This window comes from Lathamus discolor, chromosome 3 (genome assembly GCF_037157495.1).
Source record: "Lathamus discolor isolate bLatDis1 chromosome 3, bLatDis1.hap1, whole genome shotgun sequence".
NCBI lineage: Eukaryota > Metazoa > Chordata > Aves > Psittaciformes > Psittacidae > Lathamus > Lathamus discolor.
This window is the reverse complement of record NC_088886.1, coordinates 19,345,355-19,489,533: the sequence shown is the minus strand read 5'-3', so window position 1 is coordinate 19,489,533 and position 144,179 is coordinate 19,345,355. Positions and strand designations below refer to the sequence as shown.

At 39.9% G+C, this 144,179-nt stretch overlaps 2 protein-coding genes across 5 annotated transcripts in view; one reads left to right on the top strand and one right to left on the bottom strand.

Moving 5' to 3' along the window:
• Positions 1-3,259, bottom strand: part of PTGS2 (prostaglandin-endoperoxide synthase 2) — a 7,953-nt gene extending 4,694 nt beyond the window's left edge. For both annotated transcript variants that reach the window (XM_065673851.1, XM_065673852.1), the window contains exons 1-7: positions 3,115-3,259; positions 2,562-2,678; positions 2,307-2,450; positions 1,679-1,822; positions 1,121-1,302; positions 216-299; positions 1-36 (exon numbers count right to left, since the gene is read on the bottom strand). The exon at positions 1-36 is cut by the window's left edge and continues 211 nt beyond it. In XM_065673851.1, coding sequence (XP_065529923.1) covers positions 1-36; positions 216-299; positions 1,121-1,302; positions 1,679-1,822; positions 2,307-2,450; positions 2,562-2,678; positions 3,115-3,166 — 759 coding nt within the window. In that variant the 5' untranslated portion in view covers positions 3,167-3,259. The remainder of the gene's footprint in view (positions 37-215; positions 300-1,120; positions 1,303-1,678; positions 1,823-2,306; positions 2,451-2,561; positions 2,679-3,114) is intronic.
• Positions 3,260-40,220: 36,961 nt separating this feature from the next.
• On the top strand, positions 40,221-122,824 carry PLA2G4A (phospholipase A2 group IVA). 3 transcript variants are annotated; one of them, XM_065673849.1, is made up of 20 exons: positions 40,221-40,329; positions 55,470-55,567; positions 56,761-56,859; positions 57,028-57,165; positions 62,870-62,951; positions 76,903-77,051; positions 79,640-79,753; positions 83,535-83,572; positions 85,095-85,236; positions 93,965-94,101; positions 99,492-99,714; positions 101,409-101,523; positions 105,660-105,797; positions 106,122-106,214; positions 108,345-108,416; positions 109,387-109,629; positions 115,520-115,704; positions 118,141-118,336; positions 118,545-118,702; positions 120,165-122,824. In XM_065673849.1, exons 4-20 carry the CDS (start codon positions 57,133-57,135, stop codon positions 120,294-120,296), a joined length of 2,250 nt encoding a protein of 749 aa, XP_065529921.1. In that variant the 5' UTR covers positions 40,221-40,329; positions 55,470-55,567; positions 56,761-56,859; positions 57,028-57,132; the 3' UTR covers positions 120,297-122,824. The 3 variants fall into 3 exon arrangements, with proteins under 3 accessions (XP_065529921.1, XP_065529920.1, XP_065529922.1); XM_065673848.1 differs by lacking the exon at positions 55,470-55,567; XM_065673850.1 differs by lacking the exons at positions 55,470-55,567; positions 56,761-56,859.
• The last annotated feature ends 21,355 nt before the right edge of the window (positions 122,825-144,179 follow it).

The window sequence follows — 144,179 nt, the reverse complement described above, 5'->3', positions numbered from 1 at the left end:
CTTCACTGTTGGTGGATACATTTCTCCACCAATCATCTGCCATGGGTAGGGAAAAATAACAAGAGACTTGTAAGCCACGATGCTATGAGTTAACTTGTGTTGACTGTTACTACCAACTTTAGGCTTACACTTTAGATCGACTACACCGTGCACTGAGCACTTGTTTTAAGAAGTGTCATGCAGTAAGAAGGCAGGGATTCTGAGATAAGACATACCTGGTATTTTAGCTTTCCATCCTTCAGAAGTCTCAGTTTAAGTTGCCTCTCCAGAGTCTCTCCATAAATATGGTTTAAGTCAACCTATAAAACAAAATCATTCACAGCATGAAGCCAGCTCACATTTCTTGCTATTTTAGGATATGTCCCACTTCTATGAATGCCAATAGGAGTTCACCCCTTAGATGTTTACCCTTTAATTATATTATTATTACCTTATAAGTATCATGCACTGATATTTAAGATGAAGCCAAATCATTTCCTGGCAACTACAGCCATCTCTGCATAACAGCAAGTTTTTAAATTGACTGGCAATTTAGAAAGGACTGTTTAAAGTGTCGGCAGCTTTCTATTATGCAGAAGGGTCTTTATATACACACATATTTTATTGCTTTGTTTCAGACATACACATTGCTTATATTGAAGAACTCTTTGTTCAAAGATGGCCTGTTTTATAGGTAAAGATCCTAAACCAAGTCTGCTTTTGAAGTTCTTTTTAAACTAAGTCTCTTTGATTAGCAGCAGACAACATACTTTACAGTGCTGGGTACAGCTCTTTGCAACCAAGAAGTTCTAGGTACTCACTAGATCTAACATGCTTTAGGTGATAGCAGATTCTTGGGAATAATGAAAAAGTCAAAGATCAGTACGCAGATATTTTAACCAGAACCATGTGCTGCTTTACATAAGTGGTTCTGACCCAGGACGAGATGCTACCAAGTGCTGGAATTCTCCTTAAGCAGAAATTACAGAGGTGATAAAGCCATTAGATTCCAGCAAACAGTGCTGCACAGTATGTGCACTGGTGTTTGTGTACCCTGACAACCTGCAAGATAGAATTTTATTGCTACTGAGCAGCTATAACGCTAAAGTGCTGTGTTCAAGTTACAGAGCTATGATCATACCCCATGGCCGAGACCTTTGGTGAAGCCAGGTCCTTTCTTGTGGTCCGTCTTGAAGAACTGATGAGTGAAGTGTTGGGCAAAGAATGTGAACATCACATTTGTGCCTTGTGGGTCAGGAATAAATTTTTTCCTTAGCAAAAACTTTTCCACAATCAGCTTTGAATCTGGGAGTTCTTTCTTACCTGCAAGAAATAGTGAAATATTCTAGACAACTACATTTATGCAATACTTAATTTTGTTCCTAACAAAAAGGCTTTAAACTGTCAATATATTATCGAGGGATTGCAGCATTAAAATAAGGGGAATTATCTGCTTCTCTATGAATACTTTCTTGATTTGGTTTGAAACTTCTAAATTCCCCAGTTTTAACATGTAACTCAGCGAGAGCCAACATAGTTATCTTTTACATCTTTACACAGTGTATCCAAACCAATGGCTATTCTTACAGTAACTTACACTGAAAAAAGGCTATAAACAAGCAGGTCTCATGGTATTTTCCAAGAGAAGACAAATAGAAATTCCTAGAAGTGAACATTATGCATTTGGTTTATTCCTTACCTTTCACACCCATTGGTGTTGGACAGTCAAGTCCTACTGGTGGAAGGCTTCTTGTGTAATAGGAAAGGTTGGAATAAGCTTCCCAGTTTTTGTAATTATAATCACTATTGTAAGTTGGTGGGCTGTCAATCAGGTGTGATCTTGCTGAAAAAGAAAATTAAAAAATTGTTTGGTTGTTTGTTGGTTTGTTTTTTTTTTCCCCCCAAGCTGTACATTTTAGTCTCAAAAAGTCACAAGGCCATATCTTTTCCATGTATACTGGAAGCGGCTGCATTCATTGAGAAATTCCACACATATCAGCTACTGATGGTAAATGGGATTACAGTTGCTGAATAACAGTATTGAGTCTATGATTATCTACCGAATCCAGCTATTAACATAAGTAATCTAGTGCAAATTTATGCTAGCAAAATCCTAAATTCTATTAGAGATCAGAGCAAAATGCATCTCCATTTCAAAGCGTGTTTCATACAAGTCTGCATCATGCAGAAATCTCAAGTTGAGTAGAGCGTTTTTACTTCAGTGCAATTTAGGTTGCTGACTTTATATACAGACTAATCAATCATCCTGGAGTTCTACGAATGACTTCTGTCAGTTAAGAGGACTAGAAGAGAGAACTCATACTTACATGTTAATACATATCTCATAATAGCATCCCGTAAGAAAGGTATGCTGTTGATGATATTCCAGGCTCCTTTGAAGTGAGTGAGGATGTAGTGGACAGTATTTGGCGAAGGTTTCAATGTCAGCCTCAGCCAAGTGAAGAATTCCGCTGTGAGCATTAATGAAAAGATGATTGTAAATTAGCTATTGAGGATGACCTGCAATACTGGAATTTAATTATCAAATTTCAATCCCATGAAGAGAGATTTAGGATACTTACGTGTTGTGCAGTTTTCCCCATAATACCCTGTCCTTGTACAGTCACATTCATACTGATCAAATCCTGTTGTCATACATACTCCTCTGTTCTGACAAGGGTTTGAGCAGCAAGGGTTGGCTAGAATGAAACCAAATGCTCTGATTAACATTTTATATAGCTATACCAGTATCCTTATCTCACTAAGATAACTTATCAAACTTAGGTAGGCAATACCCTGAAGTTCAATGCTTATTGGGAAGACAGAGACCGCACAACAATTCACCCTAGCCTTTAAGCTGCTACAGGTAATGGTTATTAGCAAAAGCATAGGAGTTTGTTTCCTGGCAACAATAAATATCCTCAGAAGCGTTGGATTATCTAGCGAGAGGCCTAACATACTTTCTACCATATAGCAAGCACAGGAGAAACCACAAGAGAATGCAGAACATTAGAAAAAACCCAATAAATATTAACTCATTCGCAGCCGAAAAGAAACGCTCATCGACGGCTTAGATGAAGATTCACCCGCCGCCGGACCCGCTCCTGCCCCCGTGAGGGGAGGGAGGGGACTCACCTGCGTGGCCGGCAGCTAGGAGGACAGCCACCAGGGCGCAGGGTAGGATCATCTCCCGGCGGGGCTGTGGCGGGGGCTCTGCTGCGTCTCAAGCTCTGCGGGTGCTCGGCGCCGAGGACCCAATGCCTCTCGCAGGTAGGCGCCTGCCTATTTATGCCCGGCGCCGCCAGTGAGTCACCCGCTCTCCGCCCGCCGGCCGGAAACTATCACGAAATGGGGGATTTCGCGCCGCTTCGCGCCGGCCCGGCCCGCCCCGCCCCCGCCACCGCCCGTTGCCACCTGCCGTGGGCCCCGCCCCGGCGTGCCGTCACGCTGCGGCGGGGGGCGCTGAGGTGGCGCCGGGCCTGGGACGGTCCCGTCCTATTACTTCGGCTGAGCCTCCGCCGCGGCGGGCCGCGGTCTGCCAGCCGGGAGCCGCGGGGGGCCGAGGGGAACCCCGGGGGCTGGGGAGGACCCTGCGGGGGACCCCCGACCCTTTTGCGTCCCCGGTGGCTTTGGGGAAGAGGAAGAGGGGGAGGCGCTTTCGCGGAGGCGGCTCCTCAGCGATCGGGCTTGTCGCGTTCCCATCGCCGCCGCCGGCGTCTCCTCAGGGCAGGGCGGCGGGAGCCACCCACGGGCGCCCCTGGGCTGGCGGCGCTTCTGGGCGGCCCGCGTGGTGTCTAGAGGGGTGCTGAAATCCCATCCCCTGTTCCCTCCTCCCCCCCAGACTGCCCCTTTTCCAAGTAATGTTTCTGAATGTCTGCTCTCGCACCTGCCCGCTGTCTCCCCGTTTCCCCGGGAGAAAACGCGCTTTTCTGGCTGAGAAAGTGCCGTGAAAGCTGTCACGCTGCAGGAGAAATCTAATGAGCAAAAGGCACGGTGCCATTAGTATCCTGCTGACCTCCGGGTGCCCCCCCAGTCCGACCCAGCATTGAGCACTTTGGGGAACGTGGGGGTCCGCTTGTTAACGAGGTAATTTCAATATGTACATTAAACAAGTGGTTGGAAGACTGGTTTTCCCCATATGCATGGAAGGAGGCTCACTGCAAGACTCCTGTGTTGCAAATGGATGTATGGGGAGAGGGGGATTAGAAAGGAATACTGAATGTATTTCATTTTATTTCTAGATATGTTTATGATGATACCAAATCCCGTTATTAGGCATCTTATTTTGAAATCACCAGTGACTTCCCTAGTGGCACTTTTGCTTTAAAATACCCCCTGCTGCTCTGTATAGTCGTTTTGTAAACAATTCTTTGCTCATTTCCGTCAGATTTTGCCATTTGAAGATGCTTTACCTTTTTGTCATAGGTTATTTATTTTTTAATCAGTACGCTCTACTATTTTTAATCTTCATTGCGCGTGGAAAATGTCTTATGAAACAAGTAGGATGTAACGCAGTTGTGTAATTCTCTACAGCGTGGTGCTGGGGGCTTGCTGTAGTCTTCCCATTGCTTGTACTTTCGCTCTCAATGTCAGTATTAAACAACAAAAAAATCCATTGCTGTTTCAGTAGTGATATCTTTTGAGGTTCGAAGCTGATGGTGTTTAAAATTGCAAATCGGTGACTTTACAGAAAGTGGATTTGGTCCAGTTTAAACAAAATCTTATTTTTGGCACAGAAGAACTGTGTTGTGGTTAGTGAATAATTTGTATGCATCAGCAGTAGGTCATCGTGGATGTTTTAGAGGATAGTGCACGAAAGTCTGTAATCACACAATTCTTCTGGCATAGGAAAAGGCATATTTTATATATTTATCTATTTATATATTTATATGTGTACGTATAAGAAAACTACTGGCTTTGGTCATACACTTGAAGCAGAGGATAGCTGTCGGCAGCCTGTTCCTGTACAAAGCATAAGTCGCTGCAGGTTGCAGCTACCTGTAAGTCTTGTAACTGTTACTCAGACTTATCAAGTGTGAAAGGGGAATGTTTTGGTTTTGCACTATGAGGGGTCATTAGCCAAATTGACTAATACAAAGCACTGGTAGTACCCAGTGGAGTAGAGTATAGAAAGGGATGTGTGATAAGCACAATGCAGTAGATCAAGGGTTTTGCTCTGTAGATTTTACATGTCCATTTTACAATGATTTTCTTCTGTCTTACAAAGTTTTTATTGATGCTGTTAGACAATAAATCTTTACTGAAAATACTAGATGAGATACTACATTTTAATAAGGTGCGCAAGAAAAAATGTAAATCCAGAAAATGTTTCTAGGGTGTAGAACCAGCAATGTTAAGGGGAAAAATGAGCTAATTATGTGCAGCTAGAGAATTACTCCTAACATGATACTACAATGCTAATTATGTTATGATTTGGAGTACCCTGAGGATATAGGTAGCTGATACTGCTTACAGTTTTCAATTATTATAATTAACCATGTGCAAACTGAGCAGTAGAGCAAAACTTCAGCCTTGGCAGATGCTTCTCCTTAGGAAGCAGCAATTTTTGCAGCTGAAAAAACAGTCAGCACACTTCACCTTCCACCACACCCTACATACGGTACAACAGGAGCTCTCTGCAAGTCTGTTTTTGGCTGGGGAAATTCAGTTGCACACCTGATAGCTGCAGTGTAACTGGAAGGATTCTTTAGCTTTGCAAGGTGATGGAAAATGGGGGAAATATGATAGTGCTGTTTTTTACTGAAGGCTGCCCTTCCCCCCTTGTTGTTTTGGGGCTGTCTATAATAAAGAACTGGTTATATGTTGGAATAAGAATTTCTCTTAAAAGTTTGCTGTGGCAGGTTTCACCACCAGGTGGAGATTTTATGCATCAGACAACAAATGCCTTTTTTTGGTTTTGTTTTGCTTGGTTTTTGAGTATAAACCATCTTTGAAAAAAATAAACACCCCCCCCAAAAAAAAAAAAGAAAACCCACCACCAACCAGTGTTATTTTTACTTCTGCAATAGTTATTTTAATTACCCTTTTGTCCAAATGAAAGCAGCCTGTTGAACAAGTGTAGCTAATTTTATATTGGCTGAAAATTCTGGAGGAGGTGATTCTCTGAAAGCTCTTTGCTCCTGTTTCTATCATAGGCTTAACTGCATACAGAGGTTACATATAGAATATATCAAATTCACACTTCTTTGCTGAGAGCAGGTTATTGCTTCCCTAAGGTGAAGTTTCAGGACAGTATTGGCAGAAGATACAGCAACCTGTAAGGGTCAACATGCTTCAGTAAAGCCACTAGAAGAAGGGCAGGTGGAGCAGCAGCCAGGAAATGTCCCATGGCGCTGGTGCTACTCCATTTTTGCACTGGCTCCTGTAAATATAAGGCAAATGCCATTGTTTTCATAACAAAGATTTTTCAGAGATGGCCTTTCTGTGGAAGGGAGATGAAAGCTTTGTAAAGCCTATCATGTGTCCTCTTGCAAGGCATCTACAACCTTTAAGCACATATTTCTAAGAAAGAAGATCTTTCCAGCAAATGCATTACCCACTCCCCCCAATTTATTTTCATTAATATTATCATGTAGCTATGCTTCAGTGAGAAAATTAGTAAATTCTTCACTTCTCCTCAGAAATATTTGCACCCCCTAGAGTGAAATTCAGCTTTGCTGTTCTGGGACATTTTGTAATAACTGCACATGGAAATTATTCTTCTATACATAGTGAAATACAAGCTAATACAGATTGGGGTTGTTCCCCCCCCCCCCCCCAGCAGTAGGTAGAACCCCACATGACCTGTCTTTGACAAATTTTAAAGAAGCAGGGTTCACTAAATATTAGCGTCCTCTGTTGCTGGATGTTTGTTTCTTATTGTATGACATGATAAATGATGATATCCGGCTCATTTTTGCTCTTTTTACTATTTAGATTATAATTTATCTCAGAATAAGCTCTATTAATTTAAGAATTTACAGTCCAAGCCACATAAAGCTGTGCTTTGTAACTGAACTTCGCAAGGTTAAGCTGTCATTAGAAACTCTTAAATAATAGGAAAAAAAACACAACAGAATTTCAAGGTGTAGCTATCAGAAATGGAATTGAACAAATACTTGTACTAACAGATTACTTTGCACACTTAAAAAACAATTAAAAAAATCCCACTTTGCCATCACATGCATGGGAATGACAGCTCAATGTGAGCTGGCAGCTGAATAGGTGTAGAGAAATGTGCTAAACTGAAAGACAAGATGAAGGATGATTTATGATTTGCTGGGGGGAAAAAGAGTAAACACAAGGTGTTTATAATATTGCTACTTCATATTCATAAATTACCTCACCAAACTGTTCTAATAAACAAATGTTAAGACTTTTTAATGTGTTTTTGTTTGTCTGTTGTTTTCTAGCTGTCCTCTCTTTCTATATGGTCTAAGAACTTGAGGTTCTTAGGGGGCATGTGACTTTATTCTTATTTTGCATCATATTTAGTGAAAACAACAAAATAATCTACCTTTAAGTTGTAGACCTGTTAAAATTTTGTCCTTAATGAGTGAAAGGATTTTGCTGCATATCTTTAAGTACCCATGGGAAAATAGCATTTTGAGAAGAAAAGCTATATTTTCTTGCTTATTCTGTTAATTGCTGAGTTGACACAGTATGCTTTGGAGTTGAGACAAAGTAGAGCATGAGTAGCTGTCTGCATGCCAGGATGATTTTAACTTCTCTTGAGTTTCACCTGCATAGTGGATGTCTGGTCAAATCCAGGATATGGATGACTAACAAATGCTCTGATGGAGCAGTGTGGTGTGAATATTCTAAAGAGAGAGCATGAGACTGCAAAGACTGCTTGTAGTCTCCAGTGAGATGCTAAGTGAGCTTTTCATCTCTGCTTTAGTGAGCAGCCCGTATTTTTGTGAAACATTGAGTAGATGATGCATGGCATTAAATAAGCACAAATACAGGCTGGGTGGAGACTGGACTGAGGTCTGGGTGTTGGCTGACAAGAAGCTCCATGTGACCCGGCAATGTGCATTTGCAGCCGAGAAAGTCAGCTGGGTCCTGGAGTGCATCAAAAGGAGTGTGACCAGCAGGTTGAGAGAGGGGCTTCTCCCTCCCTACTGTGCTCTCATGAGAATCCCCTGCAGTCCTGCGTCCAGCTCTGGAGCCCCCAACACAAGAGGGACGTGGAGCTGCTTGAGTAAGTACAGCGGAGGCCACAAAGATACTCTGAGGGCTGGAGCACCTCTCCTGTGACAACAGGCTGACAGAGTTGGGCTCGTTCAGCCCACAGAAGAGAAGGCCCTGGGCTGACAAAAAAAACTGGAGAGGGACTTTTTACGAGGGCATGTAGGGATAGGACAAGGGGTAATGTCTTCTAAGATGTAAGAGGGTAGATTTAGATTAGATATTAAGGAAAAAAATCTTTACTGTGAGGGTGGTGAGGCACTGGCACAGGTTTCCCAGAGAAGGTGTGAATGCCCCGTCCCTGGAAGTGTTCAAGGCCAGGTTGGATGGAGCTTTGAGCAACGTGGTCTACTGGAAGGTGTCCCTGAAACTAGATGATCTTTAATGTCCATTTCAACCCAAACCATTCTATGATTCCATGAGAAAGGCATATTTCTATTTGTAGTTACAAAGATACACATCAGAGTTTTGTTGGATTTAGGTTCACCATGAGCACGAGGTGTAACATGCAGTGTATATTCCTGTCACAGCAAATAGAGTATGTATCCCTCCTCCAAGGAAAACCTGGTATTTGTGACACATGCACAAAACCATGAGTGAAACATTGATAGGTACTTTATAAAATGGAATGAAAAATCCCACATTATTTCCCTATCCATTGTTTGCATTTGCAAGTTTCTAAAAAAAGAAAAAATTGCCCCACCAATAGGTTGTATAGTATCTGTGTGTCACGTGGAAAGAACATCAGTAAAACAAGACATTCCTTGTATCAGCTGGTTCCACGGAATAAACTGAATTCAAATCAGTCGCTCTCTTTGCTTAAGCCTTTTTAATATGTTTTGAATGTTTTCCCTTCCTTTGTGATTGTGAGAATATCACCATCATGTTTAATAGTGTAGTAATTCCCTGGCAAGCGAGCAAGTTTTGTTTCTTCAGTCTGTACTTTTCTGCTATTTTATTGCAAAATGTGCCCAGTCTGAAGTTTGCTATCACAGAGTTTTAGTATGTTGCATTTGAAACAAAAACACACTCCAAGGCTGGTGGGTACAAAGATATGATAACAATTCTGGATGTTCTGAAAATGTTCTTGAAAATCTAAGGACCTTAGGAGGAATTCAATATCTTTAAGCGTGTTAGCACAAATGTTTGGTTTTGTAGTTGCTTTGAACTTTCATTTAATCACACCCTGGTTTTTCTGGCCAGGCGACTGGGCTGCCAGTTCTCTCTTTATTCTGTGTCCTCATGGGCTGCTTCAGTCATTTGGGTCCCAGTTTCAATGCTACTCCTCAGTTTTGCTGGAAAAAAAACAGCCTCCATTAGCTGGTTTTGAAACAAGGGAAGTTTGTTTATTTTTCCAGGAAAATCACAGTTCAAAGGTGCCTCATTTGTGGAGTTTCTAGACTACTGCAATTTCGGTATTACTGTCTGGAACACAAAAGAAATTTGTTCCAGTTAAAAATATGTATGAATATAGAGTATGTGAGATCTGGGAACTGGATTGCCTTGCACCGAAGAAAAATATCATGGACAGTGCTGGGCAAGAAATGCTTGTGCACCAGCTCTGGCTGACTATATAGATCTGTTTCAGGGAGACGTAGAGCATGAGATTGAGGTGGGAGGGAAGCTAAATGGGATAAGTATGGGCATTGATCATTCCGTAGGAAAATGGGAGTGTACCTTTTCATCCAAATCAGTTTGGGTTGTTTGTTGGCTTTCTTTTTTGTCCTCCTGGAATTACCCTACACCCGCAAAAAAAGAAAAAAAAAATGTACAAGAAATAGGTGGGCGTGAAAAACTAAAGCAAGAGCTGAACAAGTTTGGGCCCCATTTTTTATCTCTCTTTCAATGATGCTTACCTTTTGCACTCCAGCTCCTGAAGGAAACACATAAATCTACAGTTTGTGTTTTATTTGGAAGCCAATAGGGGTTTGCGGGAATGCCTTCCAATACGAAAGACTGTCATTTCTATCATTAACATCTGCTTAGAGTAAACCCTGTTCAAGTAACTCTTTTCATGCTTCTGTTTTTATTAACATATCCAAGTTTTTGTTTTAATCCTCTCACATTTCTGACTTATTCGGTTAAGAATCAAAGTCTGGAGTGAAACTAAGGTGAAAAGGGCGACTTTACATAAAATTTAATGAGTGAGGACACCTGTTCACTTCATCATTCTGCATCACAGCTAGGTTTCTCTCAGGTAGGCCCTTTTGCTTTGCAAATTCTTTGTCAGTTACCTGTATTATAATGTGGGTATAAGGCATCTGAACACTTCTTGATAAGTGGTAAACATCAATTTGTTACAAAACAAGAGAGAAAAAGCACACAAGAATTGCTTATTAAGAACAGCTGAAATTTAAAATTTCCACCTTATCCAGATAAAGGTTGGGCTCTGTACTGGGAGGTGGCAAGACGTGGATTCACATTATGTTAAATGAAAGTAATGAATGAAGCTTCAGCAGGATGGCTTCCAAAATTGTGTTTTGTTTTTCAGATGAAGTGTATTAGACAATATTATTCTTTTCCTCATTTGCAAACTTGGTAGTCACAAACTCAGTCTTGCCTGGCTAGTTCCTGAAAAACAAGCCCCAAATGACTTAAACTCAGCTCAAAGCATTCTAGGACGAACTTTTTCCAAGGAGTGTAGACAAATGGAGTATGAAGCACAACATTTTTATCCCATATGATAGTTTCAGGCAGAGGCAGAGGCTGACTCTGGAAATTTCATCCTAGCTCCTACCTGTCCCACTTTTTTTTAGGCAGCAAGACTTTTAATTAATTTTTATGGTGACTTTAAAGGAAAAGGCCACAAACAAGCTGTTTGTCAAGTTTGTCAGCCATGCTCTGGGTAAGATATATGGAATTTTTTTTTTTCTTTAAAATAATTGTTCAGAGACCTTGTTCAGATACACTCATCTGTGAGATTTTCTTCCTATTTGAACTTATTTATTAGAATGGAAAATATCTTTCATTATTACTTGACTAAAGAAAACCAAGTTTTCTTTATTGGCAGCTGGCTACCAAACTTAAACTGTGCACTCCGCTATTGTGATTCAGTTCTCTGGGATATTTTTTTTTTAGCAGAGCCCTTGGGGTTTTTTTTCCCATGCAGCCTTAATATGTTCTGCGTTTCTTATGTAGACATTTGATCACAGTTAGCTCTGAAAAACACGTCATGAGATTTTGTAACTGCTTTACAGAAAGAAGCATCAGCTGACATTTTATCTGCTTTTTATCTTCTCACAAAATGGCTGTAACTCATATTAGGGTAATTGCTTCTGTTATGCCTCTTATAATAAGCATTGTATATCAAAACAATCAAAAGGCCATCTTTCTGTGGAAAACCTCCACAGAAAATCTGTCCAAACAGAGATTTGCAAATATTATGTTCCTCATTGCAGATGCTGGAATTTTCTGTTAACTACTTCCTGCTTAACTTTTAGCAAATTCTTTCATCCAGTCTCACACTCTTTTGTTCTGCAGCTGAAAGCTGGCCTGTTGTTATGCAGCTAATATCATGCTTTGTAATTTTCCATTGCTTTCCAGCACGAGGAGTTGAACTGGATAAAGGAAACAGAAAATTGTTATCTCTTAATGCTTTTTTTACATAAAACACCTCTTAGGGTACTGAAGTTTGTTTAGTTTTATTTGTTAGTCCCTTTTCTCATTCAGCTTACAGAAAGTAAATCATAATTTCTGTAAAAAAGGGATTTACTTTTTTTCCTACAAGAGCATTTACCAGATCAATTTACAACAGTGAAAAAACTTCTGGTCCATCTAGTAAGCTCTACTCAGCAGGGTTTTGTAATGTTTTCTGAGAACTCACCATTTCATAAGGTGACATGCCTTTAGTCACTACAAGAAGTCCACAGATCCTGCAGATACAACATATATTTGTATCAAATGCTTAAATATAAGACCTGAAACCAGGATGTGATACAAATGCTCCTTTGTCATGTAGTCAAAACTCAGTCTTTTATTATGGAGATGCATCTCATACCTCAGATACAATCACTTCCCAAAGGAGAAAAAAGGGAAAAAAAACCCAACCCAGCAGCACTTTGGCATAAACTACATAAAACAAATCGTAATAGGGTTTACTGAAGAGAAGACTGAATCTAAGGTCACTTAAAACATTTATCCACATATGTAACTACATGCAGTGTATATGTTGTCCACATATATAACCATATATAATGATAAATTAACTGTATTCACAGAATATTATCAAGGGCTCAAAAGAAAAGAAAGAAATGAAGCTGCACAAAATTAGCACTGCCTAAGTGCAGCTCATGTACTTCTAATGTAGACATTTATCTGATGGGATGCTGAGTTGTTTCCTGGAAGGCTTTGATGTGCGAGGCTATGCAGAGGTATAAAATTCTGTGGGCAGTTACATCTATGAAGGTATGTGATGCCCAGTGATTATGCAGAGATGGATTTATTAACTCAGACAGTTCATTGTAAACTTCTGTCCTTAAGGCAATGCTTAATAGAAGTATGGGGATATTTTTACAATGTGAAGCACACAAGTATAACATTTCATCATTTTTCACTCTCTTAGCTATGAATGAGTTTTCATCAAGGTCTAATATATTGCAATAAATTTTCTATGTGCGAAACTCACATGTGAATAATAATTGTGAAAGTGCCTGTGTACAGTGCAATAAGACTTCGTTAGGGCTTTTACATTTTCAATACATAATGGGATTCTGATGATTAACAGCAGGATCTCACGAGGTGGATACACCAACCATATGTATAGTAACATTCAGTGGAGATTTATTTTGGTGCAAATAAATGGATGCATGGACTGCCCCCAGCTTGTCCTCTGGTTTTCAAATGCTGCTTTTGGTCGCTCTGTTGGTTGCTGTGATGCTGCTGTACTTACTAGGATCAGCAAATTAATTTTAAAGTAACTCAATTGGGGGTTATAGTATGATCAAACACTAGTTAAGTAATAATATTCAGTGCTTTGAGAAGAGGGCAGCTTCCACTCTGTAACTTCTTGTGAGCCTTCACTCAGTACCTACAGAGGAAGATGCCAGCACGGTATATTCTTCGAGGACTAGATGTGGATTAAAGTGTTGATATTAAGATGTTGAGTTCACTAAAACTGGATTTAGCTCTTCAGAGCCGAGAGGCTGGAGGAGTCATCTGGTGTCATACCAACAAAAACGTTCCATGACACAGATCCATGGCAGCCCTTCGGGATAGACAATGGACTGTGCCTGCACAAATTATAGCTTGAATTGGGGTGGGAAGGTTCCTGGAGCACGTTGTGTCCAGTGCAGGCTACCCAAACTCCCAAGTCTCCTTTCTAGTCATTTCCATTTCCAGAGGTAAATTGTGAGTGGTTTCCAATATTCTTGTAATGGCTTGCTCCTCTGCTACACTTTCAACATACTCTTACAATTATAAAAAAAAAAAAAGGAAGAAATTAAGAAATAAAAAGAACGAAATTATATTAAATGAGCTGATTACTTGTTAGTGAAATGGACTCAGAGACCAGATAAAAAACTGTTGCACATGATCCTTTTTCTTAAAAGGCCTTGACAAAATCAATCAAGTGGATAACTTGGTGTAATTATTTGTAGTTGCCAGTAGGAATTGAAGGCACTTTAAAACATATTGCAAATTAAACCATTCAGGTTGGAACGAGTTTTAATCCAGGAAGATTCTGCCAAGAAAATGTACATCTCAGAAGAGAAAATCTGGAGGAATTCCTGCTTTTTTTCAAAGTGAAATTAGATGATTGTGAAGGAGACATCACATCATGTTATGTCTTGCCAAGACATATGACTCTAAGCAAAGGAAAATAATTTAGAAATTGTTCAAATGCTTTTATACTTTTTGAGACAGCCAATTATGTAATGACATAAAAAACTGGCTGGCTCACTGGGCTTAAAACTCAGCCTCTGAGGGAAATAATGCCATCACAATACTTATCAGGAAATAAAGTCTCACTGTTCTTAATTTCCCTAGAATTTTCAATTAAGAAAAATATATAATGATCAAACATATAAAAATAGAAAATAATTAAGGAGATACAAACACTGCAGTGGCTGTAAGAAATCAAACCCACAGCTCAGCTAGTTTAGTATGTGCTAGGGAAAACATCTGACATTTCCTTTTCGTGCTTGAGCTGTTACAGGTTTCAGCCTGTGTGCTGTGAGCGGAATGCCATCCACTTATCATTTCTATCTGTGTATATTAGGGAACCAGAACCTGGTAAACTGCAACACTGCAGAGTACCTTTCGCCTGTAGGAAACCCCCTTTACAAAAAGCAAAACAAGGAAATACCTATTGAAAGGCTGTTTTCTCAGAAAATGGTATGTGTTAATTTGATCCTGAATTGTCAGAATACAGGTTAAAGGACTAACTGATTTCCAGCCAAACATTTCATTACTGTTTTTAATAGCAATGCATATGATCTTGTGAACAGTTTTTATTATTGCACTCTACATGATTCATCTTCTATCATGACTTTTGACGGCATTTCTTTGTGGAGGAATTGTAAACTTGGTTTAATATGGACATGACTCTCTTCCACTATTTTTCTGTTTATTCAGTGGTGGTCTCTAGTTTTGGATATATTTTTCATCTTAACTCTCAGTGGGGAGCAGATAAATCATACAAATCCAACTGAAAACATTTCAGCTTGCCTTGTTTGGTTTTTTTTTGTATCAGCTATGGAAACTCTGTGCTGGTGCCGCTCTGTACCTTGCTCTGTACTCCTTATAGGTAGTTCATTAAGTCAATGAGGGCTTTGCAACATGTTCTGGCAATGCATGTTATTTTGGGTTTTCATTTCACATGACAGTTTTCCTGGGATTGTTTTGGGGAGAGTTGCCAGAGACCTCAGGCCAGTCAGCCCTCAGCTTTGGCCTGAGGACAGGTTTGGCTGGAAATAGCAGGGTATGTTGCACCATTACAGGGTTCTGTCTGGGGAGCTTATTTTGTGCCGGTGCCTCCACAGAGCCATTCTTTCCTTGCACCACCCCTAGTTCCTTTGAAGCAACTGGTTCCAGACCATTGCAAAGGCTATCATAAGCTTGTGATAAGCCTTCAAGTGGTTTCTAGGTCAGCAGATGGTGGCAGGGCCAATAGGGATTACTACTGCCTTTTGGCTCTCTGAGAGCTTTCCTTCTTTGCCTGCAGCTCCTTAAGAATTTCAGCTACTGCTGAGAAAAAAACTGCCTGATATGCTGCAGTGTGTGCCTTTCCTCCTTACTTGATTTTTGTAGGGAAGGGCCATAGCTGCTATGCAAATAGCTCCCCCATGGCTCGTTCTAACCACAAACTCAACTCTCAAAAGGCTCCTCCACCCTCTCTCCTGGACTCGGTGAACTCAGATGATTCCAGGTCAGGCCCATGGGCATCTTGGGGTAGCTGTTAATGGCAGTGTGGATGTGGCAAGCAAGACCTTGTGAACTTCCTCTTGGTGAACTCATTTTAAATAGCTGGCACTCCTGCCCATATCAATTAAATATGGAGCATTTAATGCAAAGTAGTCCTTAGGTGTTGTAACTAGCTCTTGGGGATTTTTAAATGTTTATGGACTTTCCAGAGGGTAGGAAAGAGGAGAAATATTTATGTGTAGAACATTTTGTTTCACTTGGCTGGTAAGAATGATTAGGCCCCTTGCCCAAGGCTCCTTGTCCCCTGCTCTTTAACACTAATGAATGTAAATGACATAGAGGCAGTACTGTGAGAAGTCATTTATTGTTGTCACACTATGAGCAATACTGAATGGGGAAGAAAAAAACACAACAAATGCAAAGCACTTTGCACAGCAGGAATTACTAGGTTATCTGGGTAACATCCTTTTTCTGTTGCTGTGCTTCACATACTGCATTATGGTATCATTTGATTTGTTATCCCCTCCTAGATAAGTCTCCGCAGCTCCACAGAGATTTACATTGCAATGTTTTGGATACTCTATGAGTCTTATCCTGGGGATGGAATTTTAGTGATTGTCAATTATCACAGTTACCTAGAAGTCCTCCTCAGCACAAGGCAGTGTTAAGATTAATGTGAAAGAACTTAAGACAACATCAGAATTTGGACAGTGAAAATGTGTGTGGTGAATAGGAATCAAACTAGCCTATAAGCAGAAATCAAATTCAAATCCAAAATGTTTCTTACACTGATACAAACCTATCAACTGGATAACACTGTAACCTGGGACCAGTTCCTATGCAAAAACTGTGATTTGAGGCATCAGAAGTAGGGCTGATTGGGATAATGTGTTTCATTTTACACCCTAAACCTATTTGTATTTCATACAGGTGAAAATCTCAAAACTTCCACTTCACAGGGTGTTCTGATTCCAGCTTAATTAGGATTGTATTTCTAATTTTCCTCTTGCTAAACTGTTCCTTTTTGCTTAGATGCTTAACCAAAATAGTAATGAATTGTTAATCTCCTGAGGATTAAAACCAGGCTTTTTCACCTGGCATAGCTATTTCCTTGTCTTAAGGTGAATCTATATCTCTCTTTCAATTTCACATTTCATATAGACATTTTAAACCATCTTCTAAGATTACTAGTGTCTAGCGTCAATAGCAGTATCCCTCCAGATACTGGGATTGCGTGCTGAGCCGAGTTCTAATCCTATTGGGTTTTTTGCCCATGATCAAGCATTCATGAACAAGAACACTATTTGGAAGGCTGCCATTAGCATATCCATATTCGTATCCAGGTCTAAAAGAGTATATTTGAAGCTTGCAGAAAAACAGTGTATTCCTCATTTGCATAATTTTGTTTAAAATACAGCACAATGCTTTTTCAAAACAAAGCACTTTATTTTGACAAGAGCTGAAAGTATGTTTGTCCAGCCTGATACACAGACTCACCCCTCTGCTCATTCCATGCCTCTGTCGTAGCTGAGAAACATGGCTCCCTAGAGAGGGTTTTTAGGAGTATGGCTTATGTTTTTTCAGTTGTTTGAATTGATGCTGGAAGACAACAGGCAGTTAGGAAAACACGAGAACCAGAAACTGTACAGACAGATTTGGAAGAAAACTTGCTGTTATTATATGTCCAAGAGCACAATTAGAGCAGGAGAACTATCATGGTATGGTAGTGCTGCATGGTTTTTCAGACACAAGCTGAACTGTGGCTGAAGAGCTTCCAAACTGACTTTCATGGATTTGTGTAAGGACCCACATAACGCATTTCATTATGTTTTGCACTGAATGGAGGATTTGGAGGATTTGAAGGATTTCGCTCGTCCTGTGCTCACAAAAGCTACGGAACAAGAAGCTGCCAGCATATTTGATGATAATTTTTGCCTGATTCCTTTGATGGATTTCATTAGCCAAGACCTAGTTTATTTGCTGAATTAAGAACTTCAAAATTGAAGTTCTCCGTTCCTGCTACTTTGAGAACAAGTCATAATTTTGTTGAGTTCTGTACAAAATGGAATAGATAACCAATCTCCTTTTTTTTTGCAGCCTTCTAGGTTGTACCCTTATCTTTCTCCAGTGAGAAAAAGAAGGAAAATGACGATTTTGATAGTTAGCATACCTGCTGGGTGTTGCAGCTGAGGGGGAAGATACATATAAAAACCTGTGGGGGAAAAAAAAGCAGCAATGAATAAAGTAGCATTAGGCAAATTGGATTACAAATTTGAATTGACATGAAATTGCGGTAATGGTAGCCAACTTTCTTGTTCTTTGAATTCACACCACCTCCTTTTGCCCATATAACGTGACATGGCTTTGGAGTTGTGTGAAAGACGATTGTTTACCTTCTCTAGTTACAAGGAGTGTTTAACTCAGAGGTTACCAAAATCCCCACCTCTTGAAAACCTTGGGGATTATGGTGAGCTGCAAGCTCTGCAACAGCAGAGTAGCTGGGGTAGTGTCGTCAGCTCAGAGACTGTACTTAATAAAATATGGGCATGGCTAGTTGATAATTTTTGGCTTGCTGTTGGTCTTTTGTCTGTTTCACAGCCCAGAGAATAAGGGTGAAAGCTTAGTAAGACCAAAAATTATCATCTGTTTGCAGGTCTTCTGCTGTTGTCTTCCCATTTCTTTTTAAAAAAGAAAAATGTTGGTTTTCAAAATGTTTGTGAACTGAAAGTACACAACAGGTTGCTTCTGGCTGGGTTTGTACACAGATGTGATTCAGGTCCCTTTTTGATGAAGTTCACGAGAGTGTACGAGTGTTGAATAGCAATGTGCATACATGCCCTCTTCAATCTCCTGTCTCTGTTTCTGACCTCAACAGTCTCCTTTCTAGGTTTCCATTTTTTCATGTTTTATGAACTCTACTAGGCAAATATGTGTAAATTATTAAAAATGTAATTTTTCTTTTTTTTCCATCAGCTTCATGTGTAACCTGGTGAGAATTTTTCAGGCTCCTGTGCTAAATTCCTAAGCAGAAGAACAGGACTTGTCACCTTTGCCTTGCCTTCTGGGCAGGGGCACTCTTCTGAGTTCCTACACAATTAACACCTGGACTGCGGTGTCAGGGGGAGTCTCTGGTATTGTAAATTGCAAATAATCTCCCTAACAAAATGGATCAAAGTTTTATGATTGTAAACTCTTGACATACAGTGTGATTTATGCTCATTGGGTTGGCCCTTTTTCTACATATTCAATTAAGAGAATTGTTCAGGTCCCTTTTAATACGTGCTGAGAAGAGATCTGCAAACAGTTGTGTTTGGAGAAAAAATTGGGGGAAGTGTTCAGTCTAAATTTAGAATGTAGATAAATATTGTGCCTGATATATGGCTGTTGTATCTCTAACAGGTGTAGGTGTGATTTAATGATTCAGCTTTCAGGCTAAGGTGGGGTATTTGGTTTTTAATAGCAGCACTAGGTGGCACACATGGTCAGGTCAGAGCACCTCACTTCAGCAGCAGGGGTTTACCTGCTCTCTTGGCTAACCAGTTGAAATGACTGCACTGAGCCTGTGGCTCACAGTCCAAGGCCCCTTGCCCAAGTCTTTCAGTTTACTGCAAAGTCCAAGAGATGCTGAAGCTGTTCTTGATGACAGCTGCATTTATGTGCAATAGCTATTTGCCACACCTGGAAGTAGAATCATAGAATCATAGAATAGTTAGGGTTGGAAAGGACCTCAAGATCGTCTAGCTCCTATCCCCCCGCCATGGGCAGGGACACCTCACACTAAACCATCCTACCCATGGCTTCGTCCAGCCGGGCCTTGAACACTGCCATGGATGGAGCACTCACAACCTCCCTGGGCAACCCATTCCAGTGCCTCACCACCCTCCCAGGAAAGAACTTCCTCCTTATATCCAATCTAAACTTCCCCTGTTTAAGTTTTAACCCATTACCCTTGTCCTGTCACTACAGTCCCTGACGAAGAGTTCCTCCCCAGCATCCCTATAAGCCCCCTTCAGGTACTGGAAGGCTGCTATTAGGTCCCCACACAGCCTTCTCTTCTCCAGGCTCAACAGCCCCAACTTCCTCAGCCTATCTTCATACGGGAGGTGCTCCAGTCCCCTGATCATCCTCGTGGCCCTCCTCTGGACTTGTTCCAACAGTTCCATGTCCTTTTTATGTTGAGGACACCAGAACTGCACACAATACTCCAGGTGATATCTCACAAGAGCAGAGTAGAGGGGTAGGATCACCTCCTTCGACCTGCTGGTCTCACTCCTTTTGATGCAGCCCAGGATACGGTTGGCTTTCTGGGCTGTGAGCGCACACTGCAGCCGGCTCATGTTCATTTTCTCATCAACCAGCACCCCCAAGTCCTTCTCTGCAGGGCTGCTCTGAATCTCTTCTTTGCCCAATCTGTAGCTGTGCCTGGGGTTGCTCCGACTCAGGTGTAGGACCTTGCATTTGTCATGGTTGAACTTCATAAGGTTGGTATCAGCCCACTTCACAAGTGTGTCAAGGTCCCTCTGGATGGCATCCCTTCCCTCCAGGGTATCAACCGAACCACACAGCTTGGTGTCATCAGCAAACTTGCTGAGGGCACACTCAATCCCACTGTCCATGTCAGCGATGAAGATGTTAAACAAGACCGGTCCCAACACTGATCCCTGAGGGACACCTCAGTACTCTGGTACCTTCCTACAAGCACAGTTAATTCTACTAAAATTTTAAAAGGAAAAGTCACCTGAGAGTGAACTGCATATAATCAACAAAAAGCACCCTCAGTGTGGATGTTCGTGCATTCTTAATTCTCATAACTTGGAAGATGAAGACTGGTGGTCTGTGGAGTTGCTTGGATGCTGGATGGTTCTTGCTAAGAGAAAGCTGTGCACAGAGTCTGTGCAATGAACTCCTGCTGTAGCTAGGTGTGTGTAATCAAGGTGAGATTGTGGTGGGGAAGAGCATCAGTAGGAGACCACAGGTTAACACCACCACTTTGACAGAAGCTGTTTTCTGGCTCTGTTACATGTCATTTGCATTGTTTCCTTGTACCTTAGTTTACTAGTGCCAGTCTTGTAGCATACTTCAAAATAAATCATAGAATCAACGAGGTTGGAAAAGACCTTGAAGATCGTCAAGTTCAACAGTTACCCAGGTGTGTAACAGTTGGGTAACTGCCAAGTCCACCACCAAACTGTGTCACTGAGGGCCTTGTCTACACAGTTTTTGAACACTTTCAGGGATGCTGATTCCACCTCTTCCCTGGGCATCCTGTTCCAATGTTTGATCACCCTTTTTGTGAAGATTTTTTCCTAATATGCAGCAGAAACCTCCCCTGGTGCAACTTGAGGCCATTACCTCTTGTTCTATCATTTGTTACTTGTCAGAAGAAACCAGCCATCTCCTGTGTCTATCCCCCTTCAGGAGGTTGTAGAGAGCAATAAGTTCCCCCCAAGCCTTCTTTTCTTCAGACTGAACAATCCCAGTTCCCTCAGCCAATTTTCATATGACTTGTTGCATTTCTATTAAGTAGCTGTTTTAGCTACAAAGACTTTTTTTGGCCTCACTGTCTTTGTGAAGATGTGTATATTTTTGTTTTATACTGGTTGGTGCTGAGAAACTTGCAAAGAAACTCCCCAAAACACACTCACTCACCCTACCTCAGTGCAAAAGGGTGATCAGCATGAATCCAACAACTGCCTGCCTAATTTGCTGAAGGCTCAACGTGCTTCATTACTCACGAACAAAAGGATGGACCTAAAGGGGTGAAGAGCCAAAGTCTGCATTTTTCTTGGTTACTCAGGTCAGTTGAATCTAAACCTGAATGTAAAGTTGCAAATGAATTTCTGATTATTGACAGCCTAAGCAACATCTGGTACATGAAATTCAAAATAATACGTCTAAGGAGAATCTATCTTAATAGTACTTAGTGGCTCTCTCTGAGGCAGATACTGTGGAGTTCCCATACTTTGAATATTTGAAGCCATAGGAAAAACTTAAGAATGTTTTTAAACTTAATGTAAGTGCCCTACATGTGAAAATATTACACTAATGTTTGTTCAGGTACATCTGTACTCAAACCCAGCTTGTTTTTTCAGACATGTATACACATGACATCTGTCCTTCCAGGATGACTGTTTGCTTACCTATGCTTACTCTGCTGCTTGACATGTTTTTGACCGAGTATGACTTCTGTTTTTTCAGTTCTGATTCATAGCCAGCATATTTCCATCTGAATTTTTATGATCCCGATATTGATACCTAACTATTGACTTATGTATGTCTCACTTCCAGCAAATGTTTTAGCTGTGTCTTGTATCTTTTTTAGTGAAAAACACCATGCAATGGCATTTGTGTCTCCAGTACATGCCTGTCACTATCCAAAAGATCAGATTTCCCCAGTCCTTCAGTTAAATAGAGACAAAGGGGTGGCTGAGCAGGGTCACAGCTAGGAAGCTATGAGATGTCAAGATAGGTCAGCAGATAAATCATCTGAGAGAAGAGCAAAGAATTAAAACTGATAATCTACTCAAGCCATCTTTCCACATGGTGAAGAGCTGGACAAGACTTTATCTTGGGGAAATACCCAAGGATTGCAGGCTTGGTGAACATTAGCAAGGTGAAAATTAAATCCAGAATCAGCAAGGACTTAGAGAATGATGAGTCAGCTGATGTGGAGACATCTTTGTTATACAGAAGAGCAGCTGGCTGCCAGAGAGTGATGAGTGTCCTGATGGAAAGCACGATTCTTAATCTTCCTGCTTTGTTAACAGAAATTTCTTAAACCTGAGCAGCTCCAGTTGTATAAAGAAAATCTCAGCTGTTAAATATTTCTCCTTTGGTTTCTTTTATCTTTCTTGGTTGTGAGTAATTGATATTATATATGATGGTGCAGATTGTGTTTGCCTTCTTTTTCTTGTGTGTCTCTGGCTCATACTATACTGGACAGATGTATTTATATAGATACAGAGGGGGTGTGTGTGTACATATATGTGGCACATCCAGCCATATAAACAGGTACTGACTGGGTTTTCTGAGAGTTCAATGTGAAAAAATAATTTGGTGCATTTGAAACTTGATTTGATTCCAATCTAGTTAAGAAATTTGTAGCATGCAATTTCCGAAAGGTCTGGCTATAGATACAATTTTTGATAAAATGTAGATAAAATCTTTACATTACCATTTTTTTAAATTGCGGTCATCTCGATTTAGATGTAGATTATTTGAAGGTAATAAACCAAGTGATCTATGTAGATGCAGAGGCTCTGTATGGTGCCAATAGTTTCAGAGTGTCACCATGCTCTATGGATCCCATTTGTAACAGGCGCCTGTTGCACTCAAAGAAGGTAAAAGTAATGATGGCAAATCGATTCCCTGGCCTTCCTTCTCACCCTTTCCTCCACATTTCATCCAATCACTTCAGTCTGTGGATGAGAAAATAACACAGATATTTCTTTAATTTGGGAAGAAAGTTTAAGACTATATCCGTGTATGCTGGGAAGCATAATTGGAGGCATTGCAGAATGACATTTAAAACATACAGAGCTGTTCTGGAATTGTCAAAGTTGGCATCAAAGATAAACAGTGTGCTTTGCTAGAACAAACAGTTCCCTATTAAGACACAATGTAAGCATAGGGATCTCCTCCTCCTTGAGATTCTTTCAGTTCTGTGGAGCATTTATCACTGTGCTAAATTTAAATTGGAAATATAATTTCCATTTAATTATTAGGGAAGGAACAGTTAGGTTTTCCTACCTAATCTTTCCCTGCTAATGACCCTCTGTGTCTGCTGGACTACTTGGTGTTTTCTCTGAGTTATTGTACCTGTCTGGCAGATGAATAAAATATACTGTGTATGTATAAAACTTAAAAATCTACTGATAATAGGTATCCTAGCATGAAATAAGGGAACTTTGTGGGAGTAGGAGTTAGTTATTTCCGTGCAAGATTTTCCTAAATTTCAGCAAGCACATCTAGAAAAGTGGATTCCCTTTGGCAACCAGTGTTTTCTGACAAGAAAAGCAAGCACTATGAACCTGGATTTAAAAACTGAGCTCAGTTTGAACTGCAACAGTTAGGACCTTCAAAAATGTTAGAATTATTGTTCAGTTCTTGGAAACACTTAAGCATCTGGATGTTTTACACTGAAGAGTAAAACTTTCAAAAGAAAAATGTTTAGATCAAAGGGGTCTGGATTGAGGATATATTTTTAAGACTTGAAAAGTGGATCAAAATTTCAAAACTTCTGATATTGTGTGGTTCAAACCTTTCTTCTTATGGGAGTTTTGCAAAACTGGTAGATGAAGAGATGACAGCATATGACTGTGAAACAATGTTTGAATGAAACATTGCCAAAGGAAATAAAAATTAAATCTTTACATCTCAACAGCAAAACTTCTTGAAATTTCCAGTGAACTGATTATAGGCTAATGAACAGTAAATTAAAGATAATAAAAAATAACTGTTTTCTTACAGAAGTAACTACCTAGTCAGTTGTTATTAGTAATTGTCTGTAAGTGATTACTAATTAAATTTTGGACATCTAGGAAAAAAAAAAGTAGTGAAGATTGAACTGCTTTGATGAGTATTTGTGGTTTTTCTTAAACTGATAAACTTCTTACTAGTGGTGGCTTCCTAAAAAGATGTTGTATTTGTTTGAATTTTTGGTAATATAAAAAGGGTAGAAACTATACAAATATCATAATATTTCATTATGTTTTCCTGCTACTTCTGGTTTTAAGCTTCAAATAGCTAAAGTGTTACAAAGGTCTGTACATGGAGAAGCCTGAAATGACACAAAATGGCAGGAGGCCTTCAAGACAAAAAGACATAGAAGTAAACATGCTGTTGTGAATACTGAAGACATCATGACAAAAACATTAAAAAAATAAATATAGGATGAGAAATACAAAGATTTTCAGACAAAACAAAATTATCTGTAAAGTATAGAAAGAAATAGGGAAAGAATTATTCCACTGAAATTATAGCGTAACAATTCAGAGCAAGATTCTCACAAATCCCCAGAGCAATCCAGTATGATTTTTAGGTTGGTCCCATCGCATACCAGAATGGGAGATAGTAATTTTAAATACAATTACGCTTAGATCATGGCATTCCTTCTGAGGAGAGGAAAGCTGGAAGAAGTTAAGAGCCAATGCAGAAATAAAAAAGGTAAGTGGCTGGAAGGTTTGGGTTATGAGAAGTTATTGAAGTAGGTAAATATGCTGCATAACTTGGCTAAGTGACAACTCACTGGATAGCTAACTATCTATGGACATTGGAAGGGTATATACAAGATGAAAGAACAGTTTCAGGTGTCTTCAAAAATAGCAGGCAGCGTAACAGGGGAAACGTTCATCTTGCTAAAAGGGGATCGTTTAACAATAATGTCTTGTAGGCCATTCACAGTGGTGGAAACATAGGAGGGTGCTGAACAGCACATGGGGGACAAGGAATGGGAAGGAGATTGCCTGGAAGTGAGAAGTAAAGCAGGCATAAACAACAGGTAAGAGTGGTGGGGGAAATGTCCTGTTCTTTCCTCTTCCCAACCATGCTTGTCCTGTCCTCCTGTTGCTGCACTGGAACAGACTTCTAGAGGACAATTGTTCTGCTGAGCAGAAGGGGTTTAATCTGCTAGAGCCGTCCAGGTCCAGCTTATTTGAACATTTGATCTCAGCGACTGAGAATTCGTTGAGTCCTGCTTAGAACATACATTCCATATGAATGACAGTGGATTTTTAGTTAGCAGCAGCTACCTTAATTGCCTTTTTTTCAAGTGACTGGTAGCAAGGAGCTCTGATGTTAAGACAGCCTGAACTCAAGGTTGGCATGGGACCAGAGGGGACGCATGCCCATCCAGAGTAGTAAAAGCAAGAAATTCCCATTACCTACAGTGGAGAACGACTTGGAGCTGTTAGAGCAAGTCCAGAGAAGGGCCATGAACATGCTCAGAGGGCTGTAGCATGTCTCCTATGAAGACAGGCTGAGAGAGTTTGGCTTGTTCAGCCTGGAGAAAAGAAGGTTTAGGGGAGATCTTAGAGCAGCTTTCCAGTATCTAAAAGGGCCCTACAAGTAAGCTGGAGAGAGACTTTGTATAAGGGCATATAGTGATAGGACAAGAGGGAATGGCTTTTAAGATTGAACACCAGAGATTTAGAATAGATATTAGCAAGAAGTTCTTAATTGTGAGGTTGGTAGGACACTAGAACAGGTTGTCTAGAGAAGCTGTGGGTGCTCCATCCCTGGAAGTGTTCAAGGCCAGACTGGACTGAGCTTTGAGCAGCCTGGTGTAGTGGGATGTGTCCCTGTCTGTTATAGGGCGGTTGCAAATAGATGATCTTTAATGTCCCTTTCAAACCAAACCATTCTATGATTCTATGATACAGTGACAACAACTAACTGGGTAATAGTTTCAGAAATTATAATATTCCATGTCTATTCTTTAGTGATGTTTTATGGGCCAACAGAAAAGAAACCAGAAGGCTTGAGAACATAACTGGTAAGAAGGAATATGAGTGGGAAAGGTTTATGGCAGAAGGATTTGTTTGCTGACCTTTAGCCACTGGTAGTGTTAAAATAAATTCTAAGGAAATACACCTAGGAAATTGGTTGTCTGAAACAAATAATGGCCTGAAAGAGCAGTTTGCTGCCTTAGGCAAAGCTTAAAACCAAAGACGTAGTAAATTAATCATTAACCACAGTAATGATTTGTTTTCGACAATTTATTATAAGAAAAACAGTATTTTAATGTCATGTCTGAGAATTATTACTCAAGATTTAAAAATTTCTCCTAATTAGGCTTAGGATAGTTTACACATACAGAATGGAGAAAGGATTTTGTCTTGAAAAATGAATGTGTGAGCACGAGAATTAATTCCCCTGAGGGAAATGCAAGATCCCATAGGATTTTGAACGAATGTAGGAGGTGGCCATCTATGAGCCATTTCACACCAGCCTTTTAAGCATACAAGTGAAAAAAAAACATATGCTTAAATGTCTTTGACGTCAGTGGGACTTCAGCAAGGCTTAAGTGATGTCCTGATTAGAGAAGCTTCCATCACCTCTGATTTCTGCTGATTTAAAACAGGACTGAAATGAAAGTCCTTCGAGCCTGTGTGGCCTTTTATGGGGTATTAAAGTTCTATTTGCAAATATGTGCACAATAGAATAAAAATGTAGCTAGAAGTCATATTCAGAAACAGAGGTAGCTGGATTATTTATTGCAATTTTTTATCTAGCAGTTCACAGATTTCGACACAGGAAGCTTCATTTGGGGATGTACAGAAAGGTGTTTCCTTAGGGGAGAGGCAGCAGGGAAGATCTTTTATATTCGTTGAATTAGATGCCGTCCTGCCATATGAGAAATGAGGGAAGAGGTAGCCAGTAAGGAAACAAGAGTTTTATTCTGATAAGCAGATAACCAGTGATAGGCTGGTTTGTCTTGCTGAAACGTTTCACTGTCACATATTAACAAAAAATGTAGTTTATAATTCACTCTCCTATTATTTTTATTTCGGCTGTTTTACGTGGCAGCTTCACAGGAGTAAGCCCTGTTGTATTCATGGTAAATATGGAGCTAAGTCCTTTAGGAGGATTTAGTTTGGGCATATCAGAGATGTAAAGAATTATAATCATTGAGGACTAACATGTTGCACCTGTTGCACCCATATAGGATTATGCTCTATTAAATAACAACATCCTCTACTAATTCGTGTATAAGGTTTGTTTTATTTGGCAAAGTACTGTATATTCTTTTTCCACTAGATAGTGATACTTGTAAGCGGCAAGTAGATTAAACAGGAAGCCAAAATGTGTTTCAAAAATTGCAACACTATGCTCTGATACCTTCAGTCTGTATTTACTGAATTGGAGGTTTGCAGTCTTGTTCTTTTCCAGGCAAGAAAGCTGTTTCTCTGGTCTTCTGCATTATGAGTTTTGGTTCTCCCCCCAGACAGTGAGAGTTGCAGTTTAAAAGAAAGATTATGGAGGGAGGCCCTCCCAGAAGAGAGAGACTACCTGGTGGGGTCAGGAAGCCACTGTATTCTATGAGGTGGTGGTGCCTTCATTCACTGCCACCTCACTGGATTGGTCAGTAATATATGTCGGAGAAAAGAAAGTGAGAAAAGGTAAAATATCATGTCCAGCATTCAGCAAGCAATGTTTTAAGAACTTACTGAGGCTGAGGTAATTCCTGTGACATATCTTTCACATACTTCTCTAAACTCTGAGTTTGCTTAGTATTTGGACCTTTGCAGTATCTTCTCTTAGGGATCTCCAAAATTTTCTTATGTGACAAAAAACTACCTAATTCTAGGAGGATGCAGTTCATTAGTATAAGATGTAGTAAGTGAAAAGCAAAACCAGTGATTATTTAGGAATCACCCATCTCCGAGATTTTAATTCTGTATTAATTTAGCTAAATAGATTCCGCCTGATCACTTTATCCCAGGGCAGAGCATGCATCTTTAGAGCTGCAGAGCAAGGTTCGTAGGGCCGAAAGCCTTGTCTTGCGTTGTACAGACATGAGCTGCAGCATTAGGGATGCAAAACTGGGGTGTGGCAACCCACATTTTGCTGTTACTGATGTATTGTTACAGTCTGAGATCAGCCTGCACTCCGCACTGCACAGCACTCCTCCCCGTTCTTGCCTCGTTAGACTAAATTATTTGAGGAAACACATCTGCCAGCTGTGCTTTTGGAGGTCAGTCACACTGGGGCCTTACGCTCGGTGAAAGCCTAACAACTCAAATAACAAGAAGATAATAATAGAAATGACAACTTTTTAGAGGAAATATATATATACATAAAAGCTAATTTGACTCCAGAAACTTTCAGTCTGCTCTAGTATTGCATCAATGGCACAATGCGCAGGTTGTGTCAGTCTGCCTGCAGGTTAAAATAGCCTCTGTTGTATAGGTTCATGCTTTGGAGTTTATCTCTAGAACTAAAAAATTAAATAGACGTTTAAGAGAATGAATAAAGCTATAGGAAAATTACCCAGAGTGTATTTGTAACTCAGCTGTGCAAAACAGCAAATCAAGATATTCCCAAGCCCCAGCTTCTGAGCCATGCAGTGCAGCCTTTTTCTTCCTATATTGGGTTGCCCAGGTTTGTCTGTAGGATTGTAAAAAAATATTTCTGAATATGTCATGTATTTATCAGCTCTTCTGTGTCGGTCTCTGTTGCTTTGGTTATTTCTAGGTTTTACTTTCATTTCTTAACTTCTACTTTGTTATTTTGAGGAGAGTGACAGATTGCTGCTGGGGTGATGTTGGTGATGTTTGTTTAGTTTAATGTTTTCCAGCCATTTATGGGAGAAGATGTCTTTAATCATTAGAATACTTTGCTTCAGAAATAAGTAACAGAAGTATTCATAACAGTACATATAATTAATTGCCAGGATCAATTTGATAAGTAACAGCAACTCAAAAATTCAGCTTTCAAACAGTAGGAAGTCTTTGGGTTTACTCTTACTGTGGAGTGCCTTTGACCATTTATAAAGACAAGATTTCTTGGGTTCTTAGGGAGAGATGTGTAAGTCTATATAATCTCTGAGAAACAGCTGGCTCCTGAAGTTCTTGGTTTCATTTATATATTAAGACAAACAGTTGGAACATGTTTAACTTACAAATGATCTATTCCTAGTGGTGTAAAACAGAAACAAAGCTAGAAAAAAGATACAATTTTCTTATTCTGCAAATGTAAAAATTTATTATATCTGAGTGTATTCTGCAAATTTGGACTCAATTCTACCTAAGCTTTAAAAATTGTAGGTTGAGAGATTGTTCCATACAAGACTTATTTTGATTATTTGATGCCTGATACCAGATAGCATTTGTACATTGAAGTTCATCTGTCCTAAAAGTATTTTGAAAATTCACATTCAGCCTCAGTACACCAAAATGCTTGGTTTATATGTAATGGAAAAGTAGTGTGGGTCCATAACTCTTACAGGTAGAACAATCTTCTATTTGAGTTTAACTTCTTTTATAGAGTGCTTCTTCATGGTTAGAGAATATTTTTATGTGCTTTGCTATAGCCATTAGAGTATAATAGATTTAGGGCATAAGGTTTTCTGATAGCTGAAGATTCTTTGATGGCATCTGGAATATTTACTGAATATTAGAACATATTAAAAAATAAAGACATCACTCTGCCTTGTGCAGTTTCTCATATTGGTCTTTGGTGTAGGTTTTTTATGTCTAACTTACTTTATGGACATGAGACAAAGTAACACTCAGGAGAATGAATGCAAACTAACTCAAAGAGATTAAAGCAGAATGTATCAGCTGCAGATTCAATACTTAGCAAACACATTTCTCAAGAGCTTCTTAATGTTGATCTTGCATACCTAGATTCCTGGGCAGTGAGCAGTCCCTGGAGATATCTCTGCTCTTTAGCAACAGAAGGCACATTTTGGAAATAGCACCTGAGATTTTCACTGCTCATGGGTTACAGTTATAATTTCTGATATAGTTGTAGAGTGTCTTCTTGCGGTCACACTAAAACTCAGATTGGTTTTAGTCAAAGAAGCAGCAGAAGAGTAACGGACATTTTGGGGTAGGGTGAGGGAGGAACCCCCTAAAATCACTTTATTAACTGCCTGAGCAAATAATTCCACTAAAACCATAATTGTATTAATCTGAATAAGAAATATATTTCTGGAGTATTTAAAATGTTTAAATGAAACAGACTATTGCAGAAGAAGAAATACTTAAATAAAAAAAAAATCAGAAGAAAAATTAATGCCAAAATGAGACATTGGAGATTTTCTTACAGTGCACAGTTTTAGTAGTGGAAATTTTGTGGTAAATAACATGATGAGAATCTTTGCCATCACAAAAAAAAAAAAAAAAAAATGAAGAAAGGAAAAAAGGAAAAAGGCCATTATAATAGAAATGCACTCATTTAGAAAAGGAAATGTGCAAGTTACCCTTTAACTGGAGTGTTCCTTTGAAGAACCTGAATGAAATATGCAGAAAATCAGTGACCTGTGATGTTAATAATAGTGTGTCAAGAGAATGTTTATTATGCAATAATTCTCAAAAGGGCAAACAAGGTTGTCTAAACACTGCTTTCTACTCTTCAGCAGAAATATTTTATCTCCTGAAAAGTGTTTCTCAAATATAAACTGTGGATTTCTTTCAGGTTTTTTGTGATACTTATGTGAGTTCTTTGGAGAAAACATAGAATCATAGAATAGTTAGGGTTGGAAAGGACCTCAAGATCATCCAGTTCCAACCCCCCTGCCATGGGCAGGGACACCTCACACTAAACCATCCCACACAAGGCTTCATCCAACATAGCCTTGAACACCGCCAGGGATGGAGCACTCACAACCTCCCTGGGCAACCTATTCCAGCGTCTCACCACCCTAACAGGAAAGGATTTCCTCCTTATATCCAATCTAAACTTCCCCTGTTTAAGTTTTAACCCGTTACCCCTTGTCCTGTCACTACAGTCCCTGACAAAGAGTCCCTCCCCAGCATCCCTATAGGCCCCCTTCGGGTACTGGAAGGCTGCTATGAGGTCCCCACGCAGCCTTCTCTTCTCCAGGCTGAACAGCCCCAACTTTCTCAGCCTATCTTCATACGGGAGGTGCTCCTGTCCCCTGATCATCCTCGTAGCCCTCCTCTGGACTTGTTCCAACAGTTCCATGTCCTTTTTATGTTGAGGACACCAGAACTGCACACAGTACTTCAGGTGAGGTCTCACAAGAGCAGAGTAGAAGGGGCAGGATCACCTCCTTCGACCTGCTGGTCACGTTCCTTTTGATGCAGCCCAGGATACCTTGGCCCTCTCCAGTACTATCTGCTCAAGCACAGGCAGTGTTCAACCTGCTCCATTCTTTCAAAGTCAGAAACTTATTTCTAAAACTTTTTTTTTTTTTTTTTTAGTCATACATTTTTTTCCATAAATCCTCTTTGCACACAAAACACTTAAAGAAGTAGAATAAGCAAATACATCCTGCAAATACCTATCGCCAAGAGTAGTAGCATTTTCTTTATCTGAATGAATTCCATGAGCAAGGTTTGTGATAAAGAACGTGACTTTAAAGGACTGGACATGATGAAGATGATTTGTATTCTTGTTACTGCTGTGATAAAGAGAGTACAGTCCCTATGTGTACTTCTCTGCTTTTCACTGATGTGGCCTTCCACACTCCTGGGTATTTTTCTTTGAATATTTTGAACCACTCTGCTGTTTAGTAGTGAGGTTGACTTAACTTCTTTTGATTTCTGTGTTGATGCAGGGTTTTTTCAGGGTTTTTTCAGACTTCACAAAGTCTTCATTAGTTGCTGATTTTTAATGTATTTCATATAGTTTTCTGCTTGCACTGTCTTTTTTTATTCTTTTAGATGCATACAAGGTGTAATAGGAGCACTCAAGGATGATGGCAAATTGTACGAAATCTAAATTTAAAGCTACGTCCTCCATACAGCAGAAGTCAATGAGATTCCCACAGTGGAGTCATTGTTCATGGGATGGGGTTAGAGGGAAAATCTTAGTAGATGAATTTTGGAACAGATTGATACCAGAACTATAAGCATAGCTCACGTAGCAAAATTTCAAACTGCTAATTTGAACGTGGGCACCCTATCACTCGATTCAGTTTCACCATGAGGCCAGTAGCTGGTGTACTACTCATTTTTTTTTTAACAATGGTTGTAGGGTAGAGCCACAAGATTTCAAGGGAAATCATGCCTTACAAATACACTTTGAGGATGTCAACCACCTTTTAGGTGATCCAATTTGATAAACTGGGCTTTTTGAAAAGAAGGTAGAATATTCACAGTCCTCTTATGGGTTAATAACTGGTTAAAAGAACAGAAAAAGTATAGGAAGGAGTGTTGACTTTTTGTAACAGAGTGATAACCAGTGGAATCTCTTGCTGGAGCCTGTGCTATTTACTGTATTCATTCAGGGAAAAAAAAAGGTTTAATAGTGAAGGAGCCAGCTTCATAGCAACCAGAATTATTTTCTGCAGCTAGAACTGCAGCACATACACACAGATGAATATTCAAATTCAGTATTATTATTTAGGAAGGAGAGCTGATAATCACTGTGGCTAGCTCAGCAGTCAGCAAAAGGCAAGTAGGAAGTTAAAAATAGGAAGGGAACTGAAAACAAAGAAAGCCATTGTTATTGTATGAACTCACAGCTAGCCCATGTTTTGAATGACACATCATTCTACTCCACTCTCTTACAAAGAATATAGAAGACAGAAAATGTAAATGAAAGACCAGTGACTTACACACCTCAAGAAAAAAACAAAACAAAACAAAACAAAACAAAGCAAAACAAAACATGGATTCTTCAGATGGAAAAGAGGTAACAGACATAAGTCTGTAAGTGATTGGTGATCTGGAAAAAGTGTATAAGAAATTACTTGCTGTTAATTGCAGCATGACAACTCAGCTTCCACTAATAAACCTGTACACAAACAAGAAAAAGAAAGTAAGCTTTCTATCAACTCAAATTGTGGAATTTCTAGACATAGGAAGGTATAGAGATTGAAGGTATTCCATCAAAAATGTTAGACGGGTATGATAACAGTAATGTCCACAGACAGATATTTAAAAATCAGGGTCCTGGTGCAACGCAAAGGGGAGTAAGTCCTTAGTCTGCACTGTCACTGTCAGGGAAGGGAGCACATTACATCTTTTCTCATTCCTACAGTTTTTCTTTAAGTCCCACCACTGGTCACAGTTGAAGACAAGGTACTGGAAAAGAAGGAAGGTTGGAAATTATAATAAGGACAGCAGATCTTCAGAATAATGAACTCCATACCATTCATGTTATTAAAATGATTTTTTTTTTTGTCTATTGCTTCTTTTTGTGGCTGATTTTTGTTTAGATGGAGGTAACTTTATTTACTTCTGTAACATAAATGGTACTCTATGATATAATTTAATAACATATTTGGTGGTGCTCTCATCTCCTTTAAAATGAATAGCCCTAGTACAAATAAAATCAGCCTTAGCGTATAATTATTCTTATTTTTTGGAAAGTCACATGATTTTCTTGTCAAGCATGTGGCAAAGAACCATGTATGAATTTTAAATAATATAAAACTACCTTGAAATGTCAACTGCTTTGAGATTACTTAAACTGACCTGGTAACTCATGAACTGGCTATGTGCCCCATTCAGCTGTCCCTTTGGATTCCAGTGATTTGGGCGAATCCAAGCGATGTGTCACTTTGTGATAGACACAGCTGTTCACCAGCTCAGGATCTGATGTGAAGCAGAATAGCTCTGCCTGCTGGAAGGTGATAGGGAATATAGAGCCAGGTCCTTCACAGGTATGTGATGGGGAAGCCTTAGATAGTGGGTGTGAGCAGAAACAAGAGGGGCATGTAATGGATTTTAAGAGAAACTTTTTCTCCAGAGATATGACAGCTATGGCACAGGTTGCCCAAAGTGGTTGTCAACCCCAGCCAACCTTGTCTGACTCCAGAGGTGCCCCTGCTTTGAGCAGGAGGTTGGACCTGAAGTCCCTTCCAGACAGTTATCCTACGATCCTATTATTTTATGAGGTCAGAAGCTATAGATATAATAGCAGACAATTACAGAGACTAACTTCTTCCTTAATATGAAGGTTTCACCCGACGTGCTGTACTTCAGGCTCTCAGAAGATATTTCAGGATCACAGGATTGTGTCTGAAAGTTGTGTTATTTTAGCCCTTCATGTTTGTTTCCATAACTGCCAAGGGTGACTTGGCCACAACCCCAGAAAACCACCATGTAGGTGGAAGGAGGGACAGAAAGAAGGGGCTTGCCAAGGAATCAGATACCTGAGCAGAATTCCCTTGGAATTCAAATTCACCTCATTCACAGAGGAAAGTCCTCCAGAATGTTTAGCTATTTTTTAAGTGACAGGAAAAATGTTTGTGTGTGGATGCAGGGGAGTAAATGCAGAGGTAAGCTTGCTTAAAGGAAATTTCACTTTTCTGCTGTACCAATATGTCTGATAAATCATCTTAGAGGAAAAAAATGGAAATTAAGAGTGCGTTTATTCCGCCAAATGTCAGTAAGATACTGGACAGCTGCTGCAAGCTGAAAATCCATCTTTGGGCAGGGCCCCAGCAGCACCATATGAAGTTATGCAATTGATAAGCAAATGGCTATTTTTCACTAGAAGCAATCTCTATAGTAAGATTTACAATTCCCCCTCTGGAGTTTGTAAGCTAGAGATAAGAGTGATTTTTTTCTTCTTTCTGATACAGTGTGAAATGTCTGTGCCTAAAAATGTCTTGAAGATAATACTGGATTTGTGTTAAGCATCTGACAAAATACCTCTGTTTACTTAGTTGCTTGTTTGCCCTGGTATGCCCAGTCTCACTATTCTATGGTTTGCCTGAAGTTGCGTCTGAGCTTTGATGCTCTTGAGCAGCACAGTAAAACAGCCTCTGTAATTTCTCATATCTTCCTTTACAAATTTGCTTCAGAAAAGACCTTTGTCTGCTTTGTACTTCTCAATGTCATTTTCCACATCCTCTAATCTGCAGTTTCCTCACTGCAGTTCGTGGCTTGTTTCCATAGTGGACCAGTCACTGTCAGGGAGACAGCTCATGTCTGGGGAGCCAACTCATGGTCTGGGGTTTCTGGCAGATCAGAACATATGGAGCACATCTTGATCAGTGGAGGGCAGAAATGACATCTCACACCATGGGAGCAGGTCTTTAGTGGGTTGAAACTGTCTGAAATAAAAAAAACAAAGCAAAACAAAACCTCATATAAAAGAGAATGGAAGGAGGATTCTGAATCCTTATCCTTCACAGATTAGTTATTGAAGCACCCACAAAATCTTGCACAGGCACAATGAGTTAAGTGAGGACCTGCAGTGTGCTGGGAAGAATGAGAGATAGGGAAAGGCATCCGCTAAACTTGTTTTGTCATAGGAAAAAAGATATTATAAAACTCTACCCATAATTTTCTTGAAGACGTAGTATTAACACCAAAAATAACTTTCATAATATTATATGAAACAACAGGAACAGTCATAATGTAAAAGAAAGCTCTTTATTTCTTCTTGTGTCAAAAGGGAAGAGGAATTTTTGCTCACCAGTTAGTCAGCTTCTTATCAGGAATCTGTGTTATTTCTTTGGACAGGGAAAAATTATGGTTTGGCTACTCAGAAGTTAAGTTAGGGAGTTTTAATAGAAATACTGGAGTTCCCCTTTTTGTTGGGGTTTGTGTTTATTTTTGTATTTGTTATCTGTAAAACTACAAAGAATATAAGCAGAGCCATACCCTGGGGATTACATTTTACATAAATCTAAAATGCCAAGAAAGAGAGTTGGAGATTAGCTTTGGTTTACAGACAACCCCTCCTTGGCAAGTTCAGGGACAGATAAACGCGCCTGTGAGCAAGCTGTAGCTCCACTGAAGTTTGTGTGTGGCTGGAGCAGGACTGTGCCCGAGTGGAGATGCCTGGGACAAAGTTGAGCAACAAGACCCCTAGGAACACAGCTCATGTCTGTGCTGCAGTGGTGGGTGCTTAAGGTCACCTCTGGGACAAATGCAGCTTCTGGGAATTCTGCCTTTCCAGCACTCAGCAGTATGTAGTACCTGTCTTGGACACTTCACAATAAGAAAATATGGGGGATTTAGAGCACAGGAAAGGTGGTCATACCCTTTACCTTGCAATCAATCACCAGTCAAAGGGAAAAAAGTAACTAACTTCCTAAGAAGCAATCATACCCATGCCTCTTGTCATTTCTACATATCTCAAGACCATTGCTGAGCTCTTCTGACACATGTTAAAGAGTACTTTCCTACCAAAAGGTGAGTTGATGGTGTTCTTCAGACAGTAGTTTACGTGGAAGTCAAAAAGGCCTGAATAACGACACCATAGTGGTTTTGCTGCATTTTTCTGGTTGATGTTCCCTCAAATAGGCACAACGAGGAAGTGGGTGAAGAGGTTGTCCACATCAAATAAGTGCTTTCTGAGCTGGCAGTCCTAGTTTTGTTTTCTAAACATAAACTTGCCCTTCTTTGTGTCAGTACTTACAGGACAGCACTTTCTTACCATGCCTTTTTTCCTTACAAGATTAGATGGAAAAGTAGGTTAAAAGTAAGGGCCAGAGTTGCTCAGCTCTTGCAGTGCATCATAGTAGGAAACCAGTAAGATGGTGGAGAAAATGAGGTTTCTGGCTTGCATTGGTTTGCATGGAGGAGTGGTTGCTGTCTTCTAATTGTGGCTACAGTTTAGTGCACATTAGGGAACCTTGTTAAAAGAATGTGAATTGCCACTTACTTATCTCTCACTTGTGGAGATGTGCCCTTTGTTTTTCTTTGCTTTGAGGAGGTCCTAGTTGAGTCATTTAAAAAATTTCCTATATTTTTCCTTTATCTTTGTTTTTTTTTATGGCCACATTTTTCAAAGAAGTTAGTTGCTATTTAGATAATAAGTATGTGCAAAGCCCCAGGAAATTCCCAGCAATTTCAAAAGAGCTTGATGTCAATATCAAAGTGAAACTCAGTCTTGTCTTTTGGTGCATCTAGAGAAGTAGCTTCTTTGTGTACACAGAGTTGTGGTCAATGGCTCAATATCCAGTTGGAAAACAGTAACAAGTGGTGTCCCTCAGGGGCTGGTGTTGGGACTGCTCTTGTTCAACACCTTTGTCGGTGACCTGGACAGTGGGATTGAGTGCACCCTCAGCAAGTTTGCTGATGACACCAAGCTGTGTGGTTCGGTTGATACGCTGGAGGGAAGGGATGCCATCCAGAGGGACCTCAACACGCTTGTGAGGTGGCTGATGCCAACCTCATGAAGTTCAACCATGACAAGTGCAAGGTCCTACACCTGGGTTGGGACAATCCCAGGCACAGCTACAGGTTGGGCAGAGAAGAGATTCAGAGCAGCCCTGAGGAGAAGGACTTGGGGGTGTTGGTCAATGAGAAAATGAACATGAGCAATGAGCAGTGTGTGCTCACAGCCCAGAAAGCCAACCGTATCCTGGGCTGCATCAAAAGGAGCTTGACCAGCAGGTCGAAGGAGGTGATCCTGCCCCTCTACTCTGCTCTTGTGAGACCTCACTTGGAGTATTGTGTGCAGTACTGGTGTCCTCAACATAAAAAGGACATGGAACTGTTGGAACAAGTCCAGAGGAGGGCCACGAGGATGACAAGGGGACTGCACATGTCCTGTACGAAGACAGGCTGAGAAAGTTGGGGCTGTCCAGCCTGGAGAAGAGAAGACCTCATAGCAGCCAGTATCTGAAGGGGGCCTATAGGGATGCTGGGGAGGGACTCTTCATTAGGGACTGTAGTGATAGGACAAGGGGTAACAGGTTAAAACTTAAACAGGGGAAGTTTAGACTGGATATAAGGAAGAAGTTCTTTACTGTGAGGGTGGTGAGGCACTGGAATGGGTTGCCCAAGGAAGTTGTGAATGCTCCACCCCTGGCAGTGTTCAAGGCCAGGTTGTACAGAGCCTTGGGTGACATGGTTTAGTGTGAGGTGTCCCTGCCCATGGCAGGGGGGTTGGAACTGGGTGATCTTGAGGTCCTTTCCAACCCTAACCATTCTATGATTCTGTGATTTTATCTTAAGGTCCTTTCCAACCCTAACCATTTTATGATTCTATGATTCTAAGTTGAGAGTGCTAGATATGGGCAAGCAGCACCTGAGGTTCCAGCCTGCCAGGTTCTCTGACTGACTCACTGTGAAGTCCACACACCCAGGTGGCAAATACTTTTTTGGGTGTTAATGATGCAGCAAATAATACAATACTTCAATTTATAAATATGCTTCAGTATATTTCAAAATACTCCAATTTTAAATTCTTTAAGGAAAACAGAAAACGTGGAAGGAAACTTTAAGGTCATCTTAATTGTTCATGAAGGGTGAAAAGTGATAGAACTAATAAATATTAATGTGTTGTAGTAAAAACAACCAAAACCAGACAGCTGTTTTCCTTAATCCCCTCCTTTGCAATTCCCATTTCTCCAGGAAAAACTGTTGCACACAGCCAAAATCTTCAACTTTTAATTTTGCATGTACCAGGTGGGAAGCCAGTGGCATAATTTGAATAAGGTGTGATGGCGGTGTTCAGACTGAAATCTTTAATAATGCTGAAGTGTGAAGGGAAGCAGTAGCCTGACAGTGAAAAGACTTACAGTGACAAGGAATGACTTCCATGTGTATGAGCTTAGCTGCTTTGCTCGGGTAAATCTTAGGGTGGTAAAACAGTACCTTGAAAGTCAGATTCTGCACTGCAGAGGCTTTCTTATCACTGAACTGAAGGATTTCTGTGTGGACCAAGACACAGAGACCTTGCTGGTAGCCAGCAAGCCCATGTGCATGGCTCAGTGCAGAGCCATGCAGGTACATTAGGCTGGGAAGTATAGGCCTGAGTATGAGGCACTGATACCAAAATAATACACTGTGTCTCTGGTTGCTAGCGTACACTCTTGATATAGAGATTCTGGATTCAAACTCCCTGCTTACTGATTTACTATGCTACCAGTTTAGGTACCTCTGCATGGAAGTGGGCATAATTTTATTCTGTTGGTCTCCCACTTTTGATGCCTCTTTTTTTGTAATTCAGGTCTGTGGAAGGGAGGGGAAGCATCACCTGATAGTTTTAAAAGGAGATTGTGATGGGGCCCTGCAGCAGGTTGCCCAAGGGCATGGTAAATGCTCCATCCCTGTCAGTGTTCAAGGCCAGGTTGGACAGTCGTGGGTGACATGGCCTAGTGTGAAGTGTCCCTGCCTGTGAAGGAGGGGTGGGGGGTGGTGTTGAACTAGATATCTTAAATTCTTTTCCAACCCTAACCATTCTATGGTTCTATGATTCTATGGTTCTATGATTCTATGGTTCTGTGATTCTACGTTGTGCTTGATGGACAGAATTACCATTCCTGTCCATACCTCTGATTTTGGATGATTTCTGAACCCTGATAAATCTCTGGTGTAAGGCCTGAAACATATTTCTGGCTCATGGACAAGAGGGCTTGTGATCCTCCACCTGCATTTGAAGCATTCACAGGCTGATGCGTTAGAAGATTTACACCGATGACCAGCAGGACATGGGCACTCCAGCCTCTGGAGCACTGCTGAGGCAGGTACCACTGTCCTAACGCACTGGGACTGGCTGCTCAGCAGGGGCTTGCAGTGCCTGTTCCCACAGCAGCCAATGCAGTGCTGCTTCAGGTGCTTGGGGAAGCAAACAAACGCAGTATTGAATTAACACCTATTTATTTCCACAGGAATAGCCACAACAGCAACGAAAGTCGTGGACTTTTTTTTTTTTTTTTTTTAAGTTATTTCAATGCAAACTTCCATGTAGCCACCTCTGCGATATTTTTTTTTCTTGAGGGGGGGGTGGGGGTGTTTTTTTTCTGTTGACCACACTCGGTACCTGGTGGCTTTAGAAAGGCGGCTTCACCTTCACACTGCTCGTGAAAAGCCCCGCGGAAAAGCCAGTAATCTCCTGCCGGAGGGCCAGCATCGCCCTTGCCTCTGCCCCTTTTCTCCCGGGAGCGCGGCCTTTGGGCAGGCAGGTCGCCCTTAGGGCTACCCGCCTGCCCTCGGGGCTGCCTTGCCATCCCCGGGGCAGTGGGGGCCGCCGCCTCGCCACAGCCAAGCGTGCGTCCCACCCGGCCCAGGCGCGGAGCCGAACCCAAGCCCTCCCCGCAGCCGGCTCACCCAGCCGGCCGGTGCTTCCCGCCTCCTTAAGAGGCGGTGGTCAGCTGACGGCTGGCACCTCCCTCCCCGCGCGCTGAAAAGTGCGGAATGCCTGCAATGGGGACCGCGACCGTGCCCTAGCTGAGCCGAGCCCGCGGGACCCCAGGCAACCGTAAGCGCGGTGTCTTCTTACGCTCTGAACAGCGGCTTTTGCGCGGAGTGAGAGGGGAGGGCGGGGGGCGTGCGGCTGCTGAGCCTGGCCCCGCGGGCAGGCGGGGTGCGGATGGCCCGGGCTGAGGCGGTTGGAGCAGCCGCAGGGGAGGGCCAGAGGTCGGCGGCGAGGAGAGATGCTGTCCGCCCTTCCTCGTGCAGGGCGGGCGGCTGGTGAGCCCCCTTCAGTGGGGGGCGCCGGGAAGGGGGGCTGGGGCCGGGGGACATCGCGACGCCGCGTCCAGCACCTGCCGCCGTCGCCTTGCCCGTCCGGCAGCTCCGGGCAGCGAGGCTGTGGGTGCTGAGGAAGGCGCGCTGCCCGCTCACTTCCCTGTCAGGAACGCAGTCGCTGTACGGCGTGCGCCCTGCCCAAGAACGTACGCACTTAAAACGAAGCTTTCATAAGATGAAAGAAAAGGAGCAAAGTTTGCAACGCTCAGGATGGGTGCCAGAGCAGTGCAAACGTGTGCAGCGAGAGGTACGAGGGGCATGCTCTTGATCGTGCGGCAAATGGAAAGAGAGACTGCCAAAGTTGCATAAACTGCATTACTCATGATGAGTCCTTCTTGAGGCGGTATGTTCATGCTTGCCTTGGTCCAGTGTCACTGGGACTGATTTTGGCAATGAGTACTGCAAACTCTCTCTTTTACTTACCCTTGCGTAGTATGCATGATGAAGCAACCAATTTTGAAATGTATAGGGAAGTAAAACAATACATCTGTTGAGGAAAAAAAATCATAAAATGCCTGCAATAGCATATTTTCATTTGGGTCTGAAATGAAAAAAAAAAAAATAAAAAATGCATAAGCTCCTGTCCGTGACTTACAGACAGGTCTCTGTTATCACTGTGTATTGGAAGTATGATCACAGGCTGTAATCCCTTGTTTTTCGTGGGGTTACATCTTTCTCCTTGGAACCAAACTTGCACACTTGCTGGTAGAGGTTAATTTGCTGTCCTGATTGACCTGTGGTCAGTCCTGCTGCATCAGTTGGAGAAGCTGCTGTCTCAGTGGTATGACCATTCCCTCTGCTGGTGGTTGTGCTTCTCCTCTCCAGTAGCTTTGGGGTTTGCATTGGTGTGAAGTCTGTCAGCTTCCCTTGAGCAGCCACTGACAGTGAGTTTGAATTACCATGAAATGGAGCTGCTGAGGCTCCAGCACCTGCTGGCTGCATGGCTCCTGCAGAGCTGGGCAAGAGCTGGTCTGTTGGCACCTTGTGTCATACCTTTGAAGAAAATTACTTTGTCTACCTGCACTGCAGAGTGTGAAACTTTCAATTTGGAGCCTTCTTGCAGATGAAGGCATGCAGACTGTGAAAATAGATAAAGATCTAATCCCAAGTGAGGAGACATGGTGCAGGTAGGACTTCTAATGGCAGTGGATATTCCTGGCAGAAAGATGGTTTTCTGCACTTCAGTAGGCTCAGATACTTAATGTAAGAAACAATTGATAGGATCAGCTTCTTTGTGGTTACCAACAGTTATTCAGCCTACTAAGAATCTCAGAGAGAAAATGTGAACCTAAACCTGATGTGCTTATTTTTTTTTTCTTTCTGTTAGTGGGAGGTTTTGAATACAGTACTGCATATAGTACAGTATATAGTACAGTATAGACTGAAGTGTTCCTCTGCCATTGTTGTTTCTCAAAATCTCCACATTGTCCCTTTATGACAACCTTTCTGCACTCTCTTGTTCTGCTATGGCAGGGATACATAACAAAAGAGAAATGGAAATATTCTTGAATCACATAATTTAATCTCCTCCTGCCTGGCCAGTTAAACTGCACTGGAAAAATACCAGTGTGACTCTTGGCACCAAGTGCTGCTTATGACTTGTTCCTCTTAGAAGAATTAGAGGAGAAAGAAAATATAAGTTCAGTATGGTTGCATACTTGATTTCATCTTAACCTGAATGTGTTTTATTGAACATAGTTATCATAATGTGCCCTTCTTGTATTTTCATGATACTTTGACTAATTACTTTTGTCAGCTGGCTTAAAATAGCTAGGATGGGAAATGTTTCAGCCAATCTGGCTTTGCCTCTGTATACTTCAGTTCACACCTTTTAGTCATACATAGGGGAAAAATAATCAGTGTGGGTGAGCACTGTTTCCTTCAGAGGTATTCCTGCAAAGCCATTGAGCAAGCTTCACTGACATTTTGGATAACTTCTGCTCTTCCCTGGCATGTATTCCTGACAATACCAAAGGACTCAATCCAATGCAATGTAGCAATGACTTTGCAGGTGCACATTACTTCAGGAGCAATAGGAATGGCTCTGTTTGAGTCTATTTTAATTGACATGCCATATTTGGGTATATGAGAACTTTGGTGACTTCCCCATAGGTTGGAAAAGGATGGCATTGTCAGTAGAACTGACACCGTTATAGAAACTTGGGAACTGTGAATTCAAATTGAATTAGGTAAATCGAATGGCTTGGGCTGGAAAACATCAGGGAGAGACTCATATAGTGGTGAGAGAAGGAGGTGTCTCCTGCTTGTACCCTGAAATTCAAGCATATGAAAACTTAGTTTCCACAGAAAACTAAGTATTTTCTCATGTTTTGTACTTTCTAGCACAACAGGTAGAAGCTCAGAGTACTGTATGCCCTGTGGTTAGTGTGTGGAGTTGAGAGACTGGAGATTAAATTCAACTTCATTCTTTACCTGATATAAAATACTAGTGTAGATCAAAGTCCCCTTATCCAAGGGGCCGTATCCTAGGAAGGATAGTGACCTTGAGGGAATAAAACTGAACTCTTGACTAATTCCTTACTTGACATTGTTGGGGAAGCCCATGTTTCAGTGGTTGCTTTAAAGACAAGTACATGTAAAAAATATGTGATTTACAGTCTGGAGATGATTTAAACAATAAAATCAAGTACTTTCCTGCAGCTCTGGTTCAGCTGGTGTTTCAGCTCCCAGATAAAGCCTGGGGGACCGGTCACAATACATGCTTTTAAACTGAGTTTATAACTGATCTGTTTTTGTTTCATTTGCCTCTTTCTAAACATAAGCTCCATGTAATCTGTGAAAGAATTTTGCTTTGACTTCATGGGCAGTGGCAGCAGAATTGGCTGTCATCTTCCTGAGAGGTGATGAACTCTTGTGTGTTTGCTATGCCTCAGTGATATAACTGCATCTTTCTCACTAGTCTGAAAAACAAATCCCAGAACCTGTCTTAGTAATGGAAATGATCTCATCACTGCCCTAGGTTGTAATAATGTGATGTAGTAACAGCATACTTTCAAAAGAACTCTCTTTTGTTTCTTTTTTTTTTTTTTAAAAGGCCAGCAAAATCAACAAACCAAGAAAAACCACCTCAACCCACCCTAGTATTCAGACTTTCCTGAGGGCTTTCATCTACTGTTTACCTCAGAGAAATGATACGAATTTCCCGACTGTACCAATTTCCAGTAGCCTGTGTGTCAATGTCTGGAGCAGGGTTACTCAGCCCATGGTGCAGGAATGGGAGGTGGTCTGTAGGACATATGAAAGTGGCCCACAAAGTGAGAGCAAACAAAGCACCAAAAACATAGAAGGAATGATTTTTTTTTTTATTTTTTTTTTCGTTCAAGCAGGTTTTGAGAAAGTGAAAGTAACTAACGAACATTTAAACTTTAGCCTAACTTTTTGGAAATGGAATATATTGTGGCAATACTGCATGTGAGAATTGGTGGACTTCCCTTAGGAATATCAATTAATTCTTTACTATGAAAGAATTGTGTAGAATGAGATGATTTCTATAAGAAAGACCACAGTGTTGGTGAGGGGGAAAATATCAGATACGTATTTATAGATGATGGGGCTATCACTGTACAAATTTTATTCCTTATTTTTGATGTTCATAATGAAATCCATGGGCTGTCACCAGTGGTAACTCTGAAACTTGTGTTGGTCCTGTATCAGCTGGTGGGTGTGGTGGGCTGCGCAGACACTGAAGGCTTTCTCTCAGTATGTTTTCCTTTCCTGGAAAGATCATTACTGAGATGACACCTCCCATCTCAGCTCATGCTTTTGCTGTGTGCTGGGGCTTCCCAGACTGTCAGCATGTGTAGTAATGGGAGCTTTTGTGATCTGGATTGACAAATACAGATGGTGTAGAAGTGTGTGAGTTGTCCAAATAATCCCTAGAGGAAAACCAGGGGCTTCCAGGATGAAATTAGTGTGATACTTAGAGCAGGTATCTAAGAAGTCACATAAATTATGTCCTAGGAATGCTTCTTTCTCAGCTAGCTAAGCATAAATAGTATGCATTTGAGGTTAAGTGAGGTGAATCCTACCTTGGGTGTCTGTGAGTGTGCTTCACACATCTCTTCCCAAGCACTTTTTAAATTTTGACGTGCAAGCTCCTCTCAAAAGAGTGTTACTGTTGGCAATGGTGCATCCTAGAACTTGCAGCAAAGAATACAGAGCTTCTTTTTGTCTGCTGCTAACAAAATTACTTTGGCAGATGCTTATAGGCTGGATTACTAAGCTAAATATTGCTTATTATTTATTTTCACCACTTTAGAATGCGGAAAGCACGTTTTTCAAAATATAAAGCAGGCTGTTTGCGAACACAAATCATTGTCTTTCCATCATTGCAGCTTCCATCCCTAAATATACAGATTTAGGAAGGATATAGAAAATACAATGTCAAAAGCTTCCATATAGACAAGTTCAGAGCTACACATGGTTTGACTCAGTCACATTTGTGTTTTTTGTGGTTATCTGATAGTAAAACCGCTGAACTTACTCATCTTTGATATTTATCTAATATTTTCCTTTAAATGATCTCAGCATAAATCAATAAAACTTTTATTACTTTTTCTATTAGTATTATCAGTCAGTTATAACAGTCTTATATATTTAGCCAAGATCTGTAGGAATGTGTACTTTTATAATAAATTGTCCTTTCATGTTTACAATAATTATAAAGCTATATATTTGTATACACAGAGATTGTAAGATCATCTGTACAAATATGTATTTCTGTCATAAGTGACAGTTGCAGCCCCCAAGTGATTGCATATCTGAAGACATGCATGATGAACAAGATTGATAAGTGGAATGCTGGGGTAGATGGAGATTATGGAGTAAGCAGCACAGTGAATGTATAGACTATATCATCCTGTCTAGTCCATTGCATTGACTAGACTATTAAATAGAAAAATCTGGGTTTGGGAAAGACTTGTAGATTAAGTGTGTGGTTTTGGTTTCTTTCTTGTATTTTATATATGTGTGCATGTATATATATTTATACACACAAATATATATATATTTTTCTGAAAATGTAAATATATTTATTTTTTAATATTTTTATTTTCTCCTCCCTGTCCGTGTCTCAGGGTTATAGATTATATACGGGTCTTAACTATTAGAACTGTATTTTTAATGCATTTAACTTACTGGATGCTAAAAATAAATGCTCCAAAGTACAGGATTCATTTTGGCCTATTCCAAACTTCATAAGCACCAGTGGGAAAACAACACCTGTAGGCAGTTGTATGAAATATGAAGAAGCTTTCCCTGTTGCCTGAACCATTGCTTTGCATACTCCATCGGAAAAATTGTGCCTTTGTATTCAGCATGGAAAAGTATAACTTTATACAAAATCAGCAGCTGCTGCCTAATGTTGTAGTCCTGTTAGGGGAAAAAGAACCCACAGAGCTACAAATCGTTTTGACGAGTAGGTGACTGTCTAGACCTGTGGAATGTAACTAATTTGAAACTTTCTGATTGTTACTGTTGTGTAATATCTTTTAAGAATAACCCATAATGGAGAATTGTAAAAGATAATGTGCTTTTAGAGATACTTCTATTTAAAGATTCATAAATATGGATGCCTGCTATGATATGAGCATCTGCATCGTATCTCAACCTAGGCAATTCTGTAAAATATGGAACTAGCCAGTCTTACGCTGTTTTTTTGTTTGAATCTCCCTTTTTCCTCCTAATCCAAAGAGAATTGATAATGGTTTTTAATCATGCACTAAGTGCAACACCCCTTTTTCCTTTGGTAAAGGCATGAATGTGCTAAGATTTCGCAACCATGGTGTTTTTGGGTGTTGTCTTATGTGGAAAAATACTTCTTCATGTAACCAAACCCCTGCAGCTACAAATCAAGGACCCTGTGAAAACGCTGTGTGTGTTCAGTGGTGACACTGGCAGACTTGTTTTTTTCACCAGGCAGTTTAAGGTTCCTGTAGGATGTTGGCATGATGTCTGTGCCGACATTAATAATAACCAGTTCTTTACTAATTGCAAAATCTTCCAACATCTTGCATTTCTCTGTCATTTTCCACTTTGAATAGCACATACCTTCCTGGTAAATGACTGATTACATTTAACTATGACATACTTCCAGTATTACTTGGCTTTTTATACTTAAATTGCTTTTTCAAAGAATACCAAATTTATTAATTTAATGAGGTCTTCAACTTTCTTGTGGCCTAGTAAATATAGGTTTAATTTTTATAAGGGTGTTTTTGATATAAAGAAATTAAATAGCTTCTTCCTAGTCATTCAATAAAAAAAAAATCATGTATAAAAAACTGAAACCACTTTTCATAGTCTTCTCTTATGCATTCTCCCTTCCCAGAATCCACACTGTTGTGAAAAATAGCCACTATGATTACAATGAATTTTATTATTTGGTGTTGTCTGGAAAAAAAATAAGATGTGGGGTTTTGTTTTTTTTTTTTTTTTTTCTTGGCTTATCTTTTATGTGCCTCTGAGGATTATCTCTTATAATTCAGGAACTAAAATAATGCAAGTATGAAGATGTTTGGTATGCTAAAGCTGAAGGAAAACAGGTTTTGTTGCTTGTAAAACTTTTTTCACCTGTGAGTGCAAAGTAAGAAGGATCATATGAACCCAGTCTAGCTTCTCTCTCCAGTTCCATCTTCTTTTTAAAATCACTGCTTTGTGTAGGCCTGTCTATGATCAGCTGTAATGTATAAATGTTTCTGATGGAAACTGATGGATGATGATGGAGCTAAGTAGAGCAGAGCAGGTGAGTGCTGGCAAACACACTGGTGTGTGGAGGAGGAAAGGAGTGTTCAACCTGTTTTCTGCATATTTCAGATGAATTTGTCCCTAAATTTTATGCATATTAGAGTAGAATGTGTAGTTGACTGTGGGTCAGCCCTGCTACTTGGTATTATGTCCCTGAAGAGCCAGCAAAAGAATAAGCATCAGGGATGAGGGAGACTAAAATTAATGTTTGCTTTGAAATGAATAATGTGGAAAAGTGAACTTTAGTCTCCCCTAAGAGTGACCTGGCCACATACAGACTGGTTATTTTGAATTAACTTCAGTTTTGAGCATAAATTTGATTAAACTCTCCCCAAAAGAGTTTTAATAAAACTGATGTAGTTCTCTGACAGCTTTTTGCCTTGACAAATGGACATTTTTTGGAACAAAAACTCTTGTTGAAAAGTTCTTGAACATCTCTACTGTGTATTCCTTTGTCCTTTAATATGTGGCAGTCATTTCCTTTCAGCACAGAGTGGACACATCTGCTGGTGTTTTAATATGCTGAGAAAGATTTTGAGTAGGCAGGGAAGGTAGTAAATCCTCAGTGTCTTAACAAATAAATAAATTACAACTTACTTTGGTAAGAGAGTAGTCACTGTTCATCTAAGTTTTGCTGAACTTTCTCTGGCTGACCAGTCCTCTATACCTCAGAGAACAGTATGAATGTCCCCCTTACCTCCCTAATTGTGCAAAGCTATTTTAACAAGGGAATATGTAAATGTGGGGTTTCTTCTTGACTTTGATTTCTGTCCATTTGCTTCTTGAGTCATTATCTGTGGCTCCTTATTGAATTAGATTGTTTGTATTGCATTCCAAGGCCACAATTGAGGTCTGGGTACCTAGCAGTTACTGCTTTTTTGTTAGTTTTATGGGTTTTGATTGCTTTATGTAACCACTGGTGTAGCTAATCTCTTACTACTGGTAGAATCAGATTACAGTAAGGTTTGTTATAGCTTCTTATTTATGATCAATTGAAAATTTTCCAATAATTGTATTAAATCAAAATGTTATTTTCAGTTTTAACCCCTGTCCAAAGCCATAGTTGGTAATGTTAATAGTAGCTTAGATCTTTCCCCTTGTCCCCTCAGGGCTTGACTTGCATTGGTAACATTAGCACTGGAGAGAGTTCTCTAAAAATGAAGCGTCACCCAATTCAAAGCTTTCTGGCTAAATCAGCTGAGAGATTGCAGAAGAGCTCTTGCAGCAGCTTGGCGTTTTTGCTGTTGTTACTCTGAACTTGGTCAAAATGGTGGAGCAGAAAATTCAAGTCCTTTCAACACTGCCACTATAGTCCTATGAGGAGAGCAGGTACAGGTACTTGTTGGCTGGAGCACAGGTGGCAGAGGTGACCAGGGAACTGAGAGCCTCAGAAGTAGTGAGGGCATGCTGAAGAAAAAGGAAGCTCAAGAAGGGGCAGAATAACGTGCCAGTCCCTTGTGCAGTCTCAGAGCAGAAAGACAGCCTGCTGCTTACCCTCTCCAGCTGGGAGAGGAGGGCTGTAGAGGAGCTGCAACAAAGTCTCACTTGAATTCTTAGACAAAATCAAAATCCCTGAGCAAAGGCTTTGGTGGTGTATGTTTAGCTTCAAACACAAGCTGGTAACTCCAAAGCTTTTTTGTGACTGCCTCAGATTCTGGACTGAAGGTCTCTCTGGCTGGAGACTCAGATGTGTGGTGTCAGGCAGGCTTTGCCCCAGGCTGTTTGACTTTGTGTGAAGGGTGGGAGTTAGATGAAGACCACTGGTATTCATGCACTTTCTATTGCAAAAGTGTCTAGCCACAGACTTCTTAAAACAGTAAGGGCAGTTGGGCTATCCTGCTAGGTCTAATATTTATTTGTTAAGTCAGCTGATTATAAAATTACTTGTAGATGAAAAATGAAAAGAATAATCTCATAGTATAAGTTTACCATTTAGTCTCTCCCCTCAAGAGTATAATGTATGGAGGAAAGATGCCTATAGGTGCCTTTGTGTCTGTGCTTGTGTGTAAAACATACGTTTATATTACTCAAACTCCAGCTGGCAGTAGCCATAAAGTATTTCCGTATAAATTTTACTCACATAATTTTAAAGGCTGAAAAATCTCAGCGTCAGGAGTTTGCTCATGACTACTTTTACTAGAAAGTCCTGACAAATTTCCTTGAGTCACTCTACTTTGTCATGCTTTATAATGTTATGACCATATAGACCAAAGGAAGTGCAGCACAATTATCCTCTTTATTGCAGACAGTGACCAGAGCTCATATTTTGAGTAAATGGTTCAAAACCAGAACATGAAAGTTTTGATGATGACTCATGTTGTACAGACGTGATGAGTATGAGATGGTGAAACACACCTTCTGTGTGCAGTCTTTTATCCATCCCTGCAGAGCCAGCAAGGCATAGCTTGTGTGTGCTGGCTGGTGTTACAGTTGGCACTGAAATGTCAGGAAGTTCAGAAGGAAAGAACAGTTTGGATAACTTGCTCTGGATCTAGTTAAATTAAAAAAACCCTTTAAAAGCTATTTAAAGAAAATGTAGCTGAAAATTAGGCAAACATTTGTTTTACTGTAGACATGTGTTACCTGAACAGAAGCCATCTGTTACATTCACCATCTCCTTGCATTTTTTAGCTATTATTGAAGTTGTTCTTTTGTGTATAACCACAGCATAACTTTAATGCAGAAGGACTATCATCTGCAGTTGAAGCCTGAGAGCATTGGGCAGCTCTGTATGCTTGTCTTTTCCCCTAGAAGTCAAACATAAAAGCTTACATTAAAATTTATTCTAGTATTTTCCCTAAAGTTTTGTGGTATTTATTTATTTATTTATTTATTTAATGCCATCCCTATTTTACAGCAGGGAAGCAATAAAAGAAATGAAGGCATAGCTAAGTTCAAGATATGTAAGAAGCAAACTCTCATGATCTATTAAAATCTTTTAAAAGCATTAGCCTAGAGATATTAGAAGTTTTCTGACCTCCGTGTTCTCACCAAGGAAGAGTGAGGGGTTTGGATTGAGATCTTTGGCATCTAAATCTAGTGCCCTAAGACATTCAACAACAGTTCTTTACACAGTACCAATAAGGCTTCTTAAAGGGAGTTCCTGGAAGTTTTGGCAGGCAACAGTTCTTGACCAGCACAGTAGAGAAAGTTTTGCCAAAGGTACAGGTAAGAATTAAATGCATTAGAGGTTTTTCTTCCATTCACTTAAGTGTTAAAGGAATATATTCAACAAGCAACTCTGTCCAGTTAAGTGTTGCACTGGAGAGGTATATGTTTTAATTTTAGAAGATATTATTTGTTTGCATTTTTTGCAATGCTTTTAAAGCTGCCACTGGTATCAAGCTTTTCTGTTTCTGAGAACCTAGCTTAAACTCTCAAATGTGCTAGGTACTTGGGGCACCTATTATCTTTAAAGGTGAGGTTTTGTTCTCTATTGCTTCTAAAAGTAAGAATGCCTTTAAATGGATACCTGTCATACATGAATTTTTTTGTGGAATAACTAAATTCTGAAACCCTAATGTACATAAATGCTGGATACTTTTCAACCTTCCTTTTGTTTAATAGCAGAGTGTATATAACAAATAGCCTGCATGGATGATCTTTTTGAAATTATTTCAATAATAGGTGGACTTGACTAGTGTACTGTGATTGTTTTGACAGGGAATATAGTCTAATAATTCTTCTCCTTCATGGAAATTCCACCAGATTTTTCACATTCTTCTTTGTGTTTTGGCTTTCTTGCTGGAAAAACAAGCTAGCTGCTTCCCACATACTCTACAGGGAGTCGGATGCACACAGTGGGGATTTACTGATCAGCTGCTTGAGGTTTTTTAACGAATTTTGAGGCTCTGCTATCTGAGCTATCTGTCTTGTGGCTTGGATTTCTTTAGCAAAAGGCAGCGATCTTTGCCACTTTTGAAGTACTCTTGGAGTCCCTCAGATGAACTTTTTTTCTGTTTGCTTGAGGTTTTTTTTTGTTGTTAATATTCAAGGCTTTTTTATTTGCCTTTTTTAAATTTATTTCTAATTTTATTTCAAGAAAAGTAAAATATAAGATGTTGGAGAAAAGCTAATTTGACTATGTTAACTCAGGGAACTCCTTCATTTTCAAATTAAGTCCTTACTTTGAATTTATTCAGATCAACTTTCGCAGAATCACTCAATCCCCTCATCCAAATCATCAGTGAAGATGTTAAACAGCACTGGCCCTAACACCTAATGCTGGGGGGTATCACTAATGACTCATCGCCATCTAGATGTGCTACCATTTAGCTCCACTCTTTGGTCTCTGCCATCCAGCCAGTTTCCAACCCAGGGCATAATGCACCTACCCAGGCCATGAGCAGCCAATTTGTCCAGGTGAACACTGTGAGAAACCATGTCAAATGCTTTGCTTAAGTCCAAATAGCTAATGTTCACAGCTTTTCCCTCATCAACCAGGTGGGTCACCTTTTTGTAGAAAGGTTGATCAGGCAGGACCTGCCCTTCATGAACCTATGGTGACTGAGCCTGATCCTAAATGTTAATATTCCTCTTGGTAAAATCATTCATTCAAGAATGTAAGATAGAGATTTTTATTTATTTCTCTTCTTTTAGGCTAAATCCAGCTTAATGAAGTGTATTACAGGAATGCATCTGACTTCCTCTGACTTGCTAGTCTTGCCTCCTGTCACAGGAGATTACTCTAATGTGGAGTTCTCCAGGAGGTGATGGACTGCTGTATATAGAGAACTACCTTGATTGTGGGTTGTTCCATTTTTTTTTTTTTTTTTTTTTTTTTGTCTGCTTGTTTTGGGTTTTGGTTGGTTGGTTGGGGTTTTTTGCCACGTTTGTCTTCCTCACTTTTGGCCTCTAAAGTAGCCTCCAGCACTAGATAGGGTTGAAATTTATCTTGTTCCTGGCTTCTGCAATGTTTCCAGACTTTCAGCCCTGCTAGGGTGTTTTATAGCATTCTCTCTTTACTGAAAGGAAATCTTAGTTACTCTGTATCACCCCTAGTTTCAGTAATTGGTTACAGGCGAACAGGTCATCTTTCAAGAAGAGATTCACAATCTCATTCATCTACTACATCCTTTTTATCAGGAAGTCAAATGTGGTTTCCCAATCTCAAAATCTCATGTCTCACTATTTATGTTGTACCAACTTCCTTGCCAAACTTCACCCCAGAATGTGCTTACAGTCCTTCCTGCCACCCATGCTCTCTTAGCAAGGCATGGGAAGAACAGTCACTGCATATCAGCAAAGCATATACTTCTTAATTTGTGATGAAAATGGAGCAATGGGAGCTCTACACAGAGTAAGAGGTGAACCTTGTTTTTTGTGTGGAAAGACCTAAATTAAGAAATACCATTACAGTGATTTTCCAGGATGCTGGGTAAAATCATGTAGAAACAGATTATTTATTATTTCTGTTAAACAATCACAGGATCAATCTAACCAAATAAAATTCCGTTATCTGATACGATAAAAATGGATGGTGACATTCATACCAAAAGCCTGAGTCAATACTTAGCTTATCCTGTACCCCTTATTCTTATCATACTAGATTAAGCATTAATGACTGTACCAGTGAGTCACACTTATTCTTTTTTTTTTTTTTAATTATCCAGGTCTTTTGATTTTTAAGAATTGGCCAGCTTGATATAAACAATCTCCTTATGACTTTTCCTCTTAACAATATTGAGGACTTACCCTGGTGGTGACATTTATATTGTATTGTTGTGCTTTGCCCATTTTGAGAGCTCTTCCCCTTGGTGAGACTAACTGTGGAGTAAGCTCATGCTCAGCGTGAAATGGGAAAATCTCGTTATTCTTCTTGTCCTTTTTCCTGGGCATATCCTGTAAAACTGAAGTATCTGCAGGAATTTACTGAATCAACACAAAGGATGAAAATGTTGGAGTAATAATCTCTCTGTGTGTGTAACTCTTTATGGAATTGCTCTGTTATTTGTTGGTCTTTAGAGACAATAACCTTTTATCCATTTCAGTCTGTCGTATCAAGTAAAAATGAATCAAGGTTACAGAATTGTCTTGATTTCAAACAGCAATTCACCTATCCACTAATAGCTTGTTACTGTTGATGTCTGAAACTGAAATTAAATGCTCTTGGGTTGATAAAAGTAGAGGTCACATTTGGATGAAAGGGAGATTTAGAAATTTAACAGAAAGTTGTCTTTGTATTATATGACCAAGCTAAACTGTAACCGTTCAAGAGGTGTGTTTGCCATGGTATTTTGTAAACTTTGACGTTTGTGTAAAAAAAAAAAAAAAAAAAAAAAAAAAAAATCAAGAAATTGATCCTCGATCAGTCTGGCCAGCTTAGTTAATTTTGGTGATACTGCATGAATTGACATAAGTTATGCTTCTGTTATTGCAGAGGCACTGCCTGCAAGATACTTTTTGTTAGTACTTTATGAAAGAATTCTATCAGACCTGGCAACAGCACAGTTCACAGGTGCTGCAATATTACCAGATATCAGAGAAACAAAACAATGTATGTTAATAATGTTAAAATGTCTTTAGAGACTTAGAAGTGCTACTTCACCTGCAATCTGTCAAGGGCTGGTTTGCCACCAGCTTCAACTGGAGTTCAGCTCTTTGTGCTTGTGTTATAGTCCTTAATTAGTTGAGGATTTTTCTATTAGACTTTGTGGAATGCACAGTGTATAGTAGTAGTGTTAAGTGAGGTAATTTTGAGGTCACAGCTCTTCTTACTGCAGACATTTGAAGTAAACATTCTTCAAGACTTTCTTTGTGGCGCTTGATGTGTGTAATAGCATTTTCGCTCCTCTGCCACACTGAGATTTTTAGATGCAGAAATGCATTAGTGTGCTTCACCAAAATTCTATTGATAATGTAGTGCAAGCTTGTAAAACGTGTGGTGTAATTATATTAGGGTCATGTAATTCTGATTTTGGTGAAATCCACTGTAATGGACATAAGTATTCAGGTCACTTAAACACAGATGTCTGCTACCACTTCAAATGTCCTGCTGGCTTCTGGCAGAGCATGGATACCTGTCCATTTGCCAGCCTCGGGGTGTCTCAGTGACACTTGTGTGTCTGAAATAGCACTGGATGCCTGTCTTTGCCTCTGTATATCACATGTGAAAGACTGTAATTAAGACAGCAAACCAAGAGCTCCAATTTGGAATAATACCAGCATGTCTATGGCTGGCATCTGTTACGCTGTTGGTTAGAGCTGTATGGAAACCCAAGATATCAAGCTTTATGTACCACATCATGAACTACTTGCTGCCTGACCCTTTTCAGAGAGTCTGGCTATATATCTTTAGCTCGCTGTTTGTGCATGTGTGTTTGTGATACAGTTGTTAATTATGTGATTTCATATTTGTCTGTCTGCGTGATCCTTGCGTCATTCAACATGGAGGATGATGGACAGTGCTTGGGGATTTATTACGTCTCTGTAGTCAGACACTGTTGTTTTGAAAGAGCACAAATGTTTTTCCCGCAGATGTTGAAATAAATGAGGCAGGGGGTTACAAGAAAAGAGAGGATGATATCATGTCTCGGCCAGTTGACCAGTTGAGTGATGATCTGGAGAACTGGAACTCTGCCTTTGGGATGCTAGACAAATAACTTGAACCAGGCTTCACATCCTAAGCCTAACCCATTTTCTTATTTCTGCAGATAGAGCAGTATCCTCAGCTTGCTTTCCTGCATCCTCTAAAAACAAGTATGGTAACTTGTTGGTAGTTGACTGTGCAGTTAGGGGTAACGGTGTATTTTCTGGTTTATGACTTACAAACTTCCTCTTCATTACAGTGCTTGGATAGTCCTTGCTCTTCCCTTTTTTTGATTGCCCTTTTCTTGATTGCAACTTTGCAGCAGTTCCTCAAAAACTGATACAGCAGGGCTTGTTTACCAAGGTTCTCCAATGTCATGCTTTAAGTAGGACCCAAGGTAAAATAAACTTGAATATAACAAACCAGCTATGCAATATGTCTATCAACACAATGTTACTTCCCTCTAATCTGCCTGTTTGCACCACTGATGAATTTGCCGGATAGATTTGTAATAAAACCAAGTCTTTGTGTAATTATTAGAGCAGTAGGAGAAACAATGGTGGATTCTTGTGTTTCAGATTTTTCCTCTAAGCCTGAAAAACTACTTACTTTTTATTGTGGCTTGTTCCTGTTGCCCTGGCGCTGAGCTGCCTTCAGCGAAAACCATGAACTGAATGTATGTTAAAATCTTTCTTATTCAGACTTCCTTAGACAAAAAAGAAAAATAAAAAAAATAAACCCAGGATAATTTCTAGCCTCAAGCTATTGTTAGAGCTGACAGGATTAAAGAAAGGATATTGTATTGTATTGTATTGTTCTAGTGATCATAATAAACAAAATTTTTATGGAAATGCCTGCATGCAATTGCTTAAGAGTAAGGGTTTTGGAGTGACATAAATCATCGTTTAAGGCTTATTCTGCTCTTTCAAAATTGAGGATAAGGAATAGTTTCTGTAAGACCAAGCCCCATATGGTGCTTTTTCCTTTCTTTTTTTTTCTTGTCTTTTTTTTTTGGTGTGTGGGGTTTTGTGTGTGTGTTTTTTTTTTTTTGTTTTTTTTTTTTTTTAGAGATGCGGAAAGGAATAACCTCTCTTAATACGTTTCTTAGTATGTTTTACTTTGATGCTTGGAAGCAGTTCTGAAGCTTAAGGCCTCTGGTAACCCCTGATTTCAGTAGAAATCTTCACAAAGCTGGTTTGCAGTTTGCCCATCGAAGCCTCTTATCAATCTCTTGACAGCTGGGGTGTCCAGTGAGGTTATACACAGCTTCTGTTGAATTCCCTTCCCAGGTTTACAGAGGGCACCATTGCTGCCTGTTTGTAGTTAAATGGGCAGCTGCCAAATGAGCTCTCCCGTGCTGTTGCTGTGGATTGGATGCTGGAATTTGTTTTCTGTTATTTTCTTAGGTGCAGTTGGGTGTGACTTTGGGAATTTGCTCTTGTGGAAAAAGCTTTCAAAGTGAATGTGATATGAAAAGCTGTGTTAAAATGCCTAAACAGACCCTTACTATGGAGGGTTGCGGTTGTCTGGTGCAAGTTGCTAACTGTTGTGCTTATGCTGTCTAACTGGCTTTTTAGTTCTAAAATTCATGTTCCTTGAGGTGAGTGCAGGACGTAGCCTTGTACCTCACCTTGTACAGAAAGGAGGATAAAAAGAGGACCTTCGTCTTGTCCTGACCGTGTGAGCACTTTAATCCATGAGCAAAGTGTGGGAACCAGGAATTTGTCACTACTGTAAAAGGGCTAATTAACTAGTGATTGTTATTTATTTTTATTTTTTTTTCCCGCACAAGGATTGTAATGCATGAAAGCATATACATTTGAATGTATGTAATAAATATAATTGCCCTATTCTTTTGTTTATCTGTAGAGCTGCTAAAAACATTTGTATGACTGGAATTCAAGACAATTGGTTCATGGTCTTACACCAAGGTAGAGGAAATAAGCACAGAAAATTTCTCTAGTTCAGGCAAGTAAATATCTATACCTCTGTAGCTTACATGAAATTAAGTTCTTGGTAAACAAATGAATTGTGGAACCTTCCTAATGTCAGAAAACTAATTTGTTACAAAATATGGCTTAAAAAGAACATAAGAATTTTGATTTTATTTTTTTTTTTTTTTGCTTTTTTTAATAGTTAAAGGATCTGTCATACTGAAGTCTGCTTTGACAAACTAGGAAGCTTCTTCTGTGTAGGATTGAAATAGACATTTGACAGTCCTGAATAAAAGTTAAAGCAAAAATGGCCGTCATAGATCCTTATCAACACATAGTGGTGAGTAGCTTTGAATCTTACCTGTATTCTGTCTTGTATATACTGTCTGGTATAATGTACCGTATGAGAACTTGCTCGAAATATGTGTGCAGCATTAGAGTTATTAATTCCTTAGAGAAATGGTGAGGTCAGAGTATAATGGAAGCATAGTTAGAGCAAATTTCCTCTGGAGTTTGATTGAAATTAGAAAGATTCAAGCTAGCTTTTTAAAAGCATGCCATGGCTTTGAGTATCATTGCTCATGTGTAAGTCAAAATGGAATATTGGCTCCTAGCAACCACCTCATGGATATGATGTTGTAGGATATTGTTCTAAAGGACATGCCTGTTCAAAGTGTTTCATCGTAGGTCCTGCAGTTGACTATTTCATACAAGTTTTCGCACACACTAATTTACTGATTGTCAACCTGAAATGTGATATACAAAAGTAACATCATGTGTCTTTCTCCCTTACAGTACAATTATTTTTTTTGTATAATTCTAATTGCCAAATAACTATTTTTCTCTGTTCATCAGCATGGATAAAGAGGTAAGTTAGAAATTTTGGATATTTAAATTTTAAACTAGTGTGTGTCAGTGATGTTGATTCAAAGAGAATCTTCAAACTATAGCCTGCAATCTCTAAGTATCAGTGGAATGACCTGTGCCACTCAACATCATGCTGCTCCCAAAAGCTCCTGCTCCCCACTTCCTGCTTTATTCTGGTGTTCCTGCTGCATCCCTTGTACCAGTTATCAAATGTATGTTATTGGGGTGAGCCAATTGACCTTGCTGAGTTTATGGAAAAAGTTGGCAAAGTTTCATTCTCTGGTGTCAGAACTGGCTTGAGGAAATAATACGACCATGTGAGAACAATCTGTATAAGTAGAGAAGTAGGGGCAAGGAAAGGAGAAGTGGGAGCAGAACTAACTGCCCTTTGCATGGCAAGCCAGTGCAGTGCCTCAGCAGCTAGTTGAATGTTGGCTTCTGGCTGTAATATTCACACATATCTTTGCGTGGGTGGCTTTCCAAAGTAAACAGTGAAATTCAATTCCTACTCAAACTGAAATCTTGAAACAAGCTGGGTGTGTTCATATGAAGCACTTTTCCTAACAGTCGCATAATCTCACATCAGGAAAAGTGATATGTACTCAAAGATAGTTACCATACATTTGTCGTAATGTTGAACTTTTACACTGCTAAAAATACAGTGTATACTTCCTTGAAATGATCCCTTATCAATTATGTGGTTTCTATCCCACACAGTCATATCCTTTGCATGAATTTGCAGCCAGCAGATGTCAAACTGTTGTTTTACTCACTCCGTAGTTCTGTGAATGCTGCTGTAAAGACCAGTTTCAGGTTGATGTCTGTATTTAAGTGTTATAACAGTACTCAAACTTACTCCTTTCTGCAGCAGTGCCCTCTCCTGGATGGAATGCTTCATTTGATCTGTACTTCTGTGGGTGCTCTGAGGCACTTAGTTAATATTTCATTGAATCATTCACATGAAGGGTCTTTTTTGGTACCTATATATATATATATATATGATAATGAACAAAATGGAACATATACACAGTCCTCTGGCAATGTTGAACTCTTGCTGTGGGAATATTGCTGGTGCTGGAACACTGCTAATGCAAGAGTTGATCCTATAATTGCTTGAAAAGTGAATGGAAATTTCTCGGGTTTCTTCATTTGAAAATTGAAATTGCTTATGAAAGACTTGGAGGAATAAAATAAAGCATTCATAAAGTTACTGCGGGTACAGACAGAACTGACTGTATCAAAAATGGTTTTAGATTCAGTGAATAAAGAATTAAGATGCGTAACATGCTTTTAGTAACACTGATATGGGAGATAAATATTGTAGCAATGGGAAAAATCGAAGACAAAATTTGTGTGTGCATGCATGAATGTGTCTTAATTGTCTTACCTTGTGAAAGAAGACCATGGAATTCATGACAATTTCTTACTTAAGAAAGCAAGGCAATTGTCAGCTCAAGTGTCCTTAATGTTAAGTCTAAGCGGTAAACACTTATTACACAATCTTATCTATACCAGACCTTCCTGACTGGTATTTTGTGTGCAAGTATATCTCCTGATTGGGTTACATTTTGTGACTCAGCATTCTGGGGTATGAAAAATATTATATTAATGCATGCAAATCCCTTGCTTTCTCAGTAAGCACGGAAGGTTCATAGGTAAAACCTGATTGTGTTACAACAGATCTTAGTGCATTGTTCTGTTTCCCAGTCCTGTTGTAGGGAAGTTGGTAGCATTTATGTACATACAAATGAAGTGAGATAAAAAATAGAGGAAACCAGATAGTTAGGGAAATTCTACTGGGAGGAAAAAAAGCAGGCAAAGGTGGGTAAGGAGCAAATGAGGCAGAGGGAGGAGTAAGAAGAGATGAAGAGGTGTGGTACGAGAACAGGAGATACTGAACCATGGCTGTGCAGGATACTAGGAAATCGAACCAGTAAAGGGTGGATACTGTCCATAGGAGTTTCCATAATTCAGAAAATCCATGTTCAGAGAGGGCATATTTTTACTTTTTTCCTTCTTCTCAAAATTTGTGGAGAAATAGGAATTGAAATGAAACACATATGGAAAGCTAGATGACTTTGAGTGTTAGGAGTTAGGTTTTTTATTAAGTTGAGAGCTTCTGAAATTTTTAATCTTAGATTTTTAAAGGTATGCAGATGTTGCTCCACTCAATGTTGCAACATTTAAGTGATTTATGTACTATCATCTATTTTTCAGGATAATTGAGGAGTTGCCAATGTACAGATTTTTATCAAGGCTTAAGGTGAAGTCACTTTACAAAATGCAGCTTTGTCATTTAAACTAGCAAGGACTGGATTTCTAAAGGTATCCATAGTCAGTATGTTTCTTGAGGTATTTCCAGGGGGCATGTGACTTCTCTAGAACTCAGTCTTTCCAAAAACAAAAACAAAAACACCCAAAAACTTCTGAAAGTTCTGCTAGCTGTTAGTTTAAGCCTTGAGATACTTTCAGAAACTGGATCCTAAGTGGAAAATTGTCTTAATTTCCGCTTGCACTTAAATTGAATGAAAAATATTTATTTTGGTGTAAGAAAAGATCTAGACTCTGAGCTCCCTGTATATCTCTGTATATATAGGGTTTTTTGTTTTGTTTTGTTTTTTTTCTCTTGTTTTACTAAGAGGGAGATCATTTGTTTTAGTACTGGCAAATTTCTTCCAACTGTGTGATTAGGGCCAAATATTAATATCTCTAATTATAAACCTCAATGTGTTATTTTAGGTGAGGCATTGGGAAAGAAGATACTGTTTTTCTGTTTTGCCAGACCTCTGTGTACTCGCATTCAGATCAGAGGATACGAGATCTTAAACTAGACTTAACTTTTTTGGCAAAACAACAGCTAGAATGGTGGGGTTTGCTGCTTAAGTGAGCAAAAAGCAGTTCTCACCATAGCGTTCGCAAAACTGTTATCAACCTGTAATAGAAGGTAGTGATGGTAAGCATTTTTATTAGTCATGTGAGTTTCCTAAGTAGGAGTAGGAGATGCAAGAAGTGCTTTTTGTTAGTGAGCATCTTGTATACTCAAAAAAAACGGGGGTACTCCCCGTTTTATAGTCAGGACTGTAAAATGGGGATACTACACCAGAACTGCATGAGTTCCACCTAAGAGCTAAGAAGTAAATCTAGCACACCCATGTCCCATACTTGTAACTTAATTGTAACTCTATCCTCCTCCTTGTTGCTAAATGTTCAGTGACCTCTGATTTGTGGCCTCTAGTGAGGACAGGTTCTTTCTTAACAGCAAAGAATGAGAAGGGTGGTGTGTTAGTACTTTGGGCTATTTCTTTTAATTATAAGGTTGTATATGACAAAGGAACTACATCAGTCTGTGTGAACAAACTGAGGGCAGTGCTGCATTGTGAAACTGGCACTTCAGCGATTTGACATGCTTGCGCAGGTGGTGCACACTGATAAAACAGCTTTGAGCACTTTCAAGAAGTGTCTGGGTTCCAGCTGTACTGCGGTTGATGAACCACTTGCTGTGCAATGACGATTTCAGTATACCACTTGTAATAGTTTCATTGCCACAGTTTCCCCTCTGCCTGCTTACTTGTTCTTTGAACCAGACAACTCTTACAGCTTACAGGGGAAAAGGAGTTGAAATTTGCTGCTGGACAGACTATCATGAAATGAGCCTCCAGCAGTCATCACAGCATGTGGGTGATTGCAGCCATAATAAAGATGCAACAATTCAGTGTCTGGGTTAGCTAGTGCCTGTGATGAAGTCATACCCTCAGTGTCACTGTGGGCATTTTCTCCTAGTTATTTTTTGCCATGGTGATGAGGCTGTGCCTTTGAAGACCTCTAGATGACAAACTTTTTTTTTTTAAACTTGTATTATTGATGTCGAATTTGGTTCTTGTCTCTGGGTGTAGGCATGTTGTAGATGTGAAATAATAGGGCTTGGCTGCAGCAACCAGTTCTGAAATTGCTATGAGAACCACCTGAACCACCTTGTAATGTCTAGCAGTTGCAGCAGCAAGTAGCTTAAGTGGAGGCATGTGCCACTGTTGAAAGCAAAGACATATGGGTTGAACTAGGTAGACTCTATTACCCCGGTGGTCCCTTCCCATCTCAGCCATTCTTTGATGCTCTGTAGAAGCAGAGCTCAGGTGTGAGGTGGCCCCACCCGGTGCCCGAGTTTCTGTTGCAGAAGACCAAGCTGGTCACACGCCAGGTTGAACCAGCTTGTGAGTCAACATCTAGGCACTGTGGGCAGTTGGACAGCTTGAGTGTTGTAGGTCTGGCTTGAAGATAGCAGTGTAGATGTAAGTGCTGAGAGGCAACTGTGTGAGACCTGATCCTGGTTCAATAACATAAAACTTACCCACAACCTCTGTACTGTGTCCCAGTAAAGGCCAATGTTGTCTCATCTCCCTTGCAATATGCCATTCTGGTAGTGGTATTCAGTAGGTGGGTCCAACTTATGGCTATGTAGGTAAAGTGAAAAAGATGTGAGTTACTGATCTCTTCATTAAAGTTTTAACATGTGTTTCTTAATTTCATGTCTTTTTTACTTCCCTAGTTCATTCAGGTCAGATCTGCAGTTAGAAAGGCAGCTCCTGCTATGTGCTTAGGCTTTGCAGGAAACAGGAAGCTCCAGAAGCTGCTTGAAATTTGCTTGTGAATGTTTTAACAGCCGATTTTTCACCTTGTCTCCATTGTCTTAAGGACACTTGCACTTTGAATATTGGTGTGTACAGAAAGGTATATTCTGTGCATTACTAAGTATATCCCTTGTGTGTGCAGTATGCATATCTTTTCCAGAACATATACTTTGAAATAATTGCACCCATTCTTTATACTGGGGGAAGGCAATTACAAAACCAAGCACACTGTAAAAAAAGCCCCCTTTTATTATTTTTTTTTTCTTACTATACCACATTGTCCCTGACTGACTAAATGCCTTAAAGCAGGCTCTGTAGAGAGGAGGAGTGTTATTCATTAAGATTAGTAGGTGTGGCTGCAGGAAAAACAAGCACTGACCTTTCAGTAAAGCTACAGGGTGCAGTTCAGCTTTAAGATGCTCTATCCAGTATGAGTTTCACTTACGTTTTGACTGGGTGATTTCTCGCAGAGTTTTTGGACAAAATGAAACCTGTTTTGATGGGTTGTTTTTTGTTCTGGAGCTTAACCTTTTCTAACTCTCTGACTTCCAGGTAGAACACCAGTATTCACACATATTCACTGTGACAGTAAGGAAAGCCACAAATGTCACAAAAGGAGCAATTGGTGACATGCGTGAGTATTTCAATTTTGTCTCTTTCTTCTTGGCAGACTGTTGCTATAGGCAGGGGGAGATGAGACATCAAGCTTGTCATGCATTGAATGATTGTTAGGGGGTTGGTGTTTTTTTTTTTCTTGCTTGTTAAAGCTAGGGCAATGTACCCATTTCATTGCTCACTCACTCTAACTCAGAAAGCAGATTTGCCACTCCTTCTTTCCATTGATCCAAAAAGCTGAGTGAGTTGTAAGCAATTTGCCTACAAGCAAGCAACACCTATGTTTAGTCTTTTGGCTCAGTTGGAAGTGCTATTTTAACTATAGTGAAACTGGCAATTGCTGTATCTTCAAAAGACTGTGGTTTGGTGGTGGGAACACAAAAGAAAAAAATAAAAGCCCAGAGCTCTGCTGAGTCAATGCAGAGTAAGAAGAAAAAAGAAAAGTCCCAAACGGGTGAGGATAAGCAGATCTCATGGTAGCAAGCTGTATAAGACACCAGCTGAATCTGTTAAGAGAATATTCCTGCTTCCTGGATTATGACTGTTTTGATGTCAGGTGATCTCTCCCTTTTGCTGATGCTTTATGCAAAGCGTTGCATAGCCCAAAATATGCAAGCTAGAGTTGGGAGGGTGAATGTGGTGCCACACTCCTGATCTCTCCTCAGGCTTGTTTGATGTGCAGGTGTTTCTCTCCCAGCATGTTCCTGGTAACTGCTTTTAGGTCAAGCTACAGCAACTTCTCTGACACATAGCTTTGCTTCAGTGGGTTAACAGTTTTGGTTGTTTTGGGTTTTGTTTGGTTTGGTGATTGTTTTTTTTTTCCATAGTTGGTGTCTACTGTTGATACTAAACTGGGGGGGGTGGGGCATTGGGGGAAGCAGGAGGGACAGTTGGAAGTGGAATGTTAAATAAGACAGGGGAGCCCTGGCAGGAGGGGAGAAGGAACCATCTACTGTAGGGTGAAGGAAAGGAGCACACAGACAAGATGCATGGGGTGCTATTCTATCTCTGAGAGGGTCTTTATGTAAGATGATCTCAGGAAAAGGGCTGTGAAGAATAGAATAAGGGCCCCACAGGTGTGCATAGTTAAGAAGATGGGTTAAATGGAAAAAAACACAGGTTCTCAGACATAGAGGTCTCTGTCATGAGACTGTGTGGGGAACATGGGAAGGAGAAATAAAGGGGCTGAAATGGGGGTGACATGGTATGATATTAAAGGGAGTATGGAAATGGTGAAGCAAGCTAGAAGACCATGGCTTTACCCCCAGCCTCACAGGAAATGTATGGTCCAGTGTAAATCCCTAATATTGGCTATCAATACAATTGGATATTTTCTCCAGACAAAATTCTTGCCTTACCAAATCATCAAAACCAAAAAAGCTACTCAGGAAGAACTTGTTATTTTGATAAAATCTGACAGAACTATGCTCAAGGGCCACTTAAACCTGCCTAGTTTCCTGTCTGAGGCAGCTAGGAGTGCTTCATAGCCTGAGGCACCTGCAGCCTGGGGCTTCTCTGAATGAGTTTAAGTTTCTGGGGCTTGTTCTTGGAATACTGGCAAATCCCCTGAATTGAAAAAGAACCCTAGAACATTGCTTCTGGTTTCATTTTGGGAAAATGAAAAATGTGTATACACGTAGGAAATAAGAAGTCTGATGTGTTGGACCCTGGAGTCTATTTGATAAAATCAGTAATCATGTTAATTCATACTAATTAAAGATGTATAAAGCCGTGAGTGGTTGAGGGTCTTTACAGTTGATGGTGCCAGCTAATATTTTTTTTTTCTTTTTTCATTTGCTTTGCCAAAACTGTAACCTGTTAAAGGAATTTCTGGTTTTTACATTAGATTTTTGACCTCAAGGATAGGAACTACCAGGGAGGGTGGCTGTAATACATAATTAGGTGCCTTGGGCAGGGTGGGTACCTGAGTGTTGCTCTCCCATGATGGAAACTACCAAGCTATTGACTCTTTTGATGAGTTTCTCCTAATTTATTCTTTTGCTGTTGCTCAAGTTTGTGTAGATAGTGACTGCTCTGTGGGCAAGAGAGATACTTTCACATTGTGGTGGCGATGGAGGTCCTGGGGAACATGAGGGATTTTGTGTAATGTTTTGCTTTTCATTTTTCCACATTGATCTTTCCAGGACTTTCTGGAATAGCTGTGAAAGACCTAAGTATTAAATATGTGGAAGTGCTTATTATATTGCTGTTTGTGTGAGGCATTTTGCATTTTAAGTATTTCAGATCTACTTCTGCTCAAGGAGTTTGAGATCTAATATGCATGGTGCCCCAACTCTAGGTGGGCATAGAGGGCCTAAATGGCATAGTTATCCACACCTGTGTCTCCTCAAGCCTAGGCTTGGGACATCTGCAGTATTTTCAGCAAGTTTTTCAAGATTTTTTTGAGCTCTTCATTAATGGAGAGTATAAATGGTTACATCATCCTTAAAACTAGGTAATGGATGCCCACTACACTGTAACTTCCACAGTAATACACTGTAACTTCCACAGTAATACACAATAACTTCCACAGGCAGTGTTTTTCCCTCAAGTGACAAGACAGTTCACACAGAACACTGCTGATTCAAGACATACTTTTAGGCCTTGCTGATCTGGATGGCTGGAACAATAGAGAAAGCTGGAGCCAGGATAGCTTCCCACCCTCCCTGTTTATTTTATTTGGCTGAGATTTACCATTGTCTCTGTAAGCTTTAAAAATTTTGTAAAGTGATCTAACAAAGACAAGCAGTCAAATCTGAATCTGGGTCATACCAGGATCTGAGTAGCTAAGCTACAGTAGCTGCTTTTGTTTCTCACTGGTAAAACATACCAGAATAAACTAAAATGACAATAATTGCATCACAGAAAGTTTCCCTGCCAATGCTTTTTATATATGAAGGAAGTTAGGTACTTACACCAGTTTCTCATTCTGTGAATGTGGGGATGATAAATGAGAATTACTGTAAGAATGCATAATCCAGGATGTTTAGTGGGGAGGGGAAAGGGGAATTTTTGAGAGCAGACTCCCTCTTTCTCAGTACTTCATTCAAATCCCTTCTTATTTCAAGTATCTGCCCAATTACTGTTGCCTTTGCGTAGGAGTACTTCATTTACTGATTTCACTTGTTTTAGTTTTATGCTGTCCTTTTCAAGGTGACTCTTGTGCTCTACATACTGTCCTAACAGTAAGTTCTTTTACAGGCTGGAAGATTTAAGATGAGGAATTGCAGCAGATGTGTGGTGGTTTGACCTTGGCTGGCTGCCAGGCACCCACCAAGCTGCTCTTATCACTTCCGCTCCATCAGCAGGAGCGGGGGGAAGAACATGATGATAAGATCCCATGAGTCAAGATGAGGACAGGGAGATCACTTTACCCTTCACAATCACAGGCAAACCAGACTCAACTTGAGGAAATTAGTTTATTACCAACTAATTGTAGCAGAGTAGAATAGTTAAAAATTAAACTAAACCCACCTTCCCCATTACACCTCCCTTCTTCCCAGACTCAGTTTCACTCCTGACTTGTGTCCCTCCCCAGGTGATGCAGGGGCATGGGGAGTGAGGGTTGAAGTAATTTCTTAACATGTCTCTGCCACTCCTTCTTCACACTTTTCCCCTGCTCCAGCATGTGATGCCTCCCACAGGAGAGTGTCCTTCATGACCTTCTCCAGCATGGGTCCTTCCCATGGGCTGTTATCCTTCAAGAGCTGCTCCAGTGTGGCGCCTTTCCATGGGTTACAGTCCTTCAGGACCAGACAGCTCCAGCATGGGTCTCCCATGTGCCAGAGTTCCTCCAGAAAATCCGCTCCTGTGTGGTCTCCTCTCCATTGGCTGCAGCTCCTAAAGGGAATTTACTGTTGCATGGGCTCTACACAGGCTGTGACTTCCCTCAGAGCTCATCTAACTGCTCTCATGTGGGATCTTTCACAGGCTTCAGTGTGAATCTCTGCTCCACCCATGGTCCTCCATGTGCTTGCAGGGGGACAAGCTGTGTAGGGGGAATTTCTGTGCTGGCACTTAGGGCATGTCTTCCCCCTCCTTCTTTACTGACTTGCTGTCTGCATAGTTGCTTCTTTCACATTTTCTACTTTTTCTCACATCTGCTGTGATGTGTGGCTTTTTTTATTTTTTTTTTAAATGCTTTCTTAAATACATTATCACAGAGGTACCAGCAGTGCTGCTGCTGTGCTCAGCCTTGGATAGCAGTTGGTCTGTCTTGGAGACAGCTAAAACTGGCTTGATATGACATGGGGGCAGCTTCTGGCATCTTCTCACAGCAGCCACACTTGCAGCCCTGCTGCTGCTGCAAACCTGCCAGATAAACGCAATACAAGATGGAATATCTCAAAATTTATATGATTTTGGTGAAGATTTAGTTATCTAATTGCTTAACTTTCCCATGGTTGCAAGGGTCAATAGATTTTTTTAAAATCACTTCTCTGACTGGAGGCTTTGGAAAAGAACTTGCTTCCATTCCAGTGAGTTCTTATATAGTGGATGTTTAGTTTTGGATCTGCTCCAGATACCGTGCCATACTGTAGAGCCTTTCCTTAGTTGCATGTCAGTATAAGAACATATAGAAAAAGACCAGGATCCCAAACTGCAACATTCCAGAAGAGAAAGACTTGCAGACTGTGGTTTGTTTTGTTTTGTTTTTCCCTGAAGCATCTCTTCCTCTGTGTTTTGAGGGGGCTTGCTGGAAAACCAGGCCAAAGGAAGTATCATAAAATTTGTCATAGACCTTTAAAGATCTATTTTTCTCCCATTATACTGGTTTTCAAAGCAATTGCTGACATCTACAAAGGAAACCAGTTGTATGACTCTACTCTTAGTGATTGCTAATCTTGTTTAATCCTGCTTTGGACTTGCAGCTTTCATTTGCTTCATCTACTTTTGATGCTATAATAATAATAAACAGTCTGATTCTGGGCACTTTAAGGAAAAAAAGTATTTTCTTGAAAATAAAAACTTTTAAACTTTGGATAGCTAATGGCACTAGTACTCAGCTGCTATCCCAGTTTCTTTCCACCCAGTTGGAATTAAGGATGTGTTTCCTTAGTTAGGTTGCTCAGATAAACAAGTTACAGTACTGGGAGCAGTCCAGTCAACAAAGCTCAACCCAGATTGCAAAACTTGCTAACAGAGATGGAAAACAGCTCCTGTAAGTAGCTTTTGGCACAATTAGCTTTTACTGCCGCAAGCAGCAATAGATGTCCCCTCCAAAGTCAAGGAAGACATCCTTCTGCTGGGGCAGTGTTGCTGACATGCTTCCTATTTGCCTTCTGCCTTCTCCAAAGGAAACTAGGAACTGTGGCATTGCATAGGGCAGGTATGCACGTTTCCCTGCCTGCAGCACCAGCTTGGCCCTGGCTGTAGGATCTGCTTTAGCATTGGTGGAGCAAGAGAGGAGGTGATGCCTAGTGCAGCTCCAGTCCCTCCACTGGCCTTTGTCCTGGAGTTGTGCTCATCATGAGCCATAGGTCTTAATGTTGTCGCTGGCTTATTTTAAGGCATACTCACAGTAGTCTTAAGTGCAGTTTAGGCATATATATGAGGTAGCTGAAAGGGAAGAAATTGGAGATTTGCCTGTTTTTATTGGAGCAGGGACACAAGAGTTTGTGTTACAGCAGCTCATTCAGGATTAATCCAGCTGTTCTCTTTATCACAGCTGGCCAGTCTTGTACCCTAACTTGCTACAGTATACCTGAACTGTACTGAACTGAACTGTTGATATGTTATCAGATAATGCTCTTCCTGCAAGGCCCTGGAGGAAAGCAAGCCACACTCCTCCCCTTTGCCAGCTTAGCAGGCTGGAAAATGTAGGTCAGAGGTGGCCAATCTTTCAACTCCTGCAGGCTGCACATGCAGATCTTCATGCTGCCAGGAGCTGTAAGATGTACTGAATGCTTTACAGAGAAATGTTCCCATTTGAACCCATGCTGCTCCAGTCTGTGCTAGGGTGGCCTGGGTGGGTATCAGAGTCCCAGGTTGACCGAGCTCTGTTGGCCTCAGCAACCCATTTTGATTTGACTCTTCCTGACAGCCCTTGTACTAGCCCTGCTGTTGGTCATGTTCTGTAGTGGTCCATCACCAAACATAGCAGCTGACTGTGGCTGTAGAGCCATAGGCTTGTAATGAAGCAGTTCTGTGAGGTGAAGGTTTTGTGGGAAACAAACTCCTGTTCCACAGTGAAACAACTGGTCCAGAAAATGCTGCTCTTCCCAGTTGCAAAAATATCTTTTCAATAAGAGCCAAATTCTGTCTCTGAATACTTACCATGTAGTTATTGAGGCAGGGACTGTCTGTAAAACATTAGTGCAAACTTGTTTTCAAGTTTCAAGAGGAAGTTTTCAAGAGGAAGGCTCTTCTGTTAACTCTGTTGCACTGCAATAACATTAAAGCAATTCTACTGGCTTAGACCAAGGGTCCATGTTGCCTGATACTCTGAAGAACCTTCTTGTCTCTCTGCTTGAGGCTCTTGCCATGCAGTGACCAACTGTATCCCCAGGAGAATGGCACTTGATGGTGACTGGAATCTGGTTTTGTTTCATGTGCTATCATGTCTCCAGGTAGAACTTTGTGGTGGGGCTCTTCTCCAGAGAGTTGTGGACACCAGTTTCTCTAGTTTGAGCCTTTCTCTGCCTCCATTTAGGATGGGCTCCCTCCTTTTATTCCATTTGTCTTCTGTAACAGTTTGATTTCCTCCTGTTTCTTTCCTTTTCCCTCTCATCCCCCTTCCCAGGGTTGGGCCAATGCCTGGTCCTAAGGGAGAATCAGGAACAGCATCAGTTATAGTCAGATGCAAAGGAAAACTATTGTGAGCATGTGGTATTTTCCTCTGATAGTCTCCAAGCACTCAGCCGTCTTCAGTACGGGACTCCCTGAGCTGGATGTGCTTGTGATGTAACTAGTAGCCCTCACTGAGGTTTTCTTGCATTAACTTCACTGCTTTTGCATGAATCCACATAAATCTTCTCATCCACAGCTCCTTTGATGACAAGAGGTTACGCAGGTGCTGTCTAAAATTTGTTTTGAAATTGGTTTGGTTTGGTTGTGTGGTTTTTTGGTTTTGGCTTTTTTGTTTGTTTGGTTTGGTTTGTTTTTTCTTTAAGTGTGATTTGAAGCATCTTCTGGTTACTGCCTTGCATTTGCAGGATGCTAACTGTCCCACATATTACTCTGTATCAAAGGAAAATTCTTACTAATAAATAAATGCTTTCATTTATGTATTTCTAACTGAATGTGTTCTGAAAGGGAAGAGGGAAAAAAAAAGCATCAGTTTTCCTCATCTTTACTGTAGAGAGGAACACTTTTTTGTAAAGTCTGGTAGTAGAAAACTATGCTTTATCAAATCACCCAGCTGACAGTGTTACAGGACACTTGAAATACAGGGAATGTCTGCTTAATGCTAGGTTGTGCTGTGCTTATTAGGACAGATTAACTCACATGCACAACCATCCCTTTCCCTTTATGAACATTGATATCCATGCGCTGTTCTGACTCAGTGCTTCACAATCCACTCTTCAGGCCTGTAAATTAAATGCCTGTAATAACTGACTGAGCAGTGAGGCTGGGGCAGAAATAATTCCCAGGTGTCATTTCATGGTTTGGTTTCCTGTAATCACTTGCAGTAGCAATGATGATGGTTTTACGAAGACATGATGTTTACATAGTGAACCTGAGCCTATACTTATCTTCTGTTCTGCCCAGTTAGGACAGCTCCAGGTTTTTAAAATGTTTCTGATGATTGCCTGAATTAAAAAGTCAAGGGAAGGACCTCTTCTCACTCAAAGGCTCCCAGGCTGTACTTCAGCAGTATAGTAAATCAAGCTCTAGGGCTGCTGCTAGAGGACTAGAACCTCTGAAACCTCATGATACCAAACAGCTCCAGTATAAACTTGTTCTGTGGCTTCAGGAAGCATTGCCAGTTTAAATTTGTGTTAGTGGACTTCATGCCAGACTAAGAATAATCTATACTCCATCGACTAACATAAATCTGGAATAAAAGTCATATTGTGGGTTATGACTAATTTACTAGGAATGTGATGATACACCTAAACCTACTCTAGATCAGTTTATCACTGCCCAGATCTGGCATTACTGTGGACCCACAGTCATAGCTGAACTGAGCAGCCACTCCACTTGCTCCTTCTCTCCTGCTTGTGTCTTTGTTGGCACAGTGAGACTTTTCACAAGTAAAATACCAACAGTTTTAAGAACTAGGCATTTAAATTAATTAAAACCATCCAAACAAAACCAGCCCGAAATCCAAACCTCTTAGATTTTGGCATGCTACTAGAAAAGCTGATTTTTCTCTGGGATATGGCAAACTAATGTTTCAGTCACTTTTCACTGCTGTCTGTCTGTCTGCAAAGGGACTGTACAGATAATCTACAGAAGTGAGTAATTTTTTTTTATCTTGGCACTTCTACAGATTTGTTTGGAACCTATGAAGGGTTCAGCTGATTTACTTGTTTGGTTTTTTTATTTCCTTTCAAGTCTGGATCAGTGAAACTGCTAGTGGCGTCCCACCCCAGTAAACGGGGTGGTGTTGCAGTGCCAGAGCTGGGAGGTCATTTCTTTTCCTTCACTTAAGTAACATGGGAGATGAAAAGCAACATAACAAAAGGCACTAATAATCTCTCATACATATGTTATGCAATCGCAGGATTTCTCATAGCATAGCTGCTGCTTTGGGAGCTGCCTTACTTTACTTGTAATCACCTTCCACTCTTGACATCTCACATTGCATCATCCTCTTTGCAAAATCTCTCTTGAAGGCCAAAAGCCCTAGCATTCTCTGTAGTACATTAACCACAGGCAGCAAATAACCTGTCTCCTCTTCCTTGGGATCCCCTACTGGTGATCTCTATGTGTACTCCTGGGTATATTTGGTTCCCTGTGGCTTTCTGGCACGGGAGGCCAGAACTGATAGTGGACTCATCTCTGTGAAAATGGAAATTCAGAACAAATCGAAAAAGACAGATTGAAAGTTTGGCCTTGTTGCTGCAGTGTCTTATGGTATTGAATTGGGGGCTTGTGATTGTGCAGCTGCGTCAGTTTTTAATGTAAAAATTATCTAAGGGTGTGATGGGATGCTTTTGTATGTGGCAGCCTGACACAGCCAGTTCTGCTCCTGACATTCCCAGGCTCCGCCTCTTCAGGCTGAAGGGCTACTTGGTTTCCAAAATCACACCACCAGCCTCCACAGCAAAGACTCTACATACTTCTTTGTTGTCTATGAATTGGCAGGGAGGGTATGCCAAGCTGATGTCCTATGCTGAGCACCTAGCAGCCTAATCAAACTGTTTACCATCCCATCTTATGGCCAGGTAGCACTGCTGGCTGCTGTGTGGAGGACCTTGCAGCTCTGCCTTATTTTCCGTTCCTCCTTGCTTGTCTGATACTGAATTAATTAATATGTTACTGGTGCCCGTGTTTTCTCCTGAACACGGGAGACATCATTTTTTAGGCCCTTGATTTACGTTGTGATTTAAGCCCAGACAGAAACTAAGCACTACGCAGCTGCTCACTCACTCCCCACTACTCCCCAGTGGGATGGGGAGGAGAATCGAAAAAAAAAAAAGTAAAAAACAGTGGCTTGAGATAAGAACAGTTTAATAACTGAAATGAAATTATCTGCAAGTACTGTTTATAATAATTCCTTTTAAAAAAACCTAGAAAATCACATTGATCTGGGAAAACCCATGATTTTAAAATCTATTACATTTTCACCTAACTATGATAGAGAGACCGTATTTCCATGCCATGCTGTGAAGCATATTGTCCGGTGAGTCCCATAGAATTCACTATTTGAATAAAAATTATTATTTAACTTACAATAATTAGTTATTATTTTTAAATACACATCAAAAGTACGTTTCTTGCCTAGGAAGAGACTCACATAGCTCGTGCTATACTGGTTTCCTGGGGTAGTTACTAGTTAATGTTCAACCCACTGGAAACGCCTTTGTGCTCCCTGCTTTGGGTTTCTGTAGGGAAACAGTAGGTTTGATAGCTTCTTTAAAATACAGAGAAGCCCTGTGCTGCACAGCCAGCTCGGGTCCCCTTCCCCAGCCAGAACTACTTGTGAGTGGCATAGCTGGCATTCTTTAGCTTCCTTCCCCTCAGAGGAGAGGGTGGTAGTTCAGCAATTCCCATTGTTAGCTCAGCCTCAGTCAAGCCTCTCAGCTGCATGTAACTTTGTGCTAAACCAGTTAGACAGTAAGTAGTGTAATTGTGTAGTAAGTGTGTAGTACAGTAAGCTAAAGAAAAACGGTGGGAAGTAGATAAAGGTGGTTGTTTGGGATCTTGGAAGCTATTATGAATGGGGTTGCACTTCATGGTGGAGGATGTTGGTTAACCAGAAAGCAAAAAACTCCAATGAATGAAACTAACATAGTTCTTTAAGGAAGTTCTGCCATGTATTTGCTGGAATGTACCTTTAATTGTATAAGCATGGTACTTGGAGATCATAGATCCAAAATATCTGGATCCAGATTTACTTGCTATGATGGTGATGTGTATATTAACTGAAATGAAAGTACATAAAATTTTCTTTAATATCCATCATGATCACGAGTGTTTACGGTGTGCTCATAAAAAAAAAAAAAAAGCAGTCTTGTGGTACAGATTTTTTTTTCCAGCAAGCCAGATTTTGGAATACTTCAAGAACTTTGTATTTCTTTCAAATTTTGATGGACAAATGAGGTAAATTTTAATATTTGGTGGTAGCAGCTTCATCCTTGGTATTTTATATTCAAATATGCTTTCTGTTGTTTCTTTATGTCTTTTATGCTATTGAAGTACTTGAAATTGAAATGACTGAAATATTAATTATATGTCTGAAATACTAATTATATTACTGTGGGGGCCTAATGACAGTCATGTCAACAAGTTAGTAACATAAGATCAAATGGTTTCCATTATAGAAAATTTTACAGGTTTCTTTAATATAGAGATTGCTTAAAGCATTACTTATTTTTAATGTGAAAATTATTTATCGTAATTATTGTCCACTGTTAGTTTAACTTCATGATTCATAATGTAATTTAAAGATATATTGCTGTAATAATTACTTAACCAGGAGATATGTTAAACAAGGAAAAGTCACTGAATACTTACTTCCTACCTCTCAGACATTTCTTAATCCAGTGTGTTTAAAAATATCAGTTTAGATACTGACTCTGCTTTTGTTATTGGATACCTGTGTTCAACTCTTGGAGATCTTATGGATGCTATAAATCTTACAAAAGGGTTATTATGAACATCTTGTTAATTACCTTTATAATTCATTGAGGTATAAACTGCTAATTACAGGACTCTTACTTCCATTGGCATCAGTGTTGAAATTCTTAATTTTATTTTTTTCCTGTAATGGTGGGGTTTCAGATACACTTGTTCATATTAGTTTTTTTCTTGAGAAACACTTATGGAGTCTGATCCCTCTATTCCACAGCATTATCTATGCCCTTATGAAGGAAGCTCTTTGACAGTAGAAGTGTGACATTTTAGTTGCATGTACATGTTGAGGCACTTACTTTAAATAGTCAAAGAATGCCCTGAAGTCAGGAATATGGAATCATATCATACAGTCATTGTCTTACGGTAGCGCATTGTCTTACGGTAGTGCATGTGTCCATTTGCAAATCTTCCAAGTTTTCCACTTGCAAACCTTCCAGATTTTAGCTACATTACAAAGTTGAGGTGCACTGCATATAGCTAGCCCACAAATTATGGAGGAGTCATGCAAGAATGCTTGTGCAAAGAATAATCCAGAGCTGTATCAAAACTCCATTTACTTCAGAAGTGTCCTGAGGAAGAAGTATCAAATCTTATAAGTTGCTTCTTTTTGAGTCAGTGGTTGGTATTTCAAGTAGGATGCTAAAATGAAAGAGCGGTTCCACAACCACAAAAACATTTCATAAAGATGCTTCCTTTTAAAATCAAAATACAGATAACAGCAGTGATTAAGCTACTTTTCTCTTACATTTTCAGATAAGATTTTTTGAAAAGCATACCTGGCAAATCAACCAGCAAAAATCCAAACAGGAATAAATACATCCACGCAAAAGGATACATACTCTGCCTGTTTTATCTGCCTTTGATAGCTTTAATGTTTTCAAATACATTAAGTGAACACTTTTGTATTACTTGTCAGATTGCTGGTAGCTAGTTTTTGGTCCCTAACCAATAATGATGAAAAAGATTTTGATTAATTTAGTATAGCTTATAGCAATATCTTAATCAGAGCACAGTCTTCCAGTAGGAAGTTATAAAAGAATAGATTTTAATTTTCATAATTGAAAATAGCACAGAATAAACTTTCAAACATGAAAGGACAGATTAATTCTTTGCCTCAGGTTAAAAACAATGAATGCAGAGAGCGAGGGGGCAGCTTGGCAATAGGAAGTTGCGAAGAGTGATTTTTCTAGGTTTAGTTGTTCCATGCCTTGGGTTTAGTTTCTGTTTGAATACTTACTTGGAGTCTGTCAGATAGGAAGTCAGTAATGGTGTCTGTATGCCAGCTGTGCAGTGATATGGGGTTTCCACATGCTTCAGGATTTTGAGTACAGATAGGAAACAGTTCGCTTTTTGTGTTTAAAAGTTAAAAAAAGGTTTTTGTAACTTATATTTAGGGCTGATCACATAATCACATAAACAGTTGAATGGAAAGGGAGGTATTGATGTTTTGGCCAGAGCACTGTTCAGCACCAGTATTTTGGTTAAAACCCAAGCTTTTGTAGGCATGTTCTGTCTGTTGGCAGAGCAAGCCTGTAGTGCTATTTGCCAAAGTAGCACTCAATATCCAGACTTAACAGATGAGATCTTGTCAATTCTGATTTCAGAAGATACTCTGTTTAGATTCAAGGGGCCTTGATTCACTTCATTCTGGCACAATTTTGTGTAGTAATTCAAGGGAATTAATGTATTCCGTTAAAATTGGCAATTAGTTATGTCTGCAAGTGGGAAACAGATTTAAATAGCACTTGAGGGTTGATCTCCCTGTTCCCCTGGCTTTAAATAAGAGACAAGATCAAACATAAATTCTTAGTAGCTAATAAGGATTGCTGTTTAAAGGCTTTCCACACTGATTCCCAACTTCAAATAGCTACTTGTTAATTATGCAGGTAACAGTGTGACCTGCCAGATTGTAGCGGTTAGCTAAGCCCCACAGATAGTGGAGCAAAGTCTAGAAGTCCCTAAGAAATTTTGTGGAGTGTTGTAGCAGTCCAAGGAAACTCTCACACAGTGAAATCTTTAAATCACAAAGTCATACACACAAAATTTTAATTGAGGGAGCCCAAGTCTAGGAGAAGGTTTGTTTAATGTCTCTGAAGTTTCCCTAGCTAGAAGAATACTTAATTCAAAGCCCTTGCTTGTTATTCTGCGTCTCCAGAGATATTTGAAGTACTTTGTGGGCAAGTTCAGTATCTTTTATGTTTGGTGATGGCATCAGAAGGCACATTAGGTCTGTCTGATGTTCCCCACTAGAATTTCTGGGAGGCCAAGTTTTGCTTCCATTCTGCCCTGATACACATACAGAACCTCCTGAGTGGTTTCAGACCTCCATTTTTGTTATTGTTTCTTTTCCAAAATACAGTTGATTCCTATTTGAAAGGTCAGACGTTTTTGGTTTGCTCTTTTCCTCTTTCTCCCAGCTGAAATGAGTTATTAAAAATAATTTCCACTAACTGGTAGAAACATATATATTTCAATAAGCTTGAATCAGTCCAGCACCATTTTGTTTGTTAAGGGCTTTTTTCCTCCCCTTTAAAGCCATGATGTCTCTTTCTTTTGGGGAGATGGTTAATATAATTTTATCATCCATGTAATTGTATTTGTTATATTTATAGTTGAATATTTTATGTCATAGACCATGAGGTGATCTGTCATTTTGTGTAGTTGCATTCATTATTACAACCCAAACTTGAGTTATACCTAACTTGAACATGTGTTTTGCTGTGTAGTTGACACTCCAGATCCTTATGTGGAGCTGTTCATCCCATCCGCCCCTGACTGCAGGAAGAGAACAAAACATTTCAATAATGATGTGAATCCCATGTGGAACGAGACCTTTGAGTTCATTTTGGATCCTAATCAAGAGAATGTTCTTGAGGTAAATGACATGGCTGAGTTGCGTCTTTGAAAATGGAAATCGAACAAAGTCTGGAAGATTAACATAACAGTAGCTTGTAGTGCATGGCATTTGTTGTCTCAAGATTACAACTTTTTTAAAACATTAAAGGCTGATTTTTGCCTATAGGCATGGTGTAAGAAAGAGGTGTTGTATAAACTATTCAAGGAGTAGCCTTGAGAGTCATTATAAGATATACCTCTGAGTCATTTCTTGGACTGCTCCTGAGGGCTAGTAACGTCGTATTCTTTACATCAGCCATAAATTATTTTCTCCCTGCTTCCTACACTGATTCAACTATTAAGGACAGCAAATAGGTGGGGGTAAAGTCAAGTCTCTGCTCATTCCCTGCTTCTCCCTAAGGAGACAGAAAGCAGAAGCATGATTCTGCTGTCTCCTCTATGCCTGGAGCCAAGGGCTGAGTAGCCCACCCAGTGATGTTTTGGGTACTCTTACTTCAATCGTTTCAGTTTTGTCTGATAAAAACTTTTGTAAATTCTAACAGAAGTCCTGGGGCAAGCTGTTTTACCTGTCTATTTGCAGATCTTGTGCTTCTTTGGAAGATCTGCAGGAGCAGCTGGCTAAATAGTTGATGTGATCTATCGTAGCTCTCATGAACCTCAAAAGATGAGCAGAATGGTAAACTGAGGAATAGCAAATAATACTTAAAATACAGTCCCTTGGGTTTTCTGGCATTATATAAAGACTGGATCTGAGTCTGCTTGCAGTTACATTTAGCAGCTTCACTAGTAATGTATGAATTTCTTGAGTACAAAATTTGGTCCAAGGATTTTTAAAGGATAAATTTTAAAATCACAGACAACAGTGGCCAATGGCTTATCTGCTGCCTTCTTGAGAACACTACTACCTCTTATACTCTTATCTCTATGTATTCTGCTGTGAAGAGGCTGAGGTGCTGGCAAGCCATTAATTTCTTAACTGCTATGTGATCTCAGATATTTTTGACCACGTGGAGACCTGACTCATTTGGTTCCTTCTGTGGTAACAATGTACTAGCTCACTTGTCACCAGGGTGGGAAACCCCATCTCTTGTGATTTAGCTAACATTTTATGAGGTATTTCTCAGGTTTTATCATGGTTTTATGCAGTCATTATGAAAATTTTATGAGCTGGCACACTGCTGATTTCCAGCGCAGTATGGCCACAGCATGCTGCCAGGTTCTGCAAGGCTCATCTCCCCACCCTAAACCTCTTTGTGAATTCCTAAGCTCAGACAGACTCCACAATCCTCAACTCTTCGCATTATTTTAATCTAAATCTTTAACTCCATCCCAAGTACAGTTTTGACTCTGAAATGTCAGATGCTCCTCAAAATCCCATTAAGAAGTTATTGCTATTGGTTTTAAAAGATAGCCCTCATAGATTGCAGCATGGGCATAAGGTTCTACAAGGAAACAGAAGAATGTAGATGCTATTAACATCGTCCAGAAAAGTTGTGGCTGCCCTGTCCCTGGAAGTGTTTGAGGCCAGGTTGAATAGGGCTTTGAGTAACTTGATCTAGTGGAAGGTCTCTTCCAACCCAAACTATTTTATGATCCTATGAAAATAATGAGTTCTGTGCTAAAATACAGTTCATTGTTTCAAAGGGTTGCTTGTGGCACAGGATGAAGAAGATTCTTTACAGCTGAGAAGAGGCTGAACCCAGATGTAGGAACTAGTTATTCAAGTGATTGTATCTTTATTCTATTTGTTTTATGCAAAAGATATGGCCCAAACCACAAACATATTTTAGAAGACACAATTCTACCAAGTGGAAAAAAAATTGTAAGCCAAATGAATTTGCAGAACTTACTTGATACAAATCATCTAAACAGTAACTTGAAATTCTTTCTGAATATTTCACTTGAGAACTTGGAAGGCTGTCACTGAGAAAAAAACTGCTATATGTAGATCCACATGAATTAAAATAGAAGCAGTGAACAATCTTCTGCGGTATCCACATACATCTTTGGGTAGTATTGCATTTTGAAAAGGTATATGCTCTGACATGGAGAATATGAGAAGAGACTTGAAGATCTGGCTGGATACAGAGAAAATCTTTGTGTAATTTGGAATGCTGTGCATTTTTCCAAATCATTGCTATAAAGATCTAGGTCTGTAGATACAAAGCTAAGATGTATGGATTCCATCTCCACAGAAAAGTTGCTGTATGTTTTTGGCATATCACAGTTAAAACTGTAAGTTTCTCCGTAAAGAAGTTCTGATAACTGGAAATTTGAAGTAATTGTGTATTTTATATGTCAGTTTTGAAGTTATTATGTCTGCTTAGAAAGATAGTGAGATTTGCTGACAGGAAGATGCTCAAATAAAAAACCTTTCATAAATGGTATTGTCATACTCATGCAATTGAATGCCTTGAAGGTGCTACCTACACTATACATGAGCATATCCTGTTTTAAAAGAACACGTCTATTGGCACTCTGTGTTGACTTGGTTGGGTTAGACCTATTCCTTTTCTGTAATTTTTTTCCATATTACTTTCGACATAGACTATGGAACTTACAAGGGATTTATCAAAGTAAAATTGAATGCCCATGTGTCTTTTCTAGGTTACTTTAATGGATGCCAACTATGTTATGGATGAGACTCTTGGCACATCCACATTTCCTATATCTTCTTTGAAACTGGGAGAGAAAAAAGAGGTCCAGTTAACTTTCAATGATGTAAGTTGCAACATTCATAGCTTTGCCTGTATTGGTGCAGTTTTGAACATGATGGACATTTCTTGAAAAAACACCTGAACTGAGAGACCTAAACTGTTGTGTAAACCAGGATGTATGACAGGATGTGTCACGCTGTAGTCTTTTATCAGGTGTCTGAATTTTATCTGTGCCACATTCTTGTTAGATAAACCTTCTTCACAAATCACTAGAGGATGGTGCTTATAAAGACAAAGTAATGCGTCCTCATGACTCTCACTGTCTGATCTTGCTCAAGTATTCCCGTTGTCATTTTGTTGAATCATAAGAAAAGCATTTGGCCTACTCTTGATGCTTGTCAAATGTACATCTTCCTAGATGAAAGGAAATCAATGACTATTTCTGATCCCATCAGACTACCTGTTTTCTTAATATAGAGCTAAGTTTTGAATTCAAGAAGGGATTGGAGAATATCATAGCAGCGATGAAGTTGGTGGCCTTTCAGTCAGGAAATAGCTGAATATCTAGGGGCATGGGAGGGAGTATCTCAGGTGAGGACTTGTTCTCTGCACACCCTGTTTTGAAGCTTTACTGTATTTATGTTCTTACAGTCCTGATGAGAGGAGAATTAAAAAAAAAAAAGTGTCACTGAATGCCTTAGTGTCCCTGTTGAGAGAATCCTCTAGAAAAGTCTAGTTTCAGACTTTTGCTTGCTAAATCAGTTTCTGCACGATTTGATTCAATTTAGTTTAACAGTCTTTGACTGACCATTGAGGGGTTACACAAGTTTGCTGGTCAGTATGTTGCTTGTACTACTGATGTCTGTGGGTTCTGGAAAGCTAGCAGAGATTATTTTATTATTATATGTTTCCCTTTCAATAAATGGTTTGTTATAACCCAGCCCTGGTTAACATGCAATAATACATTTTTTGGATTATTCTCTTTAAACATATGTACAAAACAGATAGACTCAGTTTAACGGTTATTGTTTGCTTGCATGTGCCTCCTGGAAACTGTTGTTAAAGCTATGTGTAATTGAGCTTGTTCTGCTCATATTAGTATATCATCATTTATCGGAGTAACACATCACAGGCCATTATGAACATACCCCTCATACCTTGTCTGATGGAAGGTGTTTCTGCCTGTGGCAGGGGTGCTGGGGACTAGATGACCTTTAAGGTCCCTTCCAACCCAAACCAATCTATGATTCTATGATATACGTATATATATTGTATGCCCATAATATGCCGAATCATAGAATGATTCAGTTTGGAAAGGATCTTAAGATCACATGGTTCCAACCCCCCTGCCTTGGACAGGGACACCTCACACTAACCCACGTCACCAAAGGCTCTGTCCAGCCTTGGACACCACCAGGGATGGAGCATTTACCACTTCTCTGAGCAACCTGTTCCAGTGCCTCACCACCCCCACAGTAAAGAACTTCTTCCTTATATCCAATCTAAACTTTCTGTTTAAGTTTTAACCTGTTACCCCTTGTCCTATTACTACCATCCCTAATGAAGAGTCCCTCCCCAGCATCCTTGTATGCCCCCTTCAGATACTGGAAGTCTGCTATGAGGTCTCCACGCAGTTTCTCTTCTCCAGTCTGACCAGCCCCAACTTTCTCAGCCTGTCTTCGTATGGGAGGTGCTCCAGTCTCCTGATCATCCTCGTGGCCCTCCTCTGGACTTGCTCCAACAGCTTCATGTCCTTCATATGTTGGGGACACCAGAACTGTGTATACTGTCTGCATTTCTGTTATGGGCTATGGTTTATTATATGATCAGAAGTCATGATTTGTGACTGCTCTGCTGTTTTCCATGTGATATAGCTTTAAAAATGCGGTTACAGCAAATAACTGGATAAGACCTTTTTATTGGAAATCATGTTGTTTCCTGACTGAGCATTGGAGTAGGTCACCTTCCCAGGAGATATTCAAGAGCTGTCTGACACAACCCTGAGCAATGTGCTCTTATCGATGACCCTGCTTGAGCGGGGAGATTGGACTAGATGACACCCAGTGGTCCCTTCCTACCTCAACCATTCCTTGATTCTGTGATATGTAAGATATAGCAATTAATTAGGGAAGTTGGAGTTTTGCCACAGTATGGGCTGACTGCAGTTGCCTGGTTCTGCTAGGCACAGGGTGAGGTAGAGAGACAGAGCTGAAGAATAAATTTTGAGAGCTCAGTTTACAAAGCTCATGCCAATAATATGGGGCATTGCCATGTTGCAGATATGCTGTAACTTCTCATCAGCACTAAGCAAAGCTTGGTAGGGAATGTAGAATGGGATAAAAATTCAGTAAAAAAAACCAAATACACTGAAATTTATAAGCACATAGTGAGGGAACACTAAGTCAGGTTGAGCCCAATGCAGACAATTTGTATACACAACATGTATTCCTGAAATTTGTGTGGCAGTCTGCATAAGGTATAGAAAATAGCATGCTGGTTCCCTATTGGAATGTTTCACTTGAAGGGTTTATTTAATACTCTGTGTGTACATTTTTTTTTTCAACCATTGGATCACTGCATGATTTCTGAAGTGCTTTCTAAATTAGTAATATCAGGTGCTAGAATAATGTAATTGCCACCCTGTCTTTGAAGTATTTCCATAAATGACTCTTCCCTCTGTTTCTTCATGTTCTCCTTTTGTTATTTCTCTGCCTTTTCCTTTTTCCACCATGCTGTTAATTCACTACCTCGTTTACCATTTCCATTCCAGAGAGCAGTAGCAGAGTGCCAGGTTTACCTGGCCTGTTGGCAGGTTTGTGAGATGTGGGAGGCCAGAGGCAGCTTTGCAATTCTATATCCTTAACTATTCTGTTTAAGTGTCAAGCAAATGTTCAGCCTGAGGTGTTCTAGCTCCATTCCTAGTGATCACATACCACAAACAAGGAGGATATTCCTCTTATAGCTACAGGCAGTAAAACAAGACACTGTGTGTGAGTCTGTTACACTCCTAGAAGGTTGTACCATTGTGTCGATGGCCATTGCCTGTGAGAGAGCTTCTGGAGATGAAAATGCCTGTCCATTCTGTCTTAGTTCTAGCAGCCTCCTACTCCTGGGTTTTGCCTAAATGCACTTGGTGGTTTAACCGTATTTTTTTTATAACCTTTGCCTGCAGACAGCCCCTTAAATTGCTCTATGAAAGGCAGAGGAGATCAACCCATAGCTTATGGGTCAGGGGGATCTGTGTGGTCTGCAAGTGAAATCATTTTGTAGTGGCATTTATTAGTTTACTTGCGTCTTTAAGAAACCTGAAAGAAATCACTCTTCCTGATTGATAATTTATTATATTAAACTGCAGAAAGACACTTGGTGGCTCATATGGAACACAGAGAATTCATTCCTTTACAAATCTTCATGCCAGATAGAAGTTGAGTATGAAGTTTACCCAGTGAACAGGGAAGCAAGTGGCAGATAGACTGTGGCTGGTGGTAGAAACAAAGGATCATAAGTGTGTGAAGACAGTTAGATCCCTTCAGGCCAAAGGTGAATAGAACTGTCAAAAACTGATTGTCAGTGGAAGAAAGCCAAAACAATGGGATTTGATGAATGTAAGTCAGGACCTAGCAGCATTTTTGACTGTATTCAGTGTTAGTGGTGGATTTTAGAATCACATTGTGTGCTGTAAAAAAATTAAATAAAAAGAAACTCATTCACGTATTTTAGAAATGTCCTCCTTTTTAGAAAAATGGTCTCAATAAAAATCCTAACAGTAGTAGTTTCTGTTCCTGGTGTGTTGGTGTTTTTACCTCTGTGAGTGGTGTAACCATATTTAAATATTTCTTGTTTAGGTCACAGAAATGACTTTGGAATTGTCTCTTGAAGTATGGTAAGTGTCTCAATTAAAAAAAAAAAAAAAAAAGAGAGCAAAAAATACATTAGCAGCAAATGTATTTTCTTATTTTACTCCATTAGAATTTTCTTAAAATCATGTCAGGTAGACTACAAAGCTTCTTGTCTTAACACAGAAATACCATGTACTGTAATAAGGAGATTTTAAAATTGGAGGTTATTTTCACATTTTAATTCTATCGTTGACTTAAATACCATTACTTGTACTAACAACTGTGTCCTTTCCAAATATTTGCAGGAACAAGGCCATCATATATGAATTTCTTGTCCTGCTTTATGTTAAGTGCTTTCATTTTCAAGGGCCTTTTCATAGAATAGTTAGGGTTGGAAAGGACCTCAAGATCATCTAGTTCCAACCCCCCCGCCATGGGCAGGGACACCTCACATTGCTTCTAGGCAGTCTTTTCCCACCCTTTTCTTAATCCTATTATTTCATTACATAATTTTTATTTATTTTTTTAATCTGGAGAATTATTTTCTGTGACTAAATAGATCCATTCCACTGTTTTCATAAAGGACTATTAAAACTGCTGCCTTGTAACTAACATGTCAAAGTATCCACAGACATTTTTGCCACATCTTTGTGAATATGGGAATGTCAATGAGGTGGATGGGTAGCAGGATGAGTTTGTACACTTCACTGTGGTCTTCTGGAGGCAGTGCTGCTGGGAGCTGTTTTAGCCCCAACCCTTTGAATGACATACAGGCTGAGTGAGCCCACGTGAGGGGACAGTTCAAACTATTTATCTTGCCATGATGCCTGAAATAAGAAGTGGGAACTGAAGTTGTAGCTTCTAAGTGCAGTATTGAGGTCTTTATGCAGCCCTATGTACATTTTTGATCGCACAATATGGAGAGAAAGCTAGATAAAAAGCCTAAGTTTTTTCCTGTGGTCAGCCAGTTGAGATCCATAGTTTTTGATTGTAGGACTGAATGGATACAGAGTTAAAATTGTGCTCTCCTTGATAAACCTGAACCTCAAACTTACAAATAGTATATTTTAGTAGGAATACAATTACAGTTCTTTGCAGGGAATTCAGATTTCTACACTGCAGATTCATAGTTATATGAGTGGTGAACTCATTTGCTACATTTTAATTTAGTTTTTTTGTAGACCACATTATATAGCACTAGAAGCTGCATAGTTTGCATTTGGTTTTCACTAGTATGAGAACAATGCGTTTTCTATATAAAATATCTTATAAATGCAAAAAATGTCTTAAAGGTGTAAAGATGTAGTGTGCCATTGTTCTTTGTTTCCATCACTCTGTAGAATTAGCTGATGCAATTGTGTCAAATGAATAATTGTTATTTTATTCTATTTTATTTTGTTATTTTATTTCATGATATTTCATTTTATTGTATTTTTTATTTTTATCTGTTTCAGCTTGTGTAAGTTTATTAGGATTTCCTCTTACTTCCACTTATTTCCCCAGGTGATATTTTGAATTCTCTTTTTAATTATGCCTTTTGTAAAGCGTGTCTTTTTTGCAAAATAGCTCTTCAACTGATCTGCGGTTCAGCATGGCTCTGTGTGATGAAGAGAAGAAATTTCGGCACCAGCGAAAAGATAATATCATGCACAGTATGAAATCATTTCTAGGAGAAGAAAAGAGCAAGAACTTGGCCACTTCCCGTGATGTAAGTTTGGAGAGTTCCCATCAGGAACCTTTGGAGTCCTGCATTTGTCTCTTAAAGGGAAGCGTAAGACACGTTAGTTAAAAAGGTTCAGTGTAAACACAGATGGCATAACCAAAAAATATTGTTTATTCTTTAGTGCATACAACATTTAGGCTGGAGAATAATTTTTCCTGGGCTCTAAATTTATAGCTTAAAGTTTACGGAGACAAAATCCTGTGCCAAAATGAAGCTGCACTTATATAATAAGATATGCCCATTATGGACAAAATAACAATCTGTGTAAATGCCACTGTAAGATTGAAGTCACAGCCTTTCATTTGCACTGGCACCGTAAATAAACTGCTGTATCTTTCATCTGGTTCTTTGTTGTTTATACACTAGCAGGCTGTGTCTAGGTTAAAATTGGGCGAAGAAGATTAGTCCATGGTTTTCATTTTGCTCTGTGTTCCATACTTTGTTGAGGTGTTGGTTCTGAGCTGAGATTGTCATCTGAAAAATGCCTAAAGGGTGTGCAAAATACCTGCTGCACAAAAAGCATGCTCTGGGCACATGCCCAACTGCAGAATCTGCCCTTGCATGTTTGATATCCAGCCTGGGCTTTTAAAATGGTCCTGCTGTATGGCCTTTGTGTCTAAATGATTAGGCAGGAAATGAGCTGTTTCAGTGTTAAGTAATTTTTTTAATTCTTTTTTGTTTCCCTTTATCCCATTTTACATGATTAGGATTATGAAGTTTCTTTCTTAGAGAATGGGAGAAGCTGCAGCTTTCATTAACTTGCTGATGCTCTATACCAAGCCAACAGAAAGTTAAGACAACAGATCCAGATGTACTGATGGTGATTTGTGTCACATCAAAGTGAGGAAGGGTGTCAAACCCTCCTGGTCTTTTCAATGAGTTCATAAAACACTGCATTATTACGAGTTTAATTAAAGATACACTTGGTACAGATCCACTTGTTTTGTAGTAGCTTTTCCATCCTCTTTCTTCCCTGCTTGTTCCCTTTCTTGTTCTGCTCCCAGAATTGTGACAGGAAGACTTGTTCATAATGTTGGGGGTGTCGAGCAATGAACAGAGTCAGTGAATTAATCTGGGTTGATTAATTCATGGATATTGATTTGTTTTGTACATTTTTAGTATAAGCAGAGTGTGACAGTCTTTTGCAGAAGCTGGAACTAATACTGAAGGAATTTCTTTTAAATTTCTATGAAGTTTTGAGCAGGTGGTAGATGCGTTCATAGAGTGCTTTAGGTTGGAAGCGACCTTAATGATCTTTTCATTTCAAGCCCTTTGCCACTAGACAAGGTTGCTCAAAGCCCCATCCAACCTTGTCTTGAACACTGCCAGGGATGGGGCAGCCACAGCTTCTCTGGCCAACCTGTGCCAGTGCCTCACCACCCTCACAGGAAGTATCTTCTTCCTAATGGCTATTCTAAATCTCCCCTTTCTCAGTTTAAAGCCATTGCCCCTTGTCCTATCCCTACATGCCCTTGAAAAAGTTGTGTTATTGTTGTATGCTTTTGAACTCTTGCCTAATAAAATGTGCTTGTGTGAGCTTTCCGAGGAAGATGAAGGAATTTGATAAGTATAATACCTGTTTTATTTGTACTGTTATAAATTGTACACATTGTAAAGGAACATTTTTAAGGTTTTTTAATTTTCAGTTTGGATGTTCTAATCTTAACAAATGCAAATCTCTCAGAGTAGATATCTGTGAATATGACTTTGGTTTGATCTTCTACAGAAGAATAATATCCTTCCCAGAAATTACGCAGGTATTCTGCCAAGATCCAGTTAGAACTGGATTGCACACAGTGCCTGAAGTATCAGTTCTATGCAGGTGGCATGTGTGCATGAGTTATTGTAAATACTAGGTAAGATGTCTCTCGTGGTTTAAACAAAAGTCATCCATAAATCACACAGTCGCTCTCTCACTCCCCCCCTTCTTGCCCTCCCCCTACTCCCAGAGGGACGGAGAGGAGAATCGAAAAGAATGCAACTCCCACGGGTTGAGATAAGAACAGTTTAGTAACTAAGGTATAACACAAACCACTGCTGCTACCACCAATAATAATAATAAAGGAAATAACAAGAAGAAAGAATATAACATCTCAACACCAGCCGACCAATAACTCGCCCCACTCCCCCCAGCCGAGCACTGACCGATACCTCATCCAACCCTGCAGTCCCCCAGCCCTTCCGGGTAACTCTCCGTTACATCCTGGGCATGACATGCTGTGGTATGGAATACTTCTTTGGTCAGTTTGAGTCAGGTGTCCTGTCTTTGCTTCCTCTTGTTCTCCCCTCATCCCCAGCAGAGCATGAGACTCACAAAGTCCTTGGCCAGAATAAACATTACTTAGCAACAATTAAAAACAATCGGTGTTATCAGCTCTCTTCCCAGGCTGGAAGTCAAAACACAGAGCTTGCACCAGTTACTAAGAAGGAGCAAAACGGCTACTGGTAAACCCAGGACAATGTCATATTCTTTTTGTTATCATCTTCCCTTGGTATCCCTCACTGTCTTAAATACTGAAATATTATTAGTTAAAATGAATCTTCCAAGACCAGACAGTAATCTCTAATTGTAAGCTTACCAACCCTAGGAAGGACTGAGGTAATGTGATCCTCCCTTTTTTCATATGTCAGGTGTGTATTTCTAAGCTGACTTGTCAGAATTTTTAGCTGCTTCTAGTGATGAAAAAACCCATTTTGTTCAAATTAAAATATAGTTTAGTCTTTCTAGCCTGTCATTTTTACTTTTATTGCTGCAGATGGAAGATAGCAGGAGGATTTATAGGATGTTTGTAGTCTTAACATGGCATCAGAAGTCAGGAGACATTATGAGTATTCTTAGCAGGCTATGAGTCATTGTTTAATCTTAAATAAGTCACTTACTCAAAGTTCATCTAAGTTTCTTCATATGTGAACAGCAACATGCATGCCTTGCAGGGATGCTATGAGACTTTAATGCCTGTGAAATAATTATACGTCCCTGGAAGGGGAAGTGAGTACTTTCAAATTTCCACACTTGCTGTCAAGATACATTCTGAAAACACAGGATAAGATTTCTTGTACCTGTGTCATTGCTCAGTTTATTTTTATAATTTTTGTTGCTTTAAACAATTTTCTAAAAATATTGTCATTAGTGAAAGAGAGCATACAATTCTCTAAGGCTGGATTTGAAGAACAATTTTCAAATAATCATCTGTGTACCCCATGGCAACATTTTTTTCTACCACAGGTACTCTTGTCCAGATTTTATGCACTGTGTTTCCTGTACTACTCATTTCCAAACCAAGATTTAATATACTTTAGCTCTTTTTTTTTTTTTTTTTTTCCCCGACATTACTGGAAAATATGACTGAGATGCATTTTTCAGAGCTAGCTTTTCTTAAAACATGTCTCGTTTCCCAAATCCTTTTCATTTGCATGCCTAGTTTGATGATGAAGCAATCAGCTCCTGCTGAGGTGAGGAGTCCATTGATTGAAGTGGAACTGTGTGGAGCCAAGCTTGTACACTGCCCCATGGATCCTAGAAACAGTACAGTTGTTTTGACAAAACACTTCATTATTAAATCCTGTTCAATGGAGTTTGTTCATATGATATCTAAGCTGAGTCCCTCAGCATTGTGCTGTGCAGACGAACCCTAGGAAGAAGGAAGTCATGCTAGCACAGCCTTTTGATTGTTCAGAATTGGGCACAACCATACAGAACTGAGTGTGGCAGTTTGGACAGGGATTAGAGCATTGGGCTTTTGTCTCCAAGACTTTTGAGTTCAATTCGCATTTTTGCCATTAACTCACTGCATCACTTTCTTGTGAGTCACTTACCCTTTGGTCTAAGTTTGTAAATCTGCTTGAATGGGTTTAGTACCTCTGCCCCAGTTTTACTGGGATTCAGAGGACTTGGGGTTCAGAGTACCTCAAAGAGTGGAATGTGTTAGCCCCAGCATGTGTACAAGGAGAAGTGTGCACACCTTGGTATCCTGTCTTTTCTCCATTGTTTCTTAATCATGAGATAGCTTCTTGGTTCTTTTCCCTATCTACTCTGTCTGCAGCTGTTTCCCCTCTGTCTCTGCCATATTCATCCTATAGGGAACCTGTCAGATGGGTGTGTGTAGCTTCAGATTTTACCATTTCTTGCCCTTAAATGTGACAAGAAAACTTGGAAACTGAATTGCAGATGAAAAGCTAGTTTAACAGACCTACCTGCTTGGAAATGTGCTCTACCTTCCTCTGCAAAGCTGGAAAGGGCTATTAACCTTCACCCCCTGGCGACTTGTATTCAGTTGACTGAAATAAATGAATGTAAATGTGCGAGAGATACTTCTCTTGAGTTATTTTTTCACAATTTAGCAGCCTTATTTACCATGGGTAGCTTACTTAAGCTGCAGCCTCTGCTTTAGTGCTCTTTAGTTGAATTAATTTCTGGAACTGAAAGCAATGATTGCAGCTGTTTGTACTTAGCTTTGGTATGAAGTGGAAATGAAGAGGTACTGTATATCCACCTAACTCTCCGTGTACCCATGCTTCCCCAGTACAGGAATCTATGATTTCTAAAATGTCTGTGGATTAAGTATACAGGAAGCATTTGTAGTCAGGATGCTAGTGACTCCTCGACATTCTTTGTTGATCCTTCGTATGGATTTTCTGCATCCTGAAGAAAACTCAGATTTTCCCTTGTGCTCATGCCACTTCACTGATGAATAGATTTGTTGAATAGTGGTGCTTTGGAAGTGTTCTCACATACTTTTTCCAGGCTTGCAAACCACCGTCTTCATCCTGTTGGGATTTGTCTGTGTAGGTTAATTAGGTGGTGTTCGTAAAGAGCTTTCAAAGCCTAACATACATTATTAAATTTGTGATTAGTAATATGGCTCTTCTGTTCAAAGCAACTGCTCCGTTACTGGGGTGTTGGCTTAACAAAACAGGCATGTGCTAAATCTTTACCTTTGTTTTGTCATTTTTTTGGTAGATAGCTATCTCTGGAGGTGCCTGACAAATACTAATGCCAGTAAATACCTGTGGTTTCTATTACTAAGGCTTAACACTTATGAAGAAGATAATAAAATAATCTTACTGCATCAAGAATCAGCAGTTTTTGTGGACTGGAAGCCTCAAGAAATGTCTCAACTTACCTCTTCATTGTGCATGTTTATTTCCGTGTGATTGTGTTTTCAGTCCACAAGGATATTTCATGGCTTGGAGTGAAGAATCTGAGGAAAGAAACTGAACTCAGTAGTAACATGGTTTCTTTTCTTATAACTAATCCAATCCATTGGCACCTTAAATTGCCTTTTAGTGAAAATTTTGACTGATTGATTACCAGTTTGATCAGATAGGGGCTTTCTGCACAACTGTGTAATTCTTTTTATACTTAGTAACAACCAAGGGGTTGTTATCTTATCACCACTGAACAGTGTAACATTCTTCTAGGTTTTGGAAGTAGAACCAGATGGTACTTCGCTTAGTCTAAAACACTTGAGGATGGTAACAAGTGAATTTTTGTTTCATTTTATTTCACTTATTTTATTTCTAGATACTTGGGGAAAATATGCAGTGGAAGGGAGCAGCTTTGAAGTCAGGGCTGGGAAGTAAGAAGGAAATAAGTATAAAATAAAACCCCTGTAGACACATTTTCAGTATGTAACTAGGTCTGTTTTTGCTGACTTTGCTATCTCTTGGTAGCTGAATCGATGTGCAGGTACACATACATTCTCCTTACCTCTCCTGTAGTTTTTGCAAGCTAGTTGTAAATTTAAGACTGTTTTCATGCTATGTAGTAGTATCAGATGGTTTTATTATAAAATGTGTTTTTAAACTCCTAGTCAAAATATTATTTTTCTCTCTTCTGTTTCTGATTAGTAACTTTTACTGCTTTTGGCTCTGTCACAAAGATAAAATTTGGATTAAAGCTGGTGTTTGGATTGCTTTTAAAATTTCTGTGATCTTGTAACTGAATAGTTTATTTAATAACTAAATTTAATATCTTCTCTATTTTGGATTGTTTATAAGAAGGACAGATATTCTAAAGAGATTCTTAGTATATTTTTACCTATATATCTTGCTACAAGTGGTGACTTCTTTATATAAATACTAATTCTTCAAATACCAGGCAATTAGAGTTATAAGAACAGGATATCATGGGAGCAAACTTACTAATAATCTGACGTGGTTTATTCACACAATTTGTAGACATAGTGATTGCTTCTTAAGGTCTGAAGCAGTGCCAGATATCTGTGCAAATGAACTGAACTTGAAATTCTATACATTATTTCAGTAGACAGGAAGCTAGGGAGGGGCGTAATGATAGTATTTTGCTTTCACTATATATATATTTTTTACTACTTAACCTGAAGAATAAAAAAAATCAGGCGTTAACTTTCTGTTCCTGTAAGGAACCTGAAGTGGAGGATTATGTGCAGTGATTGTGCACTACTAGCAAGTAGTAGTGAATAAAGAGTATGATATAGCAGAGTTGTAGAAATACTGGTTAGAAGGGACCTCTGGAGGTCAGCTACTCCCACTTGTCTCTAGGAGTGCTATTGACAGCACTCAATTTAAGGCTGACAGAGAAAACTGTGGGGATTCTGCCTAGGAAGTCCCAGAACAATCCAGAGTTTAGTGACTTCCAGAGTCGTAACTCTGATGCTCATTTCCCAACCTTGGCCTGATCCTAAACTCAGTCACTTTGTGAGGACTGCAGCCCAAGCAGCTCCCAGTGGCCACATTTGCCCCTGCTTTTTTATTATTTGTGAGCAGCAGGTGAGGTACAGCATTAGTCAGCCCCTCCAACATTAGGAAATTGTCACCAAGGCTGCCTACAGGTTTCCTGGATGGCTTGCACAATGCTGACCTTTCAGAAGGGGATTAAAATTCCCCTGTGAGGACCACAGCTAGATCAGGAGACTTCTGTTTTTTTAGAGAAAGCCTCACTGACATCATCCCATTGGTCAGCAGTCTGAATCTGACTGCCGCAACATCCCTAGTGTTACTTTCTTTCTGATCATGTCCCAGGAGCTCCCAAAAGACATGTCTCTTGTTGCATCATGATGTTCTGTTCAATCAAGGGCATGCTTTCCTGTACAGCAGAACCCCCTTACACCCTTCTCTCTTGCCTGTCTTCCCAGCCTCCACCACTCCATGGCAGTGTGCTAGATGTGTGCTCTCCCACCAAGTCTGTGGCATTCTGATTATGTCACACACCTGTGACTGCACTTGAACTTCCAGTTTTTCTTCTTTGATGTCTCTGTGCATTAATATTAAGATATTTGACATAAACTTGAACACTTCTTTCTGAGCAGGAGCCTGCAGATGCGGTTGCACCCTTCGCTCACTTAGGTCCCCGTTATCAAAGTTAGTCTCAAGTCTTCCTTATTAGATTAGCAAGTCCATCCATGAAGGTGTTTCCCACTCTGTCAGGTGGATTCCTTGTTTTCCCATGGACCGTGTTCATCAGCAAGCAAGGCTTCTTGTCAAGTAGGCAGCAGTCTCGCTAGTGATGCCACCTGACCCTGATAGCATCTGCTTGAACCATTCATCTTCCAGACTAGAAAAATCAAGTCCACAGGCATTAGACACTTAGGCCCCACATTCTTGCTCCAAGACAGGGCAAAGCACCTCTCATTTGCTTAGGGTCTTCTCTGTTTGTATCACTGTTGCCCACATGGATGAGCGGCAAGGAGCAGCATCTAGAAGGCCAGGTGAGACTCAGCCACTTCTTACTGCTGTCATGGATCTGGAGTCTGGGCAAGCAGCAGACCCCCCTGAATAATTAGTCTGGCTGGACTGTGTTGCATAGAAGAGGAAGTTATCAGCTACTGTTGCTTGTAGCACTATTTCCTACCCAGTAGCCTGAGATATCTAGTCCAAAATCCTCCCTGACAGCATTTGTTCCTTCCCTGTCACCAGGGATCTGAACTGAGGCTAAAAGCTGCAGGTGAAAGGGGAGACTTCTCTTACTGCCTGTAAGCTGTAGCAAGCTTTCAGCTCTCCCTCTCCTGGGAATTCATACTGTCTTCCTGCCCTGGTGTTGCCACAGTCATATCTTCTTGCCTGCATGAATTTAAATTTATTAAAATTCCTTTTATATCCCTGCATGCCAGGTTCTTTGTTATATGCCGTCTGTTTGCACCTCCTGGTTGCTAATGGTCCCAGGGTACAAGATAAATAGAAATGGAAGAAAGTCCGCTCTGCCCTTCTGTGCGTGTTCCACCTTGGCAAAACCTCTCATGGTGCTGGCTGGTTTCAGGCTTCCATTGACTGTGTTCAGCAGTGCTCTCCTCCCATGTCACAGTCCAGAAGTACTCCTGCCATCCAGCTCTGAGTACTGAGTATGACATACAAATATTGTACATCACTCTTGGGCCTAGACAACCTAGGGGGGACTGGTAACTTCATGGGTAGGATTACGATGCTGTTCCATTCTATGTACAGTGTTTAAAAGTCATATCTCAAAGTGCTTTATTAGTGTTTTGCCATTCTTTTACACATATACTGCTAAAAAAGTGCAGAATAGCTTCTTGGCTTGTTAGAACTCTTTGAACTCTTGTGCTGAGGTTTGGAAAAGCACAGGTTTCTTCACTGTGGTGAGGATTGCTGGATGGTGGCCTATTAATTGCTCAAGGCTGGTATGTTTGGCCAGTGATTGATGAATAATGCTTATTTACTACTTTCAAGTCTTTATCAGAATTAATGTGGTGATATGCTGTTCTTCTCATTTATGCAGGTACCAGTGATAGCGATATTGGGTTCAGGAGGTGGATTTCGTGCCATGGTAGGGTTTGCTGGAGTCATGAAAGCACTTTATGAATCAGGAATTTTAGACTGTGCAACTTACATTGCTGGTCTCTCAGGATCCACATGGTAAGGGATTTTCTTTTGTTTTTCTACGTTTTTTTTTTTTTTGGAAGGTTCAAGGATGAATTTTCATTAGACTTGGCTTATTTCTAAGGTTATAATTCATAGTAAATTATAGGCATACACTGTCAGTATGAGAAAGACAGAAGGAGGCAGCTATCTTACAGCATAGCAGGTCATTGGAGCAAGTCTGGTGGAGGTGTTTTGAAATGTTTCAAAGGGGGAGGGCAGCTCCATCTCCAGGTGATCTTCCTAGGAGCTTTGAGAGCAGGAATGGATGAAAAGAGGTGTTACATGTACGCACCTACATTTCTGTATCAACCTCCAGTACTGTATGTATTAGGAATGTGTAACTGATCCTTTCATGTTGGTAACCAAAAATTAAGAATTCAAGCTGTTGATATAAATCCAAAATACTTTCTTGTGGTGTTTAATTTCCAGAAAAAAAAAAAAGTCCATGCTATTTCAGGATGATGACTCATTCAGTCGAAAATTTTATACTCTTGGGGGACTTTTCAGAGATTCTCAAAATCACTGAAAAATCTCTTGATCTGTCATAAACTCTGTAGTCCTTTTCTTAGATTTATTTGGTATATCTAGGAGCTGTTAATTGGTTCTTTCTTAATGTAAGGAGATTTGAGCAGATGCATTTCAGCTTTTAGGAAAAAATACTGACTGCCTGCCATGCTGCAGGGCATCCTACTATGGATTGCCTTATATCAATCCTACTGTCACTGTGTAATTTGGAAATTACATCTTTTTTTTTAGAAGTAGTTTGTAAGTCAGATGGGAGCAAAGATCTTCAAAGATGTCTCAACTAGAATGCCCTAATCAGGTAGTTACGATGTCCTTCTTTCTGACTCAGTGAATACCTCAGCCCATTAGCAGGAACATCAACAGGAGGAAATCAGTGATGTCACTGTGTGAAAGCATCTCTCTGGGTGTTATGAGCTCAGGGTTTTGTAGAATTCTTTGAACCCCAGTATTACATCTGCCTCAAACACAGGGTTTCTGAATGGGGAGGTTTCTTTTCTCCCTGCCCAGTGCTATAAACCTGCAGCCTTTTGTCTTAGAATCATAAAATCATAGAATAGTTAGGGTTGGAAAGGACCGTAAGATCATCAGTTCCAACCCTCCTGCATGGGCAGGAACACCTCACACTAAACTGTGTCACCCAAGGCTCTGTCCAACCTGGCCTTGAGCACCACCATGGATGGAGCATTCACAACTTCCTTGGGCAACCCATTCCAGTGCCTCACCACCAGTAAAGAACTTCTTCCTTATATCCAATTTAAACTTCCCCCCGTTACCCCTTGGCCTATCACTATAGTGCCTAATGAAGAGTTCCTCCCCAGCATCCCTATAGGCCCCCTTCAGATACTGGAAGGCTGCTATGAGGTCTCCACGCAACCTTCTCTTCTCCAGGCTGAGCAGGCCCAACTTCCTGAGCCTGTCTTCATACGGGAGGTGCTCCAGTCCCCTGATCATCCTCGTGGCCCTCCTCTGCACTTGTTCCAACAGTTCCATGTCCTTTTTATGTTGAGGACACCAGAACTGCACACAATACTCCAGATGAGGTCTCATGAGAGCAGAGTAGAGGGGGAGGATCACCTCCTTCGACCTGCTGGTCACGCTTCTTTTGATGCAGCCCAGGATATGGTTGGGTTTTCTGAGGGCACACTGCCGGCTTATGTTTCTAATCAACCAACACTCCCGAATCCTTCTCCGCAGGGCTGCTCTGAATCTCTTCTCTGCCCAGTCTGTAGCTGTGCCTGGGATTGCTCCGACCCAGGTGTAGGACCTTGCACTTGTCATGGTTGAACTTCATGAGGTTGGCATCAGCCCACCTCACAAGCGTGTCAAGGTCCCTCTGGATGGCATCCCTTCCCTCCAGCATATCAATCGGACCACAAAGCTTGGTGTCATCAACAAACTTGCTGAGGGTGCACTCAATCCCACTGTCCATGTCAGCGACAAAGATGTTGAACAAGATAAGTCCCAACACTGATCCCTGAGGGACACACTTGTTACTGGTCTCCAGCCAGACATTGAACCATTCACCACAGATCTTTGCATATGGGCATCCAGCCAGTTCTTTATCCACCAAGTGATTCACCTATCAAATTGATGTCTCTCCAATTTAGATACAAGGATGTTGTGTGTGACAGTGTCAAACACTTTGCACAAGTCCAGGTAGATGACGTCAGCTGCTCTACCCCTGTCCATCAGTTCTGTAGCCCCATCATAGGAGGCCACCAAATCGGTCAGGCAGGATTTCCCCTTAGTGAAGCCATGCTGGCTGTCACCAAGCACCTTGTTTTTCATGTGCCTTAGCATGCCTTCCAGGAGAATCTGCTCCAAGATTTTGCCAGGCACGAAGGTGAGACTGACTGGTCTGTATTTCCCTGGGTCATCCATTTTCCCCTTCTTGAAAATGGGGGTTATATTTCCCTTTTTCCAGTCATTGGGAACTTCACCTGGCTGGCTTTTACAAATATTGTCCTAGATTACACTTATTACAAATGTTGCAACTATTAGTTTTTGATGTTTCTTAAATGAAATGGTGTAACATATTTAAAAGCTGTATGATTTTCATCTGCCAAAGACATCTGACAAATTCAGTCTGAATTTCTTAACTGTTTGGACTCCTTAACACTACATTTTTTTCATTAAGTGAAAAATTGCAGTCTTTTTTTTTTTGTCTAACTTTAAAACTTGATTTTAATGTCAGGGGAATAGGGTTTCAGTTGGGGATGTTTCATCTTAAGAAAATGTTGAACTTGTCAAGGGAGTATCTCAAATGTTACAAAATATGATTTTATCATAACTGTACCAGTTTGAATATCGTAGCATCTGAATCCAGTTTAGGGCCACCTAGTACAATAAAAGTGTTGACAAACTGGATTAATTCTGTCAGAGTACCACCTAGGCAATTAGGGGATTAGAGCACATGAGAAAGTGAGGTAGCTGGATTTGTTTAGCCTTGAGGAATAGGCAATGATAGTGGTAGGAGAGGTCTCAATGTTATTTTTAGCTACCTACTGAGTAGATGCAAAGAAAACTCTTTTTGAAGATGCAGGGAGAAAGGACAGCATGTAATGACCGTAAGTTACAGCAAAAGAAATGTAATTAGCTATTAGGAAAGTTATTTTGCAGTGAGAGTGGTCAAGCAGTGGAATGTGTTACCCGATCCTTACTTGACTATGCTGGGTAAAGTCATCCTCTCTCTATCTGACTCAGTGAATACTTCATGTGAAAGCAGAACTTGACTGGACAAAGCCCTGAGCAACCTGATCTGAGTTTTAAGTTGGATCTGCATTGAGCAGGAGGTTGGAATAGAAATCTTGTGGTTCTTTTAAGTCTAAATTATAAGATTATATGAATGTCTTATTTCTTCAAGAGTAAGGGAAAAAGAATTTTGTTGGAATAGCTAAATATAAATGATTTTTGTCCCCTGGTTTAGCTCTAAGGAGCCACATGAATGTTGGTTCTACATTTCTAAGGAAATACTCTAACCCTAAAGCTGTTACCTCTTCTGAAACACATAATGAACTGTTCTATTCCTTGTGGGTTTTTTTTTCTTCAATTATTTTTCACTTGTGTGAAGCTTGCTTTTCCCCTTGCAGACTAGATAGAAAGCTTACAAAATGCCAGGTTTTGAAATGCCAGAAGGTGTCTATGATCCAGAGTAAGTTCCTCATTCAGACTGGACTATAGAATACTGGCATTTCTGGAACCTCGGTTTTCTATCACTAGTAGTTGGGGGGGGGAGGAGGGCAGATTTATCACTATCTGTTGAGAGACCTGAGTGTAATTATGTCAAATTTGTGAAAAGTAGAAGATGTCATTTGTCTGGATGAAGAGCATTTGGATAGTGGAATGCAGTGTGAAAAATTTTCACTGTGTTTCTAGCGAATGATATGTAGACTGCATTCTGAAAACAGCTGGCCATGAGTCCTTTTTTTGGAAAACCCAGGTGTGAATACATAGCTGATCTAATGTAAACCTATAAAATCTGTATTAAAAGAGCAAGATTACCTGAACTGGTTCAGTCAGAAACATATGTTGGGAACAATTGCATTTAAACAAATTTGCTTTTGCTGCTTTGGTGATGTCACCTATTCAGACTTTCCTTGCCTGATGAATAAATAGATCGACACTTTGGCACTCCTTTTCTTCTATGTGTTTTTCCATGCAGTCTATTACTTGGGAATAATGCTCTTTTCTTTTCCTTTTTCTTTTTCTTTTTTTTTCTCTGAAGGGTGGAGAATTCCTTTCCTGGCGGGAGAGGCAGGTTTTCACTTGTTCCCTCAGATGCATGTCTAACCTTGGAGTAATGCATTTACCTCCCTGATTGCTTCTGTCATTTTGCTTCAACCTTGTACTGAATTCCTGTTCCTGCATTTCCCTTTCTCTGCTCACGTGGAAGCTTGCCGCTGTGTTCCACCCATGAGCTGACGTGCATGCTAAGCTTTAGGGACTGCACCAGACCTAATAATGAATCAAGTTCTTACACCATGCAGGTGACAGGGTTCATCATGCTGTCAAGTAAATTGCCAGGCAGTGGTCTCAGGGCCAAGCTTACACAGTGTATATCTCACTGCTGTGCAAAGTTATACCTGCAGTATGGGATATATATGTGAGCCAGTTAATTGAATAAATAATAGTGAAATGGGCATCTAGTAGATTAGGACAGCCTATCTTGAGTCTTCACCAATCATGAATAAGCCAGTCAAGTGCAAACCACATTTGTCTGGATGTGTGCCTAACTTTTGTTTTGGGTAAACAAAGCTTCAGTTTCCAGAGTTACTACTCAGTGACAAAATCAAGATTTGCCTAATAGGCCTCTTCTGAATCCTCACAGTCAATTAAATCTCTGCATGGGTTGTAATTATAGTGCTTCATCTTATTGTGAAAGCGTCTAGATCCTGGAAAGCATACTGGATACTAATGTACTTTGGGAATTTTTTAATAGTGATAATGAACTGGAGAATGACAGACAGAGGTCCATTCTAGAGTGAAATAACTGCATGTATGCTTATAGGACCTCTAGTCGGCCCAGTCTAGGTACGCTCTGACAAGTTGAGAGGCTCTTTTTTCAGCTTATGATGATTCTGTCCATTATCCCTTAAACAGATAAATGAGGAGCACTTTACTCTTTTGCATCATACACATTCTGGAAATTTATGTTGGTGTTTGATTATATGCTTACATTTAGAACAAATTGTTTAGCTTTCTATGCCTTGAGAAAAAGGAAATGACAGTTTACTGTATAAATGTTGAGTAAATAGATTTAGTCAGTAATTGTATCAAATTATTTATGAGCTTATTGTACATTTCAGGCAGCTGACATTGAATCAGGCTTTGATACTTACAGATCCTGTTTTCCATTGCAGGTACATGTCAACTTTGTATTCACATCCAGAATTTCCAGAAAAAGGACCAAAGGAGATTAATGAAGAACTGATGAACTCTGTCAGTCACAACCCACTTCTGCTACTCACTCCTCAGAAAGTCAAACGCTACATTGAAGCACTGTGGAATAAGAAAAGCTCCGGGCAGCCTGTCACCTTCACAGATATCTTTGGAATGCTAATAGGTGAAACACTTATCCATAACGTAAGTTTATTTTTTTATGATTATGACAATTGTGAAACTATTGCACACTAAACCACTATCTTTTTGAAATGACCTTGGTAACATTTAACAAACCATGTTTAGGGGTAGGAATACTTGAAGTTACAAGTGAACAGATACTGGATAAAAAACTTGTAAAATGCTTTCCTTGCTCTGGGACATGTTTTTGACTGGTTCTTATTTCTTTAAGACCTAGGAAAACATCATGCATGTTTCATGCAACTGAAATGAGCTCAGTCAGTGGGTACCTGCAGCAAGCTCGTAACATTGTGTGTCATCCATTAAAACTACTGCTCAAGCAATTTCAACAAAAAATTACAAAGTGGTTGTCCTGGTTTTGGCTGGGATAGAGTTAATTTTCTTCCTTGTAGCTGGCGCAGTGCTGTTTTGGATTTAGTCTGAGAATAATGCTGATAACACACCAGTGTTTTAATTGTTGCTCAGTAGCACTTACCCTGATCAAGGACTTTCCAGTCTTATTCTCTGCCAGTGAGGAGGGGCACAAGAAGCTGGGAGGGAGCAGAGGCAGGACACCTGACCCAAACTAGCCAAAGGGGTATTCCATACCTCAGCATGTCATGGCCAGTATATAAATTTAGGGGAGCTACCTGAAAGGGACTGATCACTGCTCAGGTCAGGCTGGTTATCAGTCAGCGGCTGGTGAGCAACTGTGTTGTGCATCACTGCTGTTTGTTGGGGTTTTTTTATAGTTTTCTCTCTCTTTGTAATTTCCCTTTTCATTATTATTGTTATTAGTAGTAGCATTATATTGTACTTTATTTTAATTATTAAACTGTTCTTATCTCAACCCATGGGTTTTATCTTTTTTCTGATTCTCCTCCCCATCCCACTGCAGGGGAGGGAGGGAGCAAGGAGCTGCATGGTGCTTAGTTGCCATTCTTGGGTTAAACCATGACAGTGATGCAACCTCTTTATGCACATTTTGCTGCAAGACAGGCAGCATTTGCTTAACAAAATACTAATTTCAAGGTGAAAGATCCACATCTCTATTATTACTTGTTGTTTTTGAGAAACAAGACCATAGGAGAGCTTCGTACTGTTGTGTTTTATTATTGAATAATTGTGTTGACTGAATCAGACACAAAGACTTCAAGTTTAAATGCATCAGGAGAGCATAATTTGGATTTGATCTGATGGTAAGATTGAAATGTATTAACAGATTCACAGACATATTTTATACATTTGTATCTTCCATGAGCATACGTTGCCGTTGGTTTAAAACATTCTAAAATGCTGAAAAATGGGCAACACAGCTTTTAGTAACTGGTATATTGAGTAAGGTTTTGACAATGAAGGGATACTAATGATTGTGTGAGGTTGGTTAGAAGTCCCAGTTACTAAGAGGTTAAACAAATGCACAGCTGTTTAGCTTACACCTGAACAATGGGTGAAAAATGGAAATAAGGCTCTTGGGTACTCACTGATAAGACATCTTAGTACTGTAATGTCATGATGACTCTCAGTCTTTCTTGATTGCAGACTCCAAATATTTCTGCAGGGAAATGCAGATCCTTGTTTAACAAGTGTAAGCCTCTTAAGAGTCCGTTTGCTTTTCATAGTTATCTTTGCTGCCGTTTCAGAAAAGTAGTAGTCTCCCAGATATCAGCAGGACTTCGTAGGATCCATTTAGACGTAGTGTCTTTCTTTTCATTCAGAGAATGGACACCACTTTGAGCAACATGAAAGAGAAAATCAATAATGCACAATGTGCTCTCCCACTCTTTACATGTCTCCATGTCAAACCAGATGTCTCAGAGCTGATGTTTGCAGGTATGTTTTCAATCTGTATTGAGAAACTTGTGAAAAGAAGAGTGAAGTGTGTGACTGACAGAACAGCCTATTGTTTTAATACTTCTGAGAATAATTGTATCCTGCAACTTGGCACACTTAGAAATTATTAGTCTTGTGGCAAGGTTTAGGAAGGAATTTGCCATGATACAGAACGTTCTTGAGGGCTTAACAAAATTCACATTGTTGTAAATTAAGTACAGAGAGATTTTAATTTGTACAAAGAATAGGAAGTTGTGATGTTGAAGGATATACCAATGAGGCACATCATAAGGACTGTTCTGGTGCATTTTAAAAGATGATTGGAAAATGGGTGCATTTGTGTTCAGTGGCTTCTAGGAATCTGACAATAGAGTCTGTTAATAAGAACTGACTCAGGGATAAGTGATCACATACATAAGTAGGTGGATACTTATTCAATCAGTGCAGTATTTGCACCAAGATTACAGGGCTGTGGAGAGCAGCATCAAATGGTTGCATTCCTCATGGTATATCATGGAACTGAGCCATTTATTGGCTTTTAAGATATATTTTTTCCTGTCCATGGAAAGGCAAACAGACTGTATTTTAAGTCAATGCATTTTGTTTCTCTGTCATTCTTGGGTTTGGAGACTTATTCTCAGACCATTTTGAAGCTTAAATTTATATTTATTTATTTTTTTTAATCTGAAATTAAGTCTAACACCATAACAGCCTCTTTAGGTTTCTGTGAAATGTTAAGTGATAGCCAAGTTTTATTCCCTATACATTGCAAAACAAATTATTTCCTAACAGTTGACAAGAATATTGCTTATCCTTGAAGTGTCTTAGTACATTGTAAGAGTCAAGACAAAAAACAGGCTGGTGTCTCTCCAACAACAGAAAGCTGCTTAACACTAGTATATCAAATAGGTAAAGGGAAATGTCTTCAGCCATACAGGATTATTACTCTAAGATGAGTGAAATGAAAATTCAACAAACAAATTAGATATACTATCTCTTTTTTACTTCTCGCACAGTGTAAAGTCCTGTGGGCTTTTGCTTTTATTTATTCCATAGGTTTTAATCCCATCTAATAGCATTAGTTGAGAGTTGGTCCAGTTGTGCTAAATGCTGTACGAAGGATATGTATATATACATAGTTACGTATAAGACTGAGAATAGAAACACCAAGTGGCTTGCCTAAGGTTTATAAGTCGGACGTATCCACATTCCTAAAAAGATTATTTGGAAAATTTGTTGTCAAAACTTTGTGTGTAATGAAAAATGAGGTAGTAAATTAGGTTATTTTTTTCACAGGAGAATGTGAAACTTTCCTCCTTAGGAAACTGAAACCTTTCTGTTTGAGAAATATTTTGTTTTTTGATGTGCTTCTGTTTGCTGATAAATTTTATTTGGGTTACTTATTTACCATTTTAAAAGCAAAATTATCTTTAGTTAATAATAGCCTTCTGTAAGCAAGACCAGAAAGCTGGTCTAATTCCTGTAGCTTTTGCAGTAGGCCTAAAGAAGGTATTGACTCTGCCAAGGGATCTTGGTTTTGCTTTTTCAAGTCTATCATCTGTATCATTATATATGATGCTAGATCTTGATAATTTCTATTATAATTTTTTGTTGGTTTTTGTTTTTTTTTTTCTTTTAGAGCTGAACAGCTCTTCTTGATGTGAAATATTTAGCAAATTTTGAATAGAAATATTTATACTTTCTTATTTGCAGGGTTATAGATATAGGTGAGCACTTTCATGTTGTTTCAAGTTGAAATATATTAATTATATCAGATAACATTCTTTCTGCGATGGTGCAAGATTTCATGCAGCTGCTAATAGCTTTATGCCCCAGGCTCTGCATGTGTTTCTTACCAATAGCAATGACCTAGGTGGTGCCAACATACCCAAACCTGCAGTAATCATTTTGACTGAGCATAATTACAGTGATTTAAAGACAGATTTTTTTTTTTATTATTATGATAGCTTCTTTAATGATAAGAAATTACCTGAAGATACTGATATCCAGTGTTAAGGAGGGGAGTGGAATTTAATGTTTGGCTTTGGTATTGCGTGCTCCCATCCCTTAACAGCCTTGTTCACCATCTTTGTTGCTGCTGCAATGACAGACCAGTCAAAATTTGGATTTGGCAGTTTTGCTCTTGAAAGTCACTTTAATAAGCTTATGTCTGCAAGAGGGTGAATGTGTGTCTTGCTTTGTACCAATAAGTGCTACAGAATTTATTTGGAAGCAGAGCTGTCTTGAAATACGGATTCATAGCACTGGGATCCCTCAATTCGTGCTTGGCTAGCCATGATCATCACGCATACCAGATCATGCGTGTGGTTTTAATCTGCCCGCATGCAGCAAGGCTGGAATTTGGTCTCAGTGTGTGAGTACAGGCCAGGCATTTATGTTCCCAATCCTGAATCTACCAAATGCTTAATGTTAGCAAAAGATTCCATCTCTGTCTTCCCTTCTGAGAATGGGAAAAATCTGTTGCACCTTTAGCTGGTATGCAGCAGCGTAGATTTATGATCTAGGTTAAATCAGGGCCACATCCAAAATGCAGTGAGCACATATGAGACGTGTTACTTTAGTATATTTTGGATTAAGCCAGACCCAGGAAACTAGCCTGGTTTGCTGCGATATAAACACTTAAGTCTGTTCGCATAGAGTTCTTGTCTCTCGGGACATTCAAGTCCCGCTCATTTAAATGGCCACTGTCTCAAGGAGCTTCTGGAATGGCAGAAGATAATGCTGAAGCCCTTTAGTTTTAAGGCAGAGACCTTATTTCCCTAAGCAGGATATGTGATTTGAGAAATCATTTTCTTCAGTGCAAATATAAAATGAAAGTGGACTATTACAGATTAAATTAATTCTAATTCTAAATTCAGGTTTTCTGTCAACATGGTCCTGAACAGTTATCTGCCAATTCCTGTTTATAGATCTCAATGGAAATACCATTAAATTCCTGGACTGGGTTTTCAAAGGAATGACCTTCTCCAATAAATGTGAAGTGTTTGGAAAATAAGATGTTGCATTTGACTTAGCATAGATAAGCATTGCCCCATGAAATAAAACTCTCAGCAGTCATGATTAAAACTTTCCTTTTGGGACAAGTGATAACCTTATGCTTAACATTTCAACAGAAACACTGAACATCTTGAGTAGTAGATAGCATCCTGTGACTTGTGGGGATTTTTCAATTCTGTTTCTTTTGCCATTCTATTTCAGAATTATTTCTAATTTGTTTACAGAAGTAGTCAAATCTATCACCACTAAAATACAGAAGATGAAACAGATTAATGGGTGAAATACTAGAAACATAGGGGGGTTTTTGTTTGCTGTTGTGCCCTTTCTGAAATGAATTCTCTGATGTAAGCAGCTCCACAAGTATCAAAGAAAAGATTTCAAAATCAACTAAAATCCAATTTCTAAAAATGTATGCATCATAGAGTGTAAATCACTTCTGGAATTTTTCTGCTAAGATTAGAAAATGTATTTAAACATTTTATTCCATATTTTTATTGAGCTTTCTATTCAGCAAAATGGCATATACTTTTAAAAATATGTTTGGCATTGTTTGGTATTGATAAGTCTCTCAGCTGACTCTCAGCTTTGCCCTTTTCATGTGGGATTTCACTAGAAACTTTAGGTTTTGGTGCAATCCAAATGCCTCTTGTAGAATGTTTCATTTTGTGATATTAAATAAGTTTTCTGCCACTTCTGCCACTGCCCTTTACATTTTGGTATGATCATTGTGAAAGAAAAGAAACGTTGAACTTTCTGACCCACGTTGCATTTCACATGACAGGGAATCATATTAAAGCATGAGATGAAAACCAGATGCCATTTTGTTTTTCTCACTAATTTTTTACTCCTGGTTTTACAACCTCATATTTTTTCAGCAAAGTTTATTATAAGAGAGAATGAGAATTCTTCTCTGCTGAGACATTAGGCTGTCCTTCATTTAACATCAAAATTTTGACTTCCGCATAACCTAAGAGATATTTCTGTTGGGTATTTAACTTCCCATTTACCTAGAATTTTTTTGCTTGGACAGAGATTTCATTAATTTATGTATTTTCACCCTTTGTTTCTACTCGGGTTGAGATTGCTCACTACGTACAATTTTGTTTCTTATTTTGCAGACTGGGTGGAATTCAGTCCATATGAGATTGGTATGGCAAAGTATGGCACTTTCATGTCTCCTGATTTGTTTGGAAGCAAATTTTTTATGGGGACAGTGGTGAAGAAGTATAGTGAAAATCCTTTGCATTTCTTGATGGGTGAGTATGTGGCAGAGTATGTGTTTTATTTTAAAATACACCAAATTTCAGTAGTTCATGGACAAGGGTTTTTAAATGCAGTCTCAGAGTGAGATGAGAAGTAGAGTTCTCAGTTTGTTGGAAGACATCCATTTGTAAGATTTCAGACATGGACTGTCATTCCCTATGTTTTGGTTTCTAGTATGTACCTCTGAGCTTACAGCTTAACATGTTCTAAAATCAGAGGTGTGTTCAGAAAGCAAGCAACTGCTTAAATAGTGCATTTTATGGGAGCTTGTTTTCCTTCTACCAGCCTCCATTCATTGTTTACTTTTTCCTTTTCAGGTGTCTGGGGCAGTGCATTTTCTATATTATTTAACAGAGTGCTCGGTGTCTCCAATTCTCAGAATAAAGGTCCCACCATGGAAGAAGAATTAGGTAATATTAGTAAATAATTCTTCTACTATGCAAGAGAGTTACTAGCAAGAATCAGTGCATACTCAGTCTGTGGAAGGATGGCACTCTGCTAATAGTAATTTTAAGAAAGCGGAATTCAAGCAACTTTAATTGCTGACATTGCTAGATGCTGATGAGGTCAGAGAAAGAGAGTTAATAATTTTCTTTCACTTTTGTTTCTGATCAATATCAGCGGTACTGAAATCACATGCATATATCTAACTATTTTCATGAAGTTAGTAGAATCCAACTCCCTTTTTTATGTCATTATGCTAGTTTCTGGAGATCAGAAGTTGACAGATGCTTCATAATTCCTATTTAAAAGACAGCATTTCAGGGAAATAGATAAGCAACAAATACGTTGTACTAGATACCAAATTTTTCTGAAGAGGATAGACAGAAAATACAGATTGAGTTGATTTAAAAAAACAGCAAAAAAACCCCAAGCTCCTTAGCTGCCTCTATCTCCTTTTTGGTCACTAATTTTGATTTTGACCTGTGTCCTATGTCATTGCTCAAGAATTTGTACACATTTATCTTTGGTGCGTGTTTGTCCATTGAAGGTATTTGAATGGTGATTGAGGACCCACTGAGTATTAAAAAGTATTTAAAGGAAAATACATGATGACTAAGCTCTCCCGTCTGTTTTTATTTTTACAGTGTTGTACGTAAGTCTAAGAGGGCATAGTCCTCATTAGGGAAAAAGCAACAGTAGTGATTCTCTGTATCCAGTATTCATTGCCAAGGGTAATGAAGCAGTGGTTTTTTACACTTCATACCATGGTGAATCTCTTCAATCTTCTCTTTCAGCCAGGCCTGCTTACAGGAATTAAACTTAGACTTAACTAAAAAATGCAAAGTGTAATTGCTGTTGTTTTGATACTGCATGTATAGAAACTACAGCATTTGTTGGAAATCACAGTCCAATGCAGGGTGTGCCACCAGAGACCAACACCTACATTATCATTCTATTAGAAAAAGATATTATTTTATTTTCATTTTGTTAATGATCAAAACAGTTAGTTGATAATATGACCAAATTCACTAGGAAAATCCCTCATTCAGTTTATTATAACTGGCTTCAAATTTTAATTAGAGATTATTCTTGGCATACATTTTACTAGGGAATAAAGGGGTTTAGTCTCTCGGGTACATTTGAGGCACTGAAATTCAGTGCCTGTCTCTAGTCTTTGTAGGATATAAGCTTCCAAGATGAGACTGCTCATAAAACACTGGAAATCTACAGTATTTCAAGAAAAGCTTCCCCCATAATTAGCAAAAATAATGTAGTTAGCATATAATCCATTCTCACATGAGTTTACCTCCACTACAAACCTTACCTTAGGAGTGGAATGTGTTGCTTTTTCAGTATTCATCTTGACTTTGAAATATTTGAAGTTAGTAATGATTGATTAACAATGATTTTGTGGTTGTTTTGGAAACAAAGCAGTTACCCCTAACAAAATGCAGATTTTTGACAGAGAAGTTCAGTCATTTCTGGTTTTATTTCTCTCATTTAATGTTACGAGATGAAAACCATTGTCTTTTCTACCCATGTAACTGTATTGGCCTTTATTTTTCACACATACTCCAATAGAACTTTCATAACTATCTTGGCTTTTTTTCCCCACACTATTTTTAAGGGTACCCACTCATAAATTTACGAATGAAGTGAAGAGTTCCTATTAAAAAAAAAAAAAAAAAAAGGAAAAATTAGCAAGTACTTAACAGAAATTAATGTAGTCTTCCTAGTTTACTAGGAGTTACTGAGAAGACTGAAGCTATATATCTAAATTTTAATCAAGGTGAATGAAATGTGTCAGATATGTGGTGCAGAGGTGAGTGGTAGGTACTGTTTAGTATTACATTTTGTTTTCTGAGCTCTTTCACTAATCTGCTTAGTGCAGAAACTTTGCAAAAACTGCAAGCTAAAGCAATGCATTCTGATCAGATACTGACCATAGAGATGTCCACAGCAAATCAAATTTCTTCAGCTGTATTTTCTATTATGAAGACTACGATAATTTTATGACTCAAATTGTTTTGAAATTCTTAGCTGTTCTGGCAATTAAACCCTGGCAGTTTAAAGTAGTTTTCTGTTTCTTTCAACAGAAAATATTAGGCTAAAGCACCTTGTAAGTAATGACAGTTCAGACAGTGAAGATGAATCACAGCACCCAAAAGGTAAGGAAATCTTCAAATTTTATTTCATAATTTACTTTTTTTTATCGGCTTTCTTGTATTATGGTCAAGTTTGTGGATGCTGGAAATTAGCCATAGCCAGTTTTCCTGAGTCTTACCAATAGTCTTCTATAACTGAGAAGTCTGCTTTCATTTATATCAATGGTAAACTTCATTGCCTAGCTCAAGGATCCTAAAGGAACCAGTGGCTCAGCAAAACAGAGAAACCTTGAAAAAGAGACCTCAGGAGGTCCTTTGGCTTGACTTCGTGACTCCCGCTCAAGCTGATGATCAAATGATTCTCTCACGTATCTTCAGTCTTGGTGTCAGCCCAGCAGGGCTTCACAGAGGTCTGCAATATCACATACACCCCAAAATGAGTCTTGCTGAGCCAGTGATACCCAGAAGTCTGTTCCCATCAAACTGCTGAGCTCAGGAGCATGTTCAAATTACCAGCTGAGTAAACTAATGCTATCCGTTGTTTTCAAGGGTTCTTTGAGGAAATATTTGCCTGAGAATAGTTTAATTTGTGTTTCTAGCATTCATACATGTCTTCCAGCACCTTTACAAATGACATCTGATACAGGAAATTCCTACTGTTTGGAACAATGTTTTAAACAATGCCTAAATCCCTGAAGAGGTACAACCACAAGGGGAGCACTGGGCAGTGGGAAGAAAAAATCCTATTGAAAATTATCTTTAGGTGCCTAAGCCACATCAGGATTTCTGTGATTTTAGTCAGGGTCTCTGTCTTATTCTAATAATGCTTTGTATTTGATGGTACATTTGGGAACAACAGTGATTTTCACATGAAGAAATTGGTTATGTTTTTAAAAATGCAAGCAAAGATGAAAGTGCTATATGCAGTTTCTTTTATTTTAATAGTCCTTTATTTTAGTAGACCCAGAAATCTTGGGTTTATACTTTATATATTAACTGTCTTACCATTGGTTATTTTAATTTTCCTCCTCAGGCACTGAAAATGCTGAAGCACATCAAGAATATCAGAACAGCAGCCAGGAAAGCTGGGTGCAGCGAATGCTGATGGCTTTGGTGGGTGATAGCGCCCTTTTCAACACCAGGGAAGGGCGTGCTGGGAAAGTGCACAACTTCATGCTGGGATTGAACCTCAACAGTTGTTACCCACTTTCTCCTCTGGCAGACCTTCTTACTCAGGAGTCCGTGGAGGAAGATGAATTAGATGCTGCTGTTGCAGGTTAGTTCACAGAAAGTCTACATTGCCGCATATTCATTAGTAAAACCAGATACAGCTATTCTCAGCGAGGCTCACAACAGCATGTACTCCTTCAAAGGCAGGACATGCTTGTCACTTGATGAAGTGTGAGCAGTAGACATTGTCTACCTTGATTTCTATAAAGGCTTTCAATATGGTTTCCACAGCCTCCTCCCTCCTTCTAGAGAAACTGATGTGTTAGACTCTTGAGAAGTTGTCAGTGTGGTGGTTAGGGAATTGGCTGACCGTCTGCACCCAGAAGAGGATGGTGGTGTATAGCTCCTTTTCCAGCTGGTGACCTGTCACTAACGGGGTCCCCCAGGGATCAGTATAGCGTTCAGTGCTGTTCATAAGTCATCTGGATGGATCAAATGTACCCTGATGAAATTTGCCAATGATAGCAAACTGAGTGGGGAAGTGGACTGTTTGGGAGGGAGAGCCACCCTGCGGGATGAGTTGGATAGGCTGGAAGAGTGGGATAACAAGAACCTTATGAAGTTCAGCAAGAGGAAGTTGTGCTCCTTCCATGTTCTTGTGTAGCGGCACAGCACTACCAACCACCCCTCACAGAAATGGTAATCACTTCAGCCGTTATTTTTTATTCAGAGGAAAGAGATTGTCCTAGCTGATTATTATGCAATAGTAAATACCAGATGTCATTTAAAAGCTTAAGTAGCAGACGCTCTCTAATGTGTTTGTTAATGTAGCAAATCCCTTTGAGTGGTTGTATAGTAATTTCCATCCGTACTCCACTTTCTAAATATTTTTATCATCTTAGAGGTGTTTACAACTGGATAATCTTAATATTTATAATAGTTGTAAAAGAGGCAGGAAAGCGGGTAGTAAATTTATGGTTGGAAAAAATGACAGTTGATGAGAATTTTGCATAATTAAGACATGTGGGTAATCTTCAGTATCAACTATCAACTTCCTGGGGTTTAATTTCAATTGAAATTAAGTGCTGATTTGACAGAATGAGCCTGTCCCTCTGAGAAAATTACTTTTGAGTACCTGAAATTTCTTTGGGTAAAATGTTTGGCAAAAATTTGATATAACTGCAATTTTTTTTTAATGGTAACTTAAGCCCACACTCATAAACTGGAGCTAACAATTTGAATCTAACAACTATGAGTATTTGCAATTTTATGGTCAAGAATATCTAAAAAAAAAAAAAAAAACCCTTGAAATTTCAGTAGTGTCCTGGGTTCAGCAGTAGCAGTCATTTATTTCTGCTTGGTGGCTGGTGCAGCACTGTGTTTTTGATTTTTGGCCTGGGAGCAGTGCTGATAACACCGATGTTTTTAGTTGCTGCTCACATGTTTGGTCTGGCCAAGGATTTTCTGAGCCTCATGCTCTGCCAGGGAGGAGGGGAAGCTGGGAGGAAGCAGAGACAGGACACCTGACCTAAACTGACCAAAGAGGTATTCCATACCACAGCACGTCATGCCCAGGATGTAACGGAGAGTTACCTGGAAGGGCTAGGGCACTGTGGGGTTGGAAAAGATATCAGTTGGTGCTCGGTTGGGTGGGGTAGAGAGAGTTATCGGTCGGCTGGTGGTGAGGTGTTATATTCTCTTCCCTTGTTATTTCCTTTATCATTGTTATTATTGGTGGTAGCACTAGTGGTTTGTGTTATACCTTAGTTACTAAACTGTTCTTATCTCAACCCGTGGGAGTTGCATTCTTTTCGATTCTCCTCCCCATCCCTTCGGGAGAAGGGGGAGGGAAAGAAGGGGGTGAGTGAGTGAACGAGCTGTATGGCTGGGTTTAAACCACGACAAGTAGATAATGTAAAATTTAATCATTCAGTAGCTTTAGAAGTGTATCCACATTTTAATGCTGTGAATTTTACTACTATATGTAACAGCCTAGTTGATCAGAAGACTAGATAGAAAGGAAACTTTAGTGTAAATTTTAAAACACTGTATATTACCAAGGCACTGGATGCATTTAAACTTTGCATATTTATTCCTACCACCAGTTTACCTATCAGCTTCAGTACAGAGAAAAGTCGGAATTGCTTTATAACTTAACTCTCTTTTTCTTGCAAAACACTCCAAAGTAGAAATAAATGGATCAAAAAAGGATATAAATATTTCACATCTCCAGTTGTCTCAAACCTTTTGTAGACCCACTGAGTTGCAGTGCAGAGGATGAACTGTGGCAGGCCTAAGCCAGTGTTACAGTCATTACTAAGGGTTTAATTTAGGGTTTGCAGTGCATACAGCAGAGATCCCAGAAAGATCTGAGAGGAATATGCTTGGCTTTACTTTACTATCTATTCTATTTGTACTGAGCATTTTCTTAATTGGTCTCAAATATGCTTTAAAATTTTATACCACTTGAATGATTTCATTGTGAACTCAGAGTTGTTCAGTTTCTGTGCCCTGATATTACAACACACCAAAATCACTTGAGAAAATGACAAGTGAATAACAATAGGGAAAAGAATAATTCATAATCTCTGCTTCCTTATTTCAGTATTTATGGAAGCTGCTACAGTAGACACACGTCAGTAGCAAATGCGCTTTTCATCTCCCATACTTCCACTGAAGCTGCTGTCTGTGACAAAGTTTGCTCTCTAGAATGTGTTCTCTTTTTTATTTTCAAACAATTCTTCATTTCTATTTGTGTATCTGATTGCTGCAGATCAGATAGGCATGCTGTGCTGGTTTGACACAGAACAGTACTTGGAAACATCTTGTGCTTCTTCCAGTTTGCAGTTTGATGGACTGAAAGCTTCTTGTAATATTTCATAGAAGCATTCTGTATGGGCTGAAAATTTATGTCCGAGGCTCTCAACATAAATACTCCATTCAGTCTCCGTACTGTTTGATGAATAATGATGGATTCACTTACCAGAGCTGTTAGAGTATATAGAATGATTGTCCTGGATTCATGTGTTGTAAAGTATAAAAAGAACAAAGCTTCTTATGCAGTCCTTTAGAATAACTACAGCACAGGTTATAGAGTATGTGATGCTTCTTTTATCATCAGGGGTACTTACTGTACATTACAACTCTGCCAGGAGCAATTGCAGGCTCACCTGTAGTGTCCTGACCCACAGGTCAGTCTGCCTGCTTGCCTTGTCTCACCAGGGTATTGTGTGCTGCTTCTGGCCTCTAGCTCCAGATCCTGGATAAATCAAATTACATGCTGAGCCTGCCTTTAAAGTCATGTCATTAAAATAACACTGTATTATATTAATTGCTTTTTGAATCCTGACCCTACAAAATGGACACAAATTACATTTCAGAACCTTTCTTCTCAGTTCAAAGATTAGAAATGCACTTCTAAAATTAATTATGATAAAAATTTCTAAGTTGAATTTCTACTGTAATCACAGAAGACCACAACTAATAAAAGCAATCTGTGTCATCATTATATATTTATTGATGGCATTTTTGACATTTTATCATTGAAAATATAATAAAATTATTATGATAAATTTGATTATGGAGTCATGAAGTCTGTAAGCAACAGGAACTGTCTTGTTCTTCAGTGTCTTTTTGGTAGGAGGTTTGTGTATACAGTAACACCCCTATCATAAACATTGTTATAGGTGTTACTATGTTTATTTAAATGATCACTGTTGACTTCTAAATTCAAATTTTGTAAAATAAGGTAATACAAAACTTGAACAAAAATGCTGCTGCACGTTTTATAAATTCTGTTGAGAGCAAGGGTTAAATTACATTAAAAATGTCTTTTTTAAAGGAAATGATTTAAAAAAGGCAGTAGTCAATGATTTGAAATTGTTTTCTCCCTTAGAAATCAAGGCAAATATTAGGAAACTAGTGTCTCATTTCTTAGCAAAGTACCCTCTAATAAACAGTGCCAGAAATAAAAAGTCAAAATACCTTTTCTAAATTTTTTTTTGCTGCTCATAACAATAATTTTTCTTCATGTGTCCTGAAATTATAGGAACTATAATTTGAATTGTTGTTGCTGCTACCAGTAAGTAGGTGCTAGGAAATTTAATTACACAAGAAATAGCTGTAGCATTCTCTTCAGCATTCCTTAGATTACACTGCCCTCTACAGGTATGAGCATTGGTTTTTATTCAAAAGGCAAAAACATACACTGGAAATGATTTTAAGATCTAGAGCAAGAAAAGACTGTCAGGAGAAAAGTCTGAAGTACTGCAGGGATCAGTTACTAGTATCCAGAGACTTGGATAAGTACAAAAGCATTTACTAAAAATTACTTGTTTTTTTCCTCAGCTGCACCCAGGGAATATTTGGCTTAAAAGGAAAAAATAATCTTCAGCCCTCAGTTTGGGTGTTAGAGATAGGAGGCTATTTTATACTGTACCATGACAGTGCTATCAGTAAGTGGCTTATATGTAATTCTGCCCAGTATTTAAATTTCACATATGGATATGGGTTATCTTTTCTTTACATTCCTACTATATTAGTGAGTATAAAGCAGTGAGATTTGGTATAGATTGAAAACCAAGGCTGGATAGCCCTAATTTTAATGGATAGAAGCTGATATAGAATCCTAGCATCATAGAATGATTTGGGTTGGAAGGGGCCTTAAAGCTCATCTAGTTCCAGCCCCACTGCCATGGGCAGGGACTCTTTCCACTAGACCAGGTTGCTCAATGCCCTGTCCAACCTGGCCTTGAAGACTGCCAGGGATAGGGCAGCCACAGCTTCTGTGGGCAACCTGTGTCAGCACCTCACCACCCTCACAGGGAAGAACTTCTTCCTAATGGGTAATTTAAATCTCCCCTCTGTCAGTTTAAAGCCATTCCCCCTTGTCCTCTCACTATGTGCTGTTGTAAAAAGTCCCTCTCCTTCTTCTTTCTGGGCCTCCTTTAGGCATTGGAAGCTGCTCTAAGGTCTCCCTGGAGCTTTCTCTTCTCCAAGCTACACAAGCCCGGCTTTCTCAGCCTGTCTTTTTAAGAGAAGTGATCCAGCCCTCAGAGCATCCTCATGTCCCTCCTCTAGACTCACTCAAGCAGATCCATGTCCCTCTTGTGTTGGGGGCCCAAGGGCTGGATGCATTATTGCAGGTGGAGTGACATAAACAAGCGTCATGCAGGAGCAGAACCACGTCAAGGCTTTTTAGGCAAATTTCAGTTATTTGGGGAAGAGGAGCTGGGAGGAACGAGGGATTGGGAGGGAACCTGGGGAAGATACTTGGGCAGGGTTGTAGGACACCAAGAGGATGGGGAGGGACTCTTCGTCAGGGACTGTAGTGACAGGACAAGGGGTAACGGGTTAAAACTTAAACAGGGAAAGTTTAGATTGGATATAAGGAGGAAATTCTTTCCTGTTAGGGTGGTGAGACACTGGAATCGGTTGCCCAGGGAGGTTGTGAGTGCTCCATCCTTGGCAGTGTTCAAGGCCAGGTTGGATGAAGTCTTGTGTGGGATGGTTTAGTGTGAGGTGTCCCTGCCTATGGCAGGGGGGTTGGAACTAGATGATCTTGAGGTCCTTTCCAAACCTAACTATTCTATGATTCTAGGATGTACACTATAAATCTGTTTCTTACCATCTCATGAACACTTTCTTTTGTTTATTGGTCGTTAGGGATGATAGAGTGAAGATGGGAAGGTTAGGGTCGAACCTGGGCATTTGACCCTTTTGGTTTTGCCTCGAGCTACCTCTGCTTCTGCCTTGGGACATGATCTGCTGAGGTCCCTTCCAGCTCTGTTTTTTTCACCTCATTCTCTAGTTGTTATGTTAAGGTTACACATGAGTTCATGGTATGTTTAGCTGGGATACTGTACATTTTAAAGTCTGTGGAATCTTCAGTACTTGGGGAAACACTGAAAAGCCCGATACCATTTTGAAATAAAAATTTCAAAAAGTTCTTAATGCAAGTGTTCTTGGTTTCTTTTGGTTTCATTTGTTCTGCACAGATCCTGATGAGTTTGAGAGGATATATGAGCCACTAGATGTGAAGAGCAAAAAGATTCATATTGTGGACAGCGGGCTTACATTTAACCTCCCGTACCCACTTATCTTAAGACCTCAAAGAGGCGTGGATCTCATAATTTCTTTTGATTTTTCAGCGAGGCCAAGTGATTCCAGTCCTCCTTTCAAAGTAAGTGAGATAAGCCATACCTTTCATTGTGTTCATAAATGTAAGTTGTCTCAGTTGCGTTCTTCCAGTCAGGTTGGTTGCACATCTCATGGTTCCAGAAGGCCTTAGTGCTACTTTATCGACAGCATCAGAGGAATTGTTTCTACGTCAAGGCAGAATATTGCGCTTTGCCTCAGTTCCTGTTTACATGACTCACATGAGATGACTGACACAAAAAGGGCTAATATGACTTATTTGAAGTATTTGCTCTGTTATTTTTATGGAAATCTTGCATTCACACTGAATTGCAGAATTTTATGTCAGTATTAAACCATTAACTCATTTACCATTGTGCTAATGCTCTAGCTCTGTACAGCTGTTCTCTGTGATGCTGCGATGTAAATGGTTTTCTGTCAACATCTTGCAGAAATGTGTCTCAGTCACTCTTATATTGCTAAATACATGACATTTTGGAATTGGAGCTAACTGTTCATTTACATCTCATTAGGATAATCCCAGTACTCGTTTAAATAGGATTCCTGAATCCATTCAGGACAGGCCAAAACAACAACACAAAAATACAAATTAAATGGCATGGCTTTTTTTTCAGTAGCAGATGTGGAAAGCACAGCTGTCAGTCTCTACAATGGGTACAACCTCTGCATTCAGACAGCTCCAACTGATCAGAAAGGCTTAATGCTGAATCATTTTGGTAGCTGACACAAAAAAAAAAAAAAAGCACTTATGAAACTATTGTGAGGTTCTCAAAAAGAGGTGGTATTTATTTGAAACCCAAGTGGATTTTTAAAAATTATTTTGAAGGCAACCAAGAAAACTTGCCTGTTTGAGAAACAACTGTCATTATTTGTTGCTTTACAGACAAATTTCAATTAGAACAATTTTTTTTCCTTCCTCTTACTATCAAGGGACATCCCTACCAACCAACATTAGAAAATAACATCAGTAGCAAAATGAACTCTAGATCATTGTTGTTGAATACAATTTAAAACAAGTTCAGGAGAACAAAAAGGAGTAAAATGGCTTCCGTAATCTCTAGATCTCTTGGGAACTACTTTGAAGAATACAGAAGTGAGAAACCCGTTATTAATGCTGAGATCCTTCATTTTCCTTAATTGACTGAATCCCACAGTGTGTTTCTGTTGAAGAATTTGTCTCCTTTTTTGTCACAACTGAGTCTTTTCCTCATCAGCTAAATTTACTGACACTGCATTGCCATCTCTGAAGCATTTTCTTTTTCCTCCCTTTGTTAATGTTCTGCACATGAAGTCTGTGCAAACGGCTGTGTATCATCTCTGTTATTCTTAGCCTGTGCATTGAAGTTTCTGTCACCATCAGCTGCAATTTTCTGTGTCATTTTGGGTAACATACCATAACGTGGAGAGAGTGATAGGAAGTCAAGTGGCATCCTGAATTGTTTTCTGCAAGCTGTAATTTTAAACAGGAGAAATCCTTTTACGCACAAAAAAGTGGTAGGAAAATTAAATGGTGCTGTAGGTTTTGATGAAGCCACTGTTGAAGGGAATTGTTCATTATTTCTGAAACGCAAACCTGTCTATAATAAAAAGAGTGACGCAGCTCCAGCTAATACACAGGTATAGTCCACAAGTATAGGCTGTATGCTAACGGCCTGAAGGACAGAAACCAGTTTTGTTTACTGGCTGTGCAATCCCATTGCTTCTGCTTGCATTACAAAGAATAAATGCCAGTTCGAAAGTTTGCCTGTATCTATAGTAGCACTCTAATGTACTTTTATTACTCCAACACATAGGGAAATCAGTGAGCTGAAGTCTATGACTCTACTTTTATCATCTTACACCCACTATATTTTAATCTCTTCTGTATACAAAACAGTTGCCCAAAGAAGGGTCCTGTTTCATTCAAAACCAACATTAAAGATGTTGACCTTCCCTCTCCTCCCTCTCACACACCCTCATTACATGCTTTTGAGTCATTATTTACCAATTATTTTGTTTACTGAGTTGTCATGAGTTTAAAAAAGCCTGTTTTCCAGACTTACTTCCTCACTTAGCATGCTTTCAGAGGCTGTTTTGTGCTATGATGTGTATCTGAACATAACAACACGTGGACTGGTGTTTATGAACTCTCATTGGTTTCCATAGCACTGGTATTCAGTTTGCAAGTAAAATTACAGATGTTTTTTTCTAGCTGTCAGCTCTGTAAATTCACCAAAGATTTGTGTGACAGACCAGCTCTTTTCTTCCTGTGAATCATCTCAGGCAGTCAAAATTGGGCAGGGTGAATTAGGTGCTCAGTTCACCGTACTGGGTAGTCTATACAAAGATTGGCTTAATCAGCCCTTCTGTGTAAAGAAGGGTGCGTTAATAAAACTTTTTCCAGTAACCATTTTGACCTGTGTCTCTCTACATAAAATCTCACTTTGCAGTGGATGCTTACATACACTTGTTATCTTTTCAGGAAATTCTGCTTGCTGAAAAATGGGCCAAAATGAACAAGCTTCCTTTTCCCAAAATAGACCCAAATGTATTTGATCGAGAGGGCATGAAGGAGTGCTATGTTTTCAAACCAAAAGATACCTCTTCGGAGAAAGACTGTCCGACTATAATCCATTTTGTTTTGGCCAACATCAATTTCCGGAAGTACAAAGCTCCAGGTGAACACGCAGTTTTTAATGCTCTACCTAGCTGTTCCTTTGAAGCTTTGAATCACATGGTGATTACGTACTAGAAATGGTTTGTCTCTGAAATAACTCTTAAGTCTGTCTGTAGTAGTTAGGAGTTCAAAAGAGCCATTAAAACATAAGATGATAAGTTCTCAGACCTAACATGTAGATTGTATTTTTGTATTTGTTCTGTATTCAGGTATTCCAAGAGAAACACAGGAAGAAAAGGATTTTGCAGACTTTGACATTTTTGATGATTCAAATACACCATTTTCTACCTTCAACTTCCAGTATCCCAATGAGGCTTTCAAGAGGCTTCATGATCTAATGGAGTTCAACACCCTCAATAACATAGATGTATGTATGACAGTGTGGAAGGGGCTTAAAGGCTTTAGGTTGTTAAATGGGAAATAGGTGATGTAAGTAGAGCCCTAAATCCACCATCCAAAGGCACAGGGGGTTACTTCAGTATTTGCCTGATTGTTATGACATAAAAAGTGCTTCTTTCATTCTGTTATGCCCCTTGCTATTCTTAAATTGAGGTTGGATTAAAGCCCATTGTAGAAAGTGGAAGGGAACCTGCTTGATTTTAATGAAGCGTAGAGATAACCAAGGTAAGGTCTTTATGAGCTGTGTACAAGCATGCACAAACTCTGGTATGGTTAACTTGTATCCTTCCAGCCTTGGAAGGAAAGAAGAGTCCAGTCACTCTAGGTAACACTGTGGCTGGAGTTACCTGAAGAGAGCTGGGTGAGATACACAGTGAGAATCAGGTGAAGAGAATTTGGTCTCTTCACTTGACCTCTATTTCTGAAGTACTGAAATATCAGTGTTGAAAGAAGTATTACTGTATATCCTCTGTCAATAATAAACCACTAAGCAAATATGCTGCTGAAAAAGCCAGAGGTACTTTCCAGTGGGAGAAAAATTGAAAAAAAAGAAGTCTAAACAGTAGTTCTGAGGCTAAGAAGATTGATACATTATTGTGGTCATCTTCCAAATGGAAAAACTACTGGAGTGTAGTATGTGTGCTTTTCACAATGTTTGAGCCTGTGCTTGTGAGTATCCATTCCAGTTCATATCCTTTTCTAATTTGGTTCCTGTGTAGTTTTTTCATTTTACCATCAAAATCCCTGAAGGGTAACTGAGCAAAGGTGACTCTATAGGATGCAGACATTATGTTCAGGATTTTATACTAAGTTTTTGTATATGATGATTTTCTAACTGAAAAAAAAAGGAAAATCGGAAATTTTCTATAAAGTTCTGTGGAAATTTATCAACTCAGTAATAATTGTTTTTTTTAATGGATGCAAGCTATAACTCAACACCATTATCCCACCATCTATAGAGTGACTCGTCTTATTCACAAGCATAAATGATCAGCCCAGATAAAGAAATAACTTTTTTTTCTTAATATAATAAAGGAATCTTGTTACTTCAGGACAAAGGAAGCAAAAGTGAAGATTTAATCTTTCTCAATATATTAATTATTTTCTGTAACCTTTAATTATGGATGTTCTCCATTTTGATTTACCCTTCAGAATTTCACTAGAACTTGGTTAGATGGTGTATATTCTTTTCTGACTTCTTTGACTTTGGTGGCATCCAATTGTATCTTTATTAACTACATTAAAATCAGTGTTTTATAATCAAGAAAAAGTATTCATAATAGTCCTCAGCAATCACTTTGTTCAATGACGGAGCAATGTTAAAAGTAGGAGAAAAAGTTGCTAACGTCTGAAGGGGTCTTTTCTATCAGTTAATAAATCATTAAAGTGTTAGTTATTTCCGTGGTTGACATGTTGTTCACTGTTTTCAGGTGATCAAGCAAGCTATGGTGGAAAGCATTGAATACAGGAAAGAGAATCCATCTCGCTGCTCTGTGTCCCTCAGCAGTGTTGAAGCAAGGCGATTCTTTAATAAGAACAATCTTAACAACAACCACACATAGAGGATAAGTCATAGGTCCTTCTCCTTCAAGAAACTGGTTCTACGTTTATAACTGGAGTCAAAAAGGCATTATCAAAACATTACTGCTGCTGAACAGGGCTGCGCAAAACTCCTAAAAACGTGTTCTTGTGGATTTTCAAGTTTCAGTATAATTTTGTACTTTTTTTTTTTTTTTTTTTTTTTTAACTAAAACCATTGAAAACATTTCAGTATGCTGGTATCCTTATTTTTAAAACTATGGAATTAGTTTGACTATGGTTATTGGGTTCAGTGTCTTTTTATTTTCTTACAAAATAGTAAACACTGGTTTCTTGTGAGGCAATTGTCTGATGTTTAATTAATGTAAACTGGGCATATTGTGAAACATAAAATGGAATTAGAAACACAATAGAATAAAATTTTAGTAACAGAAGCAATATATATACCTGAGGTTAGGCCCAGATTCCAGACTGCTTTCTATCAATGAGAAGATTTCCTCTGACTTTGGTTTGAAAAGTCAGTAATTGCTGACTGCTGCTAGGCAGCAGCAGCTCCGCAGTATATGAAGTTGCTTAGATGCCTACTAGCTCTGTTAAAGTTGATTTCTCATACTGGAAGGGGTTTTGCTCACTAGTACCCATTGTCTATATTGGCCTTACCAAAACTCCCATCATCAAGCTATATTTTAAATTTCACTTTTCTTGCATGAATGGTGTCTCTTTAAAGAATTAACAAACTGCTGATAGCAAACAGGTATCAAAGAAGTAGGGTTTATACATCTTCAATATTATAAATAGGATCCTTGGTTGGTTATTAGTGCTAGTAGAGCTTTTGTAACTGATGCTAAGAAGGATCTGCTCTTGAATCTTTTAATCTCAAGTATTTTCACAAAAATTGAAGTCCTTTTTACTACTGTTTAAGAATGTATATATCCACTCAACAGAAAATCAAGCATCTTACATTTTCTTTCTCTTGTTCCACAAAATTAGATTGCTTGAATTCTTGAGCTAGTAACACCTGTGTGTTATCGTTAATTCATGTATTTCTGACCAAAATGTTGATGGATAAATTAAAAGTGATTTTACTTTTAGTCGCGATTAAAACCATCAGATTTCTGCAAAGGGACAGTGACAATGTGTACTTGGGGATAGATAAAATGTTCCTAGGTAAGAATGTGAGGTAGTTCAAGTATTAAGGGCTATTTTAAAAAATCTATTTTTAGTATATTGAATAATGAGTGCACAGACATATTTTATTGTAGTAGCACCTCAAGAAGTGTTGAGGTAACTCAGCTTGTGTCACACCTCTGAGATCTTCCAGACTCCTTTGAAATAATGTAATCAGCAACTGTGTAACTTGGGAAAGAGCAAAAGGAACTGATGTAGTCACTGAGGCCTTGCACACAGTGCAAGACCTGGGAGCCACACACTTTCAAGGCACTTTGCAAGCTTGTTTTTTAAAGTCTGTGGGATTAACTGTCAGCAAATGGGCCTGGCAGTCCCAGCACTGGTTCCATAGCTTTCTTCTGAAGTTTGAAGAAGGTAGTAGGGGCTGGATAGTTTAGCTCTAGGTAAGATTGCCTGCTCTAATAAAAAAAAAAAAAAAAAAAAAAACACCAAAAAACAAACAAACAAAAAAACCCCAAACCATAAAAAGGTGTGCACAGAGGTGGGAGGGGAAGAACACATCCCCACTTGCCCTGTGGACTGCTTGTACCATGCTTCTTGGCAGACGGAATGAAAAAACACTCCTTCCACTAGGATTATCATCATGGTGGAAACAAAACATGTTTTCAGTAGGATTATTGATTATTTGCAGTCTTATGGTCAGAAGGCACGCATATTTCTCTTCAAGAGCTGAAGTGGAATTTTGGTCTCAAAATTTCTGTTGATGTTAATAGGGTTAAGATTTCCCCCTCTTATCTTGCTGATAGCGCTATCAGGATCCTAGCAAGTGCAAAGATCATGGTATCAGGGAATGCCATCACTTTGTGCAGTCTATTTGAAGTGTAGGTGATCTTCTGGTTGTTAGTTTTCTGACAACTTCTACTATAACTGCTGATTTTTCAGCTAATTCAGTGGCTGGTCCTTTTATTGTGAATTATTGAGCTATTTTTAATTTCTAAAATCTGTAAGCCTATGAGAATTAATTATGATGCATTTCTTTTAACAGCCACTGTATCATCCCTCCTTACATCTACATGCAGTGTTTCATGATTAATTCCATTTTCTGTATTGATCAATAGGTTTTATTTCTGTTTGAGTTAGTATACATATAAAATCAAGAGAGAAAATAAAAGTAACTTATCTTAGTGGTGCATAATTTAAACATTTTCAATAAATTTTGGAATACAGGAAGAAACTGGTACTGTTACTTTGTTGTAATATTTTCTTTTTTATGTTTTCATTTTCCTTTTGTTATTATGTTTTTTATTTTATAATATGTACCTACTCTTATGGAAGTGCTTCATCATGCTTTATACAGTTTGTTATCACAGTGTTATCAGACAATAAAAAATAAAACAACTATATTTGGCACTTACTGTTTTCAGACAGTTTAATCATTTGCATGGTGTCCTGGGTTTACCAGGAGCCGTTTTGCTCCTTCTTAGTAACTGGTGCAAGCTCTGTGTTTTGACTTCCAGCCTGGGAAGAGAGCTGATAACACCGATTGTTTTTAATTGTTGCTAAGTAATGTTTATTCTGGCCAAGGACTTTGTGAGTCTCGTGCTCTGCCAGGGACGAAGGGAGGCCGGGAGGAAGCAGAGACAGGACACCTGACCCAAGCTAGCCAAAGAGGTATTCCATACCACAGCACGTCATGCCCAGGATGTAAAGGAGAGTTACCCTGAAGGGCTGGGGACTGCAGGGTTGGATGAGTTATCGGTCGGTGGTCGATTGGGTGGGGGGGGGCGAGTTATCAGTTGGCTGGTGCTGAGGTGTTGTATTCTCTTCCCTTGTTATTTCCTTTAGCATTATTATTGGTGGTAGCGGTAGTGATTTGTGTTATACCTTAGTTACTAAACTGTTCTTATCTCAACCCGTGGGAATGACGTTCTCTTGATTCTCCTTCCCATCCCTCCAGGAGCAGGGGGAGGGAAAGAAGTGGGGGAGTGAGTGGATGGGCTGTGTGGTTGGGTTTAAACCACAACACATGGTATTTTCACTTTTATTGTGAAGAGATGTAGAACAGCTTGATGGTGTGTGGAACCTGGTAGGACAGCTCACAAGCAGGAAATTCAAGGTTTTGCATGTTGCTTTGATTCTAGATGTTAAAACTACAACTTTTTTAGCAGTTCAGTGTGTGGGGACAGCACATCCATCTGTTTTTATTCCAACTGACATATTTTGTTATCAATACTCTGCCAGTATTTTGTGCTGTTCTAAGAGTGATTACAGCAAATTACAGTATGGATGTTGGGTCTTTGCTGCCCAGATTAAAAAGCAAATCAATAAGGGAAGTTCCCCCAAAACCACTTGGATCAAATAGCTGCTGGCCTGTTGCTTCTCTTTGCTGAAAAATAGCAGCAGTCTGTCATTTGCAGGTACTTCAATATGCAAAGGCGTTGTTCTCTATAAATAATGTGTAAATATTCTTCTCCCATTTCTGTATGGTGAATATGGCTACAAGTCAGGATGGAAAGTCTTGGATCTTGTCCTGATTTTTTCCCCCTCCTGGTTAAGGGTTGCTAATATACAGAAAAATGTGTATTTTATAATTTAATATGTTGCAAACCAGCATCAGTTTAATCAAACCGTATTTTCTGGATATGTGCTGTAAGATCCAAAGTGTCAGTAGGTTTCAGTATTACCTACAAGAACTCTGCAGGGAGACTTTTTACAGAGGATTGTGGTGACAGGACAAGAGGGAATGGCTTTAAGATGACAGAAGGGAGATTTAGATTAGATGTTAGGAAGAAATTCTTCCCTGTGAGGGTGGTGAGACACTGGCACAGGCTGCCCACAGAAGCTGTGGCTGCCCCATCCCTGGCAGTGTTCAAGGCCAGGTTAGGTGGGGCTTGAAGCACTCTGGTCTAGTGGAAGATGTCCTTGCCTGTGGCAGAGGGTCGGAACTGGATGAGTTTTAAGGTCCCTTCTAACCCAAACCATTCTATGATTTTATGACCAATAGGTCTAAGACTAAAGTATCAGAAGCATCAATAGCTTGCTGTCTAAAGCATCTGTGGACAGAGCAACAAGTGTCCCAGTATGCACTGAACTCGAGCCAACACTGCTGGGACCTTGCAGTGCGGCAGGTGCTGGTATGAGCTTTCTTGTTTTGGAGCAGTGCCTGTCTGTCAGGGCAGGCATACCTGTTACAGAATCAAAAAAGTTGGTCCTTTGTTTCTTATTTTCCCTTCCTTCAATCACTGGTTCCTCTTGTTTATTCCTGCAACTGAATATACATTCAATATACCTAGAAGGCAGCAAAAGGTGAGTTTAGAGAATGAACCATTTCAGATGTCAGAAATTATTTTAGGTGATGCCTGCAGGAAATGGAAGTGCCATCGTGCTAGCCCAAAGTGACTGCAAAGAGCTCAACATTGCAGATAAGCACTGCTCCTGAAAAGCGAATGTGGACAATGTGTCTGTCCCACTCCAGGGAAACCTGGCACCAAACCTGGCCCTGAGATTGCATTTTTTGTCTGTAAGACCTTTGGGCAGTCCTGCTGGATAGGCATATGAAACTCTACTTGCCTGTTTCCTTTAATAGCAGAAGTGAATACTCGGAAAAAAATCCTATTGACCCAGAAAGCATGAGAGCACTGACCTCAAGAGTATTTGCATCAGTGAGAAGAAAATTCATTTTGGCAGGGAAACAGGGGTGCGACAAACATGCTTTTTGGTTTGACCTGGCATATTTTGTCAGTGGGTTGAACCTTGAGAAGTCAGTGTGAATGGTTTGTGGTGTCCTCTAACACAGCTCAGATCACCCACAGATCTGTGCTTTTACAGCACCAATAAGCTCAGTTTGGAGGAGAGCTGTTCAGCTGCTCTAGACACATGAACGGATGTGAGATCTGTAACACTGGGGAGTGAGTTGTGCAACCCCGTGCATTTACATAACACATCTTTGCTCTGATCTCACTCAAAGAAAAGGCATGTAAATGTTTCCTGAAGCTGTAAATTCACCCATCACTCTTACTGCTTTTGCACTTCACATATGGCCTAGATTTGTGTACTGATGTGACTCAGCCAATTAAGTTATATATACTGGCCCTTCTCACGCTAGGTAAAAAGTAAAGACCGTCATAGTTCACAGGCAAGGAATTCCCCATGACAACAAAAACATGAGACTGTTTTGCATGCAAAGAACCCGGCAGTACAGCAATGAAGTTGCCAGAGTGCCTTGTTAACCTTTAGACTAACCAAAAAGTACAATATTCGATACAATAGGAACAGGAATTCCCTGTGTGGCCATTTAACCCTTGAGTGCCAACCCATGCAATTTTGGTTCACGCAAAAATTAGGGTCTTTTGGCTTAGCCTTTGGTCTTCTGTTCTCCTCAGGTTTTCTGAGGATATGTATGGGAAGAGAAGACTCAAAGCAGGCAGCCATGAGCTAGGGCAGACCCCAGTATGAGAAGAGTGACCTGGACCCCAGGGATGCCACAAGTACAGCCAGGCCTGAGGAATGGGTGGAAGCAAACAGACCGCTGGAAGGGAAACCAGTGACAAGGCCATCAGGTATATGCTGATGCAAGGACTGGAGTAGGAATGTCTGATGTCTGCAGAGAGGCACCATCCTGACAGAACTCTGGGCTTCTCCTTGGCTCTGCTCCCAGGGGCTCTGCTCCTGGAGTCATCTGTCCTGTTTGAGGGGTCTTCCCCAGACTTGCAGAAAAAGCATACAGAATCTAACATTGACCCAACTTCGTACTTAAAACGTATTTTGCCTTTAATCAGAACAATGCTTTTCCAGCATGTCCTCCTTGAAACCTGTGGACAAGCTAGAAGCAGAAACTCGAGTGCTTTGGGATGGTTTTGGCCTTTGTATTTCCATCTAATTCTCAGCCAGATATATTTTTTTAGGCAAGTGAAAAGTGAGCAGGGAAAAATAAGCAGCTCTGTTCTTATTCAGGTGTGAAACTATAACTTCTGCCATTATAGAAAAAACTACATAGGCAAAGTTATACAATTTCTTTGTTGCCATTTTCTAATTTAGTTTCCTCACCCAACTTTCTGAATGGGATCACAGAGATGGATGGCTGGGGCCAGCACTTGATCTTCACAGGATATGGAAACTTGCCTCTTCTGTAAAGCAGATCATTAAGTGCTTACGATGAGGAAGTTAATGTAGGAGGCACATTCCACATCCAGCTTGTGCTGAACACGCTATAGACATTTTGTTGCCAACACATTGTTTAGAGTGTGTTCTGGAAAATATGAAATGGAATTCATGTGATGATGCTCAAAGAAATTCAGGCAAGTGTTTTGCCAGCGTAATTGGGAAGTAGAAACACTGATACTTTGCAGCTGTGGATTTAATACAAATCCTTCCTCCTGGTTCTGTTTTGCTAAACGCTAGCAATTTGCTACAGGACATTTTTGTATTATGGTCAAACACGGCTTATGACACTAAGCCTTGCTAGCTGTCAGTGGAAATAGACACAGCCTGAACAGATGAGATGATGGTATCTGCTTGCTGGTGAATGCAGATGTGAAAGTCTGTCGGTTTGTCCATAGCCTCAGGACTCTTGCTTTTATCTAGGACGCCAGGATGGCCAGGGTGATGGCTGCAGAGGAGCTGTGATCTTGTTTACCTGTGGATCTTGGGGCGGGATGAGCAAACGTGGCAGGACCAGAGGCGGAAATGAGGACTGACTCAGTGGGCAAAAAGCCTTGTTGGTGCTGAAGTGAGACTCATGCTGTGGGCAGTCTTCAAAGTTTGGTTTTGCCATCCTGTTGCAGCATTCGCAGCTGACGATTAAGGTTGGGAGGAACCAACAGCCTGACAGCCTGCACAGTGTTTAGCATTTTCCCCTTCACCTAATAAAGCTGCTGAAAAACCAATTAAGTAGTTTAGACTCCAGTAACCTCTTCCGGTTTTGAATTGGTGCTTTTTGACCTTGCAGAAGTTTCAAAATTTAATAGAATCATAGAATCACAGAATAGTTAGGGTTGGAAAGGACCTCAAGATCATCCAGTTCCAACCACCCTGCCATAGGCAGGGACACCTCACACTAAACCATCCCACACAAGGCTTCATCCAACCCGGCCTTGAACACTGCCAGGGATGGAGCACTCACAACCTCCCTGGGCAACCCATTCCAGTGCCTCACCACCCTCACAGGAAAGAATTTCCTCCTTATATCCAATCTAAACTTCCCCTGTTTAAGTTTTAACCCGTTACCCCTTGTCCTGTCACTACAGTCCCTGATGAAGAGTCCCTCCCCAGCATCCCTATAGGCCCCCTTCAGATACTGGAAGGCTGCTATGAGGTCTCCACGCAGCCTTCTCTTCTCCAGGCTGAACAGCCCCAACTTCCTGAGCCTGTCTTCATACGGGAGGTGCTCCAGTCCCCTGATCATCCTCGTGGCCCTCCTCTGGACTTGTTCCAGCAGTTCCATGCCCTTTTTATGTTGAGGACACCAGAACTGCACACAATACTCCAGGTGAGGTCTCACAAGAGCAGAGTAGAGGGGCAGGATCACCTCCTTCGACCTGCTGGTCACGCTCCTTTTGATGCAGCCCAGGATACGGTTGGCTTTCTGGGCTGTGAGCGCACACTGCAGCCGGCTCATGTTCATTTTCTCATCGACCAACACCCCCAAGTCCTTCTCCGCAGGGCTGCTCTGAATCTCTTCTCTGCCCAGTCTGTAGCTGTGCCTGGGATTGCTCCGACCCAGGTGTAGGACCTTGCACTTGTCACGGTTGAACTTCATAAGGTTGGCATCAGCCCACCTCACAAGCGTGTCAAGGTCCCTCTGGATGGCATCCCTTCCCTCCAGCGTATCAACCGGACCACACAGCTTGGTGTCATCGGCAAACTTGCTGAGGGCGCACTCAATCCCACTGTCCATGTCTGTGACGAAGATGTTAAACAAGACCGGTCCCAACACCGATCCCTGAGGGACACCACTTGTTACTGGTCTCCAGCCGGACATCGAGCCATTGACCACAGCTCTTTGTGTGCGCCCATCCAGCCAGTTCTTTATCCACCGAGTGGTCCATCCATCAAATTATCTCTCCAATTTAGAGAGAAGGATGTCGTGTGGGACAGTGTCAAACACTTTGCACAAGTCCAGGTAGATGACATCAATTGCTTTACCCTTGTCCATCAGTTCTGTAGCCCCATCATAGAAGGCCACCAAATTGGTCAGGCAGGATTTCCCCTTAGTGAAGCCATGCTGGCTGTCACCAAGCACCTTGTTGTTTTTCATGTGCCTTAGCATGCCTTCCGGGAGAATGTGCTCCAAGATTTTGCCAGGCACAGAGGTGAGACTGACTGGTCTGTATTTCCCTGGGTCATCCATTTTCCCCTTCTTGAAAATGGGGGTTATATTTCCCTTTTTCCAGTCATTGGGAACTTCACCTGACTGCCGTGATTTTTCAAATATGATGGCCAGTGGCTTAGCAACTTCATTCGCCAGCTCCTTCAGGACCCGCGGATGGATTCCATCAGGTCCCATGGACTTGTGCATGTTCAGGTTTTTAAGATGGTCTCGAACCAGATCCTCTCCTACAGTGGGCCCAAGGTCTTCATTCCCACAGTCACTGTGTCTACCTTCTAAGACCTGGGTGGTGCAGTCAGAGCCGTTGCCAGTGAAGACCGAGGCGAAGAAGTCATTCAGAACCTCAGCCTTCTCCAAATCGTTTGCTGTTCCTCCTTCAGCTTCAAGTCTCTTTTAGCATCTTGTTCTAAGCCACATACCCCGCCACTCCCTCCTCTCTCTCTCCTTCCCACCATTTCTTTTTGAGCAGAGAAATTTCTTTCAAACAGTTTTAGAGGAAGTTTCAATAACCCACTGGACCACAGACCTTTTTCTGTTATTGCATGCCTGTGTGTCTTTCTAATTTTTCAGGCAGTGTGGGACAAGGAAGGGCTTGCCAGAAAATAAATGAGATAATTGTTTTGCATCTGAAATCCTCACTGTGTCTCTGTTGGTTGCTTCCTTTTCTTCTTTTAATTTTATTTTCTTTTCGAGCCTGAACCATTTTCTTCCTTAGGCTGATGTGTTATGCCAAGCAACTCCATGTTTATTTGCCAGCAAGTGGGTGGTGACCCTAGGAGTGATGGTGTGCCAACAACACGTGTTGTGTGAGGACTGTGTGTCCACGGGCTTCGGCAGTGAGGTGCAGAAGCTGTTCACCAGTGTTGTATGTTCTTCATTCCTCAGGAGGAGCATCTGCGCTCTCTTTTCCTTGTCACTCTTCCATGGCATTTCAGAAAGAGGATATGGAAATGCCCAGATTAGTGAGATGCCTGTAATTAGTAGGCTTCATTAAGTCACCAATGTGTAATGGTTGCATCAAGCAGTAAAGGAGATAGTGGAAACTGTAGGTCACAATATCAAATGTGAGCAATAGAAATAGCAAAAGGTCACAGCTAATCTTTCTTATTCCATGGAAGAATAACTTAAAATTCAGCTCGCTTCCCTGGTCAACCCAGCAGGCTCATCTTCCTGCTGCCACTTTCTGTTTAGATGTCCTGTGTGAAAGCAGGTGGGCAGTTAGAGTCTGCTGAGACCCTCTTCTCCAGAGCAGCACAAGGGCCAGGGGAGTTTTGCCTTTTTCTGATTTAGTTGCACAAAGCTCTGTAACACAGCTGTGAGCTCGGATAGCCAGAAGACCAGAATATCCAGCAGCAGGGTGCGGGGTGGTGTGATGGAGCACCAGGCAGCTTGCCCGGTGGCTGACCAGCTCCAGATGTGGTCATGGCAAAAAACCCAAAACAAACCAAAACAAGACAAAGAAAAAAAAAAATACATTCTGGTTCACCAACAGTTTTAATGTTTTTCAACTTGCTTTCAGTATGGAAAATTCCGAACAAAAAGAAAAGCATCTGGGTGGAGCACAAGCCCTGCAGCCACCCTGGAAGCAGCCGTTCTCCATACTTTTTTTGCTGTTTCTAGCTCCCCTGATAAGCTGCTGGAGCTATGTCACCCCCTGCCCTGATTCAGACCCTCTGGATGCTGCAGCCCTGGCCCAGAATGGGCAGTTGGAGTCCTGTAGATGAACCACTTGTAAACAGCTCACTGTGGTAAAGTTCTAACATTTCACTCCAATGTAGAGTTCCAATATTTATGTTCTACAGTGCAATGGAAGCCAACTTTTCTCCTATGTTGTGTAATGTAATAGATGTCAGACTAAAAAATTCAACTTCATTGAAACATCTTTTTTATAATCCGCCATGATGTTGTAAGATGCACTTAGCATCTTAACAGATGCAAATGAATCACAGTTTTCTAATGGCAAATTATCACAGTGGAAAACAGCTTTTGCTAATATTTTCCTAGCTCCCCCTGTGGCAGAACACTCTTGCAGAAATCTCTTTTAAAACAAAAAACTTCGTCTTCTGAATCTATAGGTAATACCCAAGTGATGGCCTTTAGGGTTCTAAGTAAACACAGGTTGTTCAGGAACAATAAAAATAATTTTAAACCTGGCCTTCGTCTCCCAGCAGAAGGAGGAAACAGTGCTCAGGAGTGTCCCTAATGCCAACTTTGGCTCTTTCAGTGTTTGCATCACCACCAACATTCCTCATTGCTGTGAGCTGATGATTTTTAGCAGATTGATGCAGTCCAGTGCTGCAAGGACAGTCCCACAGAGCAATGCTCTGCTCCTTGGAAAGCCTGTGCAAGCTCCAAACCTCAATCATCCAGCAGAGTCCTTCCCCAAAATAGAACAAGGTGCTAAATGCAGTGATATATGAGCTTAATGAATGGGGATTTAATGATTCATGAGATTTCTCCTGGATACATGAACACACTTTTTGCAGAACATTAACACTAAGTGCCTCTGAGCAATCTGGTCACCCATCAGGTGAGGAGGATGTAACCTGCTGAAACTGAATGAGTCTCTCCTGTGACTCAAGGTCAGGCCACCACACAATCAGTCCATCGAGCTGCATAAAAGCTAATTAACCTTGGAATAGGAATTATTTCAGCATAAAACTGAACATGTTTCAGTCTTCCTTTATGGTAGGGCACGTCTGCCAATTAGTTACAAGATTTTTTTCAGCAACCTTATCCCAAAACGTATTCTACTTTCAGTGGTATTGTAACAATCACAAGTCTATTTTTTCTTTCAGTATAATTCTGTATATGGATACAAGACATTAATGAATAAATTGTTGAACAGCTTTGCATTTTGTGGATTCTGTAAAGTATAAGGAAAACATGGAGAAGACATTGCCAGTGCTTCCATGCACTGAGCTGCTGAGTTTACCCTAGTTCACTGCTCAAGACTGTTAGTCTTGTTAGTTAGAGTATGGTTATTTGCTAAGTAACTTACATATCATTCCACCTGCTTCATAGCCATCTGTGGCTATAAAAACTCTTGCCAGTCTGTGACTCATGTTTTAACAAGGACAACTGTATGTAAAAATAAAAAGAAAATAAACCTCTGCTTCTAAAAGCAGGCAAAATCAGATTTCCAATAGTCTTGTGGCAGCAACAAATCAAGGAAGAGCTGCTGGCCCTTTCTCTTACCTTGTAGGAATTGCAAGGAGTCAGTGTTCTTGTATGAGAGTGGCCTTGGCCATTTGTTGATAACCACAGCGGATGATCCTCACACATCTCTCTGCTGGGGCCATCGGTGTACACGTGCCTTAGGTTCCTGCCATGTCTGCAAGTGGGCCACTGAAGGCCAGGTGTGTCTTCTTGGGTTTCTGTTTACAGCTGTTTAAGAAAGGTTGAATCAGATGCAGATTATTTACATGCACTGATAATATGATGGGACGTTTGATCTCCAGCCGTTTTTTCACCAGTACTAAAAATTCCTGCTACTATTTCCTAAACTTGCTTGCTCTTCTCTCTCATATTTATTTTTCCCTGCTTCTGAAGGTTATGATAATTAAATATACCACCTGGTAGCCTCTGGGACTGTTTATATTTTGTAAGCAGTAGGTGAAAATCTCTGATTAAATCTATACTTCATCAGAATTTCAAAGTGGGAGGAGTCACACAGATGCAGGGATGGGGAAAGAGCCAGAGGAATGGAGGCCGACCAAGCAAACGAGAATAAGTTTTAGCACATCTCCCCCATCCAGCCATAGGTATCTCTAACAGCTGGGCAGCCATCAAAGACCAATGGAAGTCATCCTGCCCCCACTTATTTTTTTCTAGTTGCTACCTAGTAACGTTTTCAAACTACTCCATTATTCAGCCAAACAGAATAGTAATTAGCTGTCATGTTTTCCCAGGTATGTACAGCATTGTTTTAAGCCTCCAACCCAGAACTAAACAAACTTTTCGTTCCTTCTTAGTTAATATTTGCCTGTGCAAAAAGGCTGTGGTTATTTCACAGCTTGTCTTGTAATAGCTACCTGCTTTATTTTCTCTTCCTGTCTAAGAATTACAAAAGCCTGAGGCTGGAAGACAACAAAAATATTGCATCAAACTGTCACTCATATTTATCTGGATTTCTGCTTAAGGACAGTCACACCAGGACCTGTATTTTTATCCAAAACAATCCCTCTCCAAGTAATAGCTAAATTTGTTTTGGAATTCACAAAATAAGTCTGTAATAAGAGTTGTTTCAGAATTTAAGGAAACTTTTAGAATTTTGTAAAAATGACTAGAAATGTCTCCAAAGGCAACGAATTTTGTAAGGGTGAGAAATTTTAACAAGTACTTCAACAGTTTCTTGGTTTTGTATTAGTACAGGATATTTTTATTAGACGTAAAAAGAAAAAGGAGTCCAGATAAATGTTTTGTTACTTCAAATAGCTGAATTTCAATTTATGTTTCCTAATTTCATGTTGGTTAGAGTTTGAACCACTTAGGCAGTTGAAGGTAAGTTTTGGTGCTGAAAGCCCACGTGGTTAAGATTCTGCGAACAACCACACCGATGGAAGAAATGATGTTATTCCCTCTACCATGGAAGGAATTAGTGAACTTTTTCCTGAGTTAGTACTTTGACTTGAAGATGAGGCTAGTTCACCCTCATGGGCTACTGTTGTTAGAGCAGGGAAGGTATGGCAGATCCCAGTGCTCTGATGGGTTTTCTCGAGGCAGGAAAATCTCATCTGCAGCACAGAGCTGCTGATGAGATCTGGGCTTTGCCAGAGCAACAGAGACCACCCTCTGTACCTATAAAAGGCAGCCTCAGGAGCATGAGTGACCAGCGTGTGGCATGACCTGCAGGAGCAATCCAAGAGAGCTTGGGTAGGGCTGGTGAGAGGATCAGGGGTGCAGGTTATTTTCTCCTCTCTCCTTCCAGTTGTATGCAGTGACATTAGAAGAAATAGACAGACCTAGTCCTTAATATGTTGCTCTGTGGCTGCTGTTGCTGCCACAATTCAGGGTTTTTGGGAATGGGATGGCCTGCATGACATCAGGTTTGCTAGCTTTGAATGGGATTCACCTTTCTTAACAGGGGAAAAGGGTGTTTGCTCATGAGCTAGTGGGGCTCATTGAAAGAACTTTAAACTAGGTGTCATGGGGGAGGGGGATGGTATCGAGCTTACCTGTGACAAGCTGTGGGATGAGATGCCAGAGTACTAGTGAGGACCCTTGGCTGGTAGAAGGGCACCTGGGGTAATAGGACACAACAGGGAAACACAGGTAAAACACTCCAAAGAAAATTAGGTGTTCCCCTAAGAGGGTGAAGAGACTGATAGCTCAGCTAAAGTGCCTCTACACCGACGCACACAGCATGGGTAACAAACAGGAGAAACTAGAATCCACTGTGAAGCTAGAAAGCTATGACCTCATGACCATTACTAAAACTTGGTGGGATGGCTCCCATGACTGGAGTCTGGCTGTTGATGGCTACAGGCTATTTAGAGGGGATAGGCAAGGAAGGAAGTGTGGAGGGGTTGCCTTCTACATCAGAAGGTGGACAGAGTGCAAAGAGTTGTCTCTGAGGAGTAGCCATGAGGAAGTTGAAAGCTTATGGATAAGAATCAGAGATTGAAGCAACAAAGCAAACCTTGTGATTGGTGTCTAGTACAGGCTGCCCAGTCAGGGCAGGACTATTGACTTACTCCAGCTACAGGAGGCATTGTGCTTGCAGGCTCTTGTCCTGCTTGGGTCTTCAATCACCCTGAGATCTGCTATAAAAGTAGCATGGAGGGCTATAGGCAATCCAAGAGACACCTGGAGTGCATTAAGGATAACTTCTTAAGCCAGGTAATAGACAGCCCTACCTGGGGGGTGTGATACTGTACCTGATGGTCACCAATGCAAATGAGCTAATTGTTGACATCAAGGCAACAGGCAGCCTGGGCTGCAGTGATCATGCACTTGCGGAGTTGCAGTCCTGAGGGAGGTGGGACAGGCAAAGAGGACCCCGAATTCTAGGAAAGCCAACTTCCACTCTTCAAGGAGTTAGTCAATAGGACCCCTTGGAAACTGCCTTTAGGGACAAGGGAGCAGAACAGAGCTGGCAGACTTTTAAGGATGCTTTCCACAGAGCCCAAGAGCTTGTGATCCCCTGGTGTAAGAAATCTGTTAGATCCTATGCTTGCAGTGATGCTCAAGTTTTGCTACTTGTCCTCTTAAACAAAATGATTCAGTCATACTACTTTAGTGGCTTGAAGGTCTGTCCAGTTGACCCCTCCAAAAGTGTTCAGCTGTCCTCTGTATGTTGTCATATAAATCAGAATGGTAGAAAAGATAAGGCAGACCCAGTATATGGGGAAGGAAGGAAATTTGTCTTTTCAAGCACTGTAAAGACTTTACATTCTGTTAGGTGAAGTGTTTAAATTCAAATGTCATTTTTGAGTACTTTCAAGATATTTGTTTATTTGTTACACTGCTTGTAACTCACAGTAAATGCTGTAAATAAATACAGAGCATGCACTATGTTGGATAAGAAATTAATTTCCTTGTGCTCGAAAAATCTTCTAGTGAAGACAGAGTGCTCTTCTGAAGTAATTTATGCTTAGGAGAAAAACATTGAAGGTGCAAAAAGTGGTAGTTCTCCACTGATTGCTTGCTAGTAAGAAGATCAAGCAAATTACAAAGGCAGCTGGAGGTGACTTTAGACATAAGTCAAAAGAAGTACTCTATAAGGAATGGAAGAATATAATAGGCTTTTGCCAAATTAATAAATGCATGAAAGTCCCCCCTTTTAAGTGAAATAATTCAACTGTATTGTAAAGCTTCATGGGGAGAATAAAGATATTCTTCCATTTGCAGAATTTCCAGTTAAATCAGAACCTTGCTGGCAAACTAGCTACTTACATCTGTGTTGGTTTTTACTGTAGTCGCATGAAGATTGCCCATTGTGTTAACGGCTTTTGAGTCTGTTGTCATCCTGCTGTTAGGTGGAGAGCAATTGAAAGGGTAAAATTGGAAAAGAAAATGTATGCCATGCAGGCAGAGAAAAAGCCTAAGCCACAGGATGAAAAGAAACTCATAGACTTTGCAGAAATTATGTATAAAGGAAAGAAGACCACGTGGCTGTGCATAACTTTAATGCTCAGTTGTTGTGCTATTATGCTATGAAAATAGTTTAATTAAAACACTTACAGCACTCCAGATGGAACATGGCTTTCAAGCAGGTGTATACAGCATGAAGTCTACAGCGTGAAACCTCCAGAGTAATTTTTCCCTCTTCAAGAGACACAATAGGGTCCATTGGGTTCAGTGCAGAATGAAATCTTGGAATTTTCTCAAAAGTATGTTTAAATATTGGCAGCTCCACCATCCCCCCATACCCTGTTGGTTTTTTTTTTTTCTCTTTTTAGGCAAGTGACAAGTAGAGGAAGACTGCGATGAATCTAGACAAATACCCTATAAATGAAGCTGTTAAAATATTTCTTCAGCTTCAGCTCCTTTCCTTTGATAAAATAATGGGGCGGTTTCATGGGATGTTTTCCTTTCTGCTGATTGGCGTTAAGCTTGGAATGTCCTTCATTTGAGTTCAGAAAACCTTTACTACAAGTAGCTATAGTAAAATATAATAGTTATAGCTTAGTTAGTGACTTAGCTCTGAAGTACTGGCTTATCAGCCTCTTAAAATCCTGCAAGTATTTGTTTATTTGTATAAATCTATTTTTAAATGCTTATGATGCCTTGGCTTCAGTGAAATGTCTTGATAGTGAATTTCACAGACAAATTTTAACCAGTCCTTTCCCTCATTTCCCACCCCACCCCCCCTTTCAATGTATTGTTGGTCATCAGCTTGTGTTCATGACATGAAAGATCAAGAAACAATAGACTTGCTTTGTTTAACTTTTTGCTAATTTCTACACTAAAAGGCTTATTTTTCTCCACCTGGGAATACACTGAAGCTGCAAGTCAGGCCAGTTACCTGTCCCTTTACCTCCCCAATTCAGGAAAACTGAGGCATTTGGTGATGGAGATTTCCCCATGGTGGTCTGGAAGCAGAGACCACAAATTTAAGTCTTCCACCCTATTACTAATGTTGAACTCCATTTTCTGATATTACCTTGAACAGTCTGTCTTTTTGCCAATGTGTTTTATGCACCTATGTTTGTTTTATCCTTGAATGCTTTTTTTGGCTATTAGTCTCTAAACTGGACTGTATGTAAATACATTTTATCCAACCATGTCCATATTGCAATGCCATGGTTTGGAAAAGCAAGACTGATCAAGACATCAAAGCATTCAAAGCTTCAATACAGTAATAGTAAAACTCTGAACTTCAGTAGTTTTTGCTTAAAATGTGAATACTGGATATTCACTGCTAACTTCAAACCTGAGAAATTTCAGCTTAATGAAAATCAAAAAGGGACTGAAAATGCCTATAGGAATATTTAATATGGAATTTTGCATTTATTGTGTGCTCTTCTAGGGTGTATAAAACTGAAGCTGGGGCAAGTAGAGGAAGTCAAGAGCCTCTAAATCAATCAGCAAAAACGTGGGAAAGGAGCAGATTGCTTATTTGGGCTATTCAAGGCTGCAGTAACCCAACTTGTAGGTGCTTGGAAGCTAATGATTCAGGAAAGCTGCCAGTTCACGAGTGAAAAGGGCTGTTCCTTTTCTCTTTTCGTACAGTTAAAAAAAACAACAAACCGAAGCACAAAGCACCCCTGCCAGCTTCTGCTATTTGCTTTTCAACCGGTCTTGATAATCCTGACACGGCCTGCATTCTGCTGGGCAGATCCCCCACTTCAAATCAGCTCCACAGGCAACATCTACTGGTTTCTGGGCGCCACCTCTTGGTCCCACTGGGGATGGGTCACTCCTGCTAGGCTTGTGAAACTGGTCACGATCTACTAATATCTGGCTGAACTTTCAATAAAACAATATTAAAATAAATGCAAGTGAGACTCTCAAAATTGGTTTACGACTTGTTTAAAAGCAGAGTAATATTGCAACAGTGCCTTACAACGTGGTCCTCCAGTAGGTTATCTCCTTTGAGGACTGGCAGCAAAACTTGCAGGTGCTGGTGATAATTGTACAATTTCAATGCATTTCCCTTATCCTGCTCTTAAGCTTCTCTATATGATGCTGAGATATGGGGCATGTGGTCAGGTCTCCTCCATTTGGTATTGAACATGCGGCTGATAGATGGGCTCTGTTCTGGAGTTCTGCTCATTTGTGAGGAACGCCATGAATGTGAGTGGCAGCAGCTCATTAGAAACATCCCTGCAGCATCAGCTGGAAGTTTAGTAACATCATACCAAGTAAATGGGAAAAATCTGCAACTCTGAAACCATTTCCAAAACTGCCTCTGTAAACCGTGCATTTGTGAGCAGAAATAGTCTCTAATGTTTGATCAGACGATATTTGTCTAGTTGCATTTTTTGTTCCTTCAGGTTTTTTTTTTTTTTGGGTTTTTTTTTTTTGTGTGTGTGTGTGTGTGTTTTCTGCTTGGTTTACTTTGGTTTTTTATTGAGTTTATTGTTATTATTTGATTTTTTTTGTGTGGGTTTTTTAGTCTGTAAGACTAGTATGTGCCAGATCTTTCAAAGAAACCCACTATACCCTCTAGGGAGAAAGTAGCCTAATGTGAAAACATCAAAGGATGAGATTCAGCATCCTTTTTATTAACTCACAGAAGCACAGGTGCAGTTCTCTGTTGCCTTTCTTCTCATTCATCCAAACTCTTGCATAACTGATGAAAGTTTCAAGAATTGATGAAGACAATGCATTTCAGTTCCTTTGTTATTGTTCTCAGGAAAGCAAACTTTCCCAGCATGGCATGTGTTGGAGGGGTTTACATGATGGTCTATGAGCCCCTGGTGGCATGCAGAAAGAAGTCTGAGCAGATGGTGATGGCTTCCCTTTGGGATCTTGCGTTAACATTTGGACGAACATCTCATTCGTTAGTTCCTTAATGTTTAGTGCTTGAGTGAATCTTGGGGCATTATCTGAGGAATTGCAAATGAAGGAGGTCTGTATAACCACGGGTGGGATAGAAGGTGAGCATTTTAGCTTAAAATGAACCTTTCTGCCCTGTGCCTGCAGTATGTAAGCCATCACAGTATCTCAGCCTTTTAATGTCATCATCCCCTGAGGCTTTTCATCAGACAGGTTTACCTCCCTGTTCTAAAACTAAATGTACTTCACAGACTAATTATGGGACTTGTGCCTTTGGGTACTTTCTCCATTTAAAGAGGAGGAATTGTAGCACTATTAGTGGTGATAATTAGATAAATAACAGTTTTATAGCCTGCTTCAAGTCCTTGAAAGAGGAGCAGAAATGGAAGGAGTTAACTGTTGCTGCTTTTTACAACAGGAATCTGGGCAGCAAAGCTCTTGAAATGACTTGCTGACTTATAGTCTGCGTTATAGTTCACAAGTTTTATGATGCCACCCAGGATTAACTTATTTTGCCATTAAAGGGAGATAAAATGATAAAAATAAAAAGCAGTCTGTAAATTCTAGCAACAAGGGGTGCCAACCTCTGCGTTTTGTAATGGATGGGGACTTTGACATTTTTACATTCCTCTTTATTTGCAGTTTAGATCTAGCTGGGGGAGACAACATTAATTGCCAAAAGGTAGAGAGAGTACAACTAATAACAACATGAATTTATAGTACTGTGGGATGGTTTGGAAAGGCACAAGGATATTCCTTCATATTAGTCTATCTTGATCAGGTATTAAGGAATCATTAAAAGAAGCCATAGACAATTTTAAAGGAATGGAGGAAGGCCTACAAATACATTTTAAGCTAGAAAGTCCAGGTAATGTAGGTCAAAGCTAAAAGTAATGGGATTAAGCTGTACCAGTTAAAGCATAGTGAAAATGTTCCCCTCACTAACCTCCAGTACAGTTTTTATTCTTCTCACAGGTATGACTTGAGCATCCATCATGTCTGAGAACAGCCCTGGATTTTACAACCAGAAGTGGGATTTCTTTCAGCCCTAGAAAAGCTGTAGCTGTCTTTCATCATAGGGTACCTACACCTTGAGATAGGAGAGGTCAAATACTGCTCCCTGCATGCTCTGAAGGTGGGCAGCAAACTCCAAGGTTTCATTTGCTGAGGATCCCAGGTGGGCTGTGTTTGTCATGGCAGTTTTATTCAGGTGCAGCAGACCACCGTGAAATGCTCTGAAGAAAAGCTTGGTAAGCTGATGCTTTCCTCTTGGCACAGCTGGTGGTGACAGAATTTTTGTGTTTGTTTTTTTTCCCCCTTTCAGAAGACATCTAGCAGAATTTTGCTCAGTTATGCCCAGATTCAATACAATCATTAAGAAGGAAAGGAACTGTAAATAGGTACACCTCTGACTAATTAATCATTTGCAGTCATTCCAGCTTAAATTAACCTGGACAGCAATACCAGCAAAGCAGGAGCAAAGCCAGTTTTGGTTTTGTTTTATTTTTGGTGTATGTTTTTGTCTTTGTTTGTTTGTTTGTTTTGGTTTGGGTTGGTTTTCTTTTTCTTTTCCTAAAATGAAAATTGAATGATCTGTCTCCCCCTTGTCCCTTCCCTGACCAAATCAAGGGCCTGTCAGATCTACAAAATACTCTTAACTGACAATTCAAGGTACCAGCTTTGTTCCAGAAAAGTAAAATTGTGGCGAATGGATTATGCTTGGAGTTGAATTTTGAGGCATGAATTGCAGACTACTTTTCATCAACAGAACAGAGCTTGCAGGGATCATTACTCAGCTTGGGTAGTGTAATTTTTTTATCTGAGCTAGGTACTAAGGATGGCAGAGAGTTTATGTAACTGTAAGACATTCATGATGAACCAGCCTGCTCAGTCATGTTACCCTATAGGCCACCCCTTAGGATGGCTTTAGGCATGTGGCATTGCCAATTTTCCATATGGTATTTCAGGGACCTGTGTTCTCCAAGGCTGGCTGGTACATGCAAAAGTTGGGATGCTCAGAGTTATTCTGTCTACCTACCCAGGTACTTATAAGGCTTCTAACACTGCAGGATCTTGTTGCTGAGTATTTTTTTTTTTATCCTCCTCTAGCTTCTGTGGGGTAAGCAGTGGAACTGGAATTATTCCATCCAATCTCTTTAGTTTTCTCCTTACCTGGAAAAATGACCAGGTTTTCCTGGGGGAGCTGTGGAGAAAAGGTCAAGAGAAAAAAAAGAAAAACAGGTAGAAATTGTTTGCTAAAAATAAGTGATTTCCATCTTCTCTTTTATTTTGTAGGAACCTGGAAACAAGCTGAATTAAAGTCACTAATTATAATTATTTAATCTGGAGATTAAAAAGCTACCCGGGTGCCAAAATTTAATTTGAAATGGAAATCTGAGGTAAATTCAGTGAATTTCTGTCTTGAGCAAATGAGAGACAAGGCACTGGCTGTGGCAATTAGTTAGCCAGTGTGGGATTTTGAAAGATTGAGTGTATATTCTGGACTGAATACAGACTGGAATTTTATTCCACTCAGTTATTTCTGTAAGGGGTTAATCATGAAAAACTGAAAGTGGCTTAAAGGGTGGTTTAACCAATTAGTGCTTTGATCTGATCTTGCAAAGTTGAATTTTGAAGGAAGTATCCCAAGAAGTCCATATGTATGCATTTGTATGCACAAAACACTCTGATAATGCTATGAATTTCCCTTTCTAATTTTGAACTCAGTTTTGACAATGGGTTATAATTTTAATACAGACAATAAATGATAAAAGAGGCAATCTGTAGTCCAAGTAAGCAGTAACAAACTGAATCAGTCTTATATTTTTATTTTATTGATAATGTCAACTCATAATATCTTGATCAAAATTATATTTTCATTTCTTTGAGGGGAGGGAGTCAGAGAGATCAAGATGAGAATGATGCTAATGTGTCACTTTGGGGTTTAGCAAACCTGCATTGAATACTGGGATATATATGCCGTTGGATAAATTCTCATTTACACATTTATGTTGATAAATTGCTCTTATAGTAAAAGAGAATTTTTCCTTTTCGAGGTATCATATCTACCTTTAAAGCTAGAGGAGTAAAATGTGACACACAGTTGTCCCTCAGGGCTGCAAAGCATTTCAGCTGAAGATCCCTGAATATTAAGTTGGATGGTCCTAAAATGGTGTGTTTGGGGATTTTGCTTTCAAGGTTGTATTATTAGTCAGGCCCTGGTTTGCATGAAGTACCTGAAGCTGCCTCCAAGGTGATATAAAGCTTTATTGCTTTCCCAGTGGATGGAGTAGTGAAGACATGCTCAGCAGGAATATATTTACTTGCAATTTGCTTGGTTAGCATACTGTAGAAATCAATTTTATTCTTTTTCTCAGAAGTTAAAAAGTGTGCAGACTCTTCTTGGTGTCTCTTGCTGGAAGTAGTCTTTAACTTCAGTGCTGTTACTGACCTCTCTCTTCTGGTAGCTTGGTCCTCTGGAATTCCTTGGGCCCAGCATGTTCATACAATGGGTCGCCAGACAAACCTCCTTGAACAGATACATTATACTGAGGTGAGAGCTGGTCTGTCTCATGGGGCCCTGCTGGCTGGCATAGATGATTGCTGTTTCTGAATGCTACTTCCAGTTTATTCCTGACATTAATTTATTTGTGGCAAACTTAGCAAGGTTTTTTTTTTTTTTTCCCCTCTGGGAAATTAAACAAATTTTTTATTATTATTTTTATTTTATTCAAAGCCAATCTAATATATTTTTAGTTATGACAGGAAGAAAGTAGAGAGAAGGAGAAGCCACCTAATGAGGAGAAGCCACCTAATGTGTTATGTGCTGATGGGGAAAATTGAACTGTGGGGATCTGACTTCTCCAGTAACAAAAAACTAGAAAGAAGGAACATCCCACCATCAATTTGACTCCTGGCAAAATCACCTCACAATTCAGATGTATTTAAGAGTTAGCGTAAGACAACATAAGTGGAATCCAGTTTTCAGGAGAAGCTGCTAGAAGCTGTTAATCATGTTTAAACACATATGGAACAGATACCAGTCCTTATGGAGGTTTCCATTAGCACACCAGGAAACTGCAGAAGGAGCTAGAGCAAAAGCCAGAGTGAAGAATAACAGACATTTGGGAAGAAGAATGAATGAACCCAAAACTCATGGTCCTATAAAATTTGCCCCAGAGAGGGTGAGCTGAGTTATTTAATTTTAGTTCTTTAGATCTTTAAATAAAATTTCAGGTAACCATTAATTACAGTTGGCAGGGAGATGTGAAGCATGGTCTGAGGTGAGTAGAAAGTATGTCTTAAATTGGCAAAAATATCAAGAGCTACTGGTAGTACAGTAAATTAGAGATGGTTGGTTTCATGTGTGAGGTAAGAGAAATGTATTTCCTCTAAAGCTTGTGTCTTTCCTTCTAGTTCTTCACCAGGAATTACCATCAGGAAGGAATCTTCCTGCTATGAGCTCTCTAATGTGGGAGTCCAATATGTCTCACAGTAGTCTTGATGGCATACCCTTGAAACTGTTGTAGTTATTACGTTATTAAAATATGGTTACCAGAGCAGTGTTCCTGCACGTGTTTATGTGTATGTCTACCTTCTAATGGATTGCTGTTCTTAGAGTGCGTAATTCAGTGACCCTGGATCAAGATTGTATGTACATGTAGCCTGTGCTTATACATTATTTGCACACAAGAATAGAAGATTATAGCAGGGGGTCCCCAAAATACAAGCATGAGATGCTAGAGGCCTTGAGAGTGTGGGGCATAGAATGGTAAGTACTTGTAAACATGTGCCAGTTGTTACTGGTGCTTAAAGGATGTAAGCATGGGTACCAGACAAAGCTGGTTTTAGGTATAACAAAGAGAACAAAGAACAAGTATGCAACATACAGCAATTCTACCATATGTAGTAAAACTTTATGTGACATGGAATTTATGCACCAATGAGGAGAAAGTAAGTAAGCAAAGCATTAGGGAAGTGATAAAAATAACCTGTGTAGACTCAAGAGCGAAGAGGAAGAAATTCCATCATCAGCGTTAGAATCCTCGTGGTGAGGTGTGTGGGATGCTGCTGCTGATGTAATGGCATTCAGTGAAGGGTGGGTGTAACACCAGAAAAAGGGGTAGCTGTGTGAGTTTTGCATGTATGGGTTTTAATTATATTATCATTGCAAAAGAGCTGTTATAATTGGATGCTTTGGATTATAAATGTTATTGCAATGGGACTCATTGGATAATTCTTGGATTAGATACACTGATTGTCGTGCTTGATGGAGCTCCTCATGGTGTGTCACACTCCTTTCCTAATGTGGACACAGTCTTTGGGACCCAAACTGCCCAACATTCCATCAATCTGTATGTTAGAGTAAGGCAGAAGTCTGCATTTCTACTTTTAGCCCTTTTATGAAGTCTTTTGCGATCTGCAGTGACTGCTCCCTCTACAACCTGTGTGCTTATTCCCTTTTCCTATGGGTTTTTGAGGATGGAGATCTTTGTCTAGCATCACA

What these genes read in the sequence shown, in the direction of transcription:
- PLA2G4A (XM_065673850.1), top strand. Translation starts at nt 57,133, where the DNA reads ATGGCCGTCATAGATCCTTATCAACACATAGTG. An exon ending in GGTCTCTCAGGATCCACATG is followed by an intron (nt 94,102 to 99,491) that starts GTAAGGGATTTT and finishes TTTCCATTGCAG; the next exon opens with GTACATGTCAACTTTGTATT. An exon ending in ATTAGATGCTGCTGTTGCAG is followed by an intron (nt 109,630 to 115,519) that starts GTTAGTTCACAG and finishes TGTTCTGCACAG; the next exon opens with ATCCTGATGAGTTTGAGAGG.